This window comes from Eleutherodactylus coqui, chromosome 3 (genome assembly GCF_035609145.1).
Source record: "Eleutherodactylus coqui strain aEleCoq1 chromosome 3, aEleCoq1.hap1, whole genome shotgun sequence".
Classification (NCBI taxonomy): Eukaryota; Metazoa; Chordata; class Amphibia; order Anura; family Eleutherodactylidae; genus Eleutherodactylus; species Eleutherodactylus coqui.
In genome coordinates, this window is record NC_089839.1 from 94,919,567 (window position 1) to 95,063,745 (window position 144,179).

General features: G+C 43.6%; 1 protein-coding gene across 1 annotated transcript; it reads right to left on the reverse strand.

Moving 5' to 3' along the window:
* Nucleotides 1–18,788: 18,788 nt before the first annotated feature.
* On the reverse strand, nucleotides 18,789–98,726 carry RASGRP3 (RAS guanyl releasing protein 3). The gene is made up of 17 exons (XM_066595881.1): nucleotides 98,668–98,726; nucleotides 67,884–68,026; nucleotides 65,087–65,192; nucleotides 62,390–62,452; nucleotides 60,195–60,326; nucleotides 53,524–53,671; nucleotides 52,129–52,302; nucleotides 51,680–51,796; nucleotides 49,540–49,815; nucleotides 45,383–45,460; nucleotides 40,916–41,029; nucleotides 29,930–30,045; nucleotides 26,421–26,568; nucleotides 24,308–24,344; nucleotides 23,950–24,075; nucleotides 22,395–22,762; nucleotides 18,789–21,079 (listed from the first exon to the last, which is right to left on the reverse strand). Exons 2-17 carry the CDS (start codon nucleotides 67,951–67,953, stop codon nucleotides 21,071–21,073), a joined length of 2,082 nt encoding a protein of 693 aa, XP_066451978.1. The 5' UTR covers nucleotides 67,954–68,026; nucleotides 98,668–98,726; the 3' UTR covers nucleotides 18,789–21,070.
* Nucleotides 98,727–144,179: the final 45,453 nt, after the last annotated feature.

Sequence of the window (144,179 nt, forward strand, 5' to 3'; positions counted from 1 at the left end):
ATATAAAAATCTAACTCATAAAACAAAAATACATATTTGGTGTCGCCGCGTCCATAAAAGTCCGATCTATCAAACTAGCGCATTATTTACCCCGTACAGTGAACGCCACGTGAAAAAAAAAGAACGCCAGAAATGCATTTTTCAGTCACCCTGCCTCCCAGAAAAATGCAATAAAAAGCTATCAAAAAGTCGTATGTATTCTGAAATGGTACCAATGTAAACTACAGGATAGCTTGAAAAAAATGAGCTCTCGCACAACGACGTTGACAGAAAAATAAAAATGTTATTGTGCGCAAAAGATGGCGGCAGAAAAAAATTGTCAAAAAAAAGTAGTACAGCAAAAAAACAACTATACAGGTCTGGTATCGTAGTAATCGTACTGACTCATAGAATAAAGTTATTGTGTCATTTTGGTTGCAGTTTGTGCACCGTAGAAACAAGACGCACTGAAAGATGGCAGCAGTCACATGTTCTGGTCAGCACCAAGCAGGATGGACAGAGTGGATATGGAGCAATTTTAAGTAGTAGGAAAATCCCTGTTTCAAAAAAAATTAAATATCTTTGGAGTAAAATAAAAGTAGTACAGCAAAAAAACTATTTATATTTGGTATCGTAGTAATCGTACTGACCCATAAAATAATGTTATCATGTAATTTCCGTTGCACTGTGTATGCCGTAGAAGCAAGACGCACTGTAAGATGGCGGAATTTTATTTTTTTTTCTTTAAACTCCACATAGAATTTTTCACAGTTTTTGAGTAGATTATATGGTACATTATATAGTACCACTAAAACATAAAACTAAAGCAAAAAAAAAAAAAACAAGCTCCCAGACATCTATGTTGAGGGTTAAATAAAAGAGTTATGATTTTTTAAAAAGGGAAAAGATAAACCGAAAAGGGGAAAAAAGGACCGCATCCCTAAGGCTGGGTTTACACGGGGCGTATTCCCGCCGGAAATCCCGCGGTTTGGCCGCAGCAAAAACCGCGAGATTGCCGCCGAGAGAACCGCCGCGGAAAAACCCGCGGCGGCTTTGAAGCGGCCCGGCCGCTCGCTTTTCCGTTGCGGCCGGTGCTCCCATAGAAAGAGAGCGTGGCCGCGGCGGTAAGAAAAGATAAACAGACATGCTGCATATTCTGAAACCGCAGCCGAGGTTCCAGCCTGACTTATCGCAGCGGATTGGCCATCCCGTGTGGACGAGATTTCTGAGAAATCTCGTCCACATGGCTGGCTAATCCCGAGATTAGCGGCCGCGGGCGGATTTGCCGCGGCGAAATTCCGCACGGCAAAACCGCGGCAAATCCGCCCTGTGTGAACCCAGCCTAAGGGAAAAAAATTTGATTGTTCTTAGTAAGAGAAACCAAGGAATCTTGTAGATGTGATACCTTTTCATGGCTAAGAAAAAGGCATGATCATGATGTAATAGCGAGCTTTCAAACCTACTTGGGGTGGGTTTTCAGGCTTAATGGAAGTGTATGTATGTGTAATACAGAGATTAGGGAGAGTGCTGTTCCTGCTATAGGGAGAGTGTTAGGCTACTGTTTGCGTCTGCAAGAACCCCAACAGTCCTTCTTAGGGCCACATCTGACTGTGTGCATTACTGTTGTGGCTGCTGGGAGCAGTTTTGCACCAAAAAAATTTTTTTCATCTCGGGCTGTGCAGGCTATTACAGCTATAGCGTTCTAAGTCTGCAGTCTGTAATACAGAGTATAGGGAAAGTGGTGCTGAGATAGGGACAGTGGTAGTGTAGGATCCTTTCTACAAGTACCCCAACGGTCCTCCTTTGGGCTACCTCTGACCGTGTGCATTACTGTTGTGGCAGCTGGGAGCAGTTTTGCACCTTTTTTTTTTCATCTTGGGCTGTGCAGACTATTGCGCTCTCAGTCTGCAGCCAATTATACAGAGTATAGAGGCAGTACTGGTCAGGCAGGGACAGTGGTAGAGTAGAATGCTGTCAACAAGTACCCCCAAAAAGCTCCTCCTTAGGGCTACCTGTGAGCGTGTGCATTACTGTTGTAGTGGTGCCAGGGTAATAAAATTCTAAGTACAGCACCAATCAGGCCCACCCCACTTGCCCCGTTGCCGGCGGTAAAGAAAAAAACACCACACAGAGGTCTGGTATCATTCCTCACACGGGCCATGGCTGCGCTGTGTCGACGTACTTTATTTCAGATTACATGAGATCTTATACCCTTTGTCCCATCCCCAACCAGGGGGTGATGGGCTCATAACCATATATGGGCAGTCCGGATTTTCGGCCTGAGACAGTGAAAATTATGTACATGGTTGAACATCTTGATATCTTGTTCCAGCGCTTCTGGGAAATCGGCCAAGTACACGCGGCCTTGTGTCTGGTTCCGTATCTTCTCTGAATTTCTAGAACATCTCTCTCAGCCTTCTAAAGCCTTGGAATATCTGATGTTAAGGCGACAGATTAAGTTTTTTTTCTTATTTGGAATTGAATAAAACTTGCATATAGGTATAAAAGTATAAAGAACATATGGCAATATATATATATACCCTCACAGTGGCTCACTATTAGCCAGCTAGGCCTTTCTGCAGCCCAGCGTATACTTTTTCGGCCTACAGTGTGCGTTACATAACCGCTGTGACCCTCCAAGTGCAGGCCAATAATTGCCTAATTTTTTACACCGCTCTGTGCGTCCCGTCAACTTCACGCGCAGTGTTCGCCCACAGCCGCTGATAGAGGGAAAGACATATACACGCTATCTAGGCTGCTTGCTTTTTCAAAAAATTTTGAAAAAAAGCTCCTTTTTAGGGCTACCTGTGACCGTGTGCATTTTACTGCGTGGCCGCTGGGAGTTGTAGTGGCTCACTATTACCCAGCTAGGCCTTTTTGCAGTCTAGCGTATAATTTTTTGCTGACTGCAGTGTGCGTAACATAATCGCTGTCAGCCTCCAACTGCACGCCACTAATTGCATAATTATTCAGACCGCTCTGTGTCTGCTCTATTCGTAATACACCATGCTAAGGGGTTGGGGTAGGCCTAGAGGACGTGGCCGTGGATGCGGGCGAGGATGCGGAGGTCCAAGTGAGGGTGTGGGCACAGGCCGAGTTCCTGGTCCAGGTGAATCGCAGCCGGCTGCTGCAGGATTAGGAGAGAGGCAAGTTTCTGGGGTCCCCAGCTTCATATCACAATTTATGTGTCCACGTGGTAGACCTTTATTACAAAATGAGCAGTGTGAGCAGGTCCCCGTCGTGAATAGCAGAAAATGCATCCAGCAATCTATCGACCACCCAGTCTTCTACGCCGTCCACTGCTGCAACTCTGAATCCTCTCGCTGCTGCTCCTCCTTCCTCCCAGCCTCCTCACTCCATTACAATGACACATTCTGAGGAGCAGGCAGACTCCCAGGAACTGTTCTCGGGCCCCTGCCCAGAATGGGCAGCAATGGTACATCTCCCACCGGAGGAGTGTGTCGTGACCGATGCCCAACCTTTGGAAAGTTCCCGGGGTCTGGGTGATGAGGCTGGGGACTTCCGGCAACTGTCTCAAGAGCTTTCAGTGGGTGAGGAGGTCGATGATGATGAGACACAGTTGTCTATCTGTGAGGTAGTAGTAAGGGCAGTAAGTCTGAGGGCGGGCCGCACAGAGGATTCGGAGGAAGAGCCGCTGGACGATGAGGTGACTGACCCCACCTGGTTCACTAAGCCAACTGAGGAGAGGTCTTCAGAGGGGGAGGCAAGTGCAGCAGCAGGGCAGGTTGGAAGAGGCAGTGCGGTGGCCAGGGGTAGAGGCAGGGCCAGACCGAATAATCCACCAACTGTTTCCCAAAGCGCCCCCTCGCGCCAAGCCACCCTGCAGAGGCCTAGGTCTTCAAAGGTGTGGATGTTTTTCAGTAAGAGCGCAGACGACCGACGAACAGTGGTGTGCAACCTGTGTTGCGCCAACATCAGCCGGGGAGCCACCAGTACCAGCCTCACCACCACCAGCATGCTCAGGCATATGATGGCCAAGCACCCCACGAGGTGGGACGAAGGCCGTTCACCGCCTCTGGGTCCCACCACTGCCTCTTCCCCTGGGCCCCAGCCTGCCACTCAGATCCAACCCTCTCAGGACACAGGCACAAGCGCCTCCCGGCCTGCACCCACACCCTCACCTCCGCTGTCCTCGGGCAAGGTGTGTGGGCCGCAGCCAACATGTATTTCCTCTCCCGTAACCCCAGCTATCCGGGGCACTGCAATGGGATTTCTTTCTGTACCGTCTGTGTGTTCCTTCTAGCCACCCATGCTGCGGGTGCACACAGACTTGCCACAGCGGAGTTGTACCTGCCTGTCACTTTAAAAAAAAAACAGAATGTCTAGGGCATGGCGTATGGGCCGCAGCCAACATGTATTCCCTCTCACGTAACCTCAGCTATCCGGGGCACTGCAATGGGATTTCTTTATGTACCGTCTGTGTGTTCCTGCTAGCCACTCATGCTGTGGGTGCACACAGACTTGCCATAGCGGAGTTGTACCTGTCTGTCCCCAAAACACTGACAGACTTGGGTAGGGTGCAGAGTGCAGATGGTTTACCCCTTGCGTTGTCGATGAGGTATCCGACACCCAAACAGAATGAGTAGTGTGTGGACACATGGAATCCCCATTGCTATGTCACTCGCAGCACCTTGGGCCACACAAGGTGTTTGCTGGGACAGAGGCTGACCCAGGGCCCACTCACATACTTCCCACACCGAGTATTGCTGCATTGTGGAGATGTGTAGAAGTGCTGGGCTGGCAGCGGAGTCCCCTTTATGCCCACGTTTGCAGCTCCGGACGGAGGTGGCACAGGATTGGAATGAAGATGGAACGTCAATCTGTTATCAATTCTCAACAGCATTGTGGGCTATCGCCCACACTTTCAAAGAGGGTCGCTGCCTGGCCCTGCCAACCCTCTGCAGTGTGTGCCTCCGGTTCCTCCTCATGGCTGACGCACTTATAAATAGACATGAGGGTATCAATCATTTAGTCGTTCTTATTCACCGGTACAGTGAATGTGAAGGATTTAGCGAGCGAGCGATTTATCTGTAACAGCACTCTAAGACCACTCTCACACAAGCGTTTGTAAAAACACTGTGTTTCTTTTGCTATGTTTTACTGCGTGCAGAACTGAGTTTTACTGACTTTTTGTGTGCATTTGCCTGCATTTTTACTGCGTATCATGGCACAGTAACAAGTAAACAAACAAGCTGATGATATCACAATTTTTTCCCCCTTCCCGGTGGCATAGTAACCTGCATAGAAAAGCAGTAAAACGCAGTATTACACATATGATTGCGTTTCTTACGTAACCCATTCACTTTAATGAGCACCTTAGTTTGTTGATTAAGCTCCACCATGTCACTCAGAGGCTCAGTGGAGCTTAGTTTATAAACTAAAGGCGCCCAAGACACTTCATGATATCATCCGGGACATTGCCATGAGTACCCCTAGACCGCAGATGGAATGCAGGGATGCCCCCACGGGCGCCTCGTGACGTCATTAGGGTGTGTACTGCCCTCGCGAGGCGCGGCTGGCGCTAGGTAACATCTGAGGACATCAGGTTACACTAGTGTATAAGTACGTACTGTAATATATCTGACCATGCTTGAGAAAGGGGTACTGAAACCCTGAAATGCGTTGCATATTGGTTTATGATTCTGTCTGTCTCATCCATTATTGTACTACTATTGTTGGATTTATTAAAGGCTTCTATTGCTGTATTTTGGGATCCATGATTCCTTTAGGGGGATCTCGAGGACAACTTTGATTTGTGCTGCAGATTATGCAGTGGATCTGATGAATTTTCCTGATATGAATTTAATAGCAAATGAATGAGGTCTTAGGCCCAATGTCCATTTGCGGCTTTCATTTGCGGGACCCGCAAATCAAAGCCGCCCATAAGGATGCATTAGCATCCCCAAACGATTTAAAAGCATGCGCATGCCACTTTCTCCCGGCGTGCGGACCGCACGCTCCGGGAGAAAGTCGCAGCATGCCTCATTTTGGCCGCAGATTCCGTCATATCCATGGCACAGTCACAGCTATCATTGTGGCTGTGCCGCGTGAAAGCAGGATATTTTTAAAAAAGCACTGCGCATGCGTCCGGCACGTTGCCGGCACGTCCGGATGCATTCGCCATGCTGAAGAAAGAAGATCTGTGCGGCACAGACAAGAGCCGCGGTGGAGCCGGAAAGGTAAGAAAACGCAAGGAGTAGGAAAGGGGAATCCCCTGGCCGAATGGACCTGTCTTATGACAGAACCGAACAACACCTATTGACTATAGTTGAGTCCGTTTGGTTTCCGCTCAGCTGTCTGGCATTTTACCATAAGACAAAGTGCTGGATTCAACTCTATTTCTTCCAGTATTTTGTGCCAGAACTGCAGCGAAACCTCCGAATGGAGGTTCCAGGGCAGATGTGAACTCGGCCTTAAGGAGGCAGCATTTCTGCCTTCCTCATATGATGACTTTCACTCTGTCTTATTCTGAACACAATCTACTTCCTTCAGTGGGGTGTAATTTCATGTGAATTTTGAAGCAGAAACACGCAAAAGTCTTTAAGGTCACAATAAAAACCTGATAAGTCGTCCGCCTTGCACTTCAGCTGCTTTTCTGTACGATTTTTTTTTAAGTACGTGTAAAATCTCTATAGATTTCACAGTTCCAAGAGTCACATTGAGCAAGTAGAAGGCGAACTAACGGCACTTTTGGTAATGTCATCTCTGCTGTAAACTATGTCATTTCTCTATGCAATGCAACTCACTGTACAACCAACTAGTCTATAGAATAAATATATACCATCCACTGCTGGTCACACAGGCAGATCTCTTTACTGCTTACTTTTACAGTTACAAGGAAAAATAAAGGAACCCTTTTAGAATTAGCTGGTGGAGGTGACTGCTGCTGAATGGAAATCTACAGGTTATCAAATTCAAGGGTTCACTTTATTCCCCTACACTATGGATGTTTAAGCCCTCAGTAGTCTCGTTTAAAATTGGAAAAAGCCTCCCAAAAATGTCACTTTTTATTGTAGACTTTGAACTTTTGTCTCATGTCAATATATTTGACTCAGAACTCGGTCGCCTTAGGCCAGACTCACACAAGCGCAAGTTTACTGTGTATTACACACGCGGTAATTCGCAGGCAATCAAATACATTGCCTTACCCTGGTTCGCTGACATTTGCATGTAAGATTTGCTTAATACGTGAGCAAAAAAAGAATGCAGCATGTTGTAGTTTGCTGTGCTTTATGGACGAGAGAGCCCATTGTTGTCTGTGGGCGCGTAAGCAGCACCACCCATACGCAATTACACCGCGTATGGGAGACGTAGGTATGCACCGTCCTGAAGTGACACCACTAGAGATGAGTGAGTATACTCGCTAAGGCACATTACTCGAGCGAGTAGTGCCTTAGCCGAGTATCCTCCCGCTCGTCTCTAAAGATTCGGCTGCCGGCGCGGGTGACAGGTATGTTGCGGCGGTGAGCAGGGGGAAGCAGGGGGGGGGGAGAGGGAGAGAGAGATCTCCCCCCCATTCCTCCCCGCTCTCCCCTGCCGCTCCCCGCCCCCCGCCAGCCCCCGAATCTTTACAGACGAGCGGGAGGATACTCGGCTAACGCACTACTCGCTCGAGTAATGTGCCTTAGTGAGTATACTCGCTCATCTCTAGACACTACTGAAAATTTAAACAAAAAAAAACAAGACAAGAAGAGATGCTGTCATGCACAGTACTTTATCGCTGCCATATGCGGCTATAGGCCGACTCACCACCGGCTCCACAACGGTAAAACACTGCGTGACTCATGCAGGGTTTTTCGCATATGGCCTTAAGGCATTTTTATCCTCTAAGTGACACAGCAGATTTTAGTTTTAAGAGCTAGTAAAACGTATCCCTTTTGTGTTCCAATGCTCATAGATTTTCTTTTGATCAATGTAGTTGTATAACACCTTTGATTTTGTGGGAAGAGTTCTAGTTTTTGTAAGAACCAATTTCGGGTACATATTAATTTTATTTTTTTGCTGGGGGCAATTGAAAAAAGTTAGTTCACCACAGTTCGTTTGTGATTTATATATATATATGGCATTCAAGGTATTGTATAAAAATAAACTTTATTCCACAGGTCAGTACGATTATGACAACACTGAATTTATAGAGGTTTTATGATGTTTAGCCACTTTTGCAAAATATAAACATTTTTTGGAAATAAAAAAACTTTCTATGGCACCATAATCCAGGAGCAGAGCATTTTTACTTCGCTGACAGCTGTATCAGGCCTGTTTTTTGTGGGGCAACTTGTAGTTTTTATTGGTACCATTTTGAGGTATATGTGATTTTTTTTTTAATTATTGCTTTATTCCTGTTTAGGGGAAGTTAGAGGATCAGAAAACAGTTATTTTGTTTGGTTTTTTTTCATTTTAGTTTTTTTTATGGAATTTTCTGTGCTTAAAAAATATAATATTTTATAGTACGGGCTGTTATAGATGTGGCAATACCAATTATGTGTAGGTTTTTTTTTGTTCTTCTCATTTTTAAATACTTAAAGGGGTTGTCCCGCGCCGAAACGGGTTGTTTTTTTTCAACCCCCCCCCCCGTTCGGCGCGAGACAACCCCGATGCAGGGACTTAAAAAAAAAACAGCACAGCGCTTACCTGAATCCCCGCGCTCCGGTGACTTCTATACTTACCGGTGAAGATGGCCGCCGGCATCTTCTCCCTCCGTGGACCGCAGCTCTTCTGTGCGGTCCATTGCCGATTCCAGCCTCCTGATTGGCTGGAATCGGCACGTGACGGGGCGGAGCTACACGGAGCCCCATTGAGAACAGAAGAAGACCCGGACTGCGCAAGCGCGGCTAATTTGGCCATTAGACGGCGAAAATTAGTCGGCTCCATGGGAACGAGGACGCCAGCAACGGAGCAGGTAAGTAAAAAACTTTTTATAACTTCTGTATGGCTCATAATTAATGCACAATGTACATTACAAAGTGCATTAATATGGCCATACAGAAGTGTATAGACCCACTTGCTGCCGCGGGACAACCCCTTTAAGGTCTTGTGTAAGGGGAAATAAACATTTTACATTTTTTTCTCTGTAAAATAGTTTAGATGCCACAGTCAGCAATGACTACAGCATTTGTGGGGTTAAACTGTGTAGAGGAGTGATTAGAGCCCTCATCATTTCACTCCTTTTGGCAGGAAAACCCCCATATGTGTCAATCAGAGAGCAAATGTACTCACTGATTGATGGAGAGTGATAACGTGAATACAATTCATGTCACCCCTCCCTGGCACAGAGATATGTACAGGAGATCATAAATCTTGCTTTTGGTGTCATTTTGTGCGCTATTAGTTTAGTTAGATGGTGTTTGACTATAATTGTGACTTTGATAACAATCGGAGCACATTTTATTACTAATCAATGCAGAAATCCAGGTAATTCTAAAGGGTTTATTGATTTTTGCAAGTGAATATTGTAGCTCACAGTAATAGTTTATTATGCAACTGAGAAGCAGACTGGTATATTTTTTCAAGGCATGTTGTGTTTTTCTACTAATTCCTAAATGCTCATTTACTGGCAGGTTGGAGCTTTTCCACAGTGATGTAAACAACTCTGCAGAAATCTTTCATAGTGCTGTTAGGAACTTTTTCTTAAAAACTAAATTGCTTCATGAAAAAAATTGAAAATAAGATTGGATTTCTGCAAAATGAAATGAAGTGCATCTATAAGGCTGGGTTCACATCGGTGTTGGAACTTATGCTTTTTCATGCAGCGCTTTTTCTTCCGGTAAAATGCCAGATAGCTGAGCAGAAACTAACCAGACTCCATTATAGTCAGTGGGGTTCATTTGGCGTTGTTTGGTTCTTTCATAAAACCGACCCATTTTGCCAGGGGATTCCCCTTTTCTTCTACTTGAGCGGAGAAAGAAAATGGAATCCCCGCCGAATATGTGAAAGCAGCCTTACATGGGCATTCCACTCATAACTGCTGCTATAGCTTGTTTAAATCTACAAAGAGGTGTTTCCTGAGCATTTAAAAAATACAACACAGAAAAGTATCTAAATTTGTCTGAATTGTCACTAGATGATATCTCACCATAGCTTTGAAGTATTAATTTTTCAGTATCATGCCCACCTCTCTGCAGCACAGTTGTTTTTATGCTGTCAGGGTATGTTGTGAACTGATGTAAAGTTCTCATGATTAATTTTTCCTCTCTCAATCAATGCCTCTATTTCAACATAGCCAAAGATCTCAGTGTAGCCCTGCAATCTCACAATCTAATAGAAGTCAATGTAGTTGTGGAGCGTCTCTCAACTCCTAGTTGCAGTTACTTGCCAACCACAACCTGACTGCATTGTCTTTCATTAAATTGCAAGGTCACAGTACTACACTGCAATCTTTGGCCATGTGACTGTGTTGTGGTCAAAGTTGTCATGTAGCCCTACTCTAAACATGCATGTATACATTTTATCAATGGAAACAAATCACTGAGACAGAATGATTAGATACGTATTTAAACCCTATTCAGATGACGCCTAGAATTATACACCTTATTGATAAACTATTAAAAATGGTTCAATTTAGAAGAGAAAAGCGTGTAGTTTTCACAGTAAAGTGATTTTCTGGCATGCAGGACAATGTAACGTCCAGAAGGTGACAATTTTTTTATGGAGAAATCCTTATTAGAGATGAGCGAACGTACTCGTCCGAGCTTGATATTCGTGCGAATATTAGGGTGTTCGGGATGCTCGTTACTCGTAACGAGTACCACTCGGTGTTCCGGTTACTTTCAGTTTCCTCTCTGAGACGTTAGCGCGCTTTTCTGGCCAATTGAAAGACAGGGAAGGCATTACAACTTCCCCCTGTGACGTTCAAGCCCTATACCACCCCCCTGCTGTGAGTGGCTGCTGCGATCAGATGTCACCCGAGTATAAAAGTCTGCCCCTCCCGCGGCTCGGCTCAGATGCCTTGTGAGTTAGCTGAGGGACAGTGGTATCGTGCTGGAGCTGCTGTAGGGAGAGCGTTAGGAGTTAGTGTAGGCTTCAAGAACCCCAACGGTCCTTCTCAGGGCCACATCTAATAGTGTACAGTACTGTGTTAGCACTGTATTTTTTATTTTTTTTTCAAAATTGGATCTGCAGAGCATTGCGCCCTGCAATAGGGACAGAAGTGGTGGTTAGGCAGGGAGAGTGTTAGCAGTGAGTGTAGGCTTCAAGAACCCCAACGGTCCTTTCTAGGGCCACATCTATCCGTGTGCAGTACTGTCCAGGCTGCTGTTAGCAGTGTTGCATTTTTTTTTTTTTTTCTCAAAACCGGCTGTGCAGACCATTGCACCCGGCATTAATACTACAGGGATAGAATTGTGTAGGCAGGGCCAGAAGACATACATTATTCATTGAATAGACGCAGTGTGGCTTTTCCTTTGAAAAACAAGGGAAAAAATTCTATTTCGCCTGCCTCTGACAGTCCTCACGGCTCTGGGTACGTGTGTGCTGCGTGCAGAACGTTAAAAAAAATCAGACGCAGCCAGCTACGTTTTACTGCAGGCTTGCGCCAATTTTTTTCCTGCATGGGAAATCCCTGATCTGCTGTAGCGAATAACTTTGCATCACTGCAGTTCTCTGACACATTTGCAGGGCCACAACACAGTTATTAAACTTAGTAGTATTCATTGAATACACGCAGTGTGGCTTTTCCTTTGAAAAACAAGGGAAAAAATTCTATTTCGCCTGCCTCTGACAGTCCTCAGGGCTCTGGGTACGTGTGTGCTGCGTGCAGAACGTTAAAAAAAATCAGACGCAGCCAGCTACGTTTTACTGCAGGCTTGCGCCAATTTTTTTCCTGCATGGGAAATCCCCGATCTGCTGTAGCGAATAACTTTGCATCACTGCAGTTCTCTGACACATTTGCAGGGCCACAACACAGTTATTAAACTTAGTAGTATTCATTGAATACACGCAGTGTGGCTTGTCCTTTGAAAAACAAGGGAAAAAATTCTATTTTGCCTGCCTCTGACAGTCCTCAGGGCTCTGGGTACGTGTGTGCTGCGTGCAGAACGTTAAAAAAAATCAGACGCAGCCAGCTACGTTTTACTGCAGGCTTGCGCCAATTTTTTTCCTGCATGGGAAATCCCCGATCTGCTGTAGCGAATAACTTTGCATCACTGCAGTTCTCTGACACATTTGCAGGGCCACAACACAGTTATTAAACTTAGTAGTATTCATTGAATACACGCAGTGTGGCTTGTCCTTTGAAAAACAAGGGAAAAAATTCTATTTTGGCTGCAGGCTTGCGCCACTTTCTTTCCTGCCTGGGAAATCAAATCACTGGTAATACACCATGCTGAGGGGTAGGGGTAGGCCAATAGGACGTGGACGCGGGCGAGGACGCGGAGGCCCAAGTCAGGGTGTGGGCACAGGCCGAGCCAGTGTGGTGGCCAGGGGTAAAGGCAGGGCCAGACCAAATAATCCACCAACTGTTTCCCAAAGCGCCCCCTCGCGCCATGCCACCCTGCACAGGTCAAGATGCTCTACGGTGTGGCAGTTTTTCACAGAGACGCCTGACGACCGACGAACAGTGGTGTGCAACCTTTGTCGCGCCAAGATCAGCTGGGGAGGCACCACCAACAGCATGCGCAGGCATATGATGGCCAAGCACCCCACAAGGTGGGACGATGCCCGTTCACCGCCTCCGGTTTGCACCACTGCCTCTCCCCCTGTGCCCCAACCTGCCACTGAGATCCAACCCCCCTCTGAGGACACAGGCACTACCGTCTCCTGGCCTGCACCCACACCCTCACCTCCGCTGTCCTCGGCCCCATCCAGCAATGTCTCTCAGCGTAGCGTCCAGACGTCGCTAGCGCCGCAGTTTGAGCGCAAGCGCAAGTACGACGCCACGCACCCGCACGCTCAAGCGTTAAACGTGCACATTGCAAAATTGATCAGCCTAGAGATGCTGCCGTATAGGCTTGTGGAAACGGAGGCTTTCAAAAGCATGATGGCGGCGGCTGCCCCGCGCTACTCGGTTCCCAGTCGCCACTACTTTTCCCGATGTGCCGTCCCAGGCCTGCACGACCACGTCTCCCGCAACATTGTACGCGCCCTCACCAACGCGGTTACTGCCAAGGTCCACTTAACAACAGACACGTGGACAAGCACAGGCGGGCAGGGCCACTATATCTCCCTGACGGCACATTGGGTGAATTTAGTGGAGGCTGGGACAGAGTTAGAGCCTGCGACAGCTCACGTCCTGCCCACCCCCCGAATTGCGGGCCCCAGCTCGGTGGTGGTATCTGCGGGGGTGTATGCTTCCTCCACTAAACCACCCTCCTCCTCCTCCTACGCAACCTCTGTCTCGCAATCAAGATGTGTCAGCAGCACGTCGCCAGCAGTCGGTGTCACGCGGCGTGGCAGCACAGCGGTGGGCAAGCGTCAGCAGGCCGTGCTGAAACTACTCAGCTTAGGAGAGAAGAGGCACACGGCCCACGAACTGCTGCAGGGTCTGACAGAGCAGACCGACCGCTGGCTTGCGCCGCTGAGTCTCCAACCGGGCATGGTCGTGTGTGACAACGGCCGTAAGCTGGTGGCGGCTCTGCACCTCGGCAGCCTCACGCACGTGCCATGCCTGGCCCATGTCTTTAATTTGGTGGTTCAGCGCTTTCTGAAAAGCTACCCCCACTTGTCATACCTGCTCGGAAAGGTGCGCCAGCTCTGCGCACATTTCCGCAAATCCCACACGCACGCTGCCACCCTGCGGACACTGCAACATCGGTTTAATCTGCCAGTGCACCGACTGCTGTGCGACGTGCCCACACAGTGGAACTCTACGCTGCATATGTTGGCCAGACTCTATGAGCAGCGTAGAGCTATAGTGGAATACCAACTCCAACTTGCTCGGCGCAGTGTGAGTCAGCCTCCTCATTTATTTACAGAAGAGTGGCCCTGGTTGGCAGCCATCTGCCAGGTCCTTGGAAAATTTGAGGAGTCTACCCAGGTGGTGAGCGGCGATGCTGCAATCATTAGCGTCACCATTCCTCTGCTATGCATCTTGAGAAGTTTCCTGCAAAGCATAAAGGCAGACGCTTTGCGCTCGGAAACAGAGGCGGGGGAAGACAGTATGTCGCTGGATAGTCAGAGCACCCTCCTGTCTATATCTCAGCGCGTTCAGGAGGAGGAGGAGGAGCATGAGGAGGATGAGGAGGAGGGGGAAGAGACAGCTTGGCCCACTGCTGACGGTACCCATGCTGCTTGCCTGTCATCCTTTCAGCGTGTATGGCCTGAGGAGGAGGAAGAGGAGGAGGAGGAGGATCCTGAAAGTGATCTTCCTAGTGAAGACAGCCATGTGTTGCGTACAGGTACCCTGGCACACATGGCTGACTTCATGTTAGGATGCCTTTCTCGTGACCCTCGCGTTACACGCACTCTGGCCACTACGGATTACTGGGTGTACACACTGCTCGACCCACGGTATAAGGAGAGCCTTTGCACTCTCATTCCCGAAGAGGAAAGGGGTTCGAGAATGATGCTATACCACAGGGCGCTGGTGGACAAACTGATGGTAAACTTCCCATCCGACAGCGCTAGTGGCAGAAGGCGCAGTTCCGAGGGCCAGGTAGCAGGGGAGGCGCAGAGATCATGCAGCATGTACAGCGCAGGCAGGGGAACATTCTCCAAGGCCTTTGCCAGCTTTATGGCTCCCCAGCAAGACTGTGTCACCGCTCCCCAGTCAAGGCTGAGTCTGCGGGAGCACTGTAAAAGGATGGTGAGGGAGTACGTAGCCAATCGCACGACCGTCCTCCGTGACGCCTCTGCCACCTACAACTACTGGGTGTTGAAGCTGGACACGTGGCCTGAACTCGCGCTGTATGCCCTGGAGGTGCTTGCTTGTCCTGCGGCTAGCGTCTTGTCAGAGAGTGTGTTTAGTGTGGCTGGGGGAATCATCACGGATAAGCGTACCCACCTGTCAACCGACAGTGCCGACAGGCTTACACTCATCAAGATGAACAAAGCCTGGATTTCCCCAGACTTCTCTTCTGCACCAGCGGACAGCAGCGATACCTAAGCAATACGTATTATGCACCCGCGGATGGAAGCATCGTTCTCTCTCACCATCCAAAACGGGGACATTTCTGCTTCATCAATCTGTGTATAATATTCCTCCTCCTCCTCCTCCTGCTCCTCCTCCTGAAACCTGACGTAATCACGCCGAACAGGCAATTTTTCTTAGGGCCACAAGGCTCACTCATATAATTTTTCTAAACAATTTTTATACGTTTCAATGCTCTTAAAAGCGTTGAAACTTTAACTTGAACCAATTTTTCGTTAAACTGGGCTGCCTCCAGGCCTAGTTACCACTTAAGCCACATTAACCAAAGCGATTAATAGGTTTCACCTGCCCTCTTGGTTGGCCATGGCCAATTTTTTGGATGTACATTAGTACTGTTGATACAGCAATTTTTGTGGCCCCTCGCCTACAGTGTAATCATAGCAATTTCTATGTTCTTCGCCTGCACTCATGGTACAGAAAGGTGTGTGGGGTTGGCCTACACTTTAGCTACATAAATGTAACTTGTGCCTTGTCTATACTGCAGCTACTGAAATGGAACGAAGACTGCGCTCCCACTATACTGCTGCTTCGGAATTGTTACTGGGGCCTGTCTTGAGTGCTACTATTACTGAAATGGAACGCATACTGTGCTCCCCCTATAATGCTGCTAGTGATATGTTAGTGGGGCCTGTCCTAATGCTACGGCTGAAATGTTACTAATTATGGGCTCTGCCTATACCGCTGCTAATGGTATGTCTCTGGGGTGTGGAAACAGAGGCTTCCCAAAGACATGATGGCGGCGAGGCCATTTCCCACCAACGCTGTTACTGTTAAGGTGCATATAACCACGGACACGTGGAGAGGACACGTAGTGCCTCAAAAACATCCCCCGCCACAGCCCACTTAATCCTGGCCACATTCCGAAAACCAACAAAATAAAACCGCGCTACTAGGTCCGCAGTCACCAACACATTACCACCAACGCGGTTACTGTTAAGGTACATATTACCAGTCTGACTGGGGCATGCAGTGTGGGCCGAAGCCCACCTGCATTAAGCACGACATTACTACCTCAGCTGTGTTGGGCAATGCAATGGGATATTTTTATGTACCGCCGGTGGCTTCCTGGCACCCACCCATGCTGTGGGTCCACAGAGAATTATAAATGCATCTGAAAGCACATCTAAAGAACCCCAGTCAGACTGGGGCATGCAGTGTGGGCCGAAGCCCACCTGCATTAAGCACGACATTACTACCTCAGCTGTGTTGGGCAATGCAATGGGATATTTTTATGTACCGCCGGTGGGTTCCAGGGAGCCACCCATGCTGTAGGTGCACACGGAGTTTAACCTACATGCGTCCACTTGTAAAGAACCCCAGTCTGACTGGGGCATGCAGTGTGGGCCGAAGCCCACCTGCATTAAGCACGACATTACTACCTCAGCTCTGTTGGGCAATGCAATGGGATATTTTTGTGTATCGCCGGTGGGTTCCAGGGAGCCACCCATGCTGTCGGTCGACAGGGACTTCACAATAGGGAGTTGTACCTGCCTGTGTCTATGAATTAAAAAGCCCGGTCTGACTGGGGCATGCAAAGACACCTTGACAGAATGAATAGTGTGTGGCACATAGGTTCCCCATTGCTATGCCCACGTGTGCAGCTCCTGATGGCGGTGGCACAGGATTCTATTTCTCATTGCTTCTGTACAGCATTGTGGGCTATCGCCCCGCCCCTTTTAAAGAGGGTCGCTGCCTAGCCGTGCCAACCCTCTGCAGTGTGTGCCTGCGGTTCCTCGTCATGGCAGACGCACTTCTAAATAGACATGAGGGTGGTGTGGCATGAGGGCAGCTGAAGGCTGCGCAGGGACACTTTGGTGTGCGCTGTGGGGGGAGGGGGGGCGGTTGGGCAGCATGTAACCCAGGAGAAGTGGCAGTGGAGTGTCATGCAGACAGTGATTGTGCTTTGTTGGAGGTAGTGTGGTGCTTAGCAAAGGTATGCCATGCTAATGAGGGCTTTTCAGAAGTAAAAGTTTTTGGGAGGGGGGGGGGCCCCACTCTTGCCGCTATTGTGGCTTAATAGTGGGACCTGTGAACTTGAGATGCAGCCCAACATGTAGCCCCTCGCCTGCCCTATTCGTTGCTGTGTCGTTCCCATCACTTTCTTGAATTGCCCAGATTTTCACACAAGGAAACCTTAGCGAGCATCGGCGAAATACAAAAATGCTCGGGTCGCCCATTGACTTCAATGGGGTTCGTTACTCGAAACGAACCCTCGAGCATCGCGAAAAGTTCGTCCCGAGTAACGAGCACCCGAGCATTTTGGTGCTTGCTCATCTCTAATCCTTATATCTCTCTGTACTTCAATAAATCAGACACTTTCAATGTAAATGGCTTCACACATGGAGTTCGAACATGGATCCTCAAAAAGAGACCAATGGTCTTGGGTGCATAGTTGTAGCACCTAACGTGGAAAATTGGTTTGGCTCAAAAGCAATGAACAATTATGCTGGATACCATAATAGGTTTGAGGAATGTGTCAGTTTCACCTATTATTTGATCTAGACTATACTGAAAGGGGTACAGTTTCCCTAACAAAAATTTTTTTAGGTGGTGATAGTCAACTAGAACAGAGTTCTGGCTTGATGAAGCTAATTCAGGCTCAGTACTGCAGTTTAATTCTGTCTAACGCTCAAAAAGAAACAATAGAAAGTCAGTTGCATTTGCTTGCTAGTTATAATATATGTCCCTCTAACTTACATATCTGGGCACTGTATAATGGCAACTCTTAACATCCATTAATTTAATCCCTTGTAGCTTACAGATAACTTTTTTTTCTCAAAGTGCCTCATCCCAGACTTTTTAAATGATAAAGTTGCACAAATACATTTATGTAGACTGTTGGCAAATATGTAATACAAACATACAAAACGTCATCTAGAGTCAGACTGGCATAGTAAAGGATCCTCAGGTGGATTCGGGGTCTGATATAATAATAGGCCTGTACAGCTAATTTCAGAGATAATTATCACAAGCATCTTATGGGTTGATTTCTGTGTCGAAATTTCACAAATATGGCCCAAAATACGAGAAATATCATGTTTCCATGAAAATAAGACCCTTTTTTATATTAATTTTTGCCCCCAAAGAGGCACTAGGTCTTATTTTTGGTGGATGTCTTATTATACTTACATAGCAGCCGTGGTCCGTGTCCTCCCACTGCTCTCCGAAGCTCCAGCGTGCTTGCTTGCAGTCCTCAGCTGCCAAAAGATCGCTTCCTGGTTCAGGGATTCATAAATCTCACTTCCAGGAAGCGATGGCTCTGATTGGTTCTCGAGCGCTGCTCAGCCAAGCAATGTAGCGCTCTATGAAACAATGCGATGGCTGTGATTGGTTCATGAGCGCTCATTGCAAAGTCCAAAAGTTGAACAGCTGGGCAGAAAGAGGCTGACCCCCATATAGTCAATGGGGTTCGGCAGTCACTGTTTGGTTCCATCTAGAGATGGAGCCGTTCAGCCACGCAGATTCCTCTTTCCTGCTCCCCGAAAGGAGCAGGAAAGCGGAACCCCAAGCACAGATGTGAAAGCAAACTTACACTATTAGATCTAGTTAATGATATATCCTGTGTGAACAATGGCAATAAAGTTACAATACACTTAAAAAGTAGATCTGCACATGACCCGTATGAACGGATTTGGAGGAGTCCTCTGAATGATTTTATTGGGCACAACTCCAATCTGATACTGGTCTCACCCATACCTCAACTCCCCATTTTCATTAGCTTCCATTTGTACTTAAGCTTTATAAACACAACACTGACTCAAATCCTCATTTATGTTTTGATGTCATACACTTTTATACAGTTTTATTCAAACCATAATGTTTCAAAAGGAAAATGGCTTGTCTTCTGCTAGTACAACATGACACATGGAAATGAAAAACTGTATCTTGCAGTTTTTTTAAATAACATAGAGGAACAACAAACACAATTTGCTATCAATATCCAGTGATTCTAGAAAACATTGAAGTAAATACAAGTAGTGTGAGGTTTGTTGAGCCGTTTACATGTCATGTAGCTACTGTAAGTTGGATTGGTACTATGTTCTTTACTGTAGTTCGTAAATTTTGACTTCGAAGCAACAGCATTCTGGGTAAGATTCAAAAGATCGTTTCTATCAACTTTCAAGAGGCAACCTTATGAGTAGGCAAAGGCATGCAGAAATAGAACATGGACATCTGTTCCTTTGAACCTAAATTTTTGTTTAAATGTGTAGGATAGAACTAAAGAGTTTTTCAATACCATATGTCTAATAAAAAAAACATGGTACATTATCGTAGATGTGTTCATTTAACAGGAACAAGCACATTTCACACATGTGAGTATCTACTTCTCAATTTCTTCAGTCAATAGACCTATTTATTATTGATCCAACTGGTGCTTTAGCCAAAAGGACCATTCATGTCCTTTTGGCTTTCCTTTACATACTGCTGAAGGTCCCTCACCAGATTCCTAGAGCACATTAAGAAGAGCTTGATAAGTATGGGTTAGAGATGAGCGAGCACCCAAATGCTCGGGTCCGCGTTATTCGAGTCGAGCTTTTCAGAAAATTCGAGAGCTCTACTCGAGTAACGAACCCCGCTGACTACAATGGGAGACTTGAGCAATTTTGTATGTGGAACGCAGGGTCCCGAGCTTTTTTTTTTTTTTTTTTCCTTGGTTCGTCCGTCTCTCTCTCTCCCTTCCCTACCAGACCAAAAATTTTCAAATGACGCGCGCTGCGTCGCGACAGGGAGGGGCTAAAACAGGCACGTCACAGCAGGGAGGGGCCAAAAGCTGGGGCGGGGTCGAACGTGATTTGATGCTCGTTCGAGTAACGAACACCATCGAGTACGCTAACACTCGAACGAGCATCAAGCTCGCCAGAGTATGTTCGCTCAACTCTAGTAAGGGTCCTTTTAGATGAGCCGATTTCTCGTTGGAAGTAGCGAGTGACATGACCACTACCTCGTTCGCACACATGCAGCCTGCTTAGACAGGCTAATGCATCTTTGGCTCATTCAAATGAGAATTGTTCAGTCCTGAATGCGACGAACTGAATAACTGTTGTTTGAACCGAACGATAAGTGAATGAGTCAATGTTTTTATGCCTGCATAAAATGAATGACAAAAAGCGAATTATTCTCATTCGGCGTTGGCTTGCATGTAGACCGAACTATTATTGTTCACTTTTGCTCATTTCAACGATTTTTCGAACAATATTCATTCCGTCTAAAAGTACCCTAACAAAACCTGGACTATTTTATGAGTGACCATAGTATGGACACTCATTATATAAAATGCCACTAGACAGTACGTGGATTTCACTGTGCTACAGTCTTGCAACAAAAGCTTTGAAATGACTTCCTCCAAAACTACGTTATGAAGCAAATCTTATCATAATTATGATTTCTTACGAGCATTCTCTGTATCCTACACAAATAGAATCGTATATCTGCTTGACGGCACAATTTATAGGAATGTCTACGATTCCGATACATGAAAATATGCTGATGTCTTAATATTACCAACTGGAATCACTTGAAGAAGATTGAATAGAAACAAATTGAGCTACTTGTTGTATGCCTGACACCGTGGAAGTAGATCTGGTAATTATTAAATAATACTTTATGACTCTTCACTTGCTCTCCTAAAATAAATACCAACCACATTGTTGCACTGTACACAGTCTCTACAAAACCTAAAGCTGTTTAGCTATGTACAAAAATTGTGGGCTTATAATGGAGTCCGACACATAAAGCGACCAACTCCTAGATCAACTGTAGAAGTCCATTAGTTGTGTCTTCTTTCCAACTGTTGCCGCACTTTGTTTTTCAGTGAGAAAAGTTAATTCTTAACTCAAGGAGGCAAATAGTGCATTTCGCCCAACATCTGTACTATTTCCTTTCATCGCCGTGTAGTCCAGTCACTTTTCTGGTGACAATAACCGCTCAGAAGGAAATTCCAACCTTAGCCAGTGCCAGTGTTGTTCTACTTTACAGAGGACTAGAGAATCAACGGTCCTGTGGACATACAGTAGAAAAATCAATATGATATATGGTGGTATTGCATGGGGGTATTATGGAAACCAATCCTTAATAAGTAGTGGGAGCCTGCAGGGTACCTTTTTTTACCCATCTCTACATGATAAGCCAACAACATACAGTGGCTATACACCTGTGAAACATTTGGATGTGAAAAGCCAGCTCCCTACCAGTCATTATTGATAGTTCCCAAGAATGTCTTGCATGAATTCACACAGTGCAGATTATTATAAAAAGACAACATCATTTAAAAAAAAAAATTACAAAAGCAAGCATTTTAGGGGTTGTCCCACTTCTAGCCGTTTTCAGACATCTCTGTACATTATACAGTGGTCTGGGATGGTACTGCAGGTTGAGTCCTATTAAAGTGAATTGGACTCGGCTTGCATTACCAACTCGGGCCATTGCACAATGTATGGAGCTGCACAAAAACAGCTAGAAGTGGGAGAACCCCTTTAGGCCTCTTTCACACAGGCTACAAAGTTGCAAGATTTTGTAGCAATGCAACATCGCTACAAAACGTATGTATGTGAAGCCAATGGTTTCCAATGGGCTCTATTACATGAGAGATGTTCTGTAGCCTGAAAGAACCCATTGGGCTTCACATACAGGCGTTTTATAGCGATGTCACATCGCTATAAAATTTTTCGCGATTTTGTAGCCCATGTGAAAGAGGTCTTAAGCCCACACTGTATGAGACATTAATCCAAATAATCATTACATATCATAGGTGCAGCATATAACTTCTGTCTCAATGTTATGGGATGTAGCACCTCAACATTACTGGAAATACCAGCTTGGTTTGCATTGAAGTTCAAGTTTAGGCTTCTTGCACATGGCCTCATACATCATCTTAATTTGACATCCATAGACTATTGTGGCACTGTATTGTACACACATACAACTTAGATTGGGGAATACCCCTTCAGATACCATATTACTAAGGCATTCTCTGAACTAAGAATCTGCAAGGATTCTGTATGCTACATATGGTACTTTAAGTAAATATTCTATGAGACTGCATATGTACTAGGTGTAGTATGAAACCAGCAGAAGAAAATGTGACATACTCCTTCAGATTCCATTTAAAGAGGTATTCTGTTTTTTAAAAAAGCATTGAGCTGCAATGAACTTTATGCTGTTCTATGGCCTTCTTCACAAGGCTCTATTAGATGCATAAGGCTATAACTATAGTTTTTTTATCCCAGCAGGTAGGCCATGTGCATTAGCTTTACTTCCCATTGTTTATTGATATATATTTTTATATGTATGATTAAAATATCTGTTACTATACCTCAGTACTGCTCAGTTCCTCCTTGGTTTTTGTGTCATTGTGGTCTTGAAGCTGTTCCATAATCTGTACTTCCATAATGTCCATATGTGGATGCATGTTTGGCTTTTCATTCTCCCATTTAGCAAAACCTTTGTTCTTGCTTGACTTACTGTAAAATTTGCATTTCATCTTAGGAAATGTATGAGAACCCGTGTCACTCCAGCCAGAATCAGGCCACACTGGATCTGTTTGTGTAGCCTGGCTGGTTGTTGACCTCTGTAATCGTACGGAAATTTTCCTAGAAGACCCAGTGACCAAAGTGATTGCTCGCCCATCCAGATCTTGACTTTCCCTTCCAGAGGGGGGAAACTCAAAAACTTCATCTTGTGCTGCAGAAATGGATAGTGTTATCATTAATATCCAATTCACTTCAAGCTTCACTCAAATATTGCACATTCATTATTTTTGTGTTACATCTGAGCCAGATGCCAAAACATCTCTTCCAAAACACCTCTTCCGGATCAGACATCATAGTTGATCAACTGGATGGGTATACACACAGTAAATAACTTGGAGAACAAAACAATATATAATGTAACTAAAATCAAGAACGAGGAAATCTCACCCCATAACACTGATATGGAGAAACGCTGTCTGTAAATGGGGTGCTCACCTTACCAAGGGTGGCCTCACTAGATGTTAAAGGGTTAACGGTTGCTGGATTAAAATATCAATAATAACAATGGCACTAGTTAGTAAATGTATTAGAATAGATAATAAAAATAAACACCAGGGACTTATCTGAGCTTGGGATGTCACCCAGCAGAAGTGGACAAGACCAGAGCTCCACCATGAGGGGAATAAGCAGCGCCCTCTGAGAGGAGGGGCCAGAATATATATCCTATAATAGTGGTTGATTGGCCACTCTAAAAGAGTATTAGGGAAGCTAGAGAGTTGGTTTACTATATGAAGTGTTTACCATTCGGGTAGTTTTCACCACCTTAGCTACTGACTGACTAGGCAGAATAGAACTATGTGATCTGCTAGCGCGTTCATGAAGCCCACCAATTGAACACCCATTAGAACTCTACAGCAGTCTGTAATTTTCACTTCTTAAATGATTGCATCTCTTCCAAGGACAGACAGTTGTGTTTCATAGTTTTGGATCTGGGATGTGACACTGCAGTCATTTATTTAGTAGATGTATACATGGAACTTTAACATATCATGGTTGTCCCAGATGAACAACATCTTCAGTGCGGTTTTGAATGCTGAAGCAACAAGTGCAGGTAGCCAATAGGCAGTGAATAGGCAAAAATGTCACACCTGGTCATAACATAGTATGTTAGGCAGAAAAAAGGCATCTGTCCATCTAGTTCAGGTTATCCATCTAGATCACCCCCAATGTTGATCCAGGGAAAGTTAAAAAAAAAATATTATGAGGTAGAAGCCAATTTTCTCATTTCAGGGGGAAAAAAAACTTTCTGACTCCAAGTCTGGCAATCGGAATAATCCCTGGATCACTGACCCTTCTGAAGTAATCAGTGACTATACCATGTAATTATCTGCACTATACCTGGAGCTATAGATGGGCTGTTGGGAAGGGAACCATGGCCACTGCTGGTAGATGCTGCTCTTGAATGTTTTCTGCAAGCCAACACAAGAAGATCTTTACACTGTTTATGGCAATTGGCTCCACAGTCTAAAAAGGAATGTATTCAAACGTTAACAATATATCTAGTTAATTACCCAAACTCACTTAAGATCATTCGGTATCGTGCTCATCAATGAATACTGATATGTATTGTTTACAAGCTGTATTTAATTTAACAGTATATTGCATTCCACGTTAAAAAACACAATTGTTTCTGGCCGGTTGACAGGCCAAGGCTGACCTACTGATATGCTGCACAATGAGGACTCTTGAAATTTACCTTTGCACTTGTATCCTTGTTTAATTATACCCCATAGCTGAAAGGAAAGATATAGCAGGTTAATGGAAGCAGTAAGGAAAGACGGGTCATAAAGAAGGAAGTAGCAATTGCTATACTAACAAAACAGGATATACCAACTCCCTTCCTGACATCAACAGCTCCAACCCATGTGAATTCTAACTGAAGTCTTTCCAAACTTCTCACTAAGAATGACTTGATGGTTCAACAGACTAAGTGTAAAAATCACAAAACTTAAAATCTGCCGAGCTGCTGAACCAGTGCAATTAAGCACTAGTACCTCTGCTGATCTGGGTTAGGAAGAGTGGGTGGGGGATCAGAGACCGTACTTGGGAGTTTGTTGGAAAGTGTTTGTATGCGTGTAAAGGGCCTACATGAGGCGACAAGGTGTTTTTGCCATGCAGGCTTCCCATATGTCTCTGCCTGTAATAATTACATCAGACTCAGAAGTATGACTGTATTACAAGTTAATTATTTTGAATGTAAGGCTCAGACGGCCATAATTCACTGCGTACCGCCAATCACCATACAATATCTTGGAACGTATGTGAGCGCAATTTGAACCAAGATTTTTCTTGCGTGTGTGTTTCATGCAATTCATGTGAGTGGCAACATGACAGCCTATTGGAGATTGGCACATAATGCACTATGACCCTATTGTATATGCATTTGCGCACCCCCATTGACTTCTCTGAGGACCTGGATTTCAATGAACCCATTGAAATCAATAGGTTCTATTCTTTGTGTAAAGTGCATGAAAATTTTGCACACACAGATACATGTGCAAATATGCTTATATAAAGCCACCATAAGCATTGGCAAAGCCTTCTCTTACTTTCATTTCTCTTCTTAAGGCCGGCTTCATTTGAGGGGTCAAAATTGCGCGAGATTGTGCATTGCGATATGCACAAATATGAACCCCATTCCTTTGAATGGCGTCGTACACATGAGCAATGTTTTTCTGTATGGCACCGCGATGGCGATGCTATGTGGGAAACATATCACGGCATGTTCTATATTTTTGCGTTCTCTCACATTGCAGCGTATATTGTTTTCAATGGAACTGGCGGCGGCATTGCAAGGTCTCTCTTTGAAAGAAATGGGAGAAACTCAGCGATCCTCCTGCCACGGCTGTGGCAGTCGCGGTGGAGGATTGCTTCTTCCGCAATGTGATACAAGGCTGTTTTGCAATGAAAACACCTCACATCCTCTGGGAATTCACATGGTGGGGAGTGCGATATGGGAGCGTGATTCATGGCCCCATATTGCGCTCACCCGTTTGAAGTTAGCCTAATTGTGTTTTTTGTCATATGCCTAATTCCATAGACGCCTTATGCTCTGTATTTTTCTTTTTTGTTATTAGACATAGACCCCCTGACTTACTGGCTGAATGCCATGGGAATTTAGCTTCTATGTATTAATACAGAAATAAAACCTTTCTTTATGGTGGAAACTACACTAATTATACTTTTAAAAATTCAACCCAATGTGAACCCGAAATTTAGACCTACCCTGAAAGTAAGCCCCAGACCAATACTCAGCTGGCCCACAGCGTCTGAGTCCCTCACAACAGTCCCCGGCGCTACGGCAGGCTGCCGTGTCCTCTGCGCTGAGAAATCCTCTTTTTTCTGGTCACAGGGCTTTGAATAACCCACCTCCAGCAAAGCGAGCACTGTGATTGGATCGAGCGCCAGCCAATCAGATCCGGCGCTCGATCATTCACAGCCATTCGTGAATGACAAAACTGAATGGCTGTGATTGGCTCATTGAGCGCCGGCTGTGATTGGCTGGCGCTCGATCCAATCACAGGGCTCTCTTTGCTGGAGGCGGGATATTCAAAGCCCTGTCACCAGAAAGAAGATACCTCAGCGCTGAGGACATAGCAAACTGTTGCATCACTGCTGGAGACCAGCAGCTCAAGGCACCGGGACGCCGCGGACCAGGTGAGTATAAGACCCCCCACCCCAGCAAAAAAAAGACACTGTGCCTCTTTTGGGGCAAAAATTAATATAAGACAGTGTCTTATTCTTGGGTAAACACGGTAGTTTCTGATTGTAAAGCAGATTCACAATGCATATTAATATAATGAACGTACAAATCCAGCACAGTGCTCGCAGAAGGTTGGCTTTAGATATGTCATCTCCTGGAAGTTGTGAATAAAGCCTGGTCCCATTTTACAATGAAACTGAGATTTTGCCCTCAGAAAGTAGGCCATCATTTCTTCTTTACTGATCAAACCATCTCTATAGAAAACAAAAACACAAGAAAATATATTAACGTGCAAACACATGAATGACATTTCCATAAAGGTCACACTGACTTATATGTGTTCTAAGCATATACCAGATTTTTTCAGCTACATGATGCACTGGACCATAAGACGCACCCAAGTTTAAGTTGGAAGAAAGTAAAAAAAAAATTATTTCAGACCAAATGGTGTGCAAAAGCACACTCCTTAGCCCAGGTCATCCACAAGACATACATTTATGTCCTGTTTCGCTCAGTGCCTCCCTCCCCCCAGGTCATAAACTTACAGGGTTAATAGAATAGACATGTGTGGCTAACACAATGTTGTGGGGACATCTGCAGCTGACACTCTGATATAGGGACATGGTGGTCTTTACTATAGGACACATGTGCAGTGAATATAGAAAATCTACACAACCCTCTTAAAATGCCAGGTTTTTGTTATGTTAAAAAATTTGACAAAGCAGAACCATTTCAGATTAATTTCCATCTTCAATGTGACCCCTTATCTGTACAGTTCCACTGAAAAACAAACTGAAATCTTTTAGGATGGATTAAACAAAAAATTTAAAAAATGTGGTTGCATAAATATGCACACCCTAAAACTAATACTTTGTTGATGTATCCTTTGACTTTCAGCATTCAGTCTTTTTGGGTTGGTGTCTGTCAGCATGACACGGCTTGACTTTGCTATCTTTGGGCATTCTTCCTTACAAAAGCACTCCAAATCTGTGAGATTGCGAGGGCATCTCATGTGTAGCGCCCTCTTTAGGTCAACCACAGATCTTCAATAGGATTTAGTTCTGGGCTCTGGCTGGGCTATTTCAAAATTTTGGCTTCACCAGAAAAAGATCATTCTTTTGTTGATTTGGTAGTATGCTTTGGGTCGTTGTCAAGCTGAAAGGTGAAATTCCTTCTCTTTTTTAACAGAGGCCTCAAGGTTTTGTGCCAAAATGGACTGACATTTGGAATTGTTCAGAATTTCCTTCACCTTAACTAAAGTCCCAGTTTCAGCAGCAGAAAAACAGCCCCAAAACATAATGCTGCCCCCACCATCTTCATTGTGGGTCTGGTGTTCTTTTGGATTTGCACCAATCCTACTTTTGGAATTATGGCTAAAAAGTTCAACCTTGGTCTCATCAGGCTATAACATGTTCTCCCATGTACTTTTGACAGACTTGATTTAGGTTTTGGCAGTACATAGCTGGGTCTGGATGTTTTTCTTAGTCAGGAAAGGCCTTTGTGTTGTCCCACTACCCCACAGCTCTGACATCTGAAGAATACGAGAGATGGTTGTCACATGCACTACACAACGAGCACTTGCCAGAAACTCCTACAGCTTCTTCAGCTCCTTTAGTTGCTGTAAGCCTCTTGGCAGCCTTCTCTCCCCAAAGAGAGCACTCAAAAGGAGTGTGTGCTTGGTTCTCTGGCTTCCTATTCCCAATCTTTGTTAAGACTTGTTAGAAAGTCACATTGATTTGAAGGAATGCTGCCATCCAATAGGTGGCGCTGCAGATGTATTTTTCCGTCTTTCTTACTTGCATTTTACTATTGGTATTAGTATGATAGTTCTTTACTAATTCTAATGTGTCTTTTGGTAGCCATGTATCTGTTATTTGCACTTTGTTCAGGTATGCATAGTCTGTTTTTTATTATGGCTTTATACCTTCCTGGTTAATGTTAGGCTAGGTTTACATGGAGCGGATTTGCCGCGGAATTGCTCTGTGAGAATTCACTGCCGCAAATCCGTCTGCGGCCGCTAATCCTGGGATCCATCGTGGCAAAGCCAGGCGGAACTGCCGTTGCGGCGCAGATTTAAAATATGCAGCATGTCTATTTAAATGTTTTTTTTTTCCGCTGCGGCCTTGATCCTCTCTTTGGGGAGAGAAAGCCGCAGTGGAATGCTGGTAGCCGACCCGTGGCGAAATGCCGCGGGTTTTGAAACTGCGTTTTTTTTTTAGTGTGTCCAAACCGCGGAAATTCCGCTGGAAATCCGCCCTGTGTGAACCTAGCCCTAGAATAGGTTGATAATAAAGATTGTCTTTTTATTTTATTATGATTGACTGTGTTGTGATTCTTGTTTCGTTGTAGTATTACACCAAACATTGCAATTAATTTTGTGCGTGGTAAATTTTTGGTGCAATTTTGGTCATGCCCTCTTTTCTACTAAAAACACTCCTTTGCAGGACACGGAGTAAAATAGTGTACAAAAGTGTCAGAAACACATAGTAAATGTGACATAAAGCATGTAAGACTCTAAAGAGTCCCATGCGTGTACTCTCTCTGTTGGAGAGTGTGCACACACGGCACTGTGAAAAGAGTCGGATGTTCAGTGCCGTGTGTGATCTTCAGCAGCAGGCACTGCAGAAACCAGGGAATGGGAGAGTATAATATAATACATTGCCCGGCCCCCTGTCACCTCCTCTAACATAGGACCATAACATAGTTTATGCTGCTGTATGGAGGTGGCAGGTTCACTTTAAGCAGATGGCTGCTTAAGAAAGGCACTTGTTAAGCTGAAATGGCGCAGGGTATAATTACTTCCACAATAAACTTGTGGTGATGATGATGTCCAGTCTCCTTTTTCTATTGCAATAGTTGGATAAGGGCTATAGATGAGCGAGTATACTCACTAAAGGCAATTGCTCTAGTGAGCATTGCCTTTAGCGAGTATCTCCCCCGCCCGAGACTGCAGGTTCGGGTGCCGGTAGCGGGCACGGAGCTGCGGGGGAGAGCGGGGCGGAACGGAGGGGAGAGCTCTCTCTCTCCCCCCCCCCCCCCCCTCTCCCTCCTGCTGACAGACGCTACTCACCGCTCCCCCGCACCAGCAACCAAATCTGCAGTCTCGAGCGAGGGAGATACTTGCTAAAGGCATAGCTCGCTCGAGCAATTGCCTTTAGTGAGTATACTCGCTCATCCCTAATAAGTTTGTTGGATTTGCTATATTATGCTGTTTTCAATATATTACATCTTGAACTATCCTCAGGATAGGTTATCAATAGTGAGACTCCATCCCTCGGGACCCCCGTAAATCAGCTGTTCACCAGTTCTACGGTATACATTGTGCAGTGGCCTGGCATGGTATTGCAGGCACAGAACCCACAGAACTTTAATTCCTTTTCATAATCGCCAATCAACAAAGCCACAGTTGTCTTTTTAGTTGATGCATGTTTATACCTTGAGATTTATTTTATTTGCAGTTTTCATTAAAATTATTACACACTTGTGATACATTTGGAAAATAAACCTCCTTTGGTTTCATCGCTTTTCATTCCCGCTTGCCAAATATAATCATATAATGATCCTTTAACAATAATCATATCATAATAGAATTGAAGAAAGTGTGAGCCAACTTACTGATCTTTGTCTAAAACGCAAAAGGAGTCCAGAAACGGGAAGTTAGCAGCAATGCTTTCAAAGTCTTCTTGAGAAATATAGCCATCGTGGTCATGGTCATAGTTTCTAAAAACAGACTTTAAAGAAATATGTTAATTTTTAACTGTGTTCAAGTATAAGTTTATCAATGCTTCCTTTACCAGTTTCAAAGTGTAAGACTGCAACGAACTAGGCTCGGTCAAATTGACCCCATGGTACCACCCGAGAGTTAAGATTTGTTTAATGGCTATCTGAACTTTTGGAACCTTTTTTATTGCTCCAGTTAATCCTAAAAGAAAAATGAAGCAACTTTGCAATTTCTCTTAACTAAATCCAAGAAGACTTGACATTTTCTGCAGAAGGGCAGACTGCTAAATGGAGGAGTATTGCACAAGTGCAATATACTGATGTACAACCACTCACACACCTACCAAGTATTGGGGGAAGTGGCTGCTTAGTTTTATACTTGGACATAAATTAGGCATAGAGATAATACAATTACAGCACTACTGATTGTATATAGATTTTTTATTTTTTACTACTTGTAAAAAATAAACCCCCTTTTTAAAATAAAATAGCTGTTTGTCAGGGTACTCAATACATTCAATTTTAACATTGTGCAGAATAGATAATGCAATATTTTAATAACTTGGACTTTTACAGATAAAACACTATTTTTTTCTTTAGATTTTTTATCTGAAAAATGGGAAAAGATAATTTATTTTAATATTTTTAAATATTTTTCAAGCTTAAATTATTTTTTTTAGTCCTGATAGGGAACTTAAACATCTGGTTGCTTATTAGAGATGAGCGAGTGTACTCGATAAGGCAAACTACTCGAGCGAGTAGTGCCTTATGCGAGTACCTGCCCGCTCGTCTCTAAAGATTCCGGTGCCGGCGGGGGGTTGGGAGCGGCGGAGGAGAGCGGGGAGGAACGGGGGGAGATCTCACTCTTCCCCCCCCCCCCCACTCCATCCTGCTCACTCCCGCAACTCACCGTCTCCCCCGCCGGCAGCCGAATCTTTAGAGACGAGCAGGCAGGTACTCGCTCGAGTAGTTTGCCTTAGCGAGTACGCTCGCGCATTTCTATTGCTTATGCAATATACATATATGCTATATTGCAGTGTATTGTACTTTTAATGGCAGTCTATTAAGCCCCGCCAAATGACTAATAGGCTGCAATTCATGGCAGACTTGGGAGCCTAGACTAGGTACGCAGCTGCCATGGCAACCCATCAGCACCCCAGAATAGCATCATGGAGAGGATGATGGAGCTCCAGCGGACCCCCTTCCTTTGGCTAACTCCTAAGACACTGCTGTCAGCATTACCCAGAGCCTCCAAGCAGTTAAATGGCTGCATTTTGGAGCGAGTATGCCACTGTATGTCATCCATCAAAGCCATCCTTTAAAAGTGTATGTCATGAGCTTATCATGATGTATCGATCAAATGGAAGTCATTATAGTTTATGTGAGAGAGATGCAATAAACGATTGTGTAACAGTGGCATTCATCACTCCTAGATTATAGCGGTGTCTGTTGTATTGGATGCGTCATGTAAAGCTCATGGCGTATACATTAAATGGATATCATTATAAAGCATGTCTGATGGAATCTGTCATAGCGGCACTTAACATATACATTGGGAGCTTTTCTCGGTGTATACCTTAAATGAAGAGAAAAACATGATATGAACAGGGCCTTAGTTGTAGCAGAAGAATTCTTATTGGAGTTTAGTCTTTGAATAAATATTTGTTGCCACTGTAAAAATATTTAGTGGTCTCCGAATACATGCAATAAATTCCAACGAGGTTACAATAAATCATTGACAAACCTTAATCGCATGTATTGAAATATTTTCCGTCAGCTATGTGAAGAGACTAGAATATTTGATTTCCTAGATTTATTTCCAGCATTATAAGATAATGTTCTCTGCCATAATTTAAAACAGTGTGACTTTCAGGAACTCTGAGGTTAGTAACACTGAGGCTTTACTTTACAGAATATGAAACACTGCAGTTAATTGCTAAATTATTAATGGTTACCAGGGCTGAGAAATGGAAAATTTACGATCACCAAAATTATTCTTCTATAGGGAGTACCAAAATGAAGAACTGGGAAGTATTAAGTGGTAAGACTAACTGAACAACAGTAAGCTTTATATCTCGGTGTGATGAATTGGAAATATTACCAGATGAATTGGAAATATTACCAGTACAAACAGTTTTGAACTTTCTACATTCTGTTCATCACATTTTATCCTATTGTTGAGTAGTTAGTCACACCTGTGTCTGTTAGGCTGGGTTCATAGCTACGTTAGAACCTCCGGTTGAAGCTTCCGTCGCAGGTCTGGCACAACATAGAGGAAAAAGTGTTGCATGCAACGATTTTTCTTCCGTAAAGTGTCGGGCAGCTGAGCGGAAACCAAACAGACCCCATTATAGTCGATGGGGTCCATTTGGTGTTTCATCATAAGACAGATCAGTTCGGCCATGTAATTCCTTTTTCCTGCTCTCTAAATGGAGCAGCAAAACGAATCCCCCCACCCCCCACCCCCAGATATGAAACCACCCTTACACCCTACATGGATGTACTTTCTATTACCAATAGGAAATTTTTCTGAAATAATTGGATTCTGTTTCTACAAATTAATATTAGTTGTGTAACTTTGTTATCCAACATGGAAAGCTGACTGGTGGTTCTAGATGAAATTCTTTTTCTCTATAACTATGTACTTTACCCTTGTCAAGAAAACACTTGACCACAGAAAGGTTTTTCGGTGGCCTTTTATTTGAACAGAATATGTATGATGTATGAACCAAGGGATTCCTAGGATAACTTGAAATTTTGGAGAGGCGATGAGATGAAAACTGATCATCTCCTGATAAATCGGCTCCATGTAGACCACTAGTTCACTTGTCTCCCGAGTGACAGGCCCAGAAACCAGAGGGGACCCAGCCACAGTTTCCACAACAGCGGATTCAGCCTTAGCTCTGGTTGCAATATGGTTTCCGAAAAACCATAGCTTCTCCTTTCGCTGTTCTGTAAGCCTCTGATCTATGCGGCTACTTAATTGAATAAAGTCTTCCAAATTATCCGGGGTATCCACTCTGGCCAGCTTATCTTTAATCTCTTCTGAAAGTCCTCTTCGGAACTGACTAAGCTGCGTGGCGGAGTTCCACACAGTGTCATTGGCCCAGCGATGAAAATCCGCTGTATACTCGGCGACCAAACGCTGACCCTGTCGGATATTATGCAATTTTCTTTTGGCTATTGCACCAAAGTTTGGGTCATCGAACACTTGATTCATAACCACAATGAAGGTACGGAGGTTATCAAGAAGGGTACTGTTGTTTTTCACATAAGGTGAGGCCGAAGCAAGCGCCTCCCCTTCCAACAGGTTGATAACATCACCTTTTTTCAGTCATTGATAAACGGAACAGGTCTCATCTGTAAGTAGATGCAAGATTGGTTTAAGAACCCTCTGTATTGGCGGCGGTCACCGCCAAATCTTGATGGTAGCAAGATGCGAACATTGGCCTCTGAATGGTGCGACTCATGTACTTATTGCTGTAACTCATCTACCTCTTTTGCTAAATTAGAAACCTTCTCCTGATACGAGGCGCAGAAGGCTTGTAGTTCCGTGATTTGTTTCTTTAAAGTGGCCACTGCGGACTGCATTTTTGGAGGCGTGTTTATTTTGTCATGAGTCTAGCATAGGACTGAAGTCTTGTGCTGTATCCACTTACAGCATGGTCCAAGAGTAGCCGGGGTCTGGTTCACAAGATGGTGATGCAGTGCGGAGGGTTGAAACAATTATGTAGTCAGGAGGTATAGCCGAGGTCTGGTACACGAGTTAGCAATCTTCTCTTGTAAGGAGCAGGTGTAGGAGAGGAGTAGGTTTACTGGCTGCACGGGAGGCACGGAGGGGAGTGGCAAGCCCAGGCTTTTATAGAGAGCCTAATTAGGGAAGGTACTAGACATGGGATGGACCAGTGAGGGGAGACTCGGAACTAGGAACATGGAACAGGAGACAAGGAAAAGGAACACAGGACTAGGAATCAGAGATTCAACTGGGCATCTGGTATTGTGGGTTAGCATGGATCATCACGTTGCCGAAAGCATCTGTGTCCACTAGCATGAAGGGCAGTATTTCCATTGCAACTAGCTATACAATGCTTGCGTTGAGGCACTGTACTCGTGGTAGTACTTGAGGCATGCTGTGTCATCCATTATATGACCTGTTCTGTGTGCTGTATACGTAATGCATGGGCAGAACCACTTCTAAGGAATGGTACTGGGCTTGCCTAACCTCCTGCAATACTCATAGCTGTTGCTTCAGCCGGGAGTTGTTTGAAGTGCCAACTTGGTCCTCTACCACCTTCGACAAGCCCCTTACTCCTTGCTTCCTTCATGTTTCCTTTTATTTATTTTTTTAAATTTAGAGGATTTTTTTGCTTACTTTTTGCTGTAATTTTATGTAACTTAACAGCTAACTTTGTAGTTTGCAGAAAATCACTGTGTAAGGCCTGCAAATAATTTGTAGTGGCTGGACTGGGAGATTTTGAATGACATCTGAGGCTGCTGAAATGCACTGAGTGTATTTCCTGTTTCCCTGTTTGGTCTTCTTTTTGTTTTTTCTTAACAAAAAATGCACTGCCAACCAAATAAGTCGCAATCCCTTGGAGACATGATATATATGAATAGAAGGGCACAGAGTACAGCTTGTATCTTTGTGAGCTGTCCCTGTTTGGTGTAGCATATTTGAATTCCCCAAACCCAACTGCTAGATGCATAAGGTCTGCAAATAATTGGTAGTAGCCGGGCTGGCGACTTTGAACGATATTTGACACCTCAAACAGAGAACTGCAATAGTTCCCACACCACAACATATTCTGTCTGTCTGTCTGTTTTGTTGCTATGTATGTTGACAGCAGCAGAAATATATCCTATCGCAATATACAGACCACATTTCATATAGGCATATAAACATGATGCAGCAACTTTTTCTGCTTCCTCCAGTAGAACCCCATTCAAGTTCTCTGCTGGTATACAAGCATTCCCAACCAGCAGCAATATATCCTCTCTAGAATATCTGCCCCTATTACTAACAGACCTCATGGTATATAGGCATATAAACATGATGCGGCTTCTTTCTCTATTCCCTCCAATATAACTACTGTATATAGACTTTCACACCCAACAGAAATATGAGAATATCTGGCCTTAAGAAACCATATTTTATAAAGGCATATAAACGTGATGCAGCTTCTCTGTCGTGCCCTCAACTGTAAAATTGCTGCTGGTTACACTGCACTTGTGTTATATATGGCTAGGTCATGTGATGCAGGTATTCAATTAAACTGCTGCCCATATGCATGATGGAGGACACATTTGATGACCTCTTGATCCAATTATTGTCAGCCAAATGGACATAAAAAAACTAGTAAAGGCTGATATGCTTTTTTTCTTAAGCATTTGCCTGAGAGTTGAAGTTTTTTTTACTCAAGGGTAAAGGACCAGACACTAATGGAGAAGACCTGCTTCTAATAGGACAAAAGGAGATTCAATGTTAAGTGAGGGGACCAGTTCCTCTTGGCCCAATGAAGGACAGTCAATAGCACTGTCACTGAGACATCCACAAGGAACCCCATATCCAATCTGAGAAGAGGAATCGATTCAAGTAACTGTTCTCTAGCTCTTTTTAACTTAATCTGATCATCTAGTTGATGTATCCATAGAACAATGGATCTTGCAACTGTAATGGCAGCAATATTAGTTTGGATAAGATTAGCTGATGCCTCCATGCCTTTTTAAGGAAGTTGTCTGCCTTCCCATCCATTGGATTAAACAACTGCAAAGAGTCCTCAAATGAAATACTAGTATGTTTTACAACCTTAGCTATTTGTATGTCAATTTTTAGTATTTCTTCCCATAGAGAGGCCTCTTAATCATTAGAGGGAAGTCTATTTTTAAACTCTTTAGATACCATCAGTCTTTTCTCAGATTTTCTTCATTCATTCAAGATAACTTTTTTCAAATTGAAGTTGACTGAAAAAAACTCTCCTCTTCTTGGTCATAAGCCCCCAAACACCTAATCTTTACTAGACCTGTGCTACTTAACATCCTTCACTTTAACTGTGCTCCACACTGCTTTAAGCAGAAAATCAAGATAATCTGGATCAAAATAGTATTTTTATCATTTTCTGGTACAGAATTAATATTCTCTTCTTCCTCTGTCTCTACATCAGACTCTGTGAACTGGGATTCAGAGTCGTACAGGAAGATCTGGTGGATTATGGTCAGCTTTCTTGGGGGAGGAAGAGAATAGAACTAAAAACTAGCAGTGGAGAAGGTGCAACACTCCCAGTTAAAGCATGTAGGAAGTTACCAAAGGTGTGGAAAACTTCTCATTTTATTTAATAGCATATGAAAACGTCTTTCAGGGATAACCCCTTCATCAGTTCAGCTAGCGTTTAAAACATACAAGTTATATAGTACACATTAGAAGGCAAAGTTAGAGGTAGAAGGTGGAAGAGTAGAAAAAAAGACAAAATGTATTATATGTATTTGTAATAGAAACTCATGAGGGTTAGACACCAGCTGAACTGATAGGGGTTATAGCCGAAACGCGTTTTCATAAGCTGATCACGTACTTTATTAAATAAAAGAAGCTTTCCACACCTTTGATCACTTCTTACTTGCCTAAACCTGGAGTGTTGCGCCTTCTCCAGGCGCAACACTAGTTTTTAGTCCTATTCTCTTGCTCTGTCCCGCCCATGCAGGTGGTGCGTCATTTGGTCAAGCAGCACCTCCACCATTGAAGATACCACTCTATTCTCTTCACCATATATGTAGTTTCATCCTTCACAATAAACATGACTGTACAGGTTTTGCTCCACCCCTCTTTTTCTTCCTTGTCCACTTCTTTAGGAAGGGGCATCAATAGTGCTACTTGCTGCACAGGTACTAGAAATTTTAACTATGGAAGATGGCCCTTCCTTCCTTACTATGGATCTCATTTCTTCCATAAGGGAAGAGAATGTGATTAATACGGGAGGGACATAACTGCTTCTTACAACAATTCTCTAAATTTGTATTATATATTCCCCATCTCGCTGTCCTGCTTTTAGAGTCAGCTTTAGATCTTGAGGAGCTTTCTTTGTCCCCCTATCCAAAAGGAAGGGATAGAGACGGAGAAAGTATAAGGCAATAAAGACAATAGTCACATATACACGGGACACCTACTAACTCATTGGACTGGAGTATATACTTGGCTCAGCAGGATCTATCTAGGTCATAGGCTGGGAATTTATGGAGATCCACTGTGAGGAAGAAATGCTGCCCACAAAATACTAGTGACCACAGATCAGACACCATGTTCAAATTATGAACGTAGCCATAATCATTGACAATCATCGCAGCATCTCCTGTAGTCCTGCCCCTTACGTCCCCAGAATAGATACAGTGCCCAGAAGTGATGGGACAAACATTAATACGAATGTTTAGACCTTCTGCACACCACCGAGAGATGCTGATGCAGATGGGGGAAGTCTCAAGAACACAGCTTTGGGTCCAGAGCATGAGTAGCGGCCAAGGACCCCGACCAAGAGAGGTACTAGTGCACACCACATGGAGGAGGCATGGAACCACCACCTCCATGGTACACTGCCTGACAGCAACATCCTCTTCTGCTTGCAAGCCTTCTGTAGGGACAGATAGCTCTAGAGAGTGTACTAGGGGGCAAATATTTAACCTCTCTTGTCTTTTCCTCTCCTTAAGGAGGTCTATGGTAGCAAACTCCGCTGGTGGTGTCATGAAGTGTGGGGCAGAGCAAAACTATGTAAATATAAAAAAAAAAACCTACTGCTCTTTATCACAAATTGGTAAAATATAATTTTTATTAAATAGAATTAAAAAGCTACTGAACATATTTCTTAGGACATTTTAATTATGTTCAATCAGTTTTTATTAAAGTTTTGTGAATATTATAAAATAAGCAATAGCACAAAGGTCTCGCAGGACCATATAAATGTATGAAAACGGTAACCTTAACATTTTCTTATGTAATTTCAAAACATATTTTATACATTTCACTTTTTTGATTTTGTAATTTGTTGATGTTTACATTATATTGTTATAGGACAGGGAAATCCCCTAGAACTTATGAAATCAACAGTTTTAACTTTCACATTGCTTGATCCAAGGATGGTTCTAATGTAGTTATTATGATTAGAGAAATAACTAAGCATCTGAAGTCTAAGCAGATTTAGTATTGTTAACTCAGAAGTAGAATGTATCAGAAAGCAGATAGAGAAAGAAACAGTGAAGAGAGAGCAGGGGAGGGAAAGGAATAAAATGACTAATAAAATTGAAAATAATTTTTTTTATAAGGAAAATAACAGACACATATCAAAAGGATGGAATTGGGAGGTACTGTGAGGTATGCCCATTGATTTAGGGGTTATTTTAACAAGACCTGAAAATCAGCAGTGTTTTGAAACTCTAGCCAAGGGCTCCATATTGCGATAAATTTCTCAGTGAGTCTGAATCCTCAGACAGCATCTCCTCCATTGACATGATCTCATTCAATTCCTTGATCCACTCAAGATTAGTGGGTGTTTGCGGAGTCTTCCAATGTCTGGGGATAACAGCACATGCTGTGGTTAAGAAATGGAGTAAGATATCCTTCTTTATTGATGAGATGGATCCTGGGAGGTAAGTTTTGTATAGGTAGAGAATACTATGTTCTGGAATGTTCTAAGTGAAGGACAGTCCCACCACAAGTGCAGCATGGTTTCAGTGTTCAAGTCGCATCTCCAGTAGCTTGGTGAGATAGATGGATGTATATGATGTAGCAGTGCTGGGCATCTACACCACCTTATTAGCTTATAATTCTTTTCCTGAGCTTTACAAGCCATGGGCAGCTTGTGGGACAGTAGAAATGCATTGCTCCACTCTTCTGGTGTTATGGTTGTAGCAAGCTCATTTTCCCATTAACCCATAAAGACGGGGTCCCGAGTGGATAGACCGTCGTTCAACCAGCTATAATTTTGTGAGAGGCTTCTGATTGGAGGCGACTTTTTAGGGAATAGAGTCTCAAATGGAGTCAGTGGGGCTGTAAATGCAGAGGTGGATATGTTAGTGTTGAGAAAGTGTGAAAATTGCATGTATGAAAACCATGAGAGTGAGACTTCTGGGTGCAGGTTTTTACATTTAGTGAAAGAGGGTTTCCTATTTCTGTTCAAAATTTAGCAGATTTTAGTGTCATCCCACTCAGACCACCCCATGAATCCCGTAGTCGCAAAACCTGGGGGAAAATCAGGATTATGGAAGAGGGGAGTTAGAGGGCCTTTATTTCTGGATAAGATGTTTTTTGCAGTGATGTTATCCCATGTGGTGAGGAGATCGGGGGCAAAAAGGGAACATTTAACATTGTTGTGCTGTCTGGTTGAGGGCAAGATCCAAGGCAGCGATTTTAGAGAAGTTCCAACAATTTCCGTATCTAGTTTAATCCATTGTTTAGACTTCCCATGGAAGTGCCAGTCGAACAATCTAAGATGCATGGAGGCCATGTGGTGAAGCTTATGGTCAGGAAGCCCTGCCCCTCCTGCGGATTTAGGTTTTGAGAGGGTTTGATGGCTGATGCGACTGCATTTTCCTCCCCATATAAATTGCGTGAAGGCTGATTGAAGGTGTTTAAAGAAGTTTATGGGAGGCTGGATAGTCAGGGTCTGGAATAAGTAAAGGAAGCGAAAGGCGACGTCCATCTTTAGCACGTTTATTCGGCCAAACCAGGAGAGATATTTTTTGTCATAGTTCCCCAAGTCTTTTAATGTGCGATCCAGCAAGGGGAGATAGTTCAAGGCGTATAGAGCAGTGAGATCCTAGGGGATTAGTATGCCTAAGTATTTGATATGGGAATTTCTCCATTTAAATGGGAACTGTTGGTATAGGTGCTGAATTTCAGAGGAAGGGAAGGAGATATTTAGCACTTATGATTTAATGATATTTATTTTAAAGTTACTGAGTTTTTCATATTTTTGGACGTCTGCTAAAATTGATCGCAGTGAAATTTGTTGGTGGGTAACATATAGAAGCAGATCATCAGCATATAATGGGGCCTTGTACTGCTGAGACTGTGTACACTGGGGTTCTGCCACAAGGCTATAGCAAAATGTTCCATGAACAGTGCAAAGAGTAACAGAGATAGAGGGCAACCCTGGTTGGTACCGTTATTAATGGAGAATGGCGTTGAAAGTATCCCATTTGTATCCCATTTGACCTGGGCCGATGGTTTGTTATAGAGGGAGAGAACTTTGTCTATGAATCTCTACCCTATGCCTATCTGCTTGAGTGATGCCCAGAGGAAACTCCAGTGAACACGGTCAAAGGCTTTTTCTGCATCTCTGATATTAAACAGAAAGGGGATTTTAGTTTTTTACCTTCCTTTATCGGGAGAAGGGTTTTGTTGGTGTTATCCCTGGCCTCTTGACCCCCAACAATTTTAATTATATTTAATAAAATTTACATTTTACCAATATAAGATAAAGAGCAATAAGGATTTTTATGCTTAAGTAGCTTTTCAGCATAGGTATTTGATTTGAGATCCACATCTATCACAGTGAGACATTTGTGTTAAACTTCATTCATTCCGTTCCAGGACTCTGTTTGGATTGTGAAAACCCTGGACAACTGTGCAGCCTGCTATTAGCAAAATGTTTTAGCAGGTTTCCATTTAATTCCAGCATTTTTGGCAAACAGAATAGCCTAGTTATGTTTGGGCCCTCAATTGAGACTTCAGGCAGCCAATTCAAATGTGCAGCTGCACTCACTAGCATATCACTATTAGAACATTATAGCCATACATTAATTTAATGAATGTATCTTTTAGTTATAACATGGAATATCCAATTATGAAAAATAACACATGACATTATAAAATAACAATAAAAAAAGAAGTGATCTTACCTCAACTAATTTCCTTATATGTTTGTTAATAATTGTAGGGTCAGGCTTTGGGGTTACACCAGAAGCCCAGTCAAGTGGTACATCAGGTTTATTCGGAGTAGTAGGGGAAGTTGGCTGTGATTAAAAAAATAAAACAGGCATTAAAACAGGCATGAAACATGAAATAAGACTTAAATAAATACCATAAGGGTGTGAAAATAGTTGTTAACCTAAGCCCTTAAGGACACTGCCTATTTTGGCCAAAAAGACACAACGATTTTTGGGGGATTTTCATCTCCACTTTTCAAAAGCCATAACTTTTCTATTTTCCCATTAACATGGCCACGTGTGAGCCTATTTTTTGCCTGGTAAACTGTAGTTTTTTTTCAAACCCTTTTAGGGTACATATAATATTTCGTAAAACTTCTGTTAATTTTATTTGGAGGGCAGGAAGAGAAAACATCAATTCTGCTATTATTTTTTTGCAGCGTTACTTTTACAGCATAAATTACATGATCATTTTTTCTGCTGTCTTGTACGATTACTACGATACCAAAATTATATATTTGCTTTTAGCTTTTTCCACTTTTGCACACTTCCTTTTTGCATCGCTGCATTTAAAATCCTATAACCTTTCTATATTTCTCAACAAACGTAACTCTATGAGGGCTTGTATTTTGCATGGCGAGCTGTAGTTTTATTGGTACCATATTGGAGTATACGTGGCTGTTTTGAAAACTTTTATTGCGTTTTTTTGGAAGGTGAAATGAACAAATAAGTATTTTAGCTCAGTTTTTTAGTTTCTTTTTTTTTAACAATTTTACACCTGATGCATAAATAGTGTGTTCAATTTAAGGTACAGGTTGTTACAGATACCAATACACAATGATACCAAAGATGTGTTTTTTTTGTTTGTTTTTTATATGAAGAGGGGAAAGTGTGCAAGAAGGGTTTTTTGTTGTTGCTATTTTATTAATGTTTTTTTTTTACATTTTCTATATCCCTATAGGGGATCTGAACCAGAAGAGCTACGATCGTTATGACAATGCATTGCATTACTACTGTACTGCAATGCATTATCACTCACAATAGCAATCACAGGCAATGGCAACCTATTGGCCCTCCACAATTACATAGTGGAGGACCAAAAATGTCACAGAGGGAGTGTGCTGAATCCATCACATGCAATGATCCATATTGATCGTGGCATGTAAGGTGTTAATAGCGGGGATCTGTGTTCTCCCCACTGTTGCAGCAAGAGGCCTGCTATCAGTTACAGACAGCTCCACCTGGCTAGGGATTTATGCCTAATCTTCCGGGAGAAATTTGTACACTCACTACCACTGGTGTCCCATTTTGCCAAGTATCGGCATCTCACAGTCCGATGCCTCTCCTCCCACACACTACAGGCTCCTTCACCCCAGTGATCTCTCTGGACACTCACTGCTGCTCTTCGAGCCCTCGGGTCATCAGGGCACTCTCTGTCCCTTGTCACTCAGCACTCTGGCAGCCCTTACTCTGTTCACTCCCCTGGCAGAGGGAAGATTGCCTACACTGCTGTACATAACATGCAGGCTCCACCACGTCTTTGCTGATACTGTTTTCTTTTTTTCAAACTGTACCAAGATGGCTGCTGGCCCTTTCACGAAGGATCACATGGGTTTACACAACCAACTCTAACATTGTCTAGAAGCTACTAGTATAACTCAATTCAGTTCTATTTGTAACAACCTTTGGTAGGGTTTGAGCTCTCTCTTGTGACCAATACTGATATTGCAGTCTGTATTAGAGCAGCTCAGTTCTAGATGCCGCAGATTGGCTGCTAGAGGCATTGGATGGGACCTCGCTCCAGAGATCAGTACATGGTGACAGAGCAGCAGCAATCCGTAAGAGGTGAGCAGGTGCTGCTCAACCCTCTTACACACTTTGAATACCATAAAAATAGTTTTAAAAAGTAACGCCAGAATTGCTATTTTTCTTGTGTTCGCCTCCCACAAAACATAATAAAAATGAATACAAAAGTAACATGTACCTCAAAATGATACCAATAAAAACTACAACTATTGCCTCAAAGACAAGACCCCAGAGAGCTCTGTTGCCAGAAAAAAATAAAAATCTTACGGGTTTCAGAACGCGGCGATGCAGATTTTATAGTTTTTCTTTAAAAACTTGTTTTTATTATGTAAAATTAGTAAAACATTTTGTGCTGATTGAGGTAAGAGAGTAATTATGTTATTTTTACTGAACGCAAAAAAAACGAAACCTGAAAACAATAGCAGAATTTCTGAACATTTTTCCCATCATTCCTCACCCCCCACTCTGAAAAAAAAAAATTTAAGTCATACAGCACATTATACATGCCACAGAGTGGTACCATTAAAATATACAACTTGCCCTCAAAAAACAAGCCCTCATAAGGCTAAGTCAACGAGTTATGGCTCTCAGGCCTTAGGCCTCATGTCCACGGGGAAAATCGGGCCCGCTACGGATTCTACATGTAGAATCTGCAGCGGGTCCCTCCTGCCCCGCGGACATGAGCGCTGAAAATGCAAATAAATGAGAATAAACTCACCTCCCATCCGCTCCGTTTCTTCTCTTCTCCGCGGCGTCATCTTCTCTCGTCGCGGCCGGATCTTCATTCTTCGGCTCGGCGGATGTGCATGATGACGTCGGTGACGTGCCCCGCGCATGCGCGGGGCCGAAGCAAAATGATCAGGCCGTGACTGAGAGAAGATGGCGCGGCGCCGAAGAGAAGAACCGGAGCGTGTAAGTAAAATATGATTTTTGTGTCCCGCGGATCCGGACGGCTTCCATAGGCTTCAATAGAAGCCCGCGGGAGCCGTCCCCGCGGGAGACCCGCACGAAAATGGAGCATGGTCCAGATTTTTCCATGCTCCATTTTTTTTAAAATCACTTTTATTGACGATCCGCGGGTATTTATCTACCCCGCGGGTGGTCAATGCATCCCTATGGGGTGCGGATCCGCGGGCAGGAGAAGAGTTAAAATCCGCTGCGGATTTTAATTCTTATTTTGCCCGTGGACATGAGCCCTTAGTCAGACGGGCATTTTTTGCCGCGATTTGCAGATCACATGACAGATGCGCATCCGCAAATTGCGTGACCGGGGCCAAAAAATCGCCCGAAAAAACTGCTCCTAGCCGCGTTTCAATAGAAACGGGCCGGAGCTGTCCAGTGCATTGAATTCAATGGAGCCGGCAATACAGCCGGCTCCATTGAAAGCAATGCGCTGCGGGCGATCTCACGATGAATTGTCGGAAAGGGCTTAAATATATAAGCCCTTCCCTGCAATTCATCCAGAAATGTGTAAAAATTAAAAAAATATATATACTCCCCTTGTCCGGCAAACGGAGTTCAGCGCGGCCGGCTGGGAGTTCTCTGAACTGCTCTCTGTAGTATTCAGCAGCCGGGGATTTTAAATGATTTTAAATCCCCGGCTGCTGAATACTACAGAGAGCAGTTCAGAGAACTGCCGGCCGGCCGCGCTGAACTCTGTCTGCCGGGACAAGATGAGCATATATTTTTTTTTTATTTTTACACATTTCTGGATGAATTGCAGGGAAGGGCTTATATATTTAAGCCCTTCCCGACAATTCATCCCGAGATCGCCGGCAGCCCATTGCTTTCAATGGAGCTGGCTGTATTGCCGGCTCCATTGAATTCAATGGGCAAACATCGTTCTTCTCTGCCACAGCTGTTACAGCTGTGGCAGAGAAGAATGATTTGTCTAGTATATGCTCTCAATGGGGTCGGCGCTGCTGCCGCCGGCCCCATTGAGCGCATATAGAGAAGAGAACAGGAATCGCAGATCGCACCTATCTATTTCTGTTCTATAATTTATCGGACGAGCGCATAAAAAGCGCTCATGTGTCCAATACCATTGCAAAGCAATGGTTTTATAAAATGGCCGGACGCATGCGCATGCGCAAATCGCGCGAAAAAACGCCCGTCTGACTAAGGCCTCACACTGCACAAATTGCTTGGTCCTTCAGGTACAAAATAGGCTGGTCACAAAGGGGTTAATGCAAAATCCCATTTACACTTCATTGATTCTTAGAATTTATATATGGTATTGATTTTATGATCAGATTTGCCCTTTTAATGATAGTGAACAAGTAAAATTCAGTAACTCTAATTTTTCAATTTCAATCAGCGATGTCGCAGCGTTAAGAAAACGCTAGTGAGTAAAAGCCCTTATACTATGTTTACATGCTGCAGTTTTGCTGAAGAAAGGTATAGATACTAGCAGAGGCAGGGAGTTAACTTGATGCAACACTGGGAATAAGGAATGTTTTTCCAAACAGTGTGACTTTAGCCACAATAGTCCTGCAGGTTCCCTTTCACCTCCCTCTAGACTGAATAGCTAGGTCTTGACTCAGTAGACATGTTACTTTTCCAACTTGCAGCTTTGCAATATGTAGTATATACCAATATTTTGTATTAACAAACTGACAGGAAAAAATGTCCTACCGATTTTGGATTCCGGGGCTCAAGCACCAACGACAGTTTATAAATGTCATCTTCCGTGTGGTATAAATCAAGGGATAACTGAAAAGAAGGTAAGATGTTACACAATGTCTCAGACCTAAGATGATAAAGTACTACAGTTTTTGATCCCATGGTATAATTTCTGATGGTGATGATACTCATTACATGTTTTGTTGACGATTGTTCATGTGACTGCATTTCTAAATCTGAAAATATACACTATCTTACTAAAAGTAACTGTCTCATGACGAACATCAGCAGCCATCGATAGACTCCATTGTCTATTGTTTTACAGATAGAACAGCACCACATGCAGGGCTACAATACTATTTATCTGTTCAAAAATGACAGAATCTGTGACGGAGGCTCCTAACAAATCCTGCAACGCAGATGTGAACAGTGCCTACTAGCTAAATACAATTTTCTGCCTTCCTCTGGATCAACATTTGGGGGTAAAAGGCTGAACTAGATGGACATGTGTCTTTTTTCAGCCTTAGATACTATGTTACTGCATAATGGTAGCAAGTAGCATACAAATTAGTATATGTAACACAAACTATTGATGTACATAGCATTGTTATACTGTATCATGTGCAGGACTGTGAGTACTGCAGTGTCCAAATCAATGAATGGGGTTTTCTGAGCTGAGCAAAAAATTGCCCAAGGAGAAGAGGGGAATATGATAAAACAAAAACATTTAATTGTCTACTGCTGCAGTGGTGCTGCCCTAGTGCTCCGCACCGGTATCTGTTTCCTTGGCTGTAATGTTGATGTGCTCTATACCCTCATGATGACCCATCTAGTGAACCACTAAGGCCAGCGACCGGTTGCAGTGGTCATGTGGGTATACAGGCATGTCCTCGGTCTTTTAGGTATACATAGTTGAGAGGAGCAGTGCTGGAGCCGCAGAGGATAAAGGGGTAAGTAATGCTTTCTTTATTATTTTATCCCATTTTACCTCAAGAACAGCCTTCAGCTGGACCTTCCAAGTGCAACAATATATGTATGTTTGTATCAATCAACAAAAAGGGACTCACCTGGTGCAGACGGTCAAGCCCAAAGTTATGGGCAGACCGTTGCAGCTAAACAACGCCCTGCGCTGTGGCTATGGATAGGATGAACGTTATTTATTTAAACACAAAAACAAAACAAGACTACAAACATGCATAGGGAAGGTAAGTGCATGCAAACAAAAACAGGTGCAACGTGTTTTCCCTTTATCAAGCTTACCCATGCTGTACAGAAATTTGAGAAAGTATTTTTGCTATTTAAGAACTGTCTGTACAGCATGGGTAAGCTTGATAAAGGAGTATCAGAATCCTGAAACGCGTCACACCCATTTTTTCTTGCATGCACTTACCTTTCTCTATTCATGTTTGTAGTCTTGTTTTGTTTATGTGTTTAAATAAATAACATTCATCTTATCCACAGACATGGTTTGGATTTCATTTGGACACCATTTGGAGTTACTTAGGCGCTCATCTACGGTCTGAGGGGTTTCCACGGAGGAGACCTCCTACACAAGTAAGTTACTTGTATTGAAACCTTTTGAAGTATTCATCTTTGCACTTATAAGAAGTGCAGGACTCCTTTGTTTTTATGCATGTTTTTCTATGCATGTTCCCTTATCTGTCATCCCGGGAATCTTTTTGGTTTCTGGTGAAAGGTCCAGCACCTCACCACTATGTTGGTTTGCAGGACACGAGGAAATTTCTACATTCATTGATGAGGGAGAAGCAATCATGAAGTGAGGAGAACAGTGGAAATGGGACACCCATTCTTGGGATCAGGGTGGGTCCCAGTGTAAGGATCCCTACTGATCTATCGGTTTTTACCCATCCAGTGGATGGGTGAAAATTACAAAATTTGCTCACTAACTGCAATACTCCTTTAAGATCCAGTAATAGGCTGTACAGAGTCATAATAGAGTTCTCTGACTTAGAGTATATGAGGCTTCTACTGTACCTCTCTATGACTCCAATTTTATTTGGAGAGGTACAGAGTTTTTAAAACATTGTGGCTTACTCCCTGGGATGTCGTATGTACGCAGGTATTTTTCCTTAGAAGCTTTGCTTCTAAAGGATAGTATCTCTATACTAAGGGGTCCAATGCTATCGTCAGCTCTGACATGAGCATGAGCCCTACGGCTGGGTTCACACTGGGGAAAATTGCCACAGAATTTCCAAGTGGACTTTCCGCACAGAAATTCTGCATGCTTTTTTAAACCTGAGACTAAGCAGCAAAGTGAATGAGATTTGCAAAAATCTCGTTCACATGCTGCCAACAGTCCACTGCAGACAAGCTGTGCAGAAACTGACATGTGGCGCGCAATTCAAATCTGCGACATGTTAATTGTATTGCCATCTCCACTGCGTACTCTCTTCTCTCTATAGGGAAAGATTTTGACAGCAGAATACAGGCTGAAAAGCCACTTCATACCTGCGCTAAATGGTGCGGGTTTTGGAGCGGCCTTTCCGCTGCAGAAAACTTGTGGAATTTCCGTTGCATACAGTCTGCAAGATTTCCGTCCCTTGGGAACTGAGCCTACGTCTTGCATACTATAGCTCCATGCAGGTCCAATTGTGTTACCAGAATTTAATCATGGTGCACACTTTGGTTATGAAGAAATGAGTTTGTTCACATGCATCTATTTTTCCTTCACATTTTGATTGCATGCAAAAGAATAGAAGCACGCTCTATTTTCCTATACATTTTTGCATCAAGATTCACCATAGAAGTGGGGATGTGCAAATGTGCATGCAATACACTAGGAGATGTGTGAAACACTGCGTAATTGTGCAGGAAAAAGAAAACTTCTGGAAATCATTAGACTAATTAGCCATTTCAGCTGCTGGGAGCATTGGTGCTTTTTTAAATCGTGCACAAATAACCATGCCTTGCGCACACAAAAATTACAGTAAAATACGCTGATCCTTGGGCATTTCACCAATACACATACGCTTGTGTGAAGCCAGCCTTAGGGTAGATTGTCATGGGCGCTTTTTTCCCCGGGGCCCCTCCATTGTGCATGAATTAAATTGTCTTGTGACTACATGTTGTCAGTGTCTTTTATGTTGCCTGAATATGATGTGTATTGCATAGCTGTATAGGTTATGCTTGGAAATGTATCTTGTTTTGTCATGTGATGGTGTTTGGTGTGCAGAGGTTGGTTGGTTGGTAGCAGGGAATGAGTGGAGCTGCCAGAGACCCACGCGGACACCTTCAGCCCGTTAGCGTTCTTATGAAAGAGAGAGAGGTGACCCTAGATTTCCCTGGGCCCGTTTACGCCCAGGAAAGGCCAGTGGTTTTCTACCCACTGAGGTACTAGAGAAAAGGAGGACAGTGATCTGCCATTGCAGAGTGGAGCGCGTGTTCAATGTCCGTGACGACCGGTTGAGAGCTGTTGAGAGAGAAGAGAAGTTGTGCCAGGCCCGGAGCCATACAGATAACTGAGACTGTAGACTACTTGGTGTACCTGTGATTTTCTTCCCTGTCACACCACTTTGTGAAGTTGTACTGAATATCCTGCTGGTGTGGATTGTTTTCTTGTTTGGCCTGTAAATAAGTTTATTCAAGTAAAGTGGCACTGCCGACCATTCCCAGCTTTGCTAATTCATACTACTTTGTGAGTGTGGACCAGTTTTCATCGCCAGGATTCACCGCAGAGGAAGGAGCAGTGATGTCACCCATGACAACCCAAAGCCCAGGTAAATTACATCATCGGTTCCATGTTTGTAGGCCGTCCCTCAGCTACGTGGACGGGTCCTGAACTACACTCAGGGTGAGAGATGCTACAGCCTCGTGACAAGGCCAAAACTCTACCCCGCTGTCTCCTAGGCTGAGGGCACACTCCTCAGACACTGCAATAGCACAAATGCATTGTGCTGAGTCACGTGCAATTGTGCAAACACCTGTGTGAAGCCGCCCTTAGGGTACTAAATATACAGATTCGGACAGCTGGGAGCTTTAGGCCACATTCACACAATCTGACATCTCTTCTGCAGAGCAGGCCACTGCAATACTGCAGCATGTGAACTGGGTTTTATAGGGTTTCCTGTCTTCTTCCTCCTTTTAAGATTGGTTACTACTGTATACCTGCTAAGTGGCTACAATGTAGTAATGGTGGATGAAATACATACCGTTAGAAGGTTAATCAAATCCATACTGGTTTCTAGGTGATGTGACGCACTCTGCAGTGACACCAGCTCATTGAGTGTGACATATAACTGCTGCATTTTGACTGTATTTACTTTATTGTCGTCTATCCAGTCGGGGAAGACAACATGCACCGCTATTAAGTCCTTTAAATGAACCCCAAGAATGGGAATCTTGAATCCTTCACACTCCGCAAAAGCTTTACGATAATTACAGTAGTTTCCATTCGATGAGACCAGCTCAGTCATTTCATTCCACACCTGCGGGGGAAGTGAGACTATCCTTAACTGATCAGCCAAAAGATATGTTTTTGTACAATTTTACTGAATATAAGATTAAAGAAATTACACAGAAAAGTATTCAGTGTTCTGTTCTGCTTTGCCGTCCAATCTGTATAGGAAGACTTCAAAGGGTAGTTGTATTGCAGGTGCAATGTCAGGGCAAATTCAGACGAACGTGGTTTAGTCCCATTATGCGGCTATGATAACCACAACCGCTTAACGGGACAAAACGAAACCTCTGATTTCAATGGATTTCAGTGCTTCGCTTTCACTAGTGGGATTCCTCCTGTTAATTGTACAGCTGAGAAAAAATAGGACCTGCTCTATCTTTCCTGCATGTAGTGAGTACTACATGCGGGAAAGATCGGGCAGCAGCTACCTTTCCATGGCTTTTTTCAAGCGTATTGTGCAGAGAATAGAACCCCTATTAGTCTCCAATAGGTTTACTCACACTGTTGCTTTTGTGCGCTCATTTTGCACACATAGAAAAAAATATGTGACATGCTATATTTATTTGCACACTTGGACATCTAAGGCACCATAGGAGTCTATGGGAGTGTGCAAATGCCCCCCACTATCCCTACATACTTAATCCAGATTATAGGTCAGTAGGCAGTCTCCGACCTGCTATGTTATGCCTCTGTGAGGCTCCACATTCTCCAAATTACAAAACTCAGTGTGCCTCAATACAAATTTGGAAGCACACAGAGATACTAGAAGTCTACATGTGCTCTGTTAAAGCTCTGTAACACATAAATCTGTAATAAAGCTGCATGCCTATTCTTCTTGGGCTCAGCGTTAGGTTATATTTGCATGAACGAGCCCAATATCAGGCCGAGAAGCTTGGCTCGACATCGCGCTTTCCAACATGCAATAAAAAAATTAAATTTTGATTAAATTTTGTGAAATTGCAATCCTTATGCTAGTGTTTCATGCACGTGAAAGGATCAGAAGTGTTTGCCATTGACTTCAATGGGAAACCGCATCACACTCACATGCACATCACACAGCATGCGAGTGCCATGTGAAGTCTTTGAATGTCCCATCAAAAACAATGGGCAATGCATTCCTAGTGAACGCCCAGAGATAGAACGTGCTGCAATCGCTCACGTGAAAGACTATCATTCATGTGTGTTTATATATAACAAAAAAAAACATTTATATATTCAGGTATAAAAGGAGCATTGTTATGGCATAATTTAATCTGTCACTAACTTCTCAAACAACTTGCGCTTATACGATAGGCCATGTGATAACTAGGAAAATTGTGATTTACTTTATTTACCTAAAGTGGCATTTCTGTGCTGAAAAATCACTCTAAAGTGCTGCCCATTAGAGGTCTCCCTTCCTCCTTGCTTGCTATCCACTGCCTGCTGTCCAGTGAATGGCAGGAGACACTATAATATGGAAGAGGGGGACGAGCCATTATGCTCATTGAATTGTATAGAGAGCAGAGAGAAGGCGAAGGGAACGACTCAGACCTCCTGCTGGAGCTAATGGAGAGTTATCTGCTGCTATTTATTCACATGTATACCGCTCATTAATGTTGTACATTCCTACATGATTATGTTTTGTCTCTTTGTGTATGCAGACAGTTACATAGCAAAATCTGTAGTTCTCTGTGCCCCAGTATATAGAACACAGCACGGCAGCCAAGCTCCTCCCACCAGTCCTGAGAGGATTGATATTTACAGATACAGCCTACCAAGGGGAAAATTGGACAGGATGCAAGTCACATAATGGACACATATAGTGTTATTCCTTATGCATACACACGGTAGCTTACTATAAAGAGTCATCTGAAAAGTTGCATGTGCTTTAAGTTTTATGCTATATTACATACCTTTGTTACATCAGAGCTGAGATGTGCATGGGTATCCTTAAGGCGAGATATAGAACTATGGCTTAGCCCACCAACCACAGACATCAGTGTATTGAAGTTCTGGAGGTCCAGCAATTTCTGCAGTGAAAAGAATCAATGATTGAACAATAATCTGGCATCTCAGTCCACATGCAGTATGAAGTCTATCTCTGGCCAATATCTAAGAAGTTGTTGAGTAAGTTTATACTATGATAATACTCTATTTTCATGAATCTATTACAAATGGAAGAGAAGAATATTTTTGGTATATTGATTGGTATATTGCAACTTCTCTGAAGCACAAAGATGAATTGTATTAGTGTTCAACGAGGTTGGTCCCAGTCTACTAAGAATATTTAAAAATGTAGATGTAATAATGATTAAATGTCGGGTAAATAGATACAAAACCTAGAAAATTATTTGTACTGTACCTCAGCCACATTGATGTACTTGGTAATGACTTCTGCTCTTTGCTGTGGGGTTGGCTTACTGAGAACCATAAGCTGAACCCACTTTGAAATTCCATTAAATAGAGCTATGGACCTCTCCAAGGTTGGGTTATCCACTAAATATCCATGGATTACATAGCTTTGGTAATCTGTAAACTGGAGAACAAAAAATGTATACCAATACACTTCAGTGTATGTAATATTAAAATAAAAAAACATTTTAAAGAGACCCTGTCACCTCCTTTTAGCCCTATTAGCTAAGCTAATGGGCTGAAAGTAGGTAACCCGTGGAGGGTACCTTCCCATGCCCTGGTGTCAACGTTGAAAGCCGCTGCTGCAGTGCATTGAGCGACACTGCTAAGTAGTCCGCCCATTATGAAATTACAAGGGACAGACTACTTAGCAGCGCTGCTCAGTGCATTGACACCATAGGGAAATGATGGGAAAAGTAAGTATTACACTTACATCGTTGGACTCAGCAGGTCACCTACTTTCAGCTCATAAACCTAGCTTATAAGGCTAAAAGTAGATGGCTGATTCCCTTTAACGACTTTTGAAAACTAGAACAATCCACCACAACCAGGGCAATTGCAACCTGTCGTTTAATGCATCTATACAAGGTCTAGCTTTTTAGTATTGTATACCTAAACAATTCCATGGTTCCTAAATCCTGTTTTTTCTGCCTTCTCAGCCTTTTTTTTGCAAAAGTGTCACTTTTGAATTAGCGTCTCCAAAGTTGAGGGTAAAAGTGTCACTGGTTAATTGATAGAAAATACTGAGAAAACTACATCAGTTTCTGAGAAGTGAATTCAACCAATATGGCTGCACTTCTTGTTGTCACTTTTGCAAAAATGGCTACCAGATTTTAATAAAAAATGTCAACATCTGTAAGTAATTAAAATATAATTACCAAACTTAAGCGATTTCACTTCTGGTTTTCTAGAATGAGGAATCGTTTACATTTTGGCTTGAAATCCTTTTTAAGAATTTTTTGCGAATCTGGAGGGCCATTATCATTGTCCTACTCATTATGGGTGCATATGCCACATAGTAATCGCTAAAAGTACGTTATATATTCAACTGATAATTATAGATATTATAGACTGTTCAAAACTAAGATAATTAGGTTTTTATTATAGCTCTCCATGATGTCAACTAAAACGCGGTTTCCCTTTAGCAAATCCGGATGTGCCCCATATTGTGCACAGTGCCAGCATTCATAGCAGTAGTGCTTATTTGTTCTTTCATATGTGTTCTTGTGAATAAGAAATTCTATATCGTCTATTAGGATCAAAATGAACATTTCTAGCTTGCCAGTTTCTACTCTTTGTAAATGGGAACATAAAAGACAATGGATAAAATAGCAAATATCCTTACAGATATCCTTCGGAATGCTTTATATTCAAGAAATGTTAGGTGCTCTGCCAGCTCTACGGGCTCCAGATGGTCGAACAGAAGGCAAACCTTTCCCTTCTTTGATGTCTTTTTCCTCTGTGTGACTCTTCGCATCCAGTCATAAGACGGTCTGAAAACAAAAGTGACAACACAGACTGTCACCACGAAATGCTGAAATCAATAAACAATTAACAATGATCTTATTGTAGTGCCTCCGTTTTCTTGTGTCCCTCTGATCTCGTCACCTTAAACTTCATAGTCCAGCAATACAAAAGTGGCATAAAACAGATTTTTTTTTAGTGTTTAGCTGCTTTGGTTGCAGAATAATTTACAATACTAATTTGTCATAGTCAGCTGAACATGCATAATGTAAAGCACTTCAAGATTTGTCAAACAAACCAAGCAACAACAAGGAGGCGCCCTCTAAGACTGGAGGAAAGAAGGTTTCTGCACCGACACAGAAGGGGGTTCTTTACTGTAAGAGCAGTGGGACTATTGAACTCTCTGCCTGAGGACGTGGCGATGGAGAGCTCACTAAAACAGTTCAAGATGGACCTGGACGCCTTTCTTGAGCGATATTATATGTAATAGTCACTAATAACTTCAGAAGGGTCTGTGATCCGGGGATTATTCTGATTGTCAGATTTGAGTCAGGAAGGAATTTTTTCCCTTAGATGGGGAATATTGGCCTCTACAGAGGGTCTCATATAAACAGATTTTATTTGCGGAATCCGCAATCGGCGTCCACATACGGGCACGTATTCTCGTTTTTTTAGTTCACGCTCGCAGGTGCAAATTGTGTATTCCACAAGCTGAAGAAAAATTGTGGCATGCTCTATTTTAGCGCGGATTCAATGTATGTGAGAGTTCTGTCAGCCATATACAATTAACACTGTGTATGAGCGGCAGAAATGCTCGCAACCTCAAAGGAAAATAGATAGAAAAGCCAGAGTGCCGGCTAGAAGGGGGAGAGAGATCTTTCTTTCGCGGCGACGATATACTATGCATAGTGTAAATCCGCACGGAAAAACGTTTGCTATCCGTAATCTTCAACAATCATTCGCAATTAGTTTCCGCGAATGACCGCTGGCCTTCCGCTGCGAAAATCCACATGCAAAATCCGATTTGTTCGTGTGAACCTGCTCTACCTCATTGGGGTTTTTTGGTTTGCTCTGCATGAGAGGTTAATAGGCTGAACTGGATGGACATGTGCCTTTTTTCGGCGTTACATACTATGTTACTGTGTTAAACCTTCTCATTCCTCCAAATACCCCGGTTTTCTGCTCTCTATAGTGCATTGCAAATTTGGAGTACCTGCAAATTATGACTATACTCATCTTGCAGTCTTTGTTGCAGATAGTACTTTGCTCTTTGCTTCTCCTCGATTTACAGATGTAGGGATGTTTAAATTCCAAGAGATAACTTTCTGCAACAAGTTACCTTATCTTTAGCCATTAACCCCATCCCGCTACAGGATGTAAGTTTACTTCCAGGCTGGGAAGGTGTTCCCACAAATGGATGTAGACATAATCCCTATGGATGGTGCGGGCTAAGAAGCTGAGCCAGCAGGATGCACATAGGGGCCAGCTGTGATGGACAGCTGGCTTCCCACTGCAACATGGATTGTTTCCACCAATCCATGCTGCTAATCCTTTACATGCCGCGATCAATGTCGATCACGGTGGGAAAAGGGGTTAACCGGGGAAGAGCGCTCCCTCTATTATGTCAATGGTCCGTCGCAATGTTTTTGCAAGGGATGGTGGATTACCATGGCAAACGGATGCCAGAGAATGGTATACGGGTCTGCCATGGTCTATGATTGCTAATAATAGCAATAATACATTGCAGGACAAAAGTACAGCAATGTATTAGCATATCAATCATAGCTTTACAGGTTCAAGTCCCCTATAGGGACATAAAAAAATGTAACAAAAATAACTGTAAGAACAGTAATTAGAAAACCGCTTTTTGAACACTTTCTCCTCTTTGTTTATTTAAAAAAATGCCATGAAAATCTGCATGTTTGGTGTCATTGCAGTCATAAAGACCTGTACAGTAAATTGAACACAGTATTTATCCTGCCTGGCAAAACATGTAAAAAGAAAAAAGAAAAAAAAGGAACCAGAATGCATTTTTGTTCACTTTGATTCCCAAAAAATGCAATAAAAGTGATCGAAAAGGCTGTATGTACTCCAAAATAGTACCAGGAAAAATAGAACATTTCTGTGACTTTAAATACAGCAATGCGGAAAAAAAACTTCCAATAAAGGTCTTTATTGTGCAAAAGTGAAAAAACTTTAAAAAGGAATTTTGGTATTGTTGTAATTGTACCATTCCACAGAAGAAAGTAAGAAAAAATTTCAGTATTGATGTGGTTTTTTTTCTCCCAGCCCCCCCCCCAAAAAAAAAACACTACATAAAAAAAAAGTGGTACCGATAAAAAACTAAAGTTTGCCACACAAAAAACAAACCCTCATATGTCCATGTAGATGGAAAGATGGAAAGATAAAAACGTTATGGCTTTTAAAGAGTGAGCATGAATCCTCAAAAACTCGTTAAGTCTTGTCCTTAAGGGGTTAAAAATCAATTGTTATCTCAATACAACAAAAGCTTTTGTAAAGCAATTAAAAGGGCAAATAAACCAAAACACAGAAAATTATCTTAATTGTGCCGGTCAAAAAAAAAAAGCGGGAAGATAGGTCCTGCCCTATCTTTTCCCAGTTGTAGTATTTAATTTCATGCCATGCATTTAAGCTCTAACGCTGTAAAGCCGCTTTGTAACGCTCTTTTGCTGTGAATTTTGGGGAGGCTTGAAATATAAGCCCTACCCCTAAATAAGCCCTAGCTGAATTTAAAAAAATTAAACAATACATTACCTAACAGGCGCAGCCCTCTCCGCTGCACTTGTTTGCAGCCACCACTTCCTGGTTAGGGGGTTCATAACTCCCGCCTCTAGGAAGTGCTGACTGATTGGTTCATCAAGTGCCGGTGTTTAGCCAATCAATAATGAACCAATCACAGCCATTGCATTGATATTGTGCTCGCCCCTTGTGAATGCACTCTAAGGCTGCCTGTCCACTGGCATTGCGGTATCCCGAGGTGGATTATCCGCCGCGAGAGCCGCCACCTGGGAGCAGGAACCAGTAGACGGATCTCTGCTGTCAGCCTATCTGACAGATAGGCTGACCGCGGAGAATCGCGGCAATTTGCAGCATGCTATGATTCTCCGCTCATGTACAGGGGGGCTGCACTTTCCATAGCAATGCTATGGAAAGCGTGCACTGCGTTCCATGTGGCCGGGTTATCGCTGCAGCGAATGCATTTCAATAACGCCCGTGGACAGGCAGCCTAAGCTAGAGAAGAATGCCCTGTGAGACTTTTACAGTGCACAGGGGTGTAAAGGCCCATTTACACTGGACGAGTGTCAGGCAAACGATGCCCGACACTCATCCCTGTATCCCCACGCTCCCTGTGTTCCTGCACGGGAGTTAGCACAGCTGGCTCGCACACAGAGACACTTGTCCAGTGTAAATGGGCCTTAACTGCATTTTCCTTTTTTTTTCATCTTCCATGTTTCCCTCTAGAGCCTCCTTTTTGTTGCTTCGCAAAGCACGATCTTGGGATTTTCGTGCAATGCGATGCGTTTTTAACATTAGAAACTCCTAATGTCTATTGCGAGAAAATCACAAGTGGAAGTGATCTTTTTGCAAGAAACAGCATCCCTGATGCTCAGAAATCTCATGAGCAACGTTGCGTTTTTCTCGCGGCGATATCATGATCGTCAGTGTGAAGGAGTCCTTACTGTGGTGATGAGATGACTGCGCAAACATTTACAGAACAGGAAGTGTCAAGCTATTACACGGTTTACTGGACAGCATGAAAACGGCAGGATTTTAGAGTATTTAACTATAGACTAACTGAAATTTTTAAAAAAATTGCTAAAAATTCATTAAAAATGTTTAACATTAAAAAAAATTATACAATGGGGCATTTTCTGATGATACATTTAGAATTGATATTATGTACTGATATATACAGCACAATATAAAAAAAAAACTGTTGAAAATATAAATACAAGGGCAATCTAAGATGAATTGTCACCCAACATCTGGTTTTCAAAGTCAGATCATAAGTTTCTGACTCAGGGTTTCTAAATATACACTTTTTGTAAAAAAAACAATCCCTTCCCTAGAAGAAGTTGTCGTTTTGCTGCCAAACTCAGTATGCAGTTCCATCTCAGGCAGATATGCAGATGATTAGAGTTGTGGTGGGATTAGATGAACGGTCTTGTTACCTGAGGCCCTAAGAGTGGTTCCACCCTTGGCCTATAAAAGGCTCTCAGATTACTTGTGTGTAAAGGACCTTTTTATTCACTTGTGTAGAGGTAGTTGACCACTAGAAATGACTCTACGATGCAATCAAAGAGATTTCGCCCAGTTATCAGGGTTTAAGAGGATGCACATTATTGAAATGCGAGAAGCTAGAAGGTAATACCAATAAATTGCCCACATGTGCTGTTCTGACCAGACTGTTAGGAGGTGTTGGGACCAGTGGATGCATGAGGGCACATAAGGTGACTGGGCTCAGGATGCCCTCGACAGACCACCAGTAGAGAGGATCATATAATCATCCCACATGCAAGAGCAGCTCCAACTGTTTCATTGTTCGCCATTCAGAGACAGGTAGCACCATCATTTCACGCACTTGGCTGAAGGACATTTGGTCTCACGGCAACTATTATGTCTACTGCCTTTGACACCCATCGCACCTTGGTTTAAAGTAGTGTTGTGAATGACAAAACTGGACTGCTACAGAGTGCAACCGTGTTGTCTTCAGTGACGAATCCAGATTTCGTTTGAGTACAGATGACGACCGTGTTCGAGTGTGGAGACGTAGGTTTGAGCGCCCCAATCCTGACTTTGCTGTGAAGTGACACAGTGCCCATCGCATACAGCAGTCAGTCACCCCTAGTAGTGGTAGGAGGGACAATGACAGCTCAGCGATATGTTCAGGACATCCTGCAGCCAAATGTGTTCCTCTCATGTCTTCCAAGAGGCATTTTCCAGTAGTTAACCCCTTGCAATCCAATTTTGGATTCAGGGTTTTCTAGGGGGCTTTCTCTTTCTGCCATTATACAATGGCGTCATCTGCTGGCTACAGCCAGTACTGTGGTATGTGACATGCTGGAGAGGCCCCCGATAACAGAGCGTACAGTAATCCACAGTAAGAATACTGTGCCGTACGTCTTCCGACATCGGAGCTGTACAGCCTTCAATCAGAATGTCTTTAGACGTCAGACAGCGGATTGGAAAGGGTTAATGCTCGACCGCACACACAAGAGGGTCACGGGAATGTCTTCACAATATTGTCACACTTCCGTGGCTGCCCAGTCACCAGTTTTGCCACCAATATAACATGTGGGATGACACCATCTGGGATGTCAACTTGTATCCTAGGAGTTTGCTGTTGAGGTTGTCTGTCACACATATAACGTTTAATTCGAATCTGACAACCTCTCCTCGGTGCTTGATTTTTTTTCAACAACGAGTCAAGTGTAAAACAAACTTGCAGGCAATGTGTATTGAGTACTTAATCCCACAACAGAGAGACTGATGCAATTCATGGCAAACATTTATATTGTAAAAGTGAAATCCACAGATAAGGGAGCGCTGCTGCAGCTTCTGAGAGGCGTTTTACGATAGGTTCACATAAAAAATTTCTACATCCTTCATACCAGGAAATCATTATCTACACTCTAAGGACAAGGATCTCTTTGTAAAATCTCTGTAAAAACAATTTACCATTTAGAGCTCCATTGCCTCAGTTTGTGGAGGCCAGCTGACAGTCGCGTTAACTAACACCCTGCCAGGACATAAACTTATGTCCTATGGCATTAAAGGGTTAGAGGGCCACTACAATGATTTTTTTTCATTGATTGCATAGCAAGCCCCAGTATATATAAATCAGCTAGTAATGCCTTGATTAGTTATTCCTTTCTATCTGAAACTTCAGGCCTCCTTTCCCTCAGGTGGTCATGTGATTTCAATTCTGATCAGCTCAGATTTATTTGGGTTGATGTGTACTCAAACTAGTCAGTTCCTCAGTCAACATATCTCCTGTGTTATGATAGTACATGAAGTGTACCAGACATGGTATTCAGAAGGGGACAAAAAAGTCTTATAACAGTTAGGCAAAACTCACATAGGCCCGCAGCGGATTCTGGCTGTGAGCTCAGCCAGTGACCCTGCGTGCAGCAAGTAACTGTATTGCGTATGACCGTGGAAGCTCGGCCAGTGACCATGCATATGACAATTAACTGTATTGTTTGTATTTCCCATGCTGTGGCTTAGCGATGACACGGGTACCCACAGCCCATACGCAATGTTAATGCACTCCCACTGATTATTGCAGAAACAACTCCATTCATTGGGAACATACTTAGCTTGGAAACTGTGGTTTGGAACAGAAGCTTTCAATAACATTTCTCATATGACTTAATCTAAGTCGAGAAAATATGGTGCCACACAGATGTATCAATGCAAGAGCACATAGGAAGCCCATGCCACCATAATAGGGCACCATAGATACTTTGTGGTTACCATGGGGGCTGCCTCAATTTCTACTACTGCATGAAAAATACATAAAGGACTCACATGCTTGATATGTCTATAAGATTAATGTGCTCTTCAAAGCCCAGCTGGCTTGCCAGTTCTCTAAATTCCTCTGTGAGCTGTATCAATCCTAAATCCAAATTAAACTCCGCAGGAAATTCCAGAATCCAGTATCTAGAATAGACATAAGGGTCATCATGACTTTTCATCTTCATAAAAGGGCACATTTTTGATGATAACATTTTAATTTAAGGGCTGCCCATTGATCAAACATTCTTTCTAGTCAAAACCATCCAGTTGTAACTAAAATTGCAACTGAGTTTCCAGAATTGGATGGAAAACATTGCATTACAATTATGTTGTCAAAATGTCCCAAATTATGGTGCACACCCCATTTGAGCAATAATCTGGAAATTTGTTACTGTTTTATTCTTTTCTCACCACTTTGAAGAGTAGTAGAAAAGCAGGTGGGTTTGGAGTGTGCCAAAAAATGACTTAAATTATAGCATAAATCAACACTTGATTTAAAATTTTGGCATCCACCATTTAATAAATTTGGCACATCTACTACGTATTTTAGTTTATGGATAGTGTCTTAAATGCAAGTCTAAGACTGGTTTCATATCTACGTTAGAACCTCTGGTCAGAAATTCTGTTGCTGGTCTGGCCAAAATACCTGAAAAAAAGCACAACATGCAGCGCTTCTTCTTCCGGACAAAAGACGTCCAGCTGAGCGCAAAGCGTACGTCCCCCATTATAGTCAATGGAGTCCCTTCAGCGCTGTTTGGTTCCGTCATAAGACGGAACTGTTAGCCATGGGAATTCCCCTTTCCTGCTCCGCGAACAGAGCAGGAAAGCAAAATCCCCGACGCAGGTGTGAGACCACCATAAGTAAATCTCCCTCATAAAGTGAACAGTGGAGGAATCAAAAACTTTTGCTAACTTTTTAATTTAAGGACTTGTTCATGCCGCTCAGAATGCCTTCTCTACATAGAATCAGCAGAAAGCTCAGGTAGCTAGTGGCTGGGCTGAGAACTATTGTGCATCCGCTCTATGGTTCACAGCTAGAGATGAGCGAGCACGCTCGGTAAGATCTCTCTCTCTCCTCGCTACCCCCCGCCGCCCCCCTGAGCACGCTCGGACGAGAAGGCAGTTACTCAAGAAGAGCGATGCTCGCTCGAGTAACTGACCTTATTGAGCGTGCTCCCTCATCTCTATTCACAGCCAATCAGCAGAGCACTTCATATGGAATTAGTAGTGCACAATCAGAGGTAGTCGGTTCCCCTAGCAACAAGGATCAGGGTGTTTTGCTCCTAAGGGACCAAAAACTTTTTAGGGATTCTACCACCCAATTTTTTTTCTTCAGCATTTTTCCTTGACATACAGGGTTATTTTTTAATATCTCTTTTCCCTGCCTTTTTTTCAATTGTTTAGTTTAATTGGGGGTAAAAAGCTAAAAAAATTATTATTTTTAAAATTAATAGTTGTTTATTTTTAAAATCAGTATATTTACGCTAATAAAGTGCTGGAATGGGTTTGCCATTTGTTTTGGATGGTTTGATATATCATTTGCTTAGTCTCGGATTGCATATGGAGACGACTTTGGTTGGCGTCAGCAGAGGGACATTTTCTGTCTTATATATATATATTTTTATTTTATTCTGTAATTTTTTTTACTTATTTTCGTAACTATTCTTTTTTAATCTGTCTCCCATGACCCATATAAAACTTCTGGGGTCATTTACATTCCCCTTTGTTTTTATTTCACGCTTTTCCACTGCAGCTGGGATATCCATAGAAACAGCATCCATAGGAGCTCCGGTTACAGGGGAAAAACATCCCCTGTAGTGACAATAGTCATTAACAGAGCTGATCAGGGTCTGCTAGGAACCTGCAGGTCTGCTGTTGCAGGGGGCACCCGGTGATCATGTGATCATCGGTTTGAATGGCAGAAGTGGCACTTCTGCTTTCTATATTCACAATATAGCGCTTACTGAGTGCTATTTAGCTGTTAAGAGAGAAGGCAGAAGTGGTTAAAAACTGCTTCTGCCTTCTCCTCTAGGTCTTCGGCTGTGACTAACAGCCGAGGACTCAATGTGCTCCTGCTACATTGCAGAGCTTTAATCTTGCAACATATTTTTACCTTCGACCCTGATTCAAGTTATGTTGCTTGGTCCTTATTGGGTAAATATGGGTCAGTGACAGTAGTAATACAGATTTCACCCAAATTACATTACCTCATAAAGTGACATGTTTTTAAACGTAAATCATTGCCGTTCTCACCGTTGGCATTTCGATAAGTGCATAGGTTAAAGAAAATTATACGACAGTGAACAATAATAGCAAAAGATGACCAATAATATGTTTCAATATAATGGTATCAATTCATGGAAAACTCTACCTGTGACCACTGCAAGAAGCCAGCGGGAAGACGTTTTTACGGTAGGTCAGGGAAGGAATCTACATTGGCTAAATGAATTAGATAATTTGGGGTCCCCAATAGTTTGTTTTCCCTGAGAAGTAAGTTGGTTCTACGTAATCTCAGGATACTAATAACTAATCTTTTTATATTGTATCTCATGTCAGTGGCGGATTAAGGGGATCACGGGCCTGAGGCTGTTAACACAACTTGGCCACCCCCTCCGACACATACATACATACAATGCCCCTTTCTACCAGGTACAATATTCTCTGATAAAATAATAAATAAGCGATCACAACAATAACCATTCAGTATACATTTTGGTATGGATCTACACCAGATTTAAGTCTTCCAATTGTTCAGATCAATACCAAAATCCACATAAAAATCTGCACAAATGGTGTGGGTTTTGGTGCAGATTTGCTGTGGATTTTTCTGCTGCAGTACTTTAGCAGCAAATCCACCACAAATGAATTTGCCCCCTCCCCCCAAAAAAAATAATAAAAAAATCATATCCCGGTATATTCTATGACAGGCTTTATAACGGAGTGGGCTTTAAACCAACGAGCCAAGAATGATTTTTATGCCCACATAAAATGAATGATGAATGAAATTGAATGATTTATTATTCGTCGTTCGATCATTGATTGTGTTTACACTGAACGATTATCGTTCATTTTCGCTCATTGAATTATTTTTTTAAACGATAATCTATCCGTGTAAATGCGCTTTTACACTGTGATGGATTTATGAGAAATACTCAGCTTGTTATTCATCTCTAGAGCAGTTAGATATGAGTTAATCCATGTTCAACAGAAAAGTTATGTTTAATCCGTTTAAAATTACTCTTGTAAAGAGAATTAGTGGCTCCCCCTTTGGTTGCAGGAAGGGGAAAGGGTTAAACTCCTTACTACACTTTCAGCCTTCCTTCTCTACTGGGTGATCTTACAGGTGAACAGCAGGACTTCATCACTCCTCTCCCAAGCAGTCCTTCAATTCTGAGTACTAGAGCCGGGAAAGGGGGAGGTCTGAAGATGTCCTGCTGCGCGCCTGTGAAATCGTAGGGCAGATAAGGAAAACTGAGTGTGTGAAGGTGTTTAACCCCCTTCTCTCTCTGCCACCGGAGGTTTAGTAGAGTGGATGACAATAGGGGCAACTAGGACAGCCGTAAGCCCCCCTGTCTCGGGCCCAGAGTGGTCGCCACATTCACCCCTACTGTTATCTGCCATTGTATCATGTATCACCAATACAGGGATTGTCACATTAGGACGACCCCTGTGTATATTCCCTATATGAATGCCATAGAGGGAGGTTAAAGGAGATGTCCCGCGCCGAAACGGGTTTTTTTTTTTTTTAACCCCCCCCCCGTTCGGCGCGAGACAACCCCGATGCAGGGGTTAAAAAAACCACCCGCACAGCGCTTACCTGAATCCCGGCGGTCCGGCGTCTTCATACTCACCTGCTGAAGATGGCCGCCGGGATCTTCTACCTTCGTGGACCGCAGCTCTTCTGTGCGGTCCACTGCCGATTCCAGCCTCCTGATTGGCTGGAATCGGCACGTGACGGGGCGGAGCTACACGGAGCCGCTCTCTGGCACGAGCGGCTCCATAGAAGACTGCTGAAGACCCGGACTGCGCAAGCGCGGCTAATTTGGCCATCGGAGGCCAAAAATTAGTCGGCTCCATGGAGACGAGGACGCTAGCAACCGAGCAGGTAAGTATAAAACTTTTTATAACTTCTGTATGGCTCATAATTAATGCACATTGTACATTACAAAGTGCATTATTATGGCCATGCAGAAGTGTATAGACCCACTTGCTGCCTCGGGACAACCCCTTTAACTGCTAAGGTCTCCCCTTTAGGAGCCTAAATGAAGAAATGTTCTCTAAAAGTGGCCCCCATTTTGGCAGAACTAGTGTGCCCATGATATATTTTCGAGGGGAATTGTAAAGCTGGATGCATTTTTAATCCACAATAACTGCTGGTCACATGGGTTACATAAGCCTTAAAAACTTTTTTTTTTTTCCGAAGAGACTACACCTTTGGGTCCATTTAGACGGTGCCTTTCAGGTGTCATTTTTGATGTGTGGTTGGAAACTGCACAGAAAAAAACGTATATGGTTTTACCATCAATTGCTGCAGGTCTTCAGGTAACATAGGTAAAGATAATTAAAACAGCAAAATGTCATGTATTTTTTTACTGTTGCATTATGGCCTTGGAAAAACTGCACGTGCACACAGACTTTTCTGATAAAATGTATTATATGATTACCATGTAATATATTTTCACTCCCAGCTCTCCAGAGTCTGAGCTGCTATTGCTAATTTCCCTCCACTGTGATTAATAAAGGGGGTCATAAGTGGGGACTAAGTAATGTCTATAAGCGTAAATGGGGCATATAAAAACGGGTTTCCAGTTGAGCATAACTTGAATTGCCTGTGCCATATTGTACATCCACAGTGAATAAGGTCACACATTAAAGTGCACGTTTTCTTGCTTTATAAAGGATATATGGAGAGAAGTTTTCCAGCAAGTTCAGTGGAAGACAGATACCAGCGATACATTAACAATACAATTCTCGGCAGTAGGCTGTTGTCATTCAGATCACCTTTCTCATCTGTGAAAATAAAGAAAATCATTGTTTTCACTAATTTATTAACCATCCCAGTGTTCTGGATACTTATATTATCTATAAACTTTGGTTGCATTGAGTTATTCATAGCAGATAAAATGCAGCAGAGAAAAAAAGCCAAAAATAGAGTTCCTCACCTCATAAAATAGAGCTGTAAATGACACCAAAGCTTAATTGTCTGTTGAGATGATTAGGTGTGAAGCAAAAGTTCCAAATAAAACTAACTGTAGATTCGGTTTTCACACTTCTACTGTTAAATATAAGTTGCATGGTATGCTGGTTATCATTGTTAATATTACAGGAAAAGTGATGCCAACATAAGGAATAGAATAGCTTCCTGGGTTATGTCCATTTAAAACAACACTTATAGGAACACTCTGAGCTGATACACTATGTAGGATCTGAGGGTGTCCAAGGGAAAGTTTTTACAAGATAGGTCGCGAGGTCTGTCCCTAACACTCCCTATTTATCCAGGCTTGGGACCGGATGAAAAATCTATGCCAGAGATAAAAGGTAGGATAGCATTGGAGCGAAGTGTAATGCTAAACATGGACAAAATCTGTAAAAGTAGGGATATCAGGATAGCAACTAAAAGCAGGAGAGTGAAAACCACCATTTTCCCTATAGCCATGTATGGATATGAAAGTTGGAGTGCGAAAAAAGCTGATAGAAGCAGAATTGATGCGTTTGACCTGTGGTGCTCCTGAAAGCTGCTGCTTATACCACAGAAGGCGAGAGTAACAAACAAAGAAGTCCTGAACCATATAAGACACGATATATCACTGGAGGACAAGATGACTGGGCTCAGGCTCACTGTAGGACAAGATGACCGGGCTCAGGCTCATGGAGGACAAGATTACCGGGATCAGGCTCACTGTAGGACAAGATGACCGGGCTAAGGCTCACGGAGGACAAGATTACTGGGCTCAGGCTCACGGAGGACAAGATGACCGGGCTCAGGGTTCACGTAGGACAAGATGACTGGGCTCAGGGTCACAGAGGACAAAATGACCGGGCTCAGGCTCACGGATTTTGGCCATGTAATGTGAGCAGAGTCGATAGAAAAATCTATAACACTTGGACAGATCAGTGGCAAAAGAAGACCTGGCAGCCAAAGGACACAATGGTTGATACTATCAGAGCTGATACTGGCATGGAGATAAAACAACTGAAAGAAGCAGTGAAAAACTAAAAAATATAGAGGGAGCTCGCCTTTAGGGTTGCCAAGAGTCGTGAATGACTAAACTGCTAACATCAACAGGATCTGAGGGGGCAGAGCAGGGCAGGAATTCAAAAAGCTTGACCCATTAAGTCCCTGCATTGGGCATAAGAGTGTGTTGGGTTTGCTCAAAGTGTTCCTTTAAATTAATTTGCTGTACATTTCCATAGGTTTATAAGTTGTGAAATAGTATCACACAAGTACCCTTTGGTTGCGTTTTTGCTTGCAAAACCCATACTCATTTTATGTTTTACAAGACCATTTTAACATACCTCTCAACAATTTTCAGATAGATCCTCCTATCAGTTAAGGAGGATTTTTCATAGGATAAAGTCAGTGGGGCGGACTGCATGGATCTGCAGCTGAGGTTTTTTTTTACCTCCCTTGGCCCTTTTCTTAGTTCTGGGTCCTGGCCCTCCAAATGCGTCAAGTGGGCAGTCCCTATCCTTCACTCAGTGAGTGCTTGTGATCACCTCAATACTATTTGTATGGAGGTGTTTGCTTGATGACTATTTGTTGGTATTAATTAGGCACTGTGTGCTGCAGTTTACTTTGCGTTGTGTACCACTTATACATAGGCACTGTATAGTATATTATTTTTGTATTACATGGTGGTACTATATAATATTGGTTTTTAGGCAAGTGCATTGATGTTTTATTTGGCCAACATAAGGCATGTATGGTACTTATAATTAGGCACTATTTAGTTTTGTTATTTGTACACTATATGACTATATACCATACGCAGGGGGCACCAACAGAAGGTACAGATGTAGCAGATTTTAACTTGTGTGTGATAACTTATCGCAGAAACCTTTCAAAGGGTGCTATTAAATGGGACAATATGTTGGACAACCGATGCTCAATAAGCCGTCCCAGAAAAAAAAGTTGCTGTGCTTTTACACAGGAGTGAGCTGACTGCGCTGACTGAAAGGAGGTGGAGCGGGCCGGGGATCGTTCCGAGCAACCTGCCTCCATTCACAGTAAGCAGTTATTCATAAGGGATACTGCCTGTTTAAACAGGGCGATACGTTGATCAGTTTTCTGCACGTAGAAACGGAACGACAAACAAGAAGTGAATGATTTCTCAATCGGCGTTTCGTCAGGGCATGCATTTACACTGAACGATAATCATTCTGTGTAAAACCAGCCATTAAAAAACTATTGTTATCTTAACAAAACAAAACCCATTGTGAAGTAATTGAAAGCGCATTAAAGGTCATGCTAAACTTTGCTGCATCTGTACTGCACAGAACACCATCCTTCGTACGGTAAGCTCAATAACAATATGTTAAACTATGTATTTTCATATTATATGATACTCATTCTCTACTATTACAACAAAATAAAGTTGACTTTTGAGACTTGAATGAAGCTGAGCGTTCCAGCTACAACATCGTATCTTTGGCATTTGCTTGTTATTAGAATGTCTATAGATAGAACTGTATCAAACATACCAAACATCTCAATGCAAGCATACAGAAGTTCATCCAGCGTAGCTGCCTTCCGAAACGTACTGGATCCCATTGTATTGTCATCAATGATTCATACTTCTCCCGAATACCATATTTCAGATGAAGGTGTTCTTAGTGGAAGGGTGCTACAAAAACAAAACAGCATGTTTTAATACATAAGCAAATTAATCTTTGAATTACTAAAAGGTACCTATAGAAAAAATACAAATTATATTGATTAACGAAGCATCACTTGACATGTACTGTCACATCAGAGAAGCATAAAGTTTAGATCATGTGAAGTCATTATAACCCACTACTCTTCCTAAGTCAGACCTCATCTGGAATTCTGTGTCCAGTTCTGGGCACCCCACTTTAAAAAAGACAAACTGGAGCAGGTTCAGAGAAGAGAAACCAGGATGGTGAGCGGTCTGCTAATCATGTCCTATGAGGAACGGTTAAAGGATCTGGGAATGTTTAGCTTGCAAATATCTGAAGGGCTGTCACAGTGTAGAGGGATCAGCCCTATTCTCATATGTACAAGAAAAGACTAGAAGCAATGAGATGAAACTGAAAGGGAGGAGACACACATTAGATATTAGACAGTGAGGGTGATCAATGAGTGGAACAGGTTGCCACAGGAAGCTGTGAGTTCTTCTTCAATAGAAGTCTTCAGAGGCTGGACAAATATCTGTCTGGGATGATTTAGTGAATCCTGCACTGAGCAGGGGGTTGGACCAGATGACCCTGGAGGTCCCTTCCAACTCTACCATTCTATGAGATCAGACATTTTTTGCCCGTATAGAGCAGGAGTAAGCAGAAGATTGTAAAATGTGGTATTTGATGGAAATATGTATAGGGCACTATGACACTGTTATAGACCACTGTGGGCATATTTCAATCAACAAATCTGCGTTTGTGGGAGGATTTTCCCCCTTGTCTTTGAAAACAACCTATAAGCTAATCACAAGGCGCTAATAAATCTATTTTAAGTTGCATTTGTAAGAATTTTAGGCATTTGTGGTAATCCAGGTTTAAACCAATCCCAGTTTAAGCCATAATTCTTAAAATCCAACACTCTTGTAGGAATGATATTTGTTATATAACCCATAAGCAATTTCTCCTAACGATTAAAGGGAACCTTCACTGGGTTCATGCTGCCCAAATTACAGGCAGTATGAACCCGGGACAAATACACCTATGGCCGCCCCCCCCCCCCCCCACTCCCACCCCCATCCTTCCCTTCCATCTGTCTGTTGTTCTGAAATGCTACAGTGTTTCAAAATAAACGCACTTTACAGTTTGATTCGGAATGGATCTGACAGCTTTTCTCCCTGCTTGTGTATAGGGAAAGAACTGTCAGTCAATATGCCGCCGGTGGGTAAAGGCCAACGCAGCCCACCTCTTTTCTCAGAGCTTTCTTCCGAATCAAACTTTAAAGTGTGTTTATACTAAAATGCCGCAGAGTTTCAGAATAACACAAGCATGGGAGCAATAGGCATACCAATCCATGGCTTCATATTGCCTGTGGTTTGCGCAGCATAAACTCAGTGACAGGATCCCTTTAAGTTATTATACGTATTGTTTATTTTATATGATTGTTTTTTTTCCCAGTGTCTTTAGAAATGGCAATATATATGTTCATACATTTTGACACTGCAATACCACACTCAGTTTTTAGAAACAATTTATGCCTATATAGTTGCATATATCTGCCACCGACTGCAGTATACATTATTCTATACAATTCTATTGCCAACAGCAAATGACTGTTCTTTTCAGTGCATCTAGGACTGCGGGATCCAGAAGTATATGATTGCTGAGGTTACAATTGTTATTTAGTAATAGACGGGCCAGAAGTGCAGTGGTCTCATAGTTTATACGGAGTAAGGCCGGTTTCACATTTGCGCTAGAAGCTCCGGTCGGAGGTTCCGTCGCAGATCTGACTTAAAATGCAAGAAGAAAAAGAGCTACATGCTGCACTTTTTCTTCCAGCCAAACCCCAGGCAGCTGAGCAGAAACCGAATGGACTTACATTGTGGACTCCAAATTTAGGTTAGAGGTATCAAGAGAAACAGAATTTTAAAAAGCTCCACATTTATTAATGATGTGCTTTTTGGTGCAAAATATTGACCTACTTTCCATGGTTTACCAGCGATCTACACTCAATTTTCCATTGTCCTTTCACCCTCCTCTTCGATGATAGCATAAAGAAGCAAAATGTGTCTAGCACGAAATACATTAATGCTGCCAAACTGTAAACTAATGCATCTTACAACACTATTAATAATTCACTTCTATTTCTTTTGCGTGTTCAGTTAGGATGCACTCATTAATCTGAGATGCTGGACGTTGACCTCCCTGATCACTTCCTACCACAAAGGGAAGGATAACTAATATGTACTGTTGGTAAGGGCTCATGTCCACGGGCAGGTTGTATTCCATATGTGGGAGCCCACAGCGGAGTCTGACCCTGCCTGTGGCCAAGCGCCCTGCTTACCCATCCAGGTCTTCCTTTGTTTCTGTTTTGGATGTATGCGGAAGCTGGCCACGGATCGGACAGCTTCCATTGACTTCAATGGAAGCCCTCCATGCAGGATCCGCACTGAAATAGAGCATGCTGCAATTTGTTTTCCTGATCAAAAGTTCCGCAAATAAAATCTGCACACTTTATTTCATTTGCGGACGCCCATGTACCCTTATGGCCGGCTTGATTTGAGGATTTTTCATGCAGGTGATCCACGCAGATTCCGCAAATCAGTTCCACCCGTGGACATTGGGCCTAAGCAGCACCCAGTTGTATATCTGATTATTGAAAGTACAGTTATGTACTTTGAACATGTAAACTTACCATAACATATCAAGATCACATGTAATCAATAAACATTAAAAACATGTTCCAATAATGAAGTATATTAAAGCTACCAGCAAGTTAAGTGCTCTAAATGGTTATGCAACTCAGTACCTACAGGGGTTGCTATATATTTTTCTTAATTCGTGCTCCTCGGCTGCTTTGTAGCTCAGCTCTTTTGGGACAGAACTGTGATCTGTGACAATAGTTTGTCTTATCTACAGTTCCTAATCTGATGTAGTCTGAAGTACACCCCCTGTCTAATTGTAATAGGCTACCCCCTCTGCAGTGTGAACCAATGAAGAGACGGGGGGCTGTCCCAAACTACTATAGATTAGGCACTGTAGCTAAACTATAGTCACAGATCACAGCTTTGTCCTAACAGACCTGTACTAAACAGCAGTTAATTATTCCCCTTAGGTACTAACCTTATGATCAACTTTGAATGTGAACATAGCAAGTTAAAGGGGTTTTATGGGACTAAAATGGGTTATCTGGTTACTGGACAACATCCCTTCAAGGAACCTTCACTGTAGTAAAATAACAAACTGAGTAGTACTTACCCCTCCTCCACCGTGGGGATCCAGCACTGCAGCCCTGCTATGGCCCCAGAGTCTGTTGTGCCAGCTGATGTCACCAGAAGTCAAGTGACTGCTGCAGCCAATCAGAGACTGCAGAATCACCATTTGGCTCTTCTGCCATCATGGCACCCAGAATGTGAGTGCCAATGCCAGGAGAACAAACGTTAACACTGCAGGATCTGATTGGCTGCAGCAATCATCTGACTTCCAATGACATCAGCTGTTATAACAGACACTTGGATCTGTTTGTTTTACTACAGAGAGCGCTGTATAAGGCATGCTGTCCTGTAACAGGACAACCTCTTTAAATATTGATGACTTATACTTGGGACAGGCCATTAAAATCAGATTGGTGGGGGGTCCAAGTTGTGGCACCCATGCTAAGCAGGTGCTTAAATAAATTGTGGAACTAAGGTGAGCAATAAGGCCTCTTCATTAGTCTAAGGCCGCCTGCAGACAGCGGGTCGGATCTGGCTGCGAGAATTCTCGCAGCGGGACCCGGCCCGAGCGTCTGCGGGGAGCAACGTGAAACTCACCTGCTCCCGCGGCCCGGCTCTTTCATGTGCCGGCTGCCGGGCAGCCGGTGCATGCGCAGAGTGGAGCCGGCGGCCGGTGAGTGACCTTTCTGTGCGGGGCTCTGCGATTTGTTTGCTGCACGAGCATGCCATGATTTGTTTGCTGCGCGAGATTTTGCACGGCCAAATCGCAGCTGTCTGCATAGGATTGCGTTTGGCAGCTTCCAGGGGCGGAAATTCTGCGGGAAATCCCGCCGTGGAATTTCCGCCCATCTGTAGGCGGCCTAACTGTCATGTTCATTGTTCAATTGTATTTATAGAGTTCAGTCACAGTCAAATTAATGGGATTGAGCTGCAGAACCAGGCACAGCCACTACGTATTGTGTGTCATTAGTACACAACAAAGAGCCCGGAGCTCTTTCTCAAGTACCACAGTTCCTTCTAACATCTGATCTCTGGAGATACCAGGATATGGACCCCATTTATCTGATATTAACCCCTTAGTGACAGCGCTATCGTAAAACTACGTCCTGCTGTTGCAGGACGTTTATGGAGGGAGGTAGCGCCGCTATCTCCCTCCATACAGCACGGGCGTCAGCTGTTTATTACAGCTGACACCTGCGGGCAATAGCCGCGCTCGGCCGTTCAGCCAATCGCGGCTATTAACCCTTTAAATGCCGCTGTCAATTCTGACAGCGGCATTTAAATCCCCTGAACAGCGTTCGGGGGTCCCGCACAGCCCCCCACGGTGAGATCAGGGAGCCGTGCAGGTGTCATGGCAGCCGGGGGCCTAATGAATGGCCCCAGGGCTGCCTTAACAGACTGCCTATCAAGCCATCCACACAGGGTGGCTTGATAGACTGCCTGTCAAAAAGCAGAATGACGTAATGCTATAGCATTACATCATACTGCAGGAGCGATCAAAGCATCGCATGTTAAAGTCCCCCAGGGGGACTTCAAAGTAAAGTAAAAAAAAAATCAATAAAGTTTTTTTAATTGTTAAAAAAAAAGTTATAAAAGTTTAAATCACCCCCCTTTTGCCATATCCATTATTAAAAAATCTAAATCATAAAATAAAAATATGTATTTGATATCGCCGCGTCTGTAAAAGTCCGATCTATCAAACTAGTGCATTATTGTTTCTGCACAGTGAACGTCGTCCGAAAAAAAAAATAAAGAACGCCAGAAATGCACTTTTTTAGTTACCCTGTCTCCCAGAAAAAATGCAATAAAAAGTTATCAAAAAGTCATGTGTATTTCAAATTGATACTATCGGAAACTACAGGACATCCTGCAAAAAATGAGCCCCTGCTCAACTACGTCGACAGAAAAATAAAAAAGTTATCGCGCGCACAAAATGACAGCAGAAAACAATTGAAAAAAATTAAATATCTTAAAAAAAAATACAAGTACTACAGCAAAAACAATACTATATAAGTTTGGTATCGTAGTAATCATACTGACCCATAGAATAAAAATATCAGGTCGTTTTTGTTGTAGTTTATGCGCCGTAGAAACAGGACTCACCGAAAGATGGTGGAATGTTGGTTTTTTTCCATTTCTCTCCGCTTAGAATTTTTAAACAGCTTTTCAGTAAATTATATGGTATAATATATAGTGCCATTGAAAAATACAACTCATCCCGCAAAAAACAAGCCCTTATATAGCGACGTGGATGGATAAATAAAGGAGCTACGATTTTTTAAAAGGGAGTAGGAAAAAACAAAAATTGAAAAAAGCAAAAAAGCTCCGTCACTAAGGGGTTAATGACCTCTGCGAAGAATAAGTCATCACTGCAGAGTCCCAGAAAACCCATTTAAGAATGGATTTCCCAAAGTAAGAATATATCATCACAATGCATAGTGACTTACATAAATGAGAGGGTCTCTCAGAACAAAGATCAAAATGACCCACATTATGGTGATGGACATTGCCTATTGGGATTAAATAGCTTGGTGTTTCTTTTCCCCATCCATGTCTGTTCCATGATTCTTGGGGCAATTACTAAACCCTTGTTTACTAGCAATGCAGTTCTTCCAGTGAGAGAGGTCCTGCACAAGAGTTCACAAGCCAATGAGAAAGTGGATGGGAACAACAGGGATTGGCCCCCCTTTCTTCTAGTGTACCATAGCTGTTCATAGGCTGGCACTATGGTAGATATTCCATTGAAAATCCAGATATTCAGGTATACCTTACATTTAAGAATATATTAATTTAATCAGTTAAAAAATATCAACATCTAACTCATCTCTGAAACACAAAAAGTGAGCAAATGCATTTTCATATTCACCTGCCATGTGTTTTAACTTGGAACTGTATTTAATTAACCCCTTAAGGACCAGGGTGCTTTGGTCCTGAAGAACCAGAAACTTTTTGAGGATTTTACCCATGCGGTGGTTTTACTGCCCTATTTTTTTTTCTTCAGCTACCAAAGTTATTTTTCCAGCATTTTTTTTCTTGACATACAGTGCTATTTTTTATATCTTTTTTCACAGAATTTTTTTTACAGTGTTTTAGTTTTGTTTTTTTTTATAAATAAAAAGCTAAGAGAATGATTTTTAAAAATGTATAGTTTATTTTTAAAACTAGTATATTTACTCTAAAATAATGTACAGGAATGGGCTCCTCATTTTGTTTCAGATGTTTTGATATATAATTAAGTGCCATGTAGCCTGCAAGAGAGAAGGCAGTAGCACTTAAAACGTGCTTCTACCTTCTCCTCTGGGCCTTCAGCTGTATCTGACAGCCAAGAACCTAACCTGCTCCTGATACATTGCAGGAGCGTGAGCTTTAATCCCACATCATATTTTTACAATCGGCCAGGATCAAAGCCCAGTACCAAGTACCGTGAATTAACGATGCTTGGTCTTTAAGGAGTTAAGGTTGAATTATTTGAATGTTTTGACCTTCAGGTTCTGGATTAAAGGAATTTTTCAGTAGTTATTTAGGAGCAGCAATTTAATTGTCTACATTTTCCACAGCTATTAACACAACATTATTCCGAGTTTTTGTTTCTTTGTTTTTTTTCTTTCTCAAACTCTCCTCCATCATGAATATTGTACGCCACCACAAGAGAAAATGTTTTCAAGTTTCCTTTACAATTATTAATTACAGTTTCTTAGTAAAATTACACAGAAAGAAATGTTGCAACATGTTATTATTCAGACGCATGCTGGGAAGAAACATTTATTTAGTTATAATGGAGCTGTAATATAATTATGGCAGCTTATACAATCGTACTGCTGATTGGACATTATTTTTTAAATAGGTTATCAAGTTTTTTCTTTGTATAGAGAAGGTACTCCTTTCCAGATATGATGTGCAGAACACTATGTTCCTCGTGTATTCCTTTTCCAAGAACTGAAGTTTATATGTTATTTTAAATGCGCAGAATACAACTTTGTATATGTCAACAAAATATACAAACCAATGTCATAAAATGATAAAAGCAATATTGACATGTATTTTATGGGTGTAGCTTTGGTTTGGAGATAGCAATAGAAAAACGTCTCTGCACAGTGCTTAACACCCTGTGCCGCTGTCAGATGGCCACAAGGCTGGCCTATTTTAGTGTCTTTATTAAGCTGTCTGCACACGGCAGAGCCAGATTTCGCATGCAGGAGGCCACAGCGGAATACGTCCCTGACCGCTGCCAACGACCCAGCGGACCTGCTTTCTTTCATTTTCATCTGTACTGCGGATGATTCACATGGCTTGCCGTTGGACTTGTGCAGTACAGATTTTTTTTTCAAATTTTTTTTTCCCCACGCTGTCACTACGTAATGATGAGGGTACCCGTGACCTTTCCACAATTCCATTGCAGAAGATCCGCAGGTTAAATGGGTTCCATTGACTTCAAAGAGCTTTAAGATTTTGGGGTTGGGCCCAATCAAGCATGGCCTGGCATTTTTAACCCTTGCGGACTAATTATGTGACCAAAAATGGAGATCTTTTGTACATGTGCTTTATAAGAAAATAAATCCAGAGATTAAATGAGTATTGTTATGTCCACTGGGCGCACAAAAGCGCCACTCCTCAGAATGGATGTAGGATTGTGTCCATTTAAAACCGCAAACACACTTATAGTAATATTTGCACTACCAACTTGCACCTCTCCAGGCAATGATGGAAGGATCCCAGTCCCTTATTAACTAGGGAAAGTGGGGCACCCCTGCCTAAAAGCAGGGTGATTGTCCCAATAAGGACAGCCCCACTATCTTTATCTAGGACCTAGCTATCCCTGAGTAGTAACCTGGGGAGATGCACTAAACACCCAGGACATAACACTGTTCACATACACTGGACACAGAACAGGACTGCACATAAAGCACATGCCTGGCCACCTGCACAGACATAGTCACTGTTCACACCAACACACAATGTTATGCAAACTACTTAGAACAGGACTACACGCAAAGCACGTCTGGCCACCTGCACAGACATACCACACACGCCACTGTTCACACGAACACACATGGTTGTGCATACAACATGTAACAAGAACCCCACCCAGAGCACCCATGCATACAGATGCAATACCATAGCCAGTCCAAGTGTCCTCACACAAGGGGAATAGAGAGTCAGCCACCGTGCTGACATAGGGAACATTGTGAGGCATCATCCATCTGACACACACATAGGATATCAGTCGTCTGGGGGGCCACACCTGCCTAGGGATACGGAGAAACCTGTGGGCCGCCTGGACCTGTGTGGTCACCGTACCACACACTACGCAATGCACACACTGCAGAACACAAGGAAAGGAGGGACAGCAGTTGTCCAGACCATCTTCAGGGAAGTAGAGAGGGACACTACAGACGAGCATGCACCACACCAGCTCTGAGTGGGATTAACAGTAAAGTGAACTAAAATAACCAGCAATCTCTCACAAGAGTTTGCTTGTATTTATCCGCAGCAGACAAGGGGGATTAGCTGGTGGAGAACACCACACCCAGCCAGCTCAATTAACCCCTACCTGTGTAGGTGTGCACAAGGAAGACTGGGAGGACTGCCCTCTATTACTTCCAACTGCTCCCTTATTATACTAGGCAAAAAAAATGCTACACACTCTTCTTGTGTTTTAAGTGGGGTAGGCCACAGCTTTATTTAAACTTATAAACTTTATCCAAACTTTTTCAAAAATTCTAAATCTATAAGCTTCCTACGCTTCACCAAAACACCTCAGCTTTCTTGATTCTAAGGGCGCCCACCCACTGGCGATTTTTTTTCCCTGCGAAATTCGCAGCATTTTTTTCTCTGCAGGGGTCTATGGGACTTGTAATGTTAAAATCGCGATCGCGCAAAATCGCGATTTCGCGGTAAATTGTGATTTTGCGCGATCGCGATTTTAACATTACAAGTCCCATAGACCCCTGCAGAGAAAAAAATGCTGCGAATTTCGCAGGGAAAAAAATCGCCAGTGGGTGGGCGCCCTTAAAGGCGCTGTAAAGCCCCGCTAAACTCAACCTTGTAAACCGCCTTTCCAATCCCAACACTACATGGAAAGCGAAACATCCGCCTAACAACTTAGCTGTGATGACTTCCGGAATCCTTGCAATCTTTCCCAACTCCTTTTAAGCCAAGAAATAATTTTCTCTTTGCTTCTTTCCTTTAGCAACAACACCTATTTGCATAGGCTCTTTCAAATTCATAGGAGCGATGGTAGAGAATGCAAAGTAAACTCTCCCTGCAGATTCCCATGCTCTTTCCCGGACACAACAATACGTTCTAATAGAAGGAGTCATGGCTTCCTCCAGTCTGCTGGGTATACCATACTGAATTATCATGTCTTTGATTTTACAAGATAATCCCTGACAAAATAGACTTTTCAAAGCCAAAATATTCCACTGGTTATCGTTTGCTCATCAATGAAATTAGGCACAATAATTGTCCACTAGAGCCTTCACCTGTCTCAGAAATCTCATTTTACTCTCAGCCAAGGCCACTCAAACCAAATAATTTTATAGAAGACCAAGAGCCAAAAAGAAATTATCTACAGGCATAAAAGCACCTAGATTCGGCAGAAGTAAAAAGGGGCTCTGTGTAGACCAGAGATTGTTATCACAACTTTTTGACTCTCATCTCCAGAAGAAACTGGCCTTAACTTAAAATACAATTTAGAAGATTCTCTGAGAGTAATGAAATCTTGCCGTTTCTCAGGAAATTGGTCTGAACAATCCAACTTGGGTTTGACTACCAAAGCAGAAGTAGAGATGCCCAACAAAGGCTGAGTAATCCTCTGTTGTTGTGTGCATTGTTTAATATTCACCACTTCTAGAGACAAAGCTTGCAGCTGGTCTCCTAAAGCCTGGATTGCTTCCACGCCAGAAGATATAGAATCCTCAAAGGATTACTCCTTATTTATTGCCCGGTTATAATGTCACATTCGACAAAGATGTCACAATGATTGTATAGGACAGAGGAATGAGATACACACTTGGGCAACAAACAAAGAGGGGTCAGGTCCTATCCCTGATCTAAAAATGATTGATTCTGTTTAACAGTGAAGCACCTGCCCTGGAAAAGATGACACTGCGACAGGAACCTGGGGCTATCCTAAAATGTCCCTAGATGGAATAAGAGCTAGAGATAGCACCCAGGTATGGCCAAAAGGGATCAATCTACTACTAGACAGAAGCTACACAAAAAATAACTTAACTGAACAACAGGATAACAGTACAAATTGACATCAAACATACACTGCACATAACTCTGACCAGAATAACCACTTCACTTCTCATCACACAGAATCAGGATACAATTTAGTATAACCGGCATCAGCTGTTCAGAGGAGACAGTATAAAATTGCAAAAATTTTATTGATTGACTGGCTGGGCTGCCAATTGTTCCAGCCGGCCAATTAGCTTACAGACAAAAGGGAGAAGTTAACTACTTTGTGCCAGCACCAAATGACACCAAGCATGCGCTAGTGGGCGTATCTACTGGACTGGGGCCAATGCAATGATGTCACTCCAGACTTATGCCTGTACATCTGATTGTGCTGCACTATTCCATATTGTTAGTTTGAAAAACTCTGACGGACAATATGCACCAAAATGTGCATTGCTAAATGGAAATTCACCATAGGATCATTTGTCTAATTGTTGTTCAATTAGCAACTTACTTCTATCTATGGTCAGCTTAAGAGCTTTGTGAGTAAACAAAAAAAAAAACAAGCGTGAGAGCGTGCATATGTGTTGTAATCTAAAGTATGCTTTGTCTTAATTGTGTGATGAGATTAACTGAAGACGTACACTCTTTGTAAAAAAAAAAAAAAAAAGTCAAGCCCCCAAAGAAGTTGTCGTTTTGCTACAAAACTCAACATGCTGTTACATCTCAGGCAGATATGCAAATGATGAGAGTTGTGGTGTGATAAGATGAATGGTCTTGCCACCTGAGGCCCTAAAAATGGTTTCACTCTTGGCCTATAAAAAGGCTCTCAGAGGCTCCTCTACAATGCAACTCAAGAGATTTTGCCTAGTTAACAAGCTGAATGGTCATATTGGCGAATTGCCTGCCACCTGGGCCATTCTGACCAGACTGTGAGGAGGTGTTTGGAGCAGTGGATGCGTGAGGGCATGCGTGCAAGGGCTCAGGACACCCTTTACAGACCACCATTGACAGTGACATCGGGGGAGAAATGAAAACAAAGGTTTGGTACCGTGTTAGCCAGTAGAGCAAAATGTAATTGTTCTCAGCAAGAGAAACCAAGTAATCTTGTAGATGCGATACCTTTTAATGGCTAACAAAAATGCACGCTGTAATAGCGAGCTTGCGAACCTCTCGGGCTCTTCGTCAGGCTATAAGTGGAATAGATCTGAAGAGGCATGAATATTTGCTCGGGGGAGAAGTAACCCATGTAGCGACAGGCAGAACGGGACACGAGTCCTGTTTTTGAGATTGCTGCGACCCCCATGATCAGCAAGGGGATAACTTTCAATTGTAGTACAACTCCTTTAAGTATAATCCATGCTTTATCCGTCTTGTCTAAAATGGTGTCTGATTATTCTGAAACCTAGCTCCTATTTTACAAGATTGTGCTGCTATGTACCTTCCAATATGTGTGCAAAGCTCTTATTGTTCAGATGGGTCGGTATGTACATTATAATCACAAGTTTGCTAGGAAGTCTGTGCATCAAAAAGTATCAAGTAGTCACAACAAACACACTTAGGTCATGGAAATACAGGAAGGCCTTTCCGTTTAGTTTTTTTCACTCTTGCATGCAGCTATTCTAATTACATTGATCCATAGTTACATTTGAATAAAGTGGTAAAGGCTTGTGGAACAACTAGCCATCTAAAGTCAGCTACAGACAGTGGATACTTGTTGGTCATATGAGTGTTTATCTGTCAAGTTGCTGCACCTGAATCCTCCATAATAAGAGAAGGGGAGATATATGGCTGCCACATGTGGCATCTGACACGATCTGACAGATACAAATCCAACTTGTTGGACTATTGATTTCCATATGAACTCCTCTGGTAGATAGAGTTTGGTGGTGCAACATCTGTGTTGGATGCTCTGGTTGGATATTCTGTTGCAGATCTGGCACTAAATATATAAGAAAAAGCCTGGCAGCTGAGTAGAAACCGAATGGACCCCATAATAGTTAGTGAGGTCTGTTCAGCGCTGTTCAGTTCTGTACTAAAACCTTGCCATTCCGACACAGGGATTCCTCTTTCCTGCTTCCCAAACGGAGCAGGAAACCAAAATCCCAGCGGCAGGTGTGAAACCACCCTTGATGAAATGATATAGACTTTGTCAAGTCAAAATAAACAGAACAATTGTTACCTCTATGATAAAGTTGCCTTTTAAAGTGGTTGTTCCATTAAGAGAACCTCTGTCCATCAAACTACTAACGACCACTCGTCAGTTAGTATGTGAGTGCTTCTGATGCTATGCCCCTGGTGACGTCATCGAAGGTCATACAACATATATTAAACATAGACCGACACAAGAACAATGCAGTTAGGGGAGGACAAAAATAACAAAATGAGAATACAACTAAGCTGTTATTATCTCAGACACAACTCAGCGGTCCTGACAGAAGACACTAACCTACCACCACCACAGGGATCTGGTAGGCTGAAGGACCTGTGGTGACATCGCTGTTGTGGGAGGAGCCATTGTGCAGTTTGGTAGAAAGCAATGTATACTGAATAAACAGCTACTATCAGGACCTGTGATGACGTCACATGTGGGTGGAGTCAGGAATCACATGACCAGGGGCTCATCACTGTATCTGGGAGTCTGGTGATGAGTGGAAATCAGGATGAATGTGGATGTAGCTGTAAGTGTGGGGTGTGTGTGAATCAGGATGGTGCCAAGCTGTGTGTGTCATGTGCTGTGTGTGTCATGTGTGTGAATCAGGATGGATGTAGAAGTGCTGTGTGTGTCCTGTGTGTGAATCAGAATGGATGGAGTAGAGCTGTGTGTGTCGTGTGTGAATCAGGATGGATGTAGTAAAGTTGTGTGTGTCATGTGTGTGAATCACAATGTTGCAGAGCTGTGAATCAGGATGTAGCAGAGCCGTGTGTGTCATGTGCTGTGTGTGTAATGTGTGGTGTCAGGAAGCATGTAGTAGAGCTGTGTGTGATGTGTGGGGATCATAATAGATGTACCATGTAGCATAGCTGTGTGTGTAATGTGTGGGAATCAGGATGGATGTAGTAGAGCTGTGTGTGTAATGTATAGTGATAATAATGGATGACCATGTAGCAGAGCTGTGTGTGTGTGAATCGAGATGTGGCAGAGCTGTGTTTGTCATGTGCTGTGTGTGATGTGTGGGGTCCAGATGGATGTAGTAGAACTTTGTGTGATGTGTGTGAATCAGGATATAGGAGAGCTGTATGTGTAATGGGAATCAAGATGGATGTAGTAGAGCTGTGTGTTTGATGTGTGGGGATCATAATGGATGTACCATGTAGCAGAGCTGTGTGTCTGTGAATCAGGATGTAGCAGAGCTGCATGTTTCGTGCTGTGTGTGTAATGTGTGGGGTCAAAATGGATGTAGTAGAGCAATATGTGTGATGTGCTGTGTGTGTAATGTGTGGGAATCAAGATGGATGTAGTAGAGCTGTGTGTGTAATGTAATGTATGCGATCAGCATGCATGTAGTAGAGCTATGTCTGTAATGTGCTGTGTGTAATGTGTTGGGGTCAGGATGGATGTAGTAGAGCTGTGTGTGTAATGTGATGTATGTGGTGAGCATTAGAGATGAGCGAGCATACTCGCTAAGGACAATTGCTCGATCGAGCATTGTATCTCAACGCTCGAGAGAAAAGGTTCGGCTGCCGACACGGGTGACAGGTGAGTTGCGCGGTCAGCGAGGGGAGCGGGAGAGAGAGAGAGATCCCCTCGGTTCCTCCCCGCTCTCCCCCATCGCTCCCCGCCTGCCGCCGGCAGCCGAATCTCTGCTCCCAAGCGGGCAGGTACTCGCTAAGGGCAATGCTTGATCGAGCAATTGCCCTTAGCGAGTATACTCGCTCATCTCTAGTCAGCATACATGTAGTAGAGCCGGGTCTGTAATGTGCTGTGTGTGTAATGTGATGTATGGGGTCAGCATGCATGTAGTAGAGCCGTGTCTGTAATGTGCTCTGTGTGTAATGTGTTAGAATTAAGATGGATGTAGTAGAGCTGTGTGTGTGATGTGTGGGAATCATAATGGATGTACAATATAGTAGAGCTGTGTGTGTAATGTGTGGGAATCAGGACGGATGTAGTAGAACTGTGTGTGGCATGTAGTAGAGCTGTGTGCATAATGTGTTGTGTGTGTAATGTGTGGGAATCAGGATTGATGGAGTAGAGCTGTGTGTGTGATTTGTGGGGATCATAATGGATGTACTATGTAGCACAGCTGTGTGGCGCATTGCACCACCAGAAACACTGGTACTATAATTTCGTAATAATTACTAGTATGGTTTATACAAGTAGCTCGCACATATCTCTAGTGCAGCCTACATTCTGCAGGATGATCATTTATAAAGCCCCATTTACACGGAGCGATAATAGCTCCGATAATTGTTGTGTCTCAACATGCAGCCATCGTGCACTTTTCATGCACTGCTAGCTGATCGTTAAATTCAGGTCAACCTAAAAATCGTTGTTTGGCATTATCAGCAGTTCTTAGTGCTGATAGCATTGTTTCCGGTTGGAGAACAAAGGAGCTGAATGGAGATAAAAGCCCTCCGGCTATTAACTGCATTCAGCTAAAGGCTTCATTTGCATGCTAATAAGCTATTAAGTAGCTGAGTAGCTACTTAATAGTTTATGCAAAATGATCGCTCAAAGCTGTCACTCAAACTGTCGTTTGATCGATTTTTGAGCAATCATCGCTCCGTGTAACTTGGCCTTTACATGGTCGCCCATTTATTTTAATTCTCCTCTCTGGCTGCAAGTAACCTTCCTGTGAATAACAGCTGATCACCAAGGATTTCAGGTGCTGGTTCTGCCGTAATCAGCTGCTAACCAGCAATACGTTAGTTTGATTAGATATTTTGATCTGTAAGCTTCAAATTATGCCGTGGGAAGGTATTTTGAGAATGAATATGGTGGATTCTAGGGAGTTTACAGAGGTGTAATCACAGGAGTTTTTGCAAGAGAGGTATTCACAAAAAAGAAGAAGAAAATAAAATTATATTGTTCCCCATTAAGACAATATTCTTATATTTCCAAACAAGTTCTCGTTTCTCTGAATAAATAGTGAGATTGATCATGTTGTACTCTCTGTTCTTTTTAAATGGTTCCTGAAGTAGGGCACCTGCTCATATCTCAGGTTTACTGCAGAGGAACGTCACCTCTTTCAGCCAACACAATACAATAACTTTATTTAAAATATTTGGCTTATGTCATTAGGCAGGATTTGGCCGGTTGCCTAGTACTTTCCGTGTGCAATGACTCGCTAATACATAAGTTGCTGTGCTGTTTTTGTTTTTGTCCTAGTAAAAAGTACTTCCAAGTTAGAGATTTCCTGTTTTTAGAGCCTTATGCAGATTACATTTATTTTTAGATAAGTATTATCCTAGTTGGAGGTTGCAGAAATACTTTATCTATTTTATTTCTGGGGTCGTAGAGTGTAAGACCGAAGTATACCTGTGCTGAGAAGAAAGAAAAACTACACTATCTAACAGAAAAAGCTTATCAGCCATATCCAGAGGCAAGCTACTGAAACTAGTTTCACATATATAACTATACAACAAAATTGCCTAATATGGAACAGTAATAAAATTTATACACATCAAGTCAACCATGTGTATATATATATATATATATATATATATATATATATATATAATGTATATATTGAATACTGTGCGGATTAAGAAGTGTTAGTTTATTTTTGTCAACTATCAAAATGCGAATTGAATGAACATTAGAGGAATCTACATCAAATCAATACTTGGTGTGACCACCTTTGCCTTCAAAACAGCATCAATTCTTTTGTGCACACAGTTTTTGAAGGAACTCGGCAGGGAGGTTGTTCCAAACATCTAGGAGAACTAAGCACAGATCTGTGGATGGAGGCTTGCTCAAATCCTTCAGGCCTAGTGCCCACGGCCGTGACGAGCTCCTCAAGCAGAATTCCGCAGCAGAATCCGTCATGGCGCCCCCCCAGAGACAACATACTTGCCTCTGGATCCGCTGCCCGACGTCCTGCATCCCGTGCCGGCGCGCATGCGCAGTACAGCGCATGATGCGCCAGCAGCGTCATATGACACGCCCACAGCGTCACGTGACGCTTCGGCCACGTCATATGACGCGGGCATCTGTGCACGGGGAGGCGGTTTCACGCTATCTACCGCTGTTCTACAGCGGAAGATAGCGTGACGGATGGCTTCCACTGACTGCAATGGAAGCCGTCCGCATGTACGCCCATGGCAAATAGAACATGCCGTGGGTGATTACGGGAGATTTCACGGGACGCAATTCCACAGTGGAATTCCGTACCATGAGCATTGCGCTATTAGGTTCAATAGAACCTAATAGCTGCGGGGCAACGCCGCGGATTTCCGCCGCGTGATATGCGGCGGAAATCCGCCCGTGGGAATTAGGCCTTAATCTCTTCATGTAATCCCAGACAGACTGTATGATGAGATCAGGGCTCTGTGGGGCCCTATCATTACTTCCAGAACTCCTTGTTTTTTTTATGCTGATGATAGCTCTTAATGATATTGGCTGTATGTTTGGGGTTGTTGTCCTGCTGAAGAATAAATGTAGAATAGAGATGAGCGAACGTACTCGTAACGAGTACTTACGCACCCGAGTACCGCCATTTTCGAGTACTTCAGTACTCGGGCGTAAAGATTCGGGGGGCGCCGGGGGGCGGGGAGAGGCGCGGCGGTGCGGGGGGGAGCAGCGGGGAACAGGGGGGAGCCCTCTCTCTCTCCCTCTCCCCCCCACTCCCCACTGCTACCCCCCGTGCCGCCACGGCGCCCCCCGAATCTTTACACCCGAGTACTGCAGTACTCGAAAATGGCGGTACTCGGGTGCGTAAGTACTCGTAACGAGTACGTTCGCTCATCTCTAATGTAGAACTCATCAATTGCCTCTCTGGGGATATTGCTTGATAGATCAGTATCTAACTGTATTTCCCAGCATTGAGGACACCATTAATCCTGACCAAATCCATTTCCTGAAATGCAGCCCCAAACTTGCAAGGAACTTTCCCCATACTTCACTGCTGCCTGCAGATACTCATTATTGTACCGCTCTCCACCATGCTTTACTGCTGCCTGCAGGCACTCATTGTACCACTCTCCACCATGCTTCACTGTTGCCTGCACACACTCATTATTGTACCGCTCTCCATCATGGTTCACTGTTGCCTGCAGATACTCATTATTGTACTGCTCTCCAGCCCTTCAATGAAGAAACTGCCTTCTGCTACAGCCAAATATTTAAAATTTTGACTTACTAGTATCTGCTGCCATTTTTCTGCAGCCCAGTTCCTAGGTTTTCATGCATAGTTGAGTTTTTTCTATGTCAAAGGAATGGCCTTTTGGCTGCAATTTATCCATGAAGACCACTTCTGGTCAGACTTCTCCAAACAGTAGATGGATGTACCTGGGCCCCACTGGTTTCTGCCACTTCCGAGCTGATGGCACTGCTGGACATCTTCTGATTTTCAAGAGAAATAGGCATGATATGTCTTTCATCAGCTCATCCTAAGTTTCCTAGGCGAAACACCGCACCTACAATCCTCAATGTTGTCCATTTCTTTGTGGTTCTTCAAAAACATCAGTCTGCTTTGAAATCTTTGCCTGGGAGACACTTTGCTGATGCAGTATAACTACTTTGTGTCTTGTTGCTATGCTCAGTCTTGCCATTGTGTTTGAATTGTGATATAGAACTGTCTTCCATAACCTCACTTTTGTAATAGAGTTTGGCTGTTCCTTGACCACTTTTAAGCTTCCTACAAAGCTGTTTTTGTTTCAATTAATGACTGTATTTTAACCTACATAAGAAAATGATGATCATTATCACCTATTTGGTATAATTGGATAATCATACACCTAACTATAATTCTGCAAAATCCCTGACTTTGTAGAAGTGTACCTAGAAGAAGTGATGCTGTTTTGACGGCAAAGGGTAGTCACACTAAATATTGATTTAGATTTCTCTTTTGTTCATTCACTTAGCATTTTGTTAGTTAGCAAAAATAAACTATTAAAACTTCTATTTTTGAAAACATTCTTACTTTGTAGCATTTTTCCACACCAACCTATAACTTTTGCACAGTACTGTATATGTATGAACTTCACACTAAAATCCTGGAATATTTTATTGTCATTGTAATAAGGAACCATTCACAATACCTCTTTCTCTCACTTGGGATACATGATGTGATCTAAAAGGGTAATGATGCGCTGAATGAGAATTCAAGATCATAATGATACAGTAGCTGAGTATCCAAGTGACTGATAATGTGGTAGCTCTGGATCCCAAAGGATTACAGTGGGTTAAAATTAAAACAAATCTTTCTCACATGTTCATTCCAAGCCACTGGGACTATGAGGCGTCCCAGACTACTTTGAGTAGTTACATAAATATATTTCAGTTTCCTCTACATGGCTAGGTTTGCGACACGACTACAGGGTAGCAGGCATCTGAGGTGACCTATCTCCACTATGAAATAGCTTTGGAGGTCAGCAGAAGGAGATAGAGTACAATAGATACAGATAACAGTGGAACATAGACATTAAAAAGCCAAGGGAGGAAAGAAAAGACTCTGCTTTTCACACTGGCTGCTGACGGGGGTCACTTTTGAGTGGGGCCCACCCTTCATGGTTACTTTTTACACTTCTAGATAGGTTTACACTTTGTCTTTTCCTGCAGTCTATGTGCTGCACAAATCCAGATATTACATAGATGTGAGATTTTTTTAATGCCAATTATTCAGTATTGACTTTAGGAAAACCACATGTAATTAAATTAACATAGTTTTATTGTGATTTTGTTTGCCATGGTTTTCCTTTGTGGTCTGGACCTTAAGCCTTAAATGGTCACTATTTTTTTCAAACAGCTTGTGTTTCTGTGATAGCCAATGTGATAATTAGCAAAAGTGCAAATCACTTTTAGTTCCACCTAAAATAGCTTTTTTTCTGCTGAAAAATTGCTCTAATATTCTGTCCACTGCCAGTCATCAACTGAAGTCCATCTGTAGTAAGAGAACAGGAAGTGAAAGATAAGTGATGACTCATGCTTGTGCATAGAAGTCTACTGAGAGGAGAGGAGGAGAAAGCTGCTGGATAGGGAGAGACATATACAGACATGCCTACTGGAGTCAATGGTAAGTGATTTACTGTGTTACAGCTACTGAAATCACATTTACACTGCTCAGTACTGCTGTGAAATGTCCTTCATGGCATAGTTATTCAAATGTGTGTGCTATTATCAGGGCTTAAACCCATGACCTCCTGTGCTCTGGTTAGTAGCTCTCCCTATTGAGCCATCCAGCCTTGGACAGTTCCTCCACAGGACTTTGTTTGACATTACTCCACACGAGAAAACTAGGCCATGCCCTATTTTTCTCGCATGTAGTTTTTTTATGGGCAAGAAAAGATAGGACAGGACCTATCTTTAACCTTGGTTTTTGGCTCATGCGCGATAGCACAAAGTTTCAACTGTCAAAATATATATATATTTGACAGATTAATGTGCTAATATGCTCCACAGCAGCAAGGGGAAGATAAGGCAACGCCTATTTTTTCTTGCGCATAGTAATATCGCTCAAGAAACATGGCCGAGAAAATGAAACTATTGAAATCAAAATGTCCGAAATCACATCCATCTGTAGAAGCCCTTAAAGCTTCTTTACATGACCATAACACCCTTTTACACACAACAATTCAAAGCCTGAAAGTGAGCGATGATTGGTACATGTAAACGCAGGCAGTGAATTCGTTCCCTAATCGGCGATCGTTTTAGCGATAATCGGTGCATGTAAATGGGCGCCCGCATTTCGGGCACTTTTTGCTGATCCTTTAAATCAAGCTCACTTGATTTTAACTATCACTTTTGTCAGTAGTTCTCCACGGGGTGTGCTGATAGCATTATTTCCCCATGGAGAACAAAGCATCTGAGCTCAGTTAATAGCCTTTAGCTATTAGCATGCACTCAGTGAAGGCTTCATTTACATACATGATTGGCATTTAAGTAGCTGAGTAGCTACTTGAATACCAATTATTTTTTTGAGTTTCACAGAGGCAGTCAAGGTCCAATTACTAAATTCACCACTGACTCTTTTGGACCGGCAGACTAATAAGCTTAAAATTAAAATTTAACTTTTATTTATTCACTTAAAAAGTAAGAAATAGACAAACATACACATATATGTAGTGGATACTGTCTCACTTAGAGATCTCAATCCCTCAGTTGAAGATTTCGGACAACTAGTGTGTCTAATTACTAGCAAGCTAATATAGTGCGTATATTTTACGCGTGCCCTCAGGTAGAGTGGCAATTTTGAATAATTCACAGGCTCTCCCGGCCAAAAACACACCAGTGGCGGTTGATTTGTATGATATATTTTGACCGCAACAAGTGTTTAATAAGTTCCCTACGCGTTTCACCCCCAACCACACAGGGGCTCCTCAGGGGCCAATAGTTGTACCAGGAATCAGTTTCTGGCAAGTGGTTATGGAGAACAAGAATGTCGTATGCAGGTCAAATCACCTCCCTCACGTACGTATTCGTTAGTGATCGGCTAGTATGTTTCAAAATTATTTGTTAGTGATTAGCTGGTATAATCTTCCCACAAAAACAATCGTGGACAAAAAAATTATCTTTTTGGGAGTTACCCTCAGGGGTATTGTTATTATAGGCAGGGAAACCCCAATAGATATGAATACGTCCCTCTATGGTTTCCACTGCCTTGTCCTCTAAGGAGCTAATCCCTCACTGGTGACTCACTGCAGGGAAGGTAGTAGCATCCAACGAGCAGTTGTTCTCCTTGGATATCTAATGCATCTACCTAACCTTCTCTCAGGAGTCAATAGTGACAACCCACAATCGGTTATTCACCCTCTGTTTCTAAGATAAGAGACAGCGTTTAAAAGCAGATATCAGAAAATAAATGAACAGAGATACAGCATGTCAGCCCTGATGGTGGGCTAACAGCAATAGTGAGGAAAAATAAATTAACAGAGATGCAGCATGTCAGCCCTGATGGTGGGCTAACAGCAATAGTGAGGAAAAATAAATGAGCAGAGATGCAGCATGTCAGCCCTGATGGTGGGCTAACAGCATTATTGCAATCTGCCTTTCCAGATGTTTAATCATGGCATAAACACATGCCCAACTGAGCAAATAATTCATGGAGGAAAATTCAGCTGATTAAAGCCATGTAAATTTATTCAAAAATGTCGGCAGGTCGTTCGGTCATGCAGTTGTTTTAGCGATAATCATAGCGTGTAAAAGGGCCTATATTTGCACACGTGTTTGCAAGCCTAAAAAATATTTGCAGAAAACACAGAGAGTTGAACCCACTGATATCAGTGGATTCATTCTTATGTGTAAACAGTAGAAGATTGAGAGCAGAGATGTATTAATCCAACAGCAGAGTTGACAATGGACGAGCGATGTGTGAATGTGTATTAGGGTAGATCACAGAGGAAGTTGTTATAGCAGTCTAATAGAAATATGATTAATGATCAGTTAACTTACATATGAGGAAGGAACAGATTCAATAAATGTTTTTGAGTTGCAGGCGATAGGAAGTGCTGAAGTTCAGGTGACTGGTAGAAAGACCATGCAGAACATCTACCGGTTTATTTCTGACCTTTTAACCTTGCAGAGCTATCACCTTTAAGGCGACCTGCATTCATATAATATGATATTATGCTATTTGAAGCATTTGGTAGATGTAATATCTTTTTGAATAAATATCAGTTTTGAAGATTACTCTTCAACCTTACATATTTCTAGAACAATAAAGGTATTCTACTTTAATTCAGTTTATTTTAACTTGTGTAAATGTTCTCTCAACCATACAACATCTAGATAGCAATCAGACAGAATAATTGTTGTCTGCTTCCTGCATGTCCTTGCTAAAAAAAAAACAGGCTAATTAAGTTAAATTTGGGTTTGTACACTAAAGGAATATAGAGAAAAGGTGCAGAATGACAAGTCTCATTTGTTACATTATATTCCCATGTATCTTATTTATTTTACAGTCTTACATATGTCACTTCACTAAATCATTTCTAAACTGTAAAACATATACAGGATGATGTATCTGCTATGAATTTCTGGAATATTAGAATGCAACAAGGGATTTTGGCAACCACAGTGCAGCCATCTTGCCCACCATAAAGCAACAATACATCCAACAAACCACATTTTTAAAGTGCACTTATAGGTTTTTTGTGAAATAGCCTAAAATAATAATATATTCAATTGCATACCGGACCTCATGGGCCCCATTGTTCTTAGGCCTGTCCTTGAAACCACCAGAGAATATGTATATGTTTGTACATATATTCTTTGTGCATTGAGTATATGTGTATTGGGCATGTGCATTTATGTATTGTGCAATTATATGCAGATGTGCGTATGTTTTATATACTACTTAAACAGTATTTGTTCAGATGCCATCCCACTATCCCCTCAATACGCAATCATCGGATGATGTGTAGGGCCACATTTGAAGATCTCAAAATGTTGCAAGTTGACTACTTCTATAATAGATACTGTATATATGGTGTGTGTATGTGTGTGTCTTAAAGGAGTTTTCTGGCATGTTTTTAAAAAAATTCCCAGGTCTAAAATTGTGTAAATTAATGAAAAATGAATATTGTCCTACTTCAGAGGCTCCCTGTCTAGCACTGCAGCCCGGTGCCCGTCGTTTGGAACCCAAAAGAAGCGTGTGATTTGCTGAGCTGCTTATTCTGGGTTTTGAGTAAGGAGATTTGGGGCTCCCGCAGTGGACAGGGAGCCAATGAAGTAGGTAAATATGCTTTTCTTTCTTTTACAGAATTGTAGGCCTGAGGTTTTTTTAAGTCCCGAATAACACCTTTAAAGGCCTTTTACATAGCTCGATCATTGGGCCAGACCTTCTTTTGTCCGATCATCAAGCCATGTGAAGCTTTACCCGATCAGCCAACAAATAATCAAACACTTGTTCATCAACTGATCACATCTTTTGTGCACACGAAAAAATAATTTTTGTAGGTATCACATCCTCCCTTGTGAAAAGGGGATGTGCTGCCCACAATTCTGAAACTATATAAGGAACAAAGGATCATATGTACAAATGTTCATCTCCCATACATTCTGAATTGGCCTGTGTGAAGGACAGTTAAACAAGTGCCAGTCTGGTTGATTGGCACTTGTTATAACGATTGAATTGATTATTGTAAAAAGACCCTTCATGTCAGTTTTTATACCCAGGTGAACCCATTCTTTGTAAAATAATTAAAAGTAATATTAAATACCAAAGTAACACCACAACTTTGATAAAACTTTGCTAATCTGTGCAGCTGTAACTACACTTATTGTCAAAAAAGATCAAGTCCCTAGAAGGAATTGTTGTATTTCTACAAAACTCAGCAGGCAGATCTGCAAATGATTATTGTTGTGGAATGGTTAGATGCCACATGGGCCATGCTGACCAGACTGTTAGGGGGTGTTGGGACCAGTGGATGCATGACAGTATGCACAGAAGGCGACCAGGCTAAAGAAGCACTGGTTAGACCACCAGTAGAGAGGATCATATGATTGTCAAACAAGCACGAGCAGCTTCAACTGTTTTGTTGCCCACCATCCAGAGTTAGGTGGAACCATCATTACAGGCCCCTATGTGTGTCTCTTGAAACTATTTCTAAGCAGTTGGTTGAAGGACATTTGGTCTCACGGCGCCCATTATATTTATTGCCGTTGACACCCACCGTAACTTCCATTTTGCAGTGGTGTCATGAATGTCAAATCTAGACTGCTATGGGATGGAACCAGGTTGTTTTCAATGAGGAATCCAGGTTTAGTTTGGGCTCTGGAAGCCATGTTCCTGTCCGAAGACTTAGGAGTGAGCGCCTCAATCCTGCTTTTGCTGTGGAGAAGCACACTGCTCCCACTGCTGGTGTAATGGTTTTGAGGGCCATTGCATACAACAGCCGGTCAACCTTGGTACAAGGGACAATGACAGCTCAGCGATATGTTCAGGGCATCCTGCAGCCACACGACAGGGCTTCCAAGAGGCATTTTCCAGCAGGATAATACTGCATGATTTAGATGCTCACTTACTGCAAAGGTGGACTAATATGCGGCAGGATGCCATATACCTGTGGTGGCGAACCTATGGCACGCGTGCCAGAGGCGGCACGCAGAGCCCTCACTGCTGGCACGCAGAGCCGGTGGCCGCTCACCACGCTAGTGAATATCGGCAGGAGCCGCGGCTTTCCTGCTGGCATTCACTCAGCAGCGCTGCTATCTGGGAGCCGCTGTGGTCTATCACTATTACACTGGGAGCCGCTGTGGGGTGTCACTATTGCACTGGGGGCCACAGTGGGATGTCACTATGACACTGGGGCAGCTGTGGGATGTCACTATTACACTGGGGGCCGCTGTGGCTTGTCACTATGATACTGGGGGCCACAGTGGGGTGTCACTATTACCGCTAGGGGGGGGCACTATTATACTGATGGCCGCTGTGGGATGTCACTATTACCACTGGGGCCGCTGTGGGGGGTGGGGGTCACTAATACCACTGGGGGGTGTCACTATTATCGCTGGGGCTGCTAGGGGGGGGGGTTACTATTATTGCTGGGGCTGCTGGGGAGGGTAACTATTATCGCTGGGGTATATTTACATGTGGCAGAAATGGGCAGGGCTGTTTCAAAATAGACAGCGTGCAGATTTTGACTGCTCTTTAGATGCGGCAATGCTGCAGAATTTTTCACAGGAATTTCCGCTGAAGACATTCTGCAGTATTTCTGTGTCAAAAAAGCAGTCAAAATCTGCATGCTGTCCATTTTGAAGCGGCCTTGTCCTTTTTAGAATGACGGGGATAAAATCATACATCGTGATAAACCCCGCCCCCTGACATGTTGGCACTTTGCGATAAATAAGTGGGTTTTGGGTTGCAGTTTGGGCACTCGGTCTCTAAAAGGTTCGCCATCACTGAACCTGTATGCCTCCATGCCTGCCCGTATCACATCTTGTATCCAAGCTAGAGATGACCCAACAGGGTACTAGAGCCTTTTTCCAAATGTTCGGTTTTCCACAATAAACAATTCTTTTGCTCTGATATTGTATTCACTTATTTATATCAACCTTATCATCACACATAGAAAGTTTCATTCAATTCTGACTAGTCCTTCTAGGGAAGGGATTTTTTTGACAATGGATGTATTAACAGTAATACAGGAGATAAAGCAATAATGGGTTGACTTTTTGCAAGACTTCCTGTCAGTAATGTTATTTAAGAACACTATAGTCAGCATTTTCCCATGCCCAAAAAGACTGCCTACAGCGGGCAATATATAGATTTACTTTCAGTGCCACACCTCTAGTATTAGATAGCTCAGTTTCAGGCTTGCAGATGAAGGAAATTACAGAATGCAGGAGCAAACGCTGATTAGCCACTCCTACGTCCCTTTTTATAAACACCACAGTTTTCTCTATCACTTTATAAAGACAATGCATTTCATAATTAGTAGATATTGTAGGATGGCTTCTAGAAACTGTTCAGTAGAGATGTATCATTGGACCAGAGCAGGGAACCACAAAGCAACTGCAGTGCTTGCTGAAGTGAACCTGACATAGCAATGTATTACATAGTCAGACGATCCTTTGCATAGCCAACGTGTAATATTACATTTCCTCTGCAGCTCTAGTGGGGGACATGTATGACCAACCACAGCTTTCCCTGAGAATAACAAGAGATTACCAAGGGTTCCAGGAGCCAGACCATCGCTGATTATCTGATCACAAGGCAGTAGTCAAAGATAACAACTATCAAAAGTGTAGTCTATGAGTATTCACATGTTGAGATGATCATAAGCTCATTATCAAATTGTGTAAAGACACAATGTTAAGTGGAAAATCACAGTTTTTGCCCAGAGATTCACTTTAAACCAGCCTGAGATGCTGTCAACAGTGCTATTTGCAGTAAGCACTGAATATCTGTCAAGCAGTGGGTGTTGACCTACTGTGCCACTGGCCAATTTGACTTCGGGCTGCTTCTGTGGGCAGCACTATTTACTATTTAATCCTTCCAACTGGGACTTTGTGTAAGCTGCAGGGTCCCCCAGGCCATTACTCCAGGAGTAGTCTTGGTGCAGTAGCAGCTGAGACATATTGGTGAGAAGCACCATAACACCATATTGGAGGGAAAGGCAAAGACATAGTCAATACACAAGTCAAGGCCAAAACAGGTGAAGTTCTTGGTGCAGAAGGTCAGGACAGGTGGCAATCAGCAAAGTTTAGTCAAATAACATGCTGAGATCAGGATATTAGGAGATGGGAAAGCTGGGCGAACAGGCACAGGTTACAACTAGGAGTCAGACAGAAATCAGTAACATCTTTGCAGGAACAAACATAACCTATTTGGCTGGGGATTCGAAAGCTGGGTGTACATGCTTGCTCTTTATGAGGCAGGCTGGACGTGCATGCACAGCCTACATACTGCACTAACAGCCAAGAGGATGGTGCAGTGTCTGATAAACAGAAGACAAAGCGATTGCTTATGAATACAATTGATAGGAGGAGGGGATAAAAGGAATCATAAGCCTTGCCCAGTGGCTATAAGAGTACCCCCTTTATGCCCCCTCATATTTAGTCTAGAATGTAAATAGAAAGTCATAGGAAGAGCTGGGACCCTGACTTTATTTGCATGCTCCTAAGATCTCTCTTCAGGGCCAACGCCCTTCCAGTCCACCATATAATACTGCTTCCACTTGACTTTTTAACAGCCAAGATCTCTACTTCAAATTCCTTCTCAGGACCTGCAGAAACAGGATTTGAAAAAGGAGACCTGGAGAATCAATTAAGAAGTAGAGGCTTAAGCAAAGGAATGAGTTAAAGATTCACTACATAGATGAAACCAAGGTTTGTAAGACACTGGGCTCAGTTTTTTGAGAATTACAAATGGTCCAAGTAACCTAAGAGCGAACATGAATGAAGGCATTTGCAAACAAATATTCCTGGACGGTAAGCATACTCAATCCCCAGGAGAGTAATTATAAACAATAATTATATCTATTTTTCTTTGCTTAACTTTTTATGTGAAAAAAGGAGAGAAGTGTGAACCTTTGTATATACAGTATAGCATATTTTTAAAAATATTAACTTTAATATAAAATGTATTAAACATATCACAAGGGGAGTCAACCATTTAGTTGTTTGATTGCTTGTTCAATACAATGCAATACTTCAGTATTGCAGAGTATTATGGCTGTGCAATCACCCTATTTAACTCTGCACATGGCAGGGTTTAATAGAAGTACCGTATATACCGGCGTATAAGGCGACGGGGCGTATAAGACGACCCCCCAACTTTCACCTTATACGCCGGTATTACAGTGGAGAAAAAAAAAATCAGTACTCACCTCCCCCGGCGTTCTGTCGCGCTCCGGCAGGATGTCGCTCGCTCCTCGTCCCCGGCGCAGCATTGCTTTCTGAATGCGGGGCTTGAAATCCCCGCCTCCAGAAAGCTAATACACACGCCGTCAGCCAGTTACATCCATTCAATGACATCATTGAATGGCTGTGATTGGCTAAAACACACGTGGCTTCAGCCAATCACACTATTCAATGACATCATTGAATGGGTGTGATTGCTAACACACGTGCGCCTTCAGCCAATCACAGTCATTCAATGATGTCATTGAATAGTGTGATTGGCTGAAGCCACGTGTGTTTTAGCCAATCACAGCCATTCAATGCTGTCATTGAATAGCTGTACCGGCTGACGGCGTGTGTATTAGCTTTCTGGAAGCGGGGATTTCAAGCCCCGCATTCAGAAAGCAATGCTGCGCCGGGGACGAGGAGCGAGCGACATCCTGCCGGAGCGCGACAGAACGCCGGGGGAGGTGAGTAATGATTTTTTTTTTTTACACTTTTTTTTTTTGTATTACCGGCGCATAAGATGACCCCCGACTGCAGAGCAGATTTTTCGGGGTTCAAAAGTCGTCTTATACGCCGGTATATACGGTACTAAGATAGAAGGCCTTTACTGCAATGTGCTTGATCACATTTCTTATGATAATCTAAAAATTATCAGAAGCACATCTACTCATGTAAACAGGCAGATGCTATTTATTGGTAATGGAAACAGAAGGAGAGAAGAAAAGACAAACATTTGCCAGTACTAGGCCTAACACACATACGATATTGTACCTCTTTCTTCACAGATGGTCATGTAATCTCAATTCTGCCCAACTCGGATTTACTTGGGGTTATGCTGTCTGAAACTCGTCAATAACTTAGTCTGTATGACGCTGTTACATCACAGCATCTACATGCTGTTTTCCCAGCAGGTAGAAATGGTACATCCTATAGCTAAAGCTGTAATGATGCATCATGGGATTGATGTCAAAGTGAAACCAAAAACTCTCACCAAGATGATGCTTGATAAGCATCAGACAGGAGGCTGTAGTGCATGGAAGTGACTGCAATACAGAAAGGAGATCTCCATAGTGTAGCAGACAATCACGTGAGGGGGGCAGGCCTGGAAAATATGTTTTCGCTGGAGTGGCCCTTTAAAAAAATTAAGCACCTCTAATGCTCACACTTTGCCCCCCTTCCCTCCTCCTACACACATACTAGTGTATTTTGGACTGCGTGCAATCCTTGCTAATCCTAGGACAGTACATGGCCCCATTATATGCCTATGAGGACACGCACATTCACATTTTTTCACATGCACCGATAATCCACATGAGAAAACTTTTGGCATGTCTTATTCCTGTTCGTTTCAGATAGTTCACATGATAAAACTCTTGGCATGTTCTATTTCTGTCCATTTCACAGTTGAGAAATTGGATATGCCAGGGCATTTCATTGTGCCGCCACTGCATAAATCGGACAGCACATGAACTTGAGTCAGAGAATCTCAGGAGCAATTCAAAGAAACGGTAGTTGTGCACTTAGCTTTTGTAATATACAGTTAATTAATCAGGGATGAAGGCTGAGAAGTGGGAGGGTTTATTAACATACTGCCTCCATGAACAGAGGATGGAGCTTCAAACCCAAAAATAAATGGGCAGAGCTCCATATTTACAGCAGCATGCATAGGCATGGCATGGAAACGTCCCTGATCCCAGGTTCAGGTATCTATATAGCAATGGCAATAAATATAAGTGCTTTGAAGTTATTCCTATACAACGCAGTAATGCAGCCTCACAATTATTAGCTGCTACTAAGCATAAAAATGACTTGGACACCTTTAATCTGCTAAGAAAGGACAGTGTAAATTTAATTTACAGTGCGCTGCCTTCCAGGCCATACGATGATGTTAACTTCTTGTGAAAATCTCTAGTGTTCACAGTATGGACTAAAATAGTAACATAATCTTAATGTGTAATCTTTAATTCTCAAGTGACAGAAATAAATTCGACATATTTTTACAGAAGCAAAGAAGGAGCCAAAACACAGGTGCAAATAGTTACACTGCAACTTTTGGTAGCAATTCATTAGGGATACATATATAATGTATCAAATATTTATTTAAAAATATACATTTTTTATTATTATATAGTATGTATCTACAAACAGATACAGCCAGGAGAATCAATGTAATACTGCGAAGAATAAACTTAGTAAAAACTGACAAAACACAATTCAGTTTCTATGTCCCTTTTTTGGACAGCATGTGAAATAGCAATGTTGTTGTAAGCACAATCATGAGACAACCTCAAGCTCTTGGTATCTAGCATGATTAGCAGGCAAAAAAACTCATATGACTTCCTAAGAATGTTCCCAGTGTTGTAAGAAGCCCACAGCTATTGTGAGCCGGCGTAAGTCAACGACACAAATCACAACCGCCTAGATCTTACTTCCAGATGAGAGCTTAAATATGAAGCAGCTAAACTTGTTTGCAGAAAGATAAGAAAAAGTAAAAGTTTTTGTAGTAAAGTTGTCGAAGTGCGCTGGGATCTAAAATTAGATGCAATTTCAGCTAAAAATAGTTTGCGGTTGCGAAGTGGAGAATTGCATCCTTTATCAGATTAACTAGTTCACAGCCAAACATACACATAGCATTTATATCCAACGCGTTATCAGCTCTTTGCACCTTCGTTTTATTATGGCTGCAACCTTCTGGATGATTGTATGGACACAATAGGCAAAGAGAAGAAAGTGTCACCATCACAGGACAGAAGAACAGGAAAATGCCTGGGTTACTTACAGTAATCCTCAATGCAGAGGTATTCCACAAACATCCCTGCTTCTTGCTCACTTGCCAAGTGCTAACGTATGAAATGAGCAGCTGTTTCCTTTGAGCTTGTGCTGTGTCTTACCAAGTCACATGCCCCTCCTCTGATAAATCTAGCTGCAGACTTTGCCAGGAGGTCAACATTTTGAGATTTTTTTTTTTCTTTAAAGATTATTTTATTTTTAGCTGGTTATGACCTGAGCGGTGGCACCGCGCGGCATTAAGCCACCAAAGCAAGTGAGAAAAGGGTTTGCAGATACAGATCAATCAGAAGCCCCGATGTGTGAAACGCATGTGACTGCTGTTATTAGTAATATTATTGTCTAGCAGAACTTCTCTTTTTCTAAGCTTTATGTTGCAATTTCGTCATTTACGTCACCGTGAGATCCCTTATTCGTGTCGTAATCACGCGGTTCATTCTCAAATCTATTACTTATATAAAAAAAGATAAAATATATGCTGGTATTTGCTGCAGAATCGTGAAACCACCTTAAGGGCTCCTGCAGACGTAAGCGCATATACGTTTGCGATAGCATGATGTATATGCACTGTGCAGGGAGTGTGATTGCGTGCTATCGCGCCCGTATCAGTGCTTTTGTACTATATTTTGGGGCGTTGTAGAACCGCTTACATTGGCGCGGTTCCGGCGGTGCCATGTTTGAGTAGGCAGGCCAGGCTACTTAGTCGCAGTTATGGATTTTCGGCATGAAATCATACAGTTCAGTGTGTGATTTTGTGCAGAATGTGCACCAAAATAGAGCATGTCATGCGTTTTTTTTTTCACAGGAGCGAAATGTGTGCAGGAACCCATTGAAATCATTGAAATCAATGGGTTCTATTTGCTGAGTATTCCGTGCGCAGATTTTGCTTGCACAAATACGCCCGTGTGCAGTCATCCTAAGACTAGCTTCACAAAGAGATATTTGCATGCAGATTTGTGCCACAAAATTTGCATGTATATTTGCACACACAAAATATAAATGTGTAATATGCAATGAATAGAATCCCATGACTTCAATGGGTTAGCTTACATGCATGTATTTTTCATGCACATTTCAGCCATGCAAAAAAATATGTAGCATGCTCTATTTTCCTGCGCATTTGTGCACCAATAGTCCCCATAGAAGTCAATAGGGATGTGCAAATGTGCACCTAATACAGCAGGGGATTTGTGATACACTGCGTTGTTGCACAGGAAAATTTCCTCGCGATGTGACAATGCTACAAATCACATGTATGTGAAGCCCATGCTTTGCTATGGGTTCCTTCATATTAGTGATGTTTTGTAGGTTGCTACATTGTGAGAAAAAAAATCGCGGCACGCTCTATACAGCTGCGATTTGCAATGTTTTGTAGCCCATGTTTCCCTATGAAGCCTTCTTTTGTGTTGGTAGGGCTTATATTTCAAGCTCTCCCCTGAAAATCCCAGCAAAAAAGCACTACAAAGTTCCACATGAAAACGCAGAGATATCGCACAGAACACAGCTGCGATTTTTCTGCGATTTTCTTGTCGCTGTTGCTCATGAGAAAGAGGCCTAAAGGAGACAATTTTTAATCCCTCCAGTTCTGGTGATTGTCTAATGGACTGTATGAGAGACCCCATTACTGCAATGAATAACATTGGTGATTAGGGACAGCTTTGTCGTGTGCCATTTGTAATATGGAAGGGATCTGATAGGGTGCCATTAATTCTGATTCACACAGAAGGCTTGCGGTATAGAGAGAATATAGCTGCAATCATGTTAGTTGGAAATTGAAATGTTTCCAATGCACGATGCAGAAATCCCCAGTCCACTCTATCAAATATCCCTTCCGCATCAGTACTAACTAGGACTAAAGGGATAACTATTAAATATGCTTCTGAACTTTGGAGGGAGGGAATCTCTAGAGGGCAGAGAGTTGCAGACACCAAGAAACGTAGAGCTAAAGTGTCTTTACATTTTTTATAATAACTAATAGAGAACCTGGGCTGTTACCAAATGGAAGAGAGAAAAGGACCTCTAAGGTCTTCTTGAGGGTGAAAGGAGCTGATAATAATTTGGCTTGAGCATCCAGAAAAAGTTGGGGAAGTTGTATAGACTTTAGAAACTTATTGACGTTGTCTAATTTAGACTGTGTATCTATATAACAGACACTTGAATATGGCGGTGTGCTTTGCTGTCAGCTTGCTCACTTGATATATCTCACGAACCACTGCTTGCTCAAGCGGTTTCACCTGCCCCCGATCCTGGGCTTTACACAGCAAAAAATTTCATGCAGGAAAAAGTGTAATCCACGCTTGCTTGCAGAGTAAAATTTGTAATCTTCTTTTTTTTGGTCATATTTAAAATTGCCAGGTATACACATCTCTAACCAGATGCGTATCAGCTGCACAGAGCCTTCGTCAGTGGTACCATAAGATTTTGGCAGTTGGTTCAGACAGATCCAAGCTAGCATGGTAATCTCCCTCACCTCAATTTTGCTCCTTTGTTTTCTCTAAGAGCGCAGTCAGATGAGCGTGTTTTAGGTCCGTAGCAAATGAACGCTTCTAAAAGAACACCTAAAAAAGATAGAACATGCACTATCCGTGGTGCGTGCCGGCAGGAGTTTTCATTGACTCCTATGGGAGCAGGAGTTAATGGAAACTCCTGCGCTGGCAATAGATCCCCCACTGCTTACCGCAGGGTATTTAAAAGGTGCTGGCCAGATGCACCTTTTAAATGTCCTGCTGCTAACTCTTGTTAGTCCCTGCAGGCACTGACAGGCTTTTACAATGGGACATTTAAAAGGTCCCTCTGGTCAGCACCTTTTAAATGTCCTGCTGTAAGCAGCAGGGTATTCCTACTGCTGCCCTGCTGGACAATTCCCCAGCAGCAGGGGGTTGTAGGGGACTCCCCCCACCTCTCTCCCCAAGGGAATTCTCTATAGTGGGGAGTGAGAGGAGAGTGGGGTTACAGGGGGTCCCCTGAGAGTGTGGGAGGAGGAGGAAGGGCTAGTGGGACCTGCCCCCCTAACCACACCCGGTATTAGTGTATATTGACGCCACCTGAAGTGTGGGGGGTGACAAGATACTAGGTGCTTGACAGGGGGTTGACACCCCCTGTTCCTGATAGGCTAATATTTCTCACTCTTACAGCAGGTCCTAGAACTCAGCAATCCACAGCGGCCTCATCAAGTGAGTATAGCGCCGCTGCTATACAGCCGGCGACAGCTTGACCCCTGCGGCGTCTTCTCCCTGTCACTGTTCTCGCGGCGGTGTCAGTGACAGCGGTCTCCCAGCAGCAGCTTCCCCCCTGCGCCTCTTCTCCCTGTCACTGTTCCCGGCGGCGGTGTCAGCGGCAGCGGCTTTCCGGCAGCAGCGCTATCCACACTGGGGGCACCGCTGCACTTACTGTGCCCTCCTCTTACCAAGCCTCTGCGGTAGTTCCCGGTGGCTGGAGTGCAACTAATTTCGGCACCAATCCCTTGTAGTCCAGGGCAAGGAGCAAGCGGAGACCCATTGGTCCTAACATTTCATTGGTGAAGAGCGCCAGTAAGGCCGACTGAAATGTGCTTGCGCCCTGCACAGTTACTCCACCTACAGCAATAAGCAGCGTGTTTGCCATGATACCAGTGCTGTGAGTTTTGCCTTGGCTGGAGGGTTAGGTTTAGGGATGTTTTCGGGTTAGGTTCAACATTTCTTTTCCATGACATGCACCCCTTTTCAGCAAATAGTGTCAGCCTAACACCTACACTAATCCGTAGCCGTCCAGCCACGGCAAAACACACTGCACACTGTTCAGCAGGACCTTTGCGAAGTCACCAATCAGAAGCTGGGGGTGCGGCATGGGCGTGCCTGCATCCAAACCCTGTCAAACCCCTAGATTCATGGTGGCGTTAAGATACACTAATACCGCCACACCCCTCCATGATTTGCTTTGGAGATTCTCTGTGAGAATCCTTCGGCAATAAATTCTCTGTTGATGAGACAACTTGTTATGATATGGTATCCATAACAGTTAGAGGCACCAGGTGGCATTATTATATCAGCCTGGTCCACTTGGTTATGCCTTCAACTCTGCTGTTTGCCGTTTACCTGTCACTGCAAAAGGACCCTGTGACATTGTCTATTGGAAATACCTCACTGCTGTAACATCTCCCATGGTGTATTGACAGATTGGATGACAGGGAGGTGTGTCCCCTGTTTGGACAATCAGCCATGATATGAGTATATTTAACCCAGTCACACCCATTTCTGGGTGTGGGTCATTTTGTATTCTAGCTGTTCATGTGAGGATGTGTGCTGTGCAGCTCTCTGTCTGGGTCCAGTTTGGTGTGTGGGTCTAGCTCTATGTTGTGCCAGATGGGTATAGTCTGCTTGTTTGAGCCTAGACTTTGTGTTCTTTCGGTGTTTGCCTGCATCCAGATTGTTATTCATTTTTGGTGTTTGTGCTCCTCTATCCATAAGTGTGTGAATGCTTGAATGCCTTCCACCTGTAGGTGTGCGGATGCCTCTATCCACTGGCTTACCGTCCATGGTCACAGAGGTCGCAATGGCGCCTGGGCCCCTGCACTGAGGGAGCCCAGAGGCCACCAACCGCCATATACAAAGAAGCCAGTAATGCACTCTATGTGCAGCAGAGATGATGAGTAGAAAGGAGGGAGGAGGAGAAGAGGCAGGCAGACAAACATGGCATGGCACGGAACAGAGGAAGCTGCTGCTAAAGTCATCTCCCTGCGCTTCTGCACAATGTACAGCATCTCCGTGCCTGCTGGTCTCCTCTATCTATCTATCTATCTATCTATCTATCTATCTATCTACGTCTGGTATAAGTTATACATCTCCCTATATATACTGTATATAATTGCACACTTTACACACAATTAAAAAATCCATCAAAAACGCATGCAGTTTTGTATAGTGTATGCAGTTTCTTAAAAACATATGTGATCTTTGAATACCACATGCAGTTTTTTAAATGTGTTTTTCTTAATTTTGGTTCAAAAGTATAACAAAAAACATGAACACACCCTAAGGCCACTCTCACACATGCGTTCAAAAAATGCAGTTCTAAATTGTGGTATTTTTTCCGCAATTTCGAGCTATGTTTTTGAACGCATGGTTCGGCGTTTGACAGTGCTTTTTAATGCACCCCATCATTGGGATAGGTGAGGAGGTGCGTTAAAAAACATAAAAATAGAATAGACCACTCTCGAAAATTGTGGCATTAGGAACACTGCGTTCGAGTGAAGGTCTGAGTAACCCCATTAAAATCAATGGGAGTGTTGTACCAAGGTTAGTACAGCGCTCAGGGCGCCATTCTAATAGTGGTAAAAAGCAGTGTGAGAGTGGCCTAAGGGGCTACAAACAAGTTTTCTTGTAGTGCAGGATTTAGGCATGGATACGGTGGGGGGGCCTTGAGCAGAACTTTTGCACCTGGGCCCCTGAGCCTTTAGGTACGTCCCTGCCTCTATCCCCTTCGTCTGTAGGTGTGGGGATGCCTGATTTTCTCTATCCGTAGGTGTACAAATGCCTGATTCCTCTTCCGTTAGTGGGTGTGTAGACTCCTCATCCAGATAAATCCCTTCCATCTGTAGTTGTACAGATGCCTGAATCCATGTCTTGTTTAGTGTGTGGTGTGAGCAAGCGACATCTGTGTGTTGAGTACCTATGGGGTTTACCTTACATCCGTCTAGTTCTGTCCTCTTTCCTACTTTCCATCTAGGGACAGACTAGGCCCTTAGGTACGTGATGCAGGGCCGTTCTTGTCAGGACAATTATCCTATTTGTAGGCATGGTTTGCTCCTCCAAAGGTTGCTAGGAATAACTCCCCCTTTTATGTTTGTTAGTGTGGTCCATCTTGGATCCTTATGTCTTTGTGTGAACCCCTCTCTTAAGTTCCATTTTTGCAAGACGAATGCTGGGCAAACGATGCCCGACACTCGACCCTGTGTTTCCTTACTCCCGTGCTCCTGCACGGGAGCTAGCAGAGCTATCTCACTCATGGAGTTGCCAGCAGGGGGGTGGGGCAGTGCAGGAGATTTCTCTCCTCTCGCTCCCCCACCCCTCTTCATTCAGATAACACAGTGACCGTTTACTACTGAACGGGTGCTGTTTAAACAGAACGATGAGCGATAAACTTCATCATTGATCTTTTATTCTGCATAAACGATGAGCTCATCGCTCATCATTCAGTTTAAACAGTGGCCGTGTGTTATCTCAATGGAGAGGGGCGGGGAGCGAGGGTAGAGAAATCTCCTGCGCTGCCCCGCCCTCTTGCTGGCCGCTCCGTGACAAAGCCAGCTCTGCTAGCTCCCGTGCAGGAGCACGGGAGCGAGGAAAGATAGGGACGAGTGTTGGCATCGTTTGCCTGACATTTGTTCCGTGTAAATGGGCCTTTAGTTCATTCGTGTAGGCAAGGTGAATAAGCCTTGCATGACATTACAATTGTGCTCTTATCTTAAAAATTTGACAATGAGCTCAATTTTTGAAAATGTACAGCCAGTTGATTTTGAAAAATAGCTTTCTTTGAGAAACATTAAAAACCACAAATTTCACCATGGATTGTCCATTATACAACAAAATAGAAACTTTCTTAGCAAATTAACTTTCTCACTAAGAGAAGCCAATTGTCTTGCAAGATTATTACTACTTCCTAGAGTGCCAACAAAATTACTTTCTAGATTCTATTGTTGGATTATACTTTACCTCATACTCCAATCTATATTAGAGCTTGGTTGTCTGAATTAAATAATGATTACAAAGGTGGAAATCCTTAAATATTCCCATGGCTTTTTTAGCTGCCTTAAGGCCCATTTAGACACAATGATTATCGCTCAAAAATCACTCAAAGCCATCTGTTGAGTGATAATCGTTGTGTATAACTGCACTGACATCGTGCAGTTTTCGTTAAACCATCGCTCATCTTTGCTGAAAGACAACAATGAGTCTTATCAGAGATTCACAGCGGGATACAGCTGATACTACTGTTTCAGCTGTATCCTGCTCCATGATGACAGGCGGGATATGAACGGAGCTCGGAGTGGGGAACAGCTGGATGCAGAAGGCAAGCGTGGACACCCTGCTTGTCTTCTGCAACCTCCACTGGGAGCGCTCCTAGCGGGGGAACAGCTGGGTGCAGAGAACAAGCGCCCCCCCCCCCCCCCCCCCCCGCTTGTTCTCTGCATCCTCCGGAGCGCAAGGTGATTGCTCAACATTTGGGCGATCATCTTGCGATGTAAATGACACAACGATTATCGCTCAAAAGTCACTCAAAAGACATCTTTTGAGCGATAATCGTTGTGTCTAAATGGGCCTTTATTATACAAGAAAATTCTTCCAAAATGCTAACAAGGTGGTATAAGACCCCTGTCTCTCCTAAAATAGCACATTTATCTACTTCTGATGACTGTTAGAGATTTGGTTTGGTCCCGGGAACTGTATCTCCTTTGTGACTATAATGCCCCAAGCTTTCACAATTTTGGAACCGGTTGAAGTAAATTATCTAAAAAGTTTGTAGAATTGATATCCACCTTGGACATGAGCTGACATTACTTTGGGTCACTGTTCCTTGTTTCCATCCCAGTAGGCATAATCTTGCGACTTGGATGCTAATAGCTGGTGATTCCTAAATACAGGTGTTCTCAAAACGCATCTACTATACTACAATGGTTTAGAAAAATTGATACGTTTTATTAGTTTGAGGAATTAATGGTGTGGGAGAAATAAACCAAAGGCCAGTTAATCTCTGTTCGGGGGAGATGGATGGCCATTAACCGTACATAATAACAATAACTGTCTAATGTTAGTTTTGCCTTATAAGGCATTTAGTTAGTATTATATTTGTTAAAATATCAAATATGGTGCATGAATGCCAAACCAAAACCAGTTTTACTACAATTACTATCTTTTATATTGCCTGATTTATACAAAGGCGTGCTTGTTATTATCTTTATGTTGTAAAACGTCTATAAAGATTGGGCAAAAAAAAAGTAATATTTTGCATCAGTTCATGTAGAGTCGGTTCACCCTAAATCTAAAATGTAAAGGGGTATTAAAGCAACCCTCAGTGGCAATCCAAGACGGCTGCACCAGCTTCTCTGCTATGTGATTCACACTGTGCATTAGTATGCATCATTAGTCTAAAACTTTACACCTGCTCTGATTAACCTGTGCTGCTCATGTGGGCTGTACTGGGCAATGAAAGTATGTGTAGTGTCTTAGACTACTGATGCATACTAATACACAGTGTGCATCACGTAGCAGTGTGGCCATCTTTGTTTGCCGAGGGCTGGAGGGTCTCTGTAACTTAATCTGTAAAGCCATCCAGGTCAGCCTATTATCCTGCAATGTTGATCCAGAGGAAAGCAAACAGCCGTATTACGTAAAAAACAGTTTTCCTCATTTTAGGGAAAACAATAGTTCCCGACTCATGTGAAAGCGAGAATAAACCCCGAATCACTGACCCTTCAGAAGTTATCAGTGACTATACTATGTAATATTGTTACACTCAAGAAAGGTGTCCAGGCCCCTCTTGTAAACTTTTAGTGAGTTCACCATCACCACGTCCTCAGGCAGAAAGTTCCCTAGTCCCACTGCTCTTGCAGTAAAGAACCCCCTTCTATGTTGTGTAGAAACCTTCTTTCCTCTAGATGTAGAGGATGCCCCCTTGTTACAGGCCTGAGTATAAATAGATGATGGAGAGATCTCTGTATTGTCCCTTGATATATTTATACATAGTTAACATCGTGTTTCCAAGATTATAAGGCCTACCCTGATTTTCGGGGAGGGGTCTTGAAATATAAGGCCTCCGCAGAAAATAAGCCCTAGCTACGCTACAGGTAAAAGAAAACAATATTCACCTAGCAGCTGGCATTCGGGTCCTCGCTCTGGGCTACGGCGCTGCTGCAGGTTTCTGTGTCCTCCCGCATGCCCACAAAGCAGTTCTTCTTGGTAGCCGGGCTTGAAAAACCCACTTTCAGCAAGCTAATGCTCTGATTAGTTAATCGAGCGCCGCATCAGCCAATGAAAGCTGGCGCTCGCTTAACCAATCACAGCCATTGCAGACAGGTCGCGGATTCCACGTCATCGCCTAGCAACAGCGTGTGCATATCTGTACTGCACATATCCGACGGCTTGATGGCCGAAATATCTGCTGAACAGATAAGAAGAAAAGAAGACAGGTATGCGGAGTCAATGGCTGGGCACAGGGTCGGATTCTGCAGCAGAATCCCGCATCCAGAATCCAACCCGTCCCGTATGCAACTGGCCTTCAATTGGAGGATTATTTGAACACATTGGCCCAAATCTGTCCATTTTTACTTTCTCTCTACTGCTTTTTAATCCTTAAATTGGAATTTTGCAATGAAAAAAAAGCCTTTATCTCTTGAATATTGTCAACAACATGCTATAATTTTAGCAGTGCTCCCATTCTATTCTGCCTTTCTAAAACACCTTGAAATTACATATTACACTCACATAAAAGTTGAGCTTGGTTTCCTGGAAAGGCGTTATTATAACCTTCACTAAAACATTGACGCTCCTTGCTGTTTGTTTCCTACTCATGCAGCATATGAACAGTAAAACTTTAAAGTATTAGCAAATACTTTGCCCAAATTTAGCAGGACAAATACTTTTACAGTATTATTGAGATTTCCTAGATGATGGAACATGCTATGATTTTTTTGGTTAATGCAGATAAAGGTTCCTCCCTTAAAATAATAACTTGACGCTAATTTAATTGCTACATAGTGGAACGCTAAATGGAAGTGCAGCAAGGAAACAGCACACACATAGGAACTATACTACACAGGAGATAATTATCTTATTGGTGGGGGTCTGGCTGAAAGGTCCCCAAATTAATGGAACGACGGTCGAGCATGTGGGCAGCTGCTCCATTCATTTCAATTGTACTATCGAAGATCACTAACCATTTAAATGTAGCTATCTCCTACGGTCCCATTGAAATGAATGGAGCAGCACCACATCAGCTCGATCACCACTCCATTAATTTGGGGGTACATTGGGGATAGGGGATAACTTTAAATGTTTGCATACCGCTTTTAATTTATTAATCTGCCTTGGAAAAATAAAAGCTGCAATGTAATTGGTTGGTATGAACAACACGATCATTTTGAATGTTACACGAGAAGGATGTACAAAAAAACAGTTCTCTAGAAATGAAAGAATGATCAAATATGCTGGAACAGACTCACCTGGTGTGATGGGGTCACCCCTGCAAAAGCATGGTGCTCCACAACACCCAACAGCCTGGCTGGCCTTGTATAAGCACATCAGTTGGTGATGGAGAATCCCCATCCAGTACAGACATCCATTGTGCAGTCACAGCCATCCGATCCAATTCAGTGGCCCAGTGACAGCAGGTATGGTGAATAGGAAACAAAAAGGGGCAGACATTGCTCAAGGACAATCCTCCATGAAGCAAAACAATCAGTGGGTAAGAATACTGGAGGGTGGGTCACTTATTTTACCAGGGAGGTACGTTGGCCATGCCGACTTCCATCTACTCCCTGTATCCAGAAAAGCAGTTATTCAAGTTGGTTGTCCCGAAATTAGGAACATGCAGTTCGGGTGGATAATGGCTGGAAAAACAAATGTGCTCCAAAATTGTCTGGAAGTGCGTGCCTGTTTTTTCAGCCATTTCTTAATTTCACGCCATGATTGCCTTACTATATAAACCATGTTATATAGTCATGTAGGTTACTGCTTGGGAAAGGGGGATTGTTATGCTGTGACCTCCGAAATGCATTGCAGAAAATCCTTGTTTTTACTATCATTATTTTATTGGCCTATTAGCATTTTATTCTGATTTTATTATATTATTTCATAAGAAACTTGTTGTTTTTATTGGTTTTAACTTCAAATAAAACGTAATAGTCATTATCCATCCAAACTGTGTGTTCCTGTTTTCTGGACAACCAACTTGGATAACTGCTTTTTTCGTTCGCATGGACCAACGTACCTCCCTGGCAATGTAAGTGACCCACTTTCCAGTCTTCTCACACAGTGATTGTTTTGTTTCATGGAGGATTGTTTTTGACCACTGTCTGCCCTTTTTTTGTTTCCCATTCACCATTTTGGATGTTAAACAGGTATAGCTCATTTTCTAATTTATTGCGTGCTGCTGGTTTTCCATAAACAGAGAGCTGTATATGCCAGGGAAGAGTAAAAAGTAAGACATTATGAAGGGTACTACCTCTAAATATCTAATGCCTATAAATGCACACTACCCCCCACGCCACCCCAATAGTAGAGAAGAACAGTGTGTTGCTTCTGTTAGTCCCTCTGGTTAATGTTGTTGAGTTTATGGAGAGTTCAGAACCTTGTTTTAGGCTCAAAACATTCATGGTGGTACACATCCTGATATAGTGTATTAGCTGGAAGGTCAGCGTCTCCTTGTTATATCTGAATATGCCTAGTATGATGCTAAGTGCAGAAAAGTCAATAAAACACAAAAGATAAGAAGAACTTTCATTGATTTAAATGTTTCAAAAGCAGTCTCCTGTCCTCCTCCTGAACTGTCATATATCAGAGCAACCATTGGGTGGATATATAATTACTCTATACACTACCAGTCAAAGTTGGGAATCAATTTACATTTTTTCAATTAATAGAAAATATAATTAGGACAATTGTAGTGGCCCGAAGTATACATATATGGCCCCTCCATAACTGTTCATAAATGTCCAATAGATGTGTTCCTAAATGTCTGTCATCTCTTCAATGTGGATTGCACAGCTGCAGAGCATAAGAGGTTAATGTCTGGGTATGTTTGGGAAATGTAACAGTTTGTGTGTATCCAATGTTGTCACATGAGTATGAAAGATATATGTGTTTGCAAGGTGTGCAGGTCAGGCAGTCTTTACAGTAATTGAGTGGGTCTGCAAGTCTACCTGTGGATTACAATCTGCTTTAAATGAAGTGTGAGAGAAAAAGAGAAAGCTCCACCCAGGCCTATCCCATATGACAGAAGTGGAGTTATATTCCATTTACTGAGATTGGAGAATACCCTGTTTCATCCCCAGTTGGTATAGAGTCCAGAAGCTACCATGGAAGGATCGAGAGAGTGCCCTAACAGACAACTTAACAGTGAGTGTTGGTCGGTAGAGAGAGTGAGACTGAGTTAAGTCATCCGGGAGAGTGATCCTACAGATAACCAGGACTGGGTGCACCCAGATACCCCGAGTAGCCTTCCTGTCTCATCATACATAGAAGTTGTCCTAAAGCCAATTCTCCATTGCAAGAATTGTCATGTATTATCCCTGCTGGATGTTCTAGTAAAGAAAGGCTTTACCGACCATTCTCGGTTTAGTCTATGTAAAGTACAGCCCTGTGTGTGCGGACTATTTATTGCACCATTGTCAGCGTTCACCGCAGTGAATGGAATGGTGGCATCACCCGTGACAAGTAACAAAGTTTTAAGTCAGAGTTTTATACAGGTAACCGCATCACTAGCATTGCGCCTGTCTGGGCCTTGGCAAAGGATTGCACGCGTCCCTCAGGGGATGAGACGGTAGTGCCACTGTGTCATCCCTTTCAGCTACCCCACCATCTCCTCAGTTGTGGGCCCTGCGCCTCGGTCACTGCACAATGAGCAATGATGGCTAGAAGTAATAATTTCTAGTTGAGATACAAAGAACTATTAAGCACTTTACACTTTTATTAGTTCAAACAATCCTCTATTGGCAGCCATTCCAGCCTTGCAGAGATTTGGTATTCTAGCTGCCAGCTTGTGTAGGTAATCTACAGAAATTCCACGCTATGCATCCTCCTACGAGTAAGATTGTCTTGATGGGCACTTATATTGTACTATTAGGTCAAGTTGGTCTTGTAACAGCTCAATAAAGCTGAGATCTGGTAATAGCACTGGTCAATCCATTACACTTCCCTGCATAGTGCAGTAATTTGGATCATCGGCCGTTGTAGGATAAAATTGGCTCCAATGATAATGTTCTTTATTTCAGATTTCTTTACTAGAATCAAGGCATTGCTAGACTATCACATACGTTTCACCATCCTTGACAAATGTGGTTAAGCAGTCCCCTAGCATTTTCTATCACTTCTGTGCCTCAAAATTGTTCTTCCTTTTGACCTAAACACCTAAAAAATTTGGATTAGTCAGTCAAAATATTTTTCTCCAAATGTTTAAAGTCCATGTTCTTTTGCCTATTTCAATTCTTTCAGTTTATTGGCTAATCTCAGCTTCAGGCCTTGGTCAGACGGGCGTTTTTTCGCGCGATTTACGCATGCGATCTGCGCATATATACACCCAATGCTTCGCAATAGGATCGGTCACATGTCCGCTTTTTATGCGGATGTTCGATAAATTATAGAACACAACGATTCCTTGTGTTCTATCTATGCGCTCAATGGGGCCGGCGGCAGCAGCGCTGACCCCATTAAGAACATATACTATAAAGATCGTTCTCCTGTTGCAGCTGTGGCAGAGAAGAACGATGTTCGCCCATTGAATTCAATGGAGCCGGCAATACAGCCGGCTCCATTGAAAGCAATGGGCTGCCGGCGAGCAAGGGATGAATTTTCAGGAAGGGCTTAAAAATATAAGCCCTTCCCTGAAAACCATCCTAAAATGTGAAAAAATAAAAAAAAAGTATACTCACCTTTTCCCTGCAGACGAAGTTCAGCCACGTCCGGCCAGCAGTTCTGCTGAGCTGCTCTGTGCAGTATTCAGCAGGCGGGGATTTAAAATCCCCGCCTGTTGAATGGGCGGCCTCTGATTGGTCACAGCTCTCACCAATCAGAGGCAGCTCTCACTCACCCATTCATGCTGCCTCTGATTGGCTGAGCGCAGGGACCAATCAGAGGCAGCTCTCAGCTATTGAATGAGTGAGTATCCTTTTTTTTTTTTTACACATTTTAGGATGGTTTTCAGGGAAGGGCTTATATTTTTAAGCCCTTCCCGAAAATTCATCCCACGCTCGCCGGCAGCCCATTGCTTTCAATGGAGCCGGCTGTATTGCCGGCTCCATTGAATTCAATGGGCGAACATCATTCTCCTCTGCCACAGCTGTGGCAGAGGATAGCGGGCAGCGCTGGGCCGTTTCGCCGAAAACGCTGCTAGCTGCAGATTTTTCGGCGAATCGTCGGCCCCGGTCACGCAATTTGCGGATGCGCATCCGTCATGCGATCCGCGAATCGTGTGAAAAAACGCCCGTCTGACTGAGGCCTAAGCGATAAGGATTGATCACAGAGGCAGAATTGTCTAATAATCAACTAGAAAGCCCTTCACAGTTTAGACAAAATGTAAATAAAAGCAGTAAACTTTATTAAATATGTTTAAAACCATATAACACAAATAGGGCACTACACAAAAACCTCTATGTATAAAAGAGGTGTACAAGTCTCTATCAAAGGAAACTACCACCACTTCTTATCAATACCAGATAGTCCCTAATCTGGGTACGGGCATTGGTAGAGTGGTAGAAAAAAAGGAAGAAACGCAGGAACTAGTATATAGATAGATGATTCCTTTCTTAGTTAGCCTTCCCCGTCCTTATATCTTTCTTTTGGACGTATTCGCGTAGTGTGAAATTATTTCACTGGGATGAATTGAGTGTCATCATTATTACCCCAGTATCTCTTCTATTTCGTGTTCCAGAAAGATCTAGTATGGGGATAGGTTTATCATTAGAGATGAGCGAACGTACTCGTCCGAGCTTGATACTCGTTCGAGTATTAGCGTGTTCGAGATGCTCGTTACTCGTGACGAGTACCACGCGATGTTCGGGTTACTTTCACTTTCATCTCTGAGACGTTAGCGCGCTTTTCTGGCCAATAGAAAGACAGGGAAGGCATTACAACTTCCCCCTGCGACGTTCAAGCCCTATACCACCCCCCTGCAGTGAGTGGCTGGCGAGATCAGGTGTCACCCGAGTATAAAAATCGGCCCCTCCCGCGGCTCGCCACAGATTTGTTCTGACATAGAGGAGGGAAAGTGCTGTCTTGGTGGAGCTGCTATAGGGAGAGTGTTAGGAGTATTTTAGGCTTCAAGAACCCCAACGGTCCTTCTTAGGGCCACATCTAACCGTGTGCAGTACTGTGGAGGCTGCTTTTGGCAGTGTTGCACATTATTTTTTTTTGGTATATCGGCCGTGCAGAGCATTGCGCCCTGCAGTAATTAGATATAGTGCAGGGCCAGTAGTGGTGAGGCAGGGACAGAACACATATATTGTGAGGCAGGGACAGAACACATATATTGTGAGGCAGGGACAGAAGACATATTGATTGAATATAGGCAGTGGGTCTTTGCAAAAACATTTGGGGAAAAAAAACTATTTGGGCTGCCTGTGACTGTCCTCAGTGTTCTGGGTCTGTGCTGGGTGTAGTAGTCCTCCTCATTCATACGCAGCCAGCTAAGTGTTACAGCAGGCTTGCGCAAAATTATTTCCTGGCTCTGTCTGGGCTGTTAAATCACCGCTGTATTGCAGTCCACAGTGCAACACTCTGCAGTTCTTTGACATACTCCAGGGCCAGAAGTGGTGACGCAGAGAGAGAAGAGATATATTGATTGAATATAGGCAGTGGGCCTTTGCAAAAACAATTGGGGAAAAAAATCTATTTGGGCTGCCTGTGACTGTCCTCAGGGTTCTGGGTCTCTGCTGGGTGCAGCAGTCCTCCAAATTATTTCCTGGCGTTCCGTAAGCGAAGTCAGCCTCCAACCACAGGCCAATAAGCGGCACATTTAATTACAGAGTTCTGTTTCTGCACTACTGGTAATACACCATGCTGAGGGGTAGGGGTAGGCCTAGAGGACGTGGACACGGGCGAGGACGCGGAGGCCCAAGTCAGGGTGTGGGCACAGGCCGAGCCAGTGCGGTGGCCAGGGGTAGAGGCAGGGCCAGACCGAATAATCCACCAACTGTTTCCCAAAGCGCCCCCTCGCGCCATGCCACCCTGCAGAGGTCAAGGTGCTCTACGGTGTGGCAGTTTTTCACAGAGACGCATGACGACCGACGAACAGTGGTGTGCAACCTTTGTCGCGCCAAGATCAGCTTGGGAGCCACCACCACCAGCATGCGCAGGCATATGATGGCCAAGCACCCCACAAGGTGGGACGAAGGCCGTTCACCGCCTCCGGTTTGCACCACTGCCTCTCCCCCTGTGCCCCAACCTGCCACTGAGATCCAACCCCCCTCTGAGGACACAGGCACGAGTGCCTACCAGCCTGCACCCACACCCTCACCTCCGCTGTCCTCGGCCCCATCCAGCAATGTCTCTCAGCGCACCGTCCAGACGTCGCTAGCGCCACTGTTTGAGCGCGAGCGCAAGTATGCCGCCACGCACCCGCACGCTCAAGCGTTAAACGTGCACATTGCCAAATTGATCAGCCTGGAGATGCTGCCGTATAGGCTTGTGGAAACGGAGGCTTTCAAAAGCATGATGGCGGCGGCTGCCCCGCACTACTCGGTTCCCAGTCGCCACTACTTTTCCCGATGTGCCGTCCCAGCCCTGCACGACCACGTCTCCCGCAACATTGTACGCGCCCTTACCAACGCGGTTACTGCCAAGGTCCACTTAACAATGGACACGTGGACAAGCACAGGCGGGCAGGGCCACTATATCTCCCTGACGGCACATTGGGTGAATTTAGTGGAGTCTGGGACAGAGTCAGAGCCTGGGACCGCTCACATCCTACCCACCCCCAGAATTGCGTGCCCCAGCTCGGTGGTGGTATCTGCGGCGGTGTATGCTTCCTCCACTAAACCACCCTCCTCCTCCTACGCAACCTCTGTCTCGCAATCAAGATGTGTCAGCAGCAGCACGTCGCCAGCAGTCGGTGTCGCGCAGCATGGCAGCACAGCAGTGGGCAAGCGTCAGCAGGCCGTGCTGAAACTACTCAGCTTAGGAGAGAAGAGGCAGACGGCCCACGAACTGCTGCAGGGTCTGACAGAGCCGACCGACCGCTGGCTTGCGCCGCTGAGCCTCCAACCGGGCATGGTCGTGTGTGACAACGGCCGTAACCTGGTGGCGGCTCTGCAGCTCGGCAGCCTCACGCACGTGCCATGCCTGGCCCATGTCTTTAATTTGGTGGTTCAGCGCTTTCTGAAAAGCTACCCACACTTGTCATACCTGCTCGGAAAGGTGCGCCGGGTCAGCGTACATTTCCGCAACTCCAAGACGGACGCTGCCACCCTGCGCACCCTGCAACATTGGTTTCATCTGCCAGTGCACCGACTGCTGTGCGACGTGCCCACACGGTGGAACTCTACGCTCCACATGTTGGCCAGGCTCTATGAGCAGCATAGAGCTATAGTGGAATACCAACTCCAACATGGGCGGCGCAGTGGGAGTCAGCCTCCTCAATTATTTACAGAAGAGTGGGCCTGGTTGGCAGCCATCTGCCAGGTCCTTGGAAACTTTGAGGAGTCTACCCAGATGCTGAGCGGGGATGCTGCAATCATTAGCATCACCATTCCTCTGCTATGCCTCTTGAGAAGTTCCCTGCAAAGCATAAAGGCAGACGCTTTGCACTCGGAAACGGAGGCGGGGGAAGACAGTATGTCGCTGGATAGTCAGAGCACCCTCATGTCTATATCTCAGCGCGTTGAGGAGGAGGGGGAGGAGGATGAGGAGGAGGGGGAAGAGACAGCTTGGCCCACTGCTGAGGGTACACATGCTGCTTGCCTGTCATCCTTTCAGCGTGTATGGCCAGAGGAGGGGGAGGAGCATGAGGAGGAGGGGAAAGAGACAGCTTGGCCCACTGCTGAGGGTACACATGCTGCTTGCCTGTCATCCTTTCAGCGTGTATGGCCAGAGGAGGAGGAGGAGGAGGAGGATCCTGAAAGTGATCTTCCTAGTGAGGACAGCCATGTGTTGCCTACAGGTACCCTGGCACACATGGCTGACTTCATGTTAGGATGCCTTTCTCGTGACCCTCACGTTACACGCATTCTGGCCACTACGGATTACTGGGTGTACACACTGCTCGACCCACGGTATAAGGAGAACCTTTCCACTCTCACTCCCGAAGAGGAAAGGGGTTCGAGAATGATGCTATACCACAGGGCGCTGGTGGACAAACTGATGGTAAAATTCCCATCCGATAGCGCTAGTGGCCGAAGGCGCAGTTCCGAGGGCCAGGTAGCAGGGGAGGCGCAGAGATCAGGCAGCATGTACAGCGCAGGCAGGGGAACATTCTCCAAGGCCTTTGCCAGCTTTATGGCTCCCCAGCAAGACTGTGTCACCGCTCCCCAGTCAAGGCTGAGTCGGCGGGAGCACTGTAAAAGGATGGTGAGGGAGTACGTAGCCGATCGCATGACCGTCCTCGGTGACGCCTCTGCCCCCTACAACTACTGGGTGTCGAAGCTGGACACGTGGCCTGAACTCGCACTGTATGCCCTGGAGGTGTTTGCTTGTCCTGCGTCTAGCGTCTTGTCAGAGAGTGTGTTTAGTGTGGCTGGGGGAATCATCACAGATAAGCGTACCCACCTGTCAACCGACAGTGCCGACAGGCTTACACTCATCAAGATGAACAAAGCCTGGATTTCCCCAGACTTCTCTTCTTCACCAGCGGACAGCAGCGATACCTAAGCAATACGTAGGCTGCACCCACGGATGGAAGCATTGTTCTCTTTCACCATCAAAAACGAGGACCTTTTAGCTTCATCAATCTGTGTATAATATTCATCCTCCTCCTTCTGAAACCTGACGTAATCACGCCGAACGGGCAATTTTTCTTAGGCCCACAAGGCTCAGTCATATAATTTTTGTAAACAATTTTTATACGTTTCAATGCTAATTAAAGCGCTGAAACTTTCACCTGAACCAATTTTTATTTTAACTGGGCTGCCTCCAGGCCTAGTTACAACTTAAGCCACATTAACCAAAGCGATTAATGGGTTTCACCTGCCCTCTTGGTTGGGCATGGGCAATTTTTCTGAGGTACATTAGTACTGTTGGTACACCAATTTTTTGGGGCCCCCGCCTACAGTGTAATCCAATTAATTTTTTGCCCACCAGCATTACAGGGGTTGTCCCGCGAAACAAAGTGGGGGTATACACTTCTGTATGGCCATATTAATGCACTTTGTAATGTACATTGTGCATTAATTATGAGCCATACAGAAGTTATTCACTTACCTGTTCCGTTGCTAGCGTCCCCGTCTCCATGGTGCCGTCTAATCTTCAGCGTCTAATCGCCCGATTAGACGTGCTTGCGCAGTCCGGACTTCTCCCTTCTGAATGGGGCCGCTCGTGCCGGAGAGCGGCTCCTTGTAGCTCCGCCCCGTCACGTGTGCCGATTCCAGCCAATCAGGAGGCTGGAATCGGCAATGGACCGCACAGAAGACCTGCGGTCCACCGAGGGTGAAGATCCCGGCGGCCATCTTCCCAAGGTAAGTCAGAAGTCGCCGGAGCGCGGGGATTCGGGTAAGTACTGGACGTTTTTTTTTTTTTATGCCTGCATCGGGTTTGTCTCGCGCCGAACGGGGGGGCTATTGAAAAAAAAAAAAAACCCGTTTCGGCGCGGGACAACCCCTTTAAAGCTGATGTTACATCAGCTGTGCTGGGCACTGCAATGGGATATATTTATGTACCGCCGGTGGGTTCCAGGGAGCCACCCATGCTGTGGGTCCACAGGGAGTTGTAACTGCATGTGTCCACTTCTAAAGAACCCCAGTCTGACTGGGGCATGCAGTGTGGGCCGAAGCCCACCTGCATTTAATCGGACGTTACCTCAGCTGTGATGGGCACTGCAATAGGATACATTTATGTACAGCCGGTGGGTTCCAGGGAGCCACCCATGCTGTGGGTGCACACGGAATTCCCATTGAGGAGTTGTACCTGCCTGTGACTATTTATAAAAAAACCGCGGTCTGACTGGGGCATGCAGACACCTTGACAGAATGAATAGTGTGTGGTACATAGGTTCCCCATTGCTATGCCCATGTGTGCAGCTCCTGATGGCGGTGGCACAGGATTATATTTCTCATTGCTTCTGTACAGCATTGTGGGCTATCGCCCCGCCCCTTTTAAAGAGGGTCACTGCCTAGCCGTGCCAACCCTCTGCAGTGTGTGCCTGCGGTTCCTCCTCATGGCAGACGCACTTATAAATAGACATGAGGGTGGTGTGGCATGAGTGCAGCTGAAGGCTGCGCAGGGACACTTTGGTGTGCGTGTGCTCCCCCTCCTCCCTGCTCAGTGCGGAAATGTGCACCTTTCCGAGCAGGTCTGACAAGCGTGGGTAGCTTTTCAGAAAGCGCTGAACCACGAAATTAAAGACGTGGGCCAGGCATGGCACGTGCGTGAGGCTGCCGAACTGCAGAGCCGCCACCAGGTTACGGCCTTTGTCACACATGACCATGCCCGGTTGGAGGCTCAGCGGCGCAAGCTAGCGGTCGGTCTGCTCTGTCAGACCCTGCAGCAGTTCGTGGGCCGTGTGCCTCTTCTCTCCTAAGTTATGTAGTTTCAGCACGGCCTGCTGACGCTTGCCCACCGCTGTGCTGCCACGCCGCGCGACACCGACTGCTGGCGACGTGCTACTGCTGACACATCTTGATTGCGAGACAGAGGTTGCGTAGAAGGAGGAGGGTGGTTTAGTGGAGGAAGCATACACCGCCGCAGATACCACCATCGAGCTGGGGCCCGCAATTCTGGGGGTGGGTAGGACGTGAGCGGTCCCAGGCTCTGACTCTGTCCCAGCCTCCACTAAATTCACCCAATGTGCCGTCAGGGAGATATAGTGGCCCTGCCCGCCTGTGCTTGTCCACGTGTCCGTTGTTAAGTGGACCTTGGCAGTAACCGCGTTGGTGAGGGCGCATACAATGTTGCGGGAGACATGGTCGTGCAGGGCTGGGACGGCACATCGCGAAAAGTAGTGGCGACTGGGAACTGAGTAGCGCGGGGCCGCCGCCGCCATCATGCCTTTGAAAGCCTCCGTTTCCACAACCCTATACGGCAGCATCTCCAGGCTGATAAATTTGGCTATGTGGACGTTTAAAGCTTGAGCGTGCAGGTTCGTGGCGGCGTACTTGCGCTTGCGCTCCAACACTTGCGCTAGCGACGGCTGGACGGTGCGCTGAGAGACATTGGTGGATGGGGCCGAGCACAGCGGAGGTGAGGGTGTGGGTGCAGGCCAGGAGACGGTAGTGCCTGTGTCCTCAGAGGGGGGTTGTATCTCAGTGGCAGGTTGGGGCACAGGGGGAGAGGCAGCGGTGCAAACCGGAGGTGGTGAACGGCCTTCGTCCCACCTTGTGGGGTGCTTGGCCATCATATGTCTGCGCATGCTGGTGGTGGTGAGGCTGGTGGTGGTGGCGCCCCGGCTGATCTTGGCACGACAAAGGTTGCACACCACTGTTCGTCGGTCGTCTGCACTCTCAGTGAAAAACTGCCAGACTCACCATTTGAGCACCTCGGCCTCTGCAGGGTGGCATGGCGCGAGGGGGCGCTTTGGGAAACAGTTGGTGGATTATTCGGTCTGGCCCTGCCTCTACCCCTGGCCACCGCACTGCCTCTTCCAACCTGCCCTGCTGCTGCACTTGCCTCCCCCTCTGAAGACCTGTCCTCAGTAGGCGTAGCAAACCAGGTGGGGTCAGTCACCTCATCGTCCTGCTGCACTTCCTCCGAATCCTCTGTGCGCTCCTCCCTCGGACTTACTCCAATTACAACTACCAATTAGACAACTATGTCTCATCGTCATCGTCCTCCTCACCCACTGAAAGCTCTTGAGACAGTTGCCGGAAGTCCCCAGCCTCATCCCCCGGACCCCGGGAACTTTCCAAAGGTTGGGCATCGGTCACGACAAACTTCTCCGGTGGGAGAGGAACCATTGCTGGCCATTCTGGGCAGGGGCCCGGGAACAGTTCCTGGGAGTCTGCCTGCTCCTCAGAATGTGTCATTGTAATTGAGCGAGGAGGCTGGGAGGAAGGAGGAGCAGCACCCAGAGGATTCAGAGTTGCAGCAGTGGACGGCGCAGAACTCTGGGTGGGCGATAGATTGCTGGATGCACTTTCTGCCATCCACGACAGGACCTGCTCACACTGCTCATTTTCTAATAAAGGTCTACCGCGTGGACCCATTAATTGTGAGATGAATGTGGGGATGCCAGAAACGTGCCTCTCTCCTAATCCCGCAGCAGTCGGCTGCGATACACCTGGATCAGGAGCTCGGCCTGTGCCCACACCCTGACTTGGGCCTCCGCGTCCTCGCCCGCGACCACGTCCTCTAGGCCTACCCCTACCCCTCAGCATGGTGTATTACCAGTAGTGCAGAAACAGAACGCTGTAATTAAATGCGCCGCTTATTGGCCTGTGGTTGGAAGCTGACTTCGCTTACGGAACGCACAGCAGAGGCAGGAAAGAATTTTGCACAAGCCTGCTGTAACACTTAGCTGGCTGCGTATGAATTAGGACAACTACCCCCAGCAGAGACCCAGTACACAGAGGACGGTCAAAGGCAGCCCAAATAGATTTTTTTTCCCAAATGTTTTTGGAAAGGCCCATTGCCTATATACACTAAATATGTCTTCTGTCCCTGCCTCACCACTACTGGCCCTGGACAATGTAAAATTACTGCAGACTGTTTCACTGTGGACAGGAATACAGTGGTGATGTAAGAGGCAACACAGAGGCAGGAAAGAATTTTGCGCAAGCCTGCTGTAACACTTAGCTGGCTGCATATGAATTAGGACAACTACCCCCAGCAGAGACCCAGTACACAGAGGACGGTCACAGGCAGCCCAAATAGATTTTTTTCCCCAAATGTTTTTGGAAAGGCCCACTGCCTATATACACTAAATATGTCTTCTGTCCCTGCTTCACCACTACTGGCCCTGGACAATGTAAAATTACTGCAGGACGCAATGCTCTGCACGGCCGATATACAAAAAAAAAAAAAAAAGTGCAACACTGCAAAAAGCAGCCTCCACACTACTGCACACGGTTAGATGTGGCCCTAAGAAGGATCGTTGTGGTTCTTTAAGCCTAAAATAACTCCTAACGCTCTCCCTATAGCAGCTCCGGCATCAGCAGCACTTTCCCTGATCTCTGTCAGAATGCATCTGTGGCGAGCCGCGGGAGGGGCCGATTTATATACTCGGGTGACACCTGATCTCGCCAGCCACTCACTGCAGGGGGGTGGTATAGGGCTTGAACGTCGCAGGGGGAAGTTGTAATGCCTTCCCTGTCTTTCTATTGGCCAGAAAAGCGCGCTAACGTCTCAGAGATGAAAGTGAAAGTAACCCGAACATCGCGTGGTACTCGTCTCGAGTAACGAGCATCTCGAACACGCTAATACTCGAACGAGTATCAAGCTCGGACGAGTACGTTCGCTCATCTCTAGTGGCAAACAAAAATTCACCAATTAAAATGGCTAATTAGTCTAATGGCTTGTAGATGTGTTCTTTTTCCAGTGGAATAATGCTGTGTATCACACATCTTCAAGCATATTGTTCGCACACTTTGGCACCACCCATTGACTTCTATCACACTTGTGCAGGAAATTAAAGCATGCTGTTTTTTTTGTGTGTGTGTGACCGAAACGTGCAGGAAAAATATGCACAAGTGAACAAACCCTTTGAAATCAATGGGTTCTATTCTCTGTTGAGAAGTGCAGAAAACCAAATTATATTGACCTCCAGGTTTACTTCCACTAATATTCTCCTAGTAGACGGACCGCAAAGCAATGCAGTTTTGATGTTCTCCATCCAGGCAGAAGTCTTATAAAAGTACTTTACAACACTTGTACTAGCGAAATATTATGCAAGATAAATAATTCTCTCTAGGCTTATTATATGCTGTAATTAATTATAGGATTTGCCTTTTATTAGCAAAGATAAGAGGGAGATAGATATGAATGCACTTGAACATAGGACTCTATGTTCTCCAGTTTATATGCATGTCAGGTTCCTGTGTGGAAAGAGAAAAATGCTGCTGTCTATTAAAATATTATCTGGGCTGAACAAAGTTACTTAATTTTAAGAGGAAAAAGTGATCTTGCTTAAAACCGTTGACGTATGTTGGAATACTATCAGTAATCACATGTGGGTCACTAAGGACCATAGGGAAAAAAAACAAAACAGCACCATTCAGAATATAATTGCAGCAATTCATCTGTAATAGGATTGTCATTTGTGCCGCTAGCTGTAAATATATAAGTAGGATATGAAGACGTTAATGTCTATGACTTCAGGCTGTAGAGGATAGAATATACATTATTGTCCAATTACAATAACAGACATAAAACTTCCATACAATATTGTCTGCAGAGCAGAGGGTCTTCCATACCAAAAATCACATCCAGCAAAGGGGGCTGTCCGGTTACAATTTAACTTTTTAAAATTGGAGCCACATGGGTTGAACCAATAGATCAAAGGGTACTTACATTTTGTCTAAACGTGAGCCAATGACTGAACGATGAATGAGAATCGTTCACCTTTCGTTCGTCTTTCATTTTAAGCAGCATAAAAATCATCATTGCCTCATTCACTTATCATTCGGTTTAAACAACAGTAGTTCAGTCCCTCTCTGTCACTTATATAGTGAATGTTAAAGATTGAATGATTGTTGTTTGTTCAAACGATAAGCGGCTCATCTAAAAGTACTAGAGATGAGTGAGCGTACTCGTTAAGGGCAAATACTCGAGCGAGTAGTGCCTTTTGCGAGTACCTGCCTGCTCGTCTCAAAAGATTCGGGTGCCGGCGGGGGGGAGTGGCGGGGGAGACCGGGGAGGAATGGGGAAGATATCTCTCTCTCTCCCCTCCCCGCCCCACTCCTGCAACTCACCGCTCACCCCCACCGGCACCCGAATCTTTTGAGACAAGCGGGCAGGTACTCACAAAAGGCAATACTCGCTTGAGTAATTGCCCGTAGCGAGTACGCGCGCTCATCTCTAAAAAGTACCCTTAAACAGGTTTCAAAAGGTGCAGGTACTTTAATCAGTTTACAGGTTTCAACAATACGGGCAATTGAAAAAGCTAACGAGTTGCAGAACATTGTAACACAATTTTGAGCATTCGGGTACTATATTCCGGTACACTTATGAGCACAGACTTTGGAATCTTTGTAACACTCTATAGACTTGTTGGTCTTTGCTGAATCAGGTACAGTCTTTCAACTATATGGTAACCACACAGTCCTGTTACACATATAGTCATCAACATCATATATTCGGTATCTGCAACAAACTTTCAACTTCGCGGCCAATGCAGGATACAACACCGTTGCTTTGTATTCTCAGACACTTCATAGTCCCAGACACTGGTATAAGCAATTTCTTTATAATCTCAGTTTCTTTGGTCATTCAGTCTCTTTGGTTTCTTACCTGGCCTAGTGCGCTCCCAGGATACTCAACTTGTCTCTGACTGATTTACTCTCATATTCTCAATAATGTTAGTCTCTGGGACTCAGAAATTCAACAGAGCCCCTACCAGAGCTACTGCGGCTACAACAGTTCAGACTGTCCAGGCACTCTCTAGGCTCCAGGAATCTCTTCAGATTAAGGGACTGTACTAGAGATGAGCGAGCACCAAAATGCTCGGGTGCTCGTTACTCGAGTCGAACTTTCAGTGATGCTCGAGAGTTCGTTTCGAGTAACGAACCCCATTGAAGTCAATGGGTGACTCGAGCATTTTTGTATATCGCCGATGCTCGCTAAGGTTTTCATTTGTGAAAATCTGCAAAACACAAGAAAGTGATGGAAACGACACAGAAACGAATAGGGCAGGCGAGGAGCTACATTTTGGGCTGCATCTCAAGTTCCCAGGTCCCACTATTAAGCCATAATAGCGGCAAGAGTGAGACCCCCCCCCCACACACACACTGTCAGCGTAAAGATCGTTCTCCTCTGCCACAGCTGTAACAGCTGTGGCAGAGAAGAACGATGTTAGCCCATTGAATTCAATGGAGCCGGCAATATAGCCGGCTCTATTGAAAGCAATGGGCTGCCGGCGATCGCGGGATGAATTGTGGGGAAGGGGTTAAATATATAAGCCCTTCCCTGCAATTCATCCAGAAATGTGTAAAAATAAAAAATATATATATACTTACCTGGTCCCTGCAGACGGAGTTCAGCGCGGCAGGCTGCAGTTCTCCTGAACTGCTCTGAACAGCTGTGAGTAGGATTCAGCAGCCGGGGATTTAAAATCCCCGCCTGCTGAATGAGATGCCTCTAATTGGTCACAGCCTGACCAATCAGAGGCATCCCTCACTCACACCCATTCATGAATTCATGAATGGGTGAGTGAGGGCTGCCTCTGATTGGCTCAGCGCAGGGACAGCTGAGAGCTGCCCCATAGCCAATCAGAGGCAGTCCTCACTCACCCATTGATGAATTCATGAATGGGTGTGAGTGAGGGATGCCTCTAATTGGTCAGGCTGTGACCAATCAGAGGCATCTCATTCAGCAGGCGGGGATTTTATTTTCCCGGCTGCTGAATAGTACTCACAGCTGTTCAGAGCAGTTCAGGAGAACTGCAGCCTGCTGCGCTGAACTCCGTCTGCCGGGACCCAGTAAGTATATATATATTTTTTATTTTTACACATTTCTGGATGAATTGCAGGGAAGGGCTTATATATTTAACCCCTTCCCGACAATTCAACCCGCGATCGCCGGCAGCCCATTGCTTTCAATGGAGTCGGCTGTATTGCCGGCTCCATTGAATTCAATGGGCTAACATCGTTCTGCCGGGACCAGGTGAGTATATATATATTTTTTATTTTTACACATTTCTGGATGAATTGCAGGGAAGGGCTTATATATCTAAGCTCTTCCCGACAATTCATCCCGCGTACGCCGGCAGCCCATTGCTTTCAATAGAGCCGGCTGTATTGCCGGCTCCATTGAATTCAATGGTCAGTGCTCGTTTAATCGAGACGAGTACCGCCTGGTGCTCGTCTCGAGTAACGAGCATCTCGAGCACCCTAATACTCGAACGAGCATCAAGCTCGGACGAGTATGCTCGCTCATCTCTAGACTGTACTAAAACTACAGACTGTACCAAAGTTTGTTCGAGCCTTGGGCACACACTTTCATTCTTCACTAATGAAGGAAACACCACTTGTGCACGACATCCAACATATATACCTCCACAGACACAAACTTGCAGGGTCAAACATGCCTATCAGATTCATTTGTGCCACTCAGCAAGGTAGCTGGTGAAGAGCACCAAAAATGTCTGCCTTGTCTAGGTTTGGGAGCCAATTACACAGTGTCCACACAGGCCACAAAAGAAACAATCACACTTCCCCATCTGCCTGGTTACAAACTATTGTCAGTTTTCTCAGCCACAATCAGTCATCATCCCACTTCTCTAATAAACTTAGGCAAATACATCACTCAGTTGTGTTATGCAATTTATAATATCCCACATACCCATGTGATCATGTAGTAGACAAGATAGCTAAATCTCCAAATCTTAGCATTAATCAGCTTATCACTGCAATGTCACATCTAGAAACCCATGCAATTGGCCTGCTGATCGGCCTTCCCTGCACCAGGCTCACCTTCCTGACCAGCCACTACTTGGGCACCTCTGCCCTGTGCCGGTCACTGCACTGGCTGCCCGTTAAATATAGAATCCAATTCAAACTCACTGCCTTCATCCATAAAGCTCTCCACAGCGCAGCGCCACCCTATATTGCCTCCCCCATCTCAATCCACCACCCAGCCCAAGCCCTCCGCTCCGCTAAATAAATCAGATTACATGCCCCTTTAATTCAAACCACCCTCTTCCGCCTCCAAGACTTTTCCAGAGCAGCACCAGTCCTCTGGAATGCACTACCCAAAACTATCCAGGCAGTCCCCAACACACAAAACGTCAGACTTGCTCTAAAAACACACCTCTTCAGGAATGTATACCATATCCCCTAAACTAAACCCCTCTTTACTCCTTCTGAGAACATGCTCCCTGTCCCAGACTGCAATCCCTGCTATCCGCAATCAACCACCACCTGCAGTCATAGTGATTCAGCCCTCATTTGGCTTAAGGCTTCATTCACACAAACGTATATCAGCCACGCTTTCATGGCCAGCTGATATACGCTGCCCATCTTATGCTTTGGTTTACAATGCATCAGTTCAGATGGGCGTATTCCCGTGGCATAAAAGTTCCTGGCCGGCTAAGATAGCAAATACAGTGCGCATTTCGGCTGGGCACTTTTACGCCGGCCAGGAGAGATTCTTCAGAATCTATCTTCTGGCCAGAGTACAGCGGCAGCCCCTGTAGAGTCCTATGGGAGCCTATGGTAGCTGCCGGAGAAGGGAGGTGGGAGGGAGTATAGCAGTGTGTCTGCTAAGCTTCCACCCTTTTCCTCTTCTCTGCACCTTGCCAGCTGTTTGCAATGGGAGGGGGCAGGATGTGGCGGAAGCTAGATGCTAAGCTCCCACCCCATCCTGCCCCCTCCCATTGCTGGCAGCCGAGAAGGGGCGGAGAGGGGGCTGGAGCTTAAGCACACTAGCTTCTACCCCATCCCGCCCCCTCCCTTTGCCAGAGCTAAACCGTCTCCCCCCGCCTAACGACATTCTGTTCTTGGCGTATATTTGTGACATGGCCGACTGAAAATCACTACACTCATGTGAAAGAGTCCTCAGTCTGAACATTGTCTATGAATATTGCATCCCTCACTCTCCACCCCACCATACCGTGCACATCTCCAGTCCCTTTACCTTCTTTATCACCCCATCATTATCTGTAGTATGTAAGCTTGTTGGAGCAGGACCCCCACCCCTACTGTCTCCATCAATTGATTAATACATATAACAGTGTTTTTTGTATCTTTTGTATCTGTTCTCCCCTGTTTTGTAAGGGCTGTGGAATATGTTGGTGCCATATAAATAAAGATTATTGCTATTATTATTATTACTCACTACTATCTTAGCTTTTTCACAATAAACAGTATCACTATAGCATTTTCCTCACTAAGTATAACATTTGTATCACTTTCCTACAAATGCATCATTATTTGAATTACCTTCTTAGCTAAAGCTCTTTTTAGATGAGCCGATTCTCATTTGCATGAGTGAACGAGCCTGTGATGTAATTGCTACCTTGTTCACTCTCATGCAGCCTCATTAGACAGGCGGATTCATCATTTACTCGTTCAATGAGAATCAGTCAGTATCATTCAGAAATTATCGAATGTAAAAGACTGAACAATTGCTGTTTAAACACAACAAGCCAACAATTTTTATTCCTGCAATAAATGAACAAAGAGCGAAAAGAGAATGATTCTCATTTGTCGTTTGGTCATTGGCTCGCATTTAAACTGAACTATCATTCACTTTTCCACATTTGACCAATTTTTTGAATGATAATTGTTCCGTCTAAAAGCAGCATAAGCATTTATATTACTTTTCTAACTAAACTCTATTATATTACATCATCTCTACAAATACACTCAATCTACAATAACATTTGACTATCGACTTGTGGTAAACTTTTCACTTCCCCCATACAAACATATTGTCCACTTACAAGAGGTCTTCATTTATTTTAATTGTTTATGATTTTCTATACAACCAAAAAATTAAAGCCAATGAATACTTTTACAACTTTTTTATTGGTGCAATATATCCTATGTAACACATAGCCTACCATTTTATGTTCAGTTGCTAGACAGACCTATATGTCTCCAACTAAATTACAACAAAAAGAGAATCCTATTACAAACAGTATTTGTTTGCAGTTGTAACCGGGTTGATATATAGGGCTCCATTGTGGCTGTATACACACAGTAGAAGGATATTTTTTAAATTAATAATAATTTGTATAGTTGCTTCTTTTTTATTTTAGATGCATTAATAGAATAAAAAGGCAATAAACGTTTACCTACCCTTTAACCCCTTAAGGACCAAGCTCCGTAAATTTACGGTGCTTCATCCTGGGCTTTAATCCTAGCCAGTAGTAAAAATATTAATATTAGTCACAGCTGAGGACCCGGAGCAGAAGACAGAAGCATTTTTTAACTGCTTCTGCCTTCTCCCTTGCTGGCTACATAGCGCTCACTGAGTGCTATGTATTGAAGAGAGAAAGCAGAAGTGCCATTTCCGCTATTCGACCCGATGATCACATGACCGCTGGGTGCTCCCTAGAGGGATGTTTTCCCCTGTAACTGGGGCTCCTATGAATGCCCCAGCTCCCAGCTACAGTGGAAAAGTGTGAAGTTTAAAATAAGAAATAAAAAATGTGACTGACCCCCAGAGGTCTTATATGACATCAAGAGGGACATAGATGTTAAAAAAAAATTGTTAAAAAAATAAGTTGTAAAAAAATCACAGAATACAATTAAAAATCCACTTATTTTATATATATATATATATATATATACATATATTATATATATACAAAAAAGAAAATGACACACCACCAACATCAGCCAAATTAAATATCAAAATGTCTGAAACAAAATGAGGAACCCACTTGTGTAATTTATTTTAGCGTAATGATGCTAATTTTAAAAGAAAATTATACATTTAAAAAAATATATTTTTTAGCTTTTTACCCCCAATAAAACTAAAACAAGGAAGAAAAACTCAGTGAAGATATATAGAAAAAAAGCACAGCAAAAATAATTTTGGTAGCTGAAGAAGATAAAATAGGACAGTAAGGGCTCATGTCCACGGGGAAAATATGATTTAGGATCCGCAGCGGATCTCCCGCATGCGGATCCGCATCCCATAGGGATGCATTGACCACCCGCGGGTACATAAATACCCGCGGATCGTCAATAAAAGTGATTTTAAAAAAAATGGAGCATGAAAAAATCTGGACCATGCTCCATTTTCATGCGGGTCTCCCGCGGGGACGGCTCCCGCGGGCTTCTATTGAAGCCTATGGAAGCCGTCCGGATCCGCGGGAGACCTAAAATAGGAATTTAAAGCATTTACTCACCCGCAGCGGACCGCGAAGCTCTGCTCTTCCTCACGGCCGCATCTCCCTTGCTTCGGCTCGGCGGATGTGCCCGGCGCATGCGCGCGGCACGTCGACGACGTGCCGGCGACGTGCCGCCGGCATCAGGAATTCATCCGCCGGCCGAAAATGAAGATCCGGCCGTGAGGAACAGCTGACCTTCCCCGCCCGCGCCGGATAGGTAAATGCTTTTAAATTGCTATTTTCGGCGCTCATGTCCGCGGGGCAGGAGGGACCCGCTGCAGATTCTCCATTGAGAATCTGCAGCGGATCTGATTTTCCCCGTGGACATGAGGCCTAAAACCACCACATGGGTAAAACACCCTGGTCCTTGAGGGGTTAATAAAATACTGTTTACTAATGATTCTTCTTCTATAATAGGTTCTAGATTATGAAATTGCTCAAGTGGCCAAATTTCGGAATCATTTTTTTCCCTATATAATTTGATTTACACAGTATGACCTTTGCTGCACATGCATTCATGGATTCTGTAAGTAGCACGCGGCTTGCTTATCGGTAATATTTATAGCATTATGAGTTAAATATAGCCTTCACACTTATAGCACATGACATAAAGCAGTATGACTACAAAGTATATGACAAATAAATGAAAGCACACACTGCACTGTTCACGTAAGCCATTACACTTAATTAGTAATATATTACATCGCTGTAAAGTCCCATGTGCACAATTCCCAGAGAAAACACAGTGTATGCGATATCTAAAAATGTTGAAAACTTTTTGTGTTATTCTATTTTATAGAAATTGCTTTATTCACCATGAATATAATAAGTGCATTCACGTTCATTACTCCAATGCATCTGAAATGAATAAAGAAAATCAAACAAGTTTACAAATAGTCTAGATTAAAAATATTCTACTGCTTTGTGTATGCAGCTCCTCTGCAGACCTATGTGCTTGCACCTTTACAGACGACATGTAAACCCTGTGTGGCCTAACCTACTGGATGTTAGGAAGAAGTAAAGTCACTTTTAGGCCGGCTGCACACAGCTGTGACGGCTCCGCCGTGAAATTCCACGGCGCAGCCTGTCACGGCGCCCCCAGGAGACCCCATACTTACCTGCGGATCCAGCGTCCTCACTCCCGCATGACGCTTTCCCACCCACCACAGCCACGTCATGTGACACGCCGGCCACGTGACATGACACGCCCACCGCGTCACATGACGCGGCGGCAGTAGGCTGGGAAGCGTTTTCACGCTATCTTCCGCTGTGCTACAGCAGAAGATAGCGTGAACGGACGGCTTCCATTGACTGCAATGGAAGCCGTCGGCGTGTACACCCGCGGGTGAGGATGGGAGATTTCACAGTGCGGAATTTCGCGGTGGAATTCCGCACCGTGTGCCCTGAGCTATTAGGTTCAATAGAACCTAATAGCTGCGGTCAACGCAGCGGATTTTCGCCGCAAATTACGCGGTGGAAATCCGTTCGTGGGAAGGAGGCTTTAGGCCGGCTGCACACTGCCGTGACGGGCTCCGCCGCGAAATTCTGCGGCGGAGCACGTCACGGCGCCCCCCAGGAGACCCCATACTTACCTGCGGATCCGGCGTCCTCGCTCCCGCAAGACGTTTTCCCGCCCACCGCAGCCGCGTCATGTGACACGGCGGCCACGTCACATGACACGCCCACCACGTCACATGACGCGGCCGGCCGTGTCACATCACGCGCCGGCCGCGTCATATGACGCGGTGGGCGGAGAAGCTGTGCTACAGCGGAAGATAGCGTGAACGGACGGCTACCATTGACCATTGACCCGCGGCAGATAGAGCATGCCTCGTATGAGGACGAGTGAATTCACAGTGTGGAATTCCGCGGTGCAATTCCGCACCGTGAGCACTGAGCTATTAGGTTCAATGGAACCTAATAGCTGCGGGCAACGCAGCGGATTTCGGCCGCGAATTACGCGACGAAAATCCGTTCGTGGGAAGGAGGCCTTACATGGGATGACATCAGGACATAATGCCCAATGGCCATCCCACCAATTTTTGTTCCTATGCTTTCACACAGGAGCAAAATTTGCTCAGGAAATGGAGGCAGAGCGGGTCAGCGATCTCTTTGGGCCACCCGCCTCCATTCACTGCAAATAGGCAGTCATTCATAAATGAACAACTGCCTGTTTACAGAGGCCAATAGTCACTTTGTTTTGAGGTGAGCTAAAAACCAAGCGACTCCGACAAGTAAGCCCTGTCAGTAGCTGCATGTAAATGGGACAACTAGAACCCAAATTAGCTGTTTCCAGCACTTATTTTGGCAATGATCGCTTCATGTAAAGGTACCTTAAAGAAATATAACTGTAGAATCAGATTACACAGGGTGCTTTGTAGTCTGCAGCCATGGAGACATATTAATTTGCTTAGAGCAATAGAGGATTGCTATGAAAAATACCAGATAAAGCAATGTATTTGGTAAGCAGTATTACTGTCACAGCAGCAGATGTGGATCCACTGTGTCATTAAAACAATTTGACTTAGAGCTATAGCTTGGGGTTGCACCTGGGAATCTCCAGTTTTCACCCTTTAACTCTACTAAAATTAGATCTGGTCTTCACTGTGAGAAACCCCAGAAATAGTCTCAGTTAAGAGGCAGCTGACGCAACTTGGTCAATTAAACTGTAACATGGTAGCGGAAAGTATAGACAGGAACATGGTCAAGGAACACAACTAAGGTCAGGACAGATGGAGTTCTTTCATAATGATGAATTAATGCAAGGGTCAGGGCAGGCAGCAGGCAGAATAATCATGGTCAATAAGCAAGCCTAGGTCTACAGAAGAGAAGTAAGGAAAGTTGAGTAGAACAGGCATGGGTCAACAACTAGGAAATCAGGCAGAATTACAAGAGTACAAATGCATACTTGGATATTAATTGCTTGGGCACCGTCCAGTGGGTGGGGGTGCCTTAAATAAATTGGCTAGGGACTTGAAGGCTGGGTGCAGGAGCTAAGTTTTTAAGAAGTGTGCAGCACACCCTTTGGGAAGCAGAGACACCGTATTGAGATGGGGAAAGATGTGTCCTCTGCCACAGGTGGCAGACAAATGGGGACTGCAACCCCCAGGGGAAGGAATTGGGTGACCCTGTTTTATTCATGTTGCTAATTAATAGAAGTAAAACAACTGCAGCATGACCCTATTTACTTAGTTTCATCATTTTCAGTATTGTCAAGAGTCCCAGCGGTCAGACCCCACCAATTATGCAAAATCTGTAAATGTGTTCTCCACCAACCATGTTCCACTTCTAATACCGGTGACTTGTGTAATAATGGTCTTTGGGCCCTTTTGGGCACCAAGGCCTGGAGTAAACTGCTACCTCGGCACCTCCTATAGATACACCTATGGCATGGCCTACCGGTATGTCATAACTATGAAAAGTGGAAATATCCCTTTAAGAAGAATTATGACCTATGTAGTAGTTTATTACATTTGATCATACGTCATTTTCTTTAGTTGTTTATATTTTGTTTTTCATGGAATACTTTCTCTTTCAGGCCAGTATTAACCTGGCTTTAGGTCTTGTTTAATAGATAAGTAATGACTTGAATTTAGAAGACATTTTCCCCACTATTTCCAGAGTCCGCTTCAACAATGTGTTAAAGTCTCTGGTTGGAGTATGTGTTAATGTCAGGACTCATTATTTTTAATTGAATACAATTATTGCATCAGGGGGAGTTTTATCACATAAAAGGTAACTAGAAGCAAATCTAATTGCTTAATTAAATGTAAAATACCACCCTAGATATCACTTTTATTCTAAATTTACACTTCTCATCCCAATTCTTTAAAGTCAAGTGTTAAAAAAGGCTTGCTGAAATTAGAACTGCTTTGCGACTTTAAAAAGATTTTGATTAAAGATAGATGAAAATAAAGCGTTATTACAAAGTATCCTAAATAATATATAATGAAAAAAGGTTTGGTACGGTGTTAGCCAGTAGAGTAAAGTGTGATTGTTCTCAGCAAGAGAAACCAAGTAATCTTGTAGATATGATACCTTTTAATGGCTAACAAAATACATGATGTTATAGCGACTTCCAAACCAACGCAGGGTTCTTTTTCATTTAAGCCCGAAGAAGAACCCTGCATTTTGTTAGCCATTAAAAGGTATCATATCTACAAGATTACCTGGTTTCTCTTGCTGGGAAGAAATATATATATATATATATATATATATATATATATTATATATATATATATATATATATATATACCCTGTATAAGACTATTTATATCTACATTTATTCTGATTGGAAGGTACCCTTATATGTAAAACACAATAGGATTGATGCAGTAAACCAAATATATTATTTTTCTACCCAGCAATGTAGCAGGCACCATATTGCTCAACAGCCATGCACCTTTTTATGAGACATGGCACTCGAAGACTTGAAAATTCTGAGGTCCACCATTAATATGCATATCTCCAGCACTTGGACATCACAGAGGGAGGTCTTTTGGGTTCCAAAGCAGAGAGCTCCTGTCACCTTGTGCTCCTAGGACTTGTGGCACTATCGGCTCCCAGGAGCACACTGCTGCAGGTGTGGTTGATTTGGATGACTGACGGTGTGGAGTTCTCCAGCCAGCCAATCACCAGTCTTCTGTGCAAATAAATACTAGCCCCTCTTGCAAGAGGCTGCTGGTCATTATATACCTTTACATCTCCTAACTAAACCTGGATGCATGCTGTGCAGATCATTGTTCCATTTAAAGCCCCATTTGCATGCATCATTTGAGCGATAATCATTGTGTGTAAATGCTCCCATCTTTCACACTTCGGCTGAATGATGATTTTTAGGTGAGCCAGAGAGCAGATAGTAGGGACCACATGCTGTGTTCTCAATGGGGAGCACTGATTACATTGTATTCAGCTTTTAGCCCCATGGCAGAACAAAATAAATGTATGCAGAGAACAGACCACCTGCTGTTCTCTGGATACAGCTCCCAGAGGCTCATTTACATGCAATTGAAGATAATGAGCTGCTAATAGGCATTAGTGCCTATTGCAGCTTATGCAAAATAATTGCTCAAACTGTCATTCTCCCTATCTTTTGAACTAATTTTGAATTATCATCTTTGTGTGTAAATGGGCCTTAAAGGGGTTGTCCCGCGAAAGCAAGTGGGGTTAAACACTTCTGTATGGCCATATAAATGCACTTTGTAATATACATCGTGCATTAAATATTGGCCATACAGAAGTTATATACTTACCCCCCCCCCCCCCCGGTGTTGGCGTCCCCGTCTCCATGGCGCCGACCGAAGCCTTCTTCTCCCTCGATTAGACTCGCTTGCGCAGTCTGCTCTTCTCTCCCGTTGAATGGGGCCGTTCCGGCGTGCTCGCACCGGAGAGCTGGTCTGCGCATGTGCAGAAGACCTGTGCGGCGCGAGCACGCCGGAGCGGCCCCATTCAACGGGACAGAGAGGCAGACCGCGCAAGTGCGTCTAATCGAGGGAGAAGAAGGCTTCAGTCGGCACCATGGAGACGGGGATGCCAACACCGGGGGGGGGGGGGGGGGGGGAGTATATAATTTCTGTATGGCCAATATTTAATGCACGATGTACATTACAAAGTGCATTTATATGGCTATACAGAAGTGTTTAACCCCACTTGCTTTCGCGGGACAACCCCTTTAAGTCCTGTTCTGTCCCCCTACTTTGTGATTTGCATGCATGTAGTTTTGTTTCATTTTTGTCTGATTTCCCATGTCTGAACCTCGTCCTATGTCTGATCCACCCATCCGTTGGTAGTCAGATGCCTGATCCATGTATGTTTATCCTACCCATGCGTTGGTAGACGGACATCCGAGTCTTGTTCAGTTCATTCCCCTTTGTCTATTGATAGGTGGACGCTAGGGCCTTGTCTTGTTTGTCCTTAGGTGTGCAGAAGCCTTGTATGACCGATGTCCTATGTTTGAATTCCCCTACATCTGTAGGTTTGCAAACATTTGTTGTGTGTGATTGTTCTCACAAGATTACTTGGTTTCTCTCACTGACAATCACACAATCACACATTGCTCTATTGGCTAACATGGTACCAAACCTTTTTTTCATTTTGACATTTGTTGTGTTACGTCTTTCTCTGGTGTTCCTGCCTGTTACTATCTAGGGTGAGCCAGGTTTCCCTAGGTTTCAGTGTTGGGCCATTTTTATTAAGAAGCATATTGACCAACAACATTGAAGCATAGTTCTTCACCACTATCTTCATATTGGCTGAACGTGATATCATGTCATCTCCAGTGCTAATGCCACCAACACCAGTCCAGCCTTCATCTAATCGTGAACTGTTGTCCAGTGTTGAAACAAACCATCGCTGTTGTGCAAACATGTCACCACGGAGGGTTCAACGCAGCCGTGAAGCTGATGCAGTTTTACATGACACAGCAACAAGCCACGATTTCACCTCAGCCACTAGCTCTAGTTTGTAAATCTTGTGCAGCAGATATATGAAAGCAATGAGCGAACATGTCTCCTCAGCAAGCTGCTGGAGTTCGTAAATCACATGCAGCTCATATGCGAAAGTAACATAGCAGAGCTGTATGTGTGTGACATGCATGTACCAGAGCTGTGTGTGTGTGTGACGTTCATGTAGCAGGAATGTGTAGTGCAATGCGCCACCAGAAACACTGTTACTATAATTTCCTAATAATTACTAGTCTCTATTTGTGTGCTGGTTATTTTCCTGTCTGAGATATTTGGAAAGATTTGTGATAGTGGTCAGCCGCAGCTAAGTACCAGTGGTTATAATACTTTTACAGTGGGGCTTATTCATCATTGCCTAGCTCTGTTATGTATATTGCCTTTTCATCTGCTCTTTATCTCTATATTCTTCCCTACCCTCCATCTAGGGACAGACTAGGTTTCTAGTTTCAAGACTTAGGGCTGCTCCATAGGGCAATTGCCTCAGTTTTAGGCAGGGTCCACCAAGTTATAGTTGGTTAGGAATAGCATTCACACACCTACATTTTTCATCTTTTTTAACCCCTTTTTGTGTTCTCTGTGTATTGGTGTCCCTAGTGGACAAAAGTAACATTTTGGTGAGACGTATCCGTGACGTCCGTGAGAAGCGCTGTGTTTATGCTCCACTTGAACGTAACAAAGTTCAACTAAACTAGCTAGTTTCACTTCAAATCTGCCTCTTTCACTCTTACAATAGAAGGCGTTGTCCACTTCGGACAAAAAGTCCACCTAACAATAAGCGGATCCCAGATTGTCTCACTGCTGAGACCTCCAGCCATCAGCTGTAATGTGCGGAGGAACCTGGTAACACGTATTCAATTTCCTTGCAGGGTTAAAAAAAACACATAATACAAAATTGTTCATTAAATCTATGTCTGATATATAGACATGCCAAGTTCTCCAGATGCTCTGTGTAGCTACTCCCCACTATGACTATTGAATGAGGGTCCTGAATAGGAACCCCCATTACTTCCTACTTCCATAATAGGGTATTTCGCAATTGTTTTTATAAACCAGGGAACCAGTCAACCACTACAATGTTGTAATATTAACTCCGTGGTGACGTAGTATGTGTATTCTTTGCTCCTTCTTTGGACATCTGAAGCACATGTTAATCTCTTTTGACTTTGGGATATTTAAGGATATTGTTCTTCCTGTGGCTAGGAGAATGCTAAATTTGAATCTGACAGTTGTTATCCAGCAGAGAAGTAACAATGAGGAAGTAGTACACAGGAAGTTGATTAGAGCAGACAGGAAATCCAGGCTTCTAATATGCTGTCCGTGAACACCACAGGTCTTAAATCAATATTGTTAAAAAAAAAACCAAAAACTGGTATTCTTTATTTTGTGTTTTTACTGTTATACCTTTTCAAAAAGAAGGAAAATGTCAAAATATAAATCTAGAAAGAAAAACGACCAGCTGTAATATTTGGGGAAACCAAGCACTAAATGCTTATTTCCCTGTATTACCACCACAGAGGAAAAGAAGGATTTTATATTGTACATTGAAATCAATGTGCTCCACAATGCGGGTGACTCCTTATGCTACTCTTTGCTTTGGAGATTAGATAAGGGTCTTGAACAAAATTCTATAATAGGCTACTTGAAAATGAGTTTTATAAACGAGACAACACCTTTAAGATCTAAAGAAACCTGCAATCTCTATCTTATATCACTATAAATGTGGTCGGATCTTAGAAGACAGACCAAGAGGAAAACATTGTCAAAGTAAAGCTTGGCACTTCCTCTTTGATTCCTTCATCTTGGATTTGTTCCTTTTTTTACAGTCATAGAAAAGGAAGTAATGACAGGTTTCACTAACATTAGTTAGAGACGATGTTTATTATGTGTTAAATTCAATTTTCTTTACTGGAATTATTTACTCATAGTTACTTGAAAGAATAGAAGATTTGCATGTCCGCTCACATGAATGGACAGTGATTGAGATTTATGCTCGCAGAAATAAAAACGCAGCATGTTCTATTTTTGTTTGGATTCCGCACGGACGGCTTCCATTGAAGTCAATGGAAGACATCTGACCCGCAGCACATCCGCAATTGACATTGCCGATAAGTCGTGGGTACCCACGTCATCGCCTAGCAAAGATGCAGAAATAACAAAGATTTTTAAAAAATCTGTACTGCACATGACCGATAGCAAGCGTCCATGGTCATCCGCAATACAGAGAAAATAAGGTATATGGTCAGAGCCAGATTCCGCTGCAGGCTTCAGCATGCGGAATCCAACCCATCCGTGTGCAGCAAGCCTTATGGTAGCAAGCGATTTGTTTTCAAATAATGTCTACGTTTACAGAAGTGCCTACTACTCTTGACATTACCAATCCCACAGGAAGGAATTCCTCCTTTCAGCATTTGAACTTCCTACTCTGGTCACAAGGCAAAAAATTTTGTCATCTTCTTACTGAAATACTTACTGTATTTTCTGGCGTATAAGATGACCCCCGACTTTTCGTCTTATATGCCGGGAAACAGTGTGAGAAAAAAAATCAATACTCACCTCCAGCGGCGCTGCTGCAGGCTGTCGCTCCATCATGCATGCTGCAGAGCATTGCTTTCTGCAAGCGGGGCTTGAATGCCCCGCCACCAGAAAGCTATTGCTCTGATTGGCTAACTTAGTCAGGCGTTAGCCATGCACAGCCATTCAATGACGTCATGAACGCGTGCACGAGGGAGCGACAGCCTGCAGCAGCACCGCGGGATGTGAGTATTGATTTTTTTTGGGGGGGGGGGCACTGTATACCCGGCGTATACGACGACCCCCAACTTCAGAGCAGATTTTTCGAGGGTTAAAAGGTCGTCTTATACGCCTGAAAATACGGGATATCCAAAATCAATTGATTATCCATCTACTGCATCATGGACAGATAATATTTATGTTAGGTCATCAGTTTCTGAGACCTCTTTGTATAGTTTTTTGCTACCTTCTATATCACAGATCAAAAATTCTAAGCAGATTGGGTACCAAACCCCTGAATGATCTGTAGATTCAGTACTTGAAGTTATTTGAGATACTGTCATTAGAAAAACGAAGTACACCCTCTTTGAATTCTATGGTTTTACATATCAGATGTTAGGGTAAATAACACACCATAGCCATTTTGTGTGCTCAGTCAGTATGACAGCCATGATTGTTTGCAAAGTACATGACTTTCGGAGCAAACTACTAAGATGCTGACCTTTGCAGTATGTACAAAGGGGGTGATCATTCCTTATTGAATTAACATTTAGATTAGCCATAACACTGACGCCATTTTAAGGCCCATTTACATGAGGCAGATATTGGGCAAACGATGCCCGACAAACGTCCCCACATATATTTGCTCTCGTGCTGCTGCACAGGGGCGAGTGTCGTTGGCTCATAGAGAATACCAGCTGATAAGTGATGATATCCATTGAGTATCATCTAAATTAGGCGATTACTTTAACACATGATATAATAAAAAAAACCTGGTCCTTCGAAGGTTTGAAAATTAGAGAAATGCATAACACATTACAAAAACGGAAGTTTGGGCAGTTTGCTGGTCTGGAGAGTTCAGGTGTGTTAACACAATGCCAATGAGGAAAGACATTAACAATGATCTTAGAGAAGCTATTGTTGCTGCCCATGAATCTGAGAAGTCCATTTCCAAACACTTTGGAGTCCATCATTCTACAGTGAGAAAGATTATTCACAAGTGAAAAACATTCAGGAAAGTTGGCAATCATCCCAGGAGGGGCTGTCCCAGTAAATGCACCCCAAGGCCAGACCGTGCAATGCTCAGTGAAACTGCAAAAAACCTAAAAGCTGCATCTCAGACTTTGAAGGCCTCTGTTAGTATGTTAAATGTTCAAGTTCATGACAGTACAGTTAGAAAAATACTAAACAGGTTTGGCTTGTTTGGTCGGGTTGCCAGGAGAAAGACTCTTCTTTCTAAAACACATATAGCAGTATAGCTAAAGTTTGCAAAGTTACACCTGAACAAACCACAACATCTCTTGAGCTATGTCCTTTGGATAGACAAAACCAAAGTGGAGATGTTTAGCCATAATGCCCAGCTCCACATTGGGTGAAAACCAAACACAACATATCCATACAAACACTTCATACCAATCGTCAAACATGATGGTGGTGGTGGAAAAGTGACGGTTTGGGCTTTTTTTTCCAGCCACAGGGCGTCTTGTTGTCATTGAGTTGACCCTGAAATCCTCTGTATACCAACGTATTCTAGAGTCAAACATGTGTCCATTTATCCAAAAGCTAAAGCTTGGCCGTATCTGGGTCGTACAACTGGACACTGATCCGAAGCACAGCAGCAAATCTACATCAGAACGGTTGACAAAGAAAAGAATTAAGGCCTTGTAATGGCCCAGTCAAAGTCCAGACCTCAACCCAATTGAAATGCTGTGATAAGACCTTAAGCGAGCTGTGCATAAACAAATGCCCACAAGCCTCAGAGAACAAATATATGACAATATTCCTCCAGAACAATGTCAGAGACTGATAAAGTCATACAGAAAATGACATGTATGTCTAACATAAACCAAAAGCATGAGGCATAAATAGCTGTAATGATGTACCGTATATACCGGCGTATAAGACGACTTTTGAACCCCGAAAAATCTGCTCTGCAGTCGGGGGTCGTCTTATACGCCGGTAATACAAAAAAAAAAGTGTAAAAAAAAAAAATTTTATTACTCACCTCCCACGGCGTCCTGTCGCGCTCCGGCAGGATGTCGCTCGCTCCGGCAGGCTGTCGCTGGCTCCTCGTCCCCGCCGCAGCATAGCTTTCTGAATGCGGGGCTTGAAATCCCCGCTTCCAGAAAGCTAATACACACGCCGGCAGCCATGACAGCATTGAATGGCTGTGATTGGCTAAAGCACACGTGGCTTCAGCCAATCACACTATTCAATGACATCATTGAATGGCTGTGATTGGCTGAAGGCGCACGTGTTAGCAATCACACCCATTCAATGATGTCATTGAATAGTGTGATTGGCTGAAGCCACGTGTGCTTTAGCCAATCACAGCCATTCAATGATGTCATGGCTGCCGGCGTGTGTATTAGCTTTCTGGAAGCGGGGATTTCAAGCCCCACATTCAGAAAGCTATGCTGCGGCGGGGACGAGGAGCCAGCGACAGCCTGCCGGAGCGAGCGACATCCTGCCGGAGCGCGACAGGACGCCGGGGGAGGTGAGTAATAAATTTTTTTTTTTTTTCTCCACTGAATACCGGCATATAAGGTGACAGTTGGGGGGTCGTCTTATACGCCCCGTCGCCTTATACGCCGGTATATACGGTATATTATTTATGGGTTATCTTACAGTAAGAAAAAAAGACTCTCAGTATAACATAAGAATGTGCCCATGTAACCTGCAATTGAATTATTTACTTAAAGGATCTCTTTTTGGACAAACACAAGGCTAACACTCATCATAAGCCCTTCAACTTGTACTATGGGCCCATTACCTTCCAATATAGCCATGATAGCTGTAGTTTGGATTTATAAATTGCATTTTAGCAGCATTTATCATTTGCAACTTTTTAGACCCTTTTAAGTTTCTAAGTGCCATTGGGCCATTTGACGCCACCCTAATACCTCAATGACCCTAAATAATACACGAAAATATGTATCCAACTGTACGAAAGCATAAAAGTAATAAAGAATTAAACATTATCTCACAGATTACACTATGACTTATAATAATGTGCTGAACATGATGTAATAGGGCACTGTCTTAAAATTGGCACATATAACAGAATGCAAAAAGAGTCAATTTTTTACTGAAAATCAGCCAAAACAAAATAAAAACTCTTGACACATTTAGTTCCATTCTGAGCCTTCCTCGTGAGATGTTGTCAGTAGCACTGTGCTATATAAACAGGTGTGAGAGACAATTTAGCAAGTTTGCCTGAGCTCACTTGGCATGGAAATAAACTTTATTTTAAGGTGTTACCTCTGATTTCGGCATTGGCTTCTACTGTGCAGCTGTACAACACTATCTAAAAAGAACCATGAGATGCATCATTCCTGACCTTGTCCTAGGCCCAGTCCTCTTCCTCTTCTGAACCAGGTTACACGTATTTTCCGATACCCTCCTTAGAATTTATATTAAGATTTCATTCGTTTTGCCAGGTCTGGACGGTGTCCTGCTCCCTCCCAGTAGGTCTACATAAAAAGCCTGTATGAAGGTCTTTGCCGTAAAATTGTGGATGACTCGACTGAGCAGCAAACACATTTCCTTCTATTCTTTCTTAAGTTCATTTTCCTGCTTCCAGTCATGTTTTTTTTCTTCTCCTTAATTTGACTATAAATAGGCTTGACAACCACAGCTCATAGCGGCCCAGGCAGGAAGCATGCGACAAACAAGGTATAATTATTATTTGTTTTGAACAATGCATAAACCTGAATACACATATCCTTTTGCTCAATATGATCAAACAGGGCATTGAAAGTGCTGGGATTGTTCAAACCACATGACATTTTCTACAAGAAATGTAACGTTGTAGAACGCTTTATTTTACTTGACATGTTTGCAATTACATTTAGTGGAAAGTCTTGGCAAAGTGAGAACCGTATTACGTCTCATTCAGACACACAAAAAGTAGGGGTCGGAATGACGGCTGCAGGCCATGGCAGAAAGGGCACATGACAGGGTGAGCAGGAAGTGAAGAAGTTAAGGGGTTAAATTTAAGGGGAAGGTTGTTAAGGGGTGGGACAAGACTAGAGAGAATGGCCTCTCTGGGTGTGGGAGAGCCATCTTATAAAAATGCTTGCAGCAGTCCCGCTCTCCCTCCCTATACTTGTGGTGGTGGGGGCAGCAGTTGGTGGATGGGAGGTTCTTGGAGTTGATTCCAAATTGGTTGGATGGAGTCAAGTGGGTATGGACCCCCTTCACTACTCCCCCTCTTTGATCCTATATAATTGTAGTTGGGTCTGGTACTTTTGTGCCGTGACAGGGTGGGAGTGCCTCAGAGCCAGTAGCCTTTCAAAAAATTAGCCATCCACTGTGGCTAGTGGTGCTTCTGAGACAGTGGGGCGGCTGGGGGTAAAATGTTTTACTATATCATTGATTTACCACCATATTTTGTAGCTCCAAGGACTAGCCTTCAGATTTAATAAAATTTTTAACAGAGTTTTTTATATTGTTAAATAAAAAGGCTGCTGTGGACAAAATGATCCCAAATATCTAGTGTTGGCATTTTATTTCCTGGGTTAAAAGAGGGAAGGGGAAGGCATCGAGATGGGCGGATATAATGTGAAGGGTACAGTTATATATGACTCTGCTATACCCAGGTCAAGAGAAAACTTTGGTACCGTGTTAGTCGGTAGAGCAAATTGTGATATTTCTCGGTAAGAGAAACCAAGTAATCTTGTAAATATGATACCTTTTAATGGCTGATGAAAAGACATCATGTTATAGCAAGCTCTCAAACCTACTTAAAGTAGGATTCCTTATCAGACTAAGGTCTTATTCACACAAGCGTATGCATCTTCACGCTAACTGCATTGTGTCCGAAAATCGCCTCACTGAAGAATAGCCGCGATCGGGTCTTGAGCTTAATTAGCCTTTTCTTATTTATTCACACAGGTGTGTCACCTGCGAGCAGTGAGTTTTTTTCGCGCACATAGGTGCACAATAAAAACACGCTCATCTGACGGAGCCCTAAATGAAGAATGAAGCAACTTTGCTAAAGGTTTTAACCTTTTCCATTCCATGTCTTTTTTGTGCCTAGGCTCTCAGAGCACCAATTTCGACTTTGGCGTGCATCATTCTAAAGGCATTTTATGTGCACTTTCTTAGCTGGATGAGCCATTTACATGCGATGATTATTGCTCAAAATTCCTTCAAACAAACGAATTTGAGTGATAATCGTGCAGTGTAAATGCACAGGAATCGCTCACTATTCATTTACAGGTTTTTATGCTGACTTCTCAGTCAACTTAAAAATCATCACTGGATCACTGGCTTGTCATTCAGTGTAAACGCTCCCCACTCAACGCTTCATATAGAAGGTGAAACGCTGAGCAAGAAGCCCCCAACCCAGCGGTGAAGCCTCTCAATGTAAACGCTCTGCATGAGCGCTAACGACCTTTGCGGGGACCTGAACGCTCATGCAGTCGTTTACCCAACTATCAGGCCATGTAAAAGGGCTATAACACCCAGGGTGTAGTCTGTTTGTTGG

Coding starts and splice junctions, on each gene's coding strand:
- RASGRP3 (XM_066595881.1), bottom strand. CDS start 67,953: ATGGGATCCAGTACGTTTCGGAAGGCAGCTACGCTGGATGAACTTCTG. Junction 52,303..53,523: donor AAGCATTCCGAAGGATATCT/GTAAGGATATTT, acceptor TTTGTTCTCCAG/TTTACAGATTACCAAAGCTA. Junction 26,569..29,929: donor TGCGTTTTAGACAAAGATCA/GTAAGTTGGCTC, acceptor TGTTTTCTATAG/AGATGGTTTGATCAGTAAAG.